We start from the raw sequence: 144,179 nt of genomic DNA, 5'->3' as shown, positions 1-144,179 counted from the left end.
AAAAGTTTCAAGTCCCAGTTTATGCATGTTTGCATATGAAAATGAGCTGCATCAATATCCTCAAAGGCAAAGTTTAAAATGTCAAAAAAAGGCGTCACCTGATGCCCCGGAGACCACAACATCCCTCAGTCCCCACGAGCCCCACCGTCTGTCAGCATTTACATACAAGACTTCTAAGGTTCACAAAGGTTCACTTCTGACTTATTTTGCCATATGCTCACAGTGCTACTACAGTGTTTCCTCATGAAGAGGAGCTGCAGTGCATTGTGGGAGCGGGTTACTGCATTCCCCTGGCATGGAGGCGAAACAGAAGTGGGCAGGTGTGATACTCTGGGAGGCAGCTCCCAGTAGAACAAGGCATGATTAGATGGAAAACTCATGAGCAGCTTGAGGAGATGGAGGCAGAGGCAGCGAGTTTCTGAGCTCGATCTGCCATCTAGTGGAAATCATATTTATGTGCCCATATATGTTACATATGATTTTCTGTTCTTTGTTAGTTTTTTTTTCATCACTGTACAGACACGGGGGGCACAGGACTTATTTTGGCTCCCAGTGGACTAAAATCTTCATGAACAATCAAATTTTGATGACAAATGATTCTGATTACAATTGGAATAACCAAGGTATTCTTATATCTATGGTAGATTACCTGTGCTGCACACAGGATGTGCTGACACTGGCCCTTGTTCACCTGGAAATAGAAAACATTCAAAAGTAAAACGGGTCATTTATTCAGAATAGGAAATGTTTTGTGGACAGGGTGAAGTTAATGTGTCAGACTCCCCTGACTGCACTGCATTTACATTACTGCACTTTAACCAGCAGGTGGCAGTAGATGACTACTTTAAATACATACTTCCCTAAGTGTCAAAGCCTGCAAGGAGGCCCACTACTCAGGCAATTCTTTAGTACAGTTCTCTGGCCAATCAAGTGGAACGCTGTGATCACAAATGCATAATCCACATTAATATGCTTCTTGCCCAAACGCAATCTGGACTAATATCTATGAATGCAAAGGTCAAACCATACAGCCATATGATATAATTACATCATAATGTGATTCATGAGCAAAGTAAAAAATAAATGTTAGGAAACACAATATAACCTTGTGAGATCCTGCAGAAACACTGCCTGAATGTCAGACAAAGCAACAAATAGCTGAAGAAATTCAATTGGGAGAACAGTCACTTAGGAAAGACCTTGGCAAGGACAACCGTTAATGTTCGACTGCAGGGCTCTCACATGTGATGTGTGCTGACATTTCGCCGAAGGGGAGACAGCATTATTTACCAAAGTAAATAATACGGATCTGTAGATAAAAGCTGCTGGGTCTTCACACTCAGCCACAGTTTGTCAGTTGTGCAAACACAGTTTTGTGGACTTCCTCTTTTTCTCTCTCTTCACAAATGGTTATTGTACCATACTGTTTCCCCTCTGCCTCTTCGTCCCCCTCTCTGTTTTTCCAGTTAAACAATGGATCATAACTCAGACAGGAACCAGCTGCTTCAGCAATTACATTAATATCTGTCCCAGAGTTTATTGGTTCGCCGACCACTCTAATCAAGACAGAGGAAACAAGGCTATCCTTCTTCATAACAGATAGCTCATCCTCAGTCGTAGCGTACAATGTTCTTTCTACCATTACATCCAGGCAAGGCACGCACAAGTTATGGTGTCAGACATAGAGGCACCTCCGGGCAGCTCAGACTCTGCCAACGTGCCTCTGAGCAAGCCAGGCGAGACGAACAGCCTCGCTGACCGCAGAGATACATCAGTCCCTGTCACACTGCTTACTCTGGTGACTGCATTGTGCATAAAGAAGGCACCATTATGTGGGAAAGAGAGACCGAGTGTAGTCCAGTTTTGTTTTAAAGAGCTGGCGAGGGGAAGCAGAATCGTGACAGTGCAGTTATGGCAGCAGTCCAAACACAGCCACAATATTCAATGGCAAGAACAAGTCGTTATTGTGTCACACTCTGAGAAAGACTGTGGGCTGCAGTGTGACATTGTCCGTAACAACAGGTCATTCAGCGCTGCTTCCTTCCTGCAACCTCTGCCAGCTCCACATTCTCGCTTTTTCAGCTTCCGCACTGATCAGATGCATGATGAGTACTTGAAAACCACAAAATTTACTTTGGTCACATGGTAGTATAAATGTCTGTGTTAAAGGAATAGTTCCACATTAAATGTGTTCAAATGCTTTTATGAGTTAGATGACAAGATCAGTATTGATTGTGTGTGTGCGGTTTGTACAGAGCCAATGCTGTGAGGCCATGGCCCAGCATCACATACACCAGTAACATTTTAAAATCAAACAGCCAGTGGCTCTAAAGTTCACTAAGTAACACATTATGTTTTATTTTAACCATATAGACACATAAATGTACACAGTGAATGTGGTCTCTGTGGTCGCTGAGGCTGTTTCACACATTACAAATATTTGCTTGAGTCAGTTTCTCACTTTATTTACCACGAACTAAATATTTGCATGAAATAAAACATTTGAATTCACATATTTTAGTTGTCACTGTTTTCTGACATTTTATAGATAGTCAGGAAATGGATTAATTTATGATAAAGTAAGTGTTAAGTGCAGCCTTTTTCCAATAGTGATTAACAATCTAAAGGGCTATAGAGCTGTAAATTAAAGTTAAATGATTTTCAAATAAATATAGATGAATTATTTCAGCTCTAAATGAAGATACTGTTTAGATGCATGTAGTCTGCATGTTCAATGAATGAAATACTTTTTCAGCAGTGCTTAACATTCTTGAAAACTTAGTTTGAACTCTTTATTATTATCTACAGATTTACCTTATCTACCAAATTATCCATGGCAGTAGCACAATTTCTGGGACATTCCTCTGTGCCTTTGAAAAAAGGCCAGTCTTTCAGTCTTTAGACAAACACTTTGAGCATGTCTGTGTTTAGTGAAGCGCCTCTGAGCGCTGCTTGCATATTCTTCAGTCCTTTAACTGCACCATGGGGCTCGTGGCTTGGTTGTGATCATGGCAAGGCTCAGTCTGCAGCCCAGGCACTAAGTGCTGCTGAAGAGCAACCACTTAGTTTCCACAAAGGAGAAATACGGCGCTCTGGGACAGGCAGTTTAGCGACCAGCAGTGCATTAAATATTTACTAAGAAAAGATATGAAGGGTAGAAAAGGTAACTCTGCTGGAGTGTGTGTGCTGTTGATGCACAGCAGGCCTGCACGCCTCAAGGCGAGGAGATTCTTGAGCAGATGGCACAGAGCAAGTACAGATGAAGTTAAAGTATACAGTGATTCTCACGTAACTTGGCAGCCCATTTGGAACAGTGTTGTCCTTCTATTGCTAATGACAGTGTATGTAAAGTATACAGTTTAAAGCATTAAACCCCCTTGAGGTTCATAAGATCATTTCATAAAGTGTTAAACTGATTTTAATCCATAGAGAAGCACATTTAGCACAGCTCGAACAACAGACAAGTATTTGATGCCCTGGTTGTTGTGTAGTTTGTTAGTGTTATAACATAAGCCAGTGGTTTTAGGGTAATGTGCTGTGGGCTTGTGTGTGAACTACCTTGGATCTGGTTAGTTAAAAGCAAGTTCAACATGGTGAAGACAAGCGGCAGGAGCTTGGAAAAAAACTGTTAAGCACAAAAAGGCTGCAGGCACCTGATGGTAGAATGTTTGTGTAGAGAAAGCCAGTGGAAGAATTCCACCCAGACCGGACTAGGCTCTAAGACATGGAGGTAGAAATACTAAAGTCGGGAGGTTGTTCTCACAGCACTCTGAAGTTTACAGAGGGAATTGCAAATCTCAGAATGACCCTGCCCCTACAGCACGTACATTAGCCTAATGTCGTCACTAATGTAGAGTTTCAAACTGAAATGTGTTACTGCTGAACAGCTGCTGGTTTTGACTCTGCTGGTAACATTAAAGGAATTTGAAGATCCCACCTTTGGCTTTAAGAATAAAACAGAAAAAAACTCCATCACTGCCTGCACAGTGAGAAAATATGTAGCCTGTGTTGCCGTTTTCTATTAATTGACCTTTCACCCCACTGACCCACCTCACGGGTCACCGACAGCACTGTTCACCTACACGGGGATTCGCTGCAGGGCCTAAATGTCATTTCACTCCTGACTGATGAGACTGATGTTTCTGAGATGAGAATGGTGTTTTCAGTGGATCAATAATATGAGATGATGAGTGAGAAGAAACAGGGTGTAGAGAAAGAGGAGTGTGGTTCAAAGAAATCCCCCAGCCTCTAGATCCGTTCTACAGGAAAACTTGTAAAGGGGGTCTGGAGACTGTCAGGGTGCGGCAGAGAACACGAGCAGCACGAGCAGCAGCAGACACACTGTTCATCCAGTGGTGGAGTTAGCACAGGATATACAAAGACATCCACTTAGATGACCTAAACAGAAAGCATCTTCGCTGCTGCTTGGTCTTTTGTTTTACACCTTGTCCAAACATTTCATGCACAGCTCTGGTGTCACTGCTTCACTGTAAACACACACGACCGTGCTCCGGACCAGACACATCCATCCTTCCATCCATTCACCTTCACCATGCTGCTGCTGGTTGCCGTGCTGTCTGCGATGCTTCTCGTTCCAGATGATGTGCATTTATTGTTTGTTCCTCTTAATAATATCTCTCATGGTTACATTTTAGGTGATAGATGTTGAACAACCTACTTCTGCGAAACTAAACCTTAAAAACCTAAACCCTAAACCACTTTTACCGTCTCTCCGATAATAAGTGTTTAGATAAATCAAGTTTTGTGCTGCAAGTAACGACGTGTTGACTGGATGGGCCAGAGAAAAAAATCTGTTTGTTTTAGAAACTGCCTCATTGAAGAAAGATCTGCAGCACTGGCATTACAGAGTGATGTGTAATCAGTGAGTGCAATCTCATGGCTTGAAAAGGGTTGTTGACGTGTTAATGCTCGTCTTTAAAGTCTGCATTGGACAGCCATTCTGCTCAGTTTACATATTCCTCTCACACGTCCAGCTGATTGCACAGCAGCAGAGGCAGCAGAGCAGAGGAACAGTCTTATGTTTGTTTGTAATGCTTACCAGTCGCGATAGGACAGCTAGGCTTTTACTTGCGATAAGAGGAGAGATCATTAACGTTAAGTACCTCATTTGTGGATTCTACACTGGCTGACAGCTGATTTCAAAAAAGCGATTTGAAGGTCTTAGTTGCTTTGTCTATACACTTTTCTAATGTAGAACATCGTAACTTTCAATCCTCTTGATTGTTCTTAGGTCTGGATTTAAGTCAAACAGTGATCAAGTATTTGCAGTTAGGGGCAATAAACACAATTTACAGTGTGCACATAAGTGTACACTTTGACTTGTTATACAAATAAAGTTCATGTGCACTTTCTGGTAACTGCACAACTGATATGTTTGTAAAACAGTGCTTGGTTTAGCCTGTTCCGCCTGTGTGTGCCTGTGTCTGTGTGTGCTTGTGTGTCTGTGTGTGTGCATGTGTGTCTATGTGTGCATGTGTGTCTGTGTATGCGTGTGTGTGTGCACATGATAGAGGTAGATCTATCTGAAATGAGCTTAAGCTTTATTTCCCAAGGCTCCTTCTGCTCCACAAAACACACAGATAGATGTTGATGCATGTTCTTCACCAGTTTTGAAAGAACAGCAGGCAGAGTCAGGGCGTCTCTCTCACATGTTTTGTATTTTTATATTTTGTGGTTGTTTGACAGTGGAGCAGTACTTAGCACTGTTGCCTCAACAAGCAGGTTCTGGGTTTAAACCTAGCACCTGACCGGGGTGTTTCTGTGTGGAGTTTGTGTTTTCTCTGTGCCTGAATTAGTTTCTTCCTGGTGCTCTGGCTTCCTCCCACAGTCTGAAGATGTGGTGTAGGTTAATTGATGGTTGTCTGTCTCTTTGTGTAGACCCTGTGATAAGACTGGCTCAGTGTCAGCTGGGATCGTCTCCAGACTCTCACAGCCCTCTATAGGATGAGCAGAATAGCTGATGGATGGATATTTTGCATCTTGGGCATCTGGATGTAATAAGAGCAGCAGGAGACTAGGCTTTAGTCGTGCAATTATAACGGTCAGTCTGACAGGGTGCAGAGGTGAAGAGTCGAGGCCGGGTTGCTGCAGAGAGCTTCTCAGTGGGCAGTAAGAGAGCACATGGTGGGAGAATGAGCTGTGGGGTGCAGAAGAAAGCTGCTGGTGTGACTTATTCAGATGGTTGAGTTACAGAGCAAGAGCACACAGCACACGATCTATCCAACAGTGTTTATTTGGAGGGTTTCTTTTTTTATGGGACGACAGATGTAGATGAGTCTGGACAACGTTTTTTTTTTTTTTTTTTATTCCATCCTTTCAGCAACAATTAGAAATATGTTGACTGGCACAACACTGGAAATTCAGAGACCGTCTTGTCTTGTTGTAGGTCATGTGATCTGCAGTAGGTCTGGACAATATTTAGGACTAAATAGCACAACATTGTGAGCACAGAGGGAAAGAAAAGAGCTGCAAACAAACATTTAATAATGCTTATGTTTCATTCATCTGACTGCATGTGTGGAAAAGTCCGACTGGAATTCAGATAATGGCTTTCTTGCTGGTGATCAGTATTTTGATGAGATTAATGTTAAGCATTTTCCCTAAATGAGGTTAGTCTATAGCTTGTGTTCAGGGTATAAACAGTTTGCTTAAAAATGAATGAAGTGCAATAACAACTGGTGTTTTAATCCAATACTGATCCAACCATTAACATATTTAACGCAGGTGAAAGCTTCGGTCAGTGACTGTTGACTTCACTGTGTAGCTGGAATGGCGACTGTGACTGGCAGATTAACTTGGCTGTGGTTAAAGTACATTAATTCTGTGAGTTGGCACAAAGCAAAACAGACACTCCTGCTTTGTCTGCTTAATATGTTTTCTGCTGTCTCTGTTTACAGTTCAGCGGCAGGAGGACATCACACCACTCTAACTTGGATGTTGAGGTACTGTTTTTCTACACACATGACAGTGATAGTTGTGGCTGACAGATGAATTCTCAGTGGCTATCTAAAGCTGGTTATGAAGCTGTTACCACATCATCCTTCTCAGCCATCACAACAGCCCTAGTTTAAATTCTTACAAAGTTTTGTGTCTCATTTGCTTTGCTGTGCTGCCAGGAGCCACTGCAGCTGCCACTCCTGCAGTTGTTGGATGTTGTGTGTTTTGCATTGACCAGTGACTAACAGCAAGGTGAAACAAAGCCCATTAATACTGGACAGAACAATATCTTTATACGATTAATATCCTAAACTGCATGAGTTAAGTAAAACCACAGTCTTGTTTTTGGCTCTTGACCTCCCATTCAGAGTCTGTATTCAGATATAATGTAGAGAGTTGGTTTCATGTGACATTTATTCAATTATTCTGCACTGGAAAAAACAAGGGAACAAGTTTTTAAAGCAGCCAGAGCTAAATTCGTATTGGGCCATTTTAAATTATAGTGTAATTGGCTGAGCACAGCCTGGGAAAAAAACAGAACCATCAGTCCAACACTGTCTAAAATCTAACTGAAATGAGACCTTGGTGAAATACACTGTGCAGGTAGGCCAGTCAGAGCAGAAATTTGATCTTGGGGTCTAAATGCCCTGAAATGGGAGGAGCATGCTCCAAAAAACAAACAGCGAACATATTCCCAAGTGCTAAAACATGAAAATGTGACTTACTAACTGGTTTTCATTGTGTGTTCCCAAATCCCAGGTGTGGTTCCTTCTCATGCAGTTGCTGGTTGTGATTTGTGAGACTTTGTGGTTTTTTTCACCTAACATGTTATGAAAACATTCTGTGATTTGTCCTTCTGTCTCCACACAGATCAGTGACTCAGTGACTGCCCACCTGTCAGGTATCTACAGATAAATAAAACCTTTAGTTCTTCCACACACAAGTTCATATAACTTTTATAAAATTAATCTTATATTTCCAAGTATACAATAATAAAATGACGCAATCTGCAGAAAAAATGTAACAGGAAACTCCATATATACACATAGTATATATTATACTATTTTGGCAGACAAGAACATGGACAAGTTCAGTATTGTAAACAGCTCTTTGCTTTCATTAGTAATGTTTTTGTCCACTTTCTTCATCTTATCCTTCAGGTTCCACTTGCTTCCCATGTCCTGTTACATTCAAGGCTCCAAAAATTGTGCTTTAAGAAATCTCTTAACAATCCAAGCGCTTTTATTTGTCTCCCCAGGTAACGCCTTGGTCCGCTGAGTAGAAGTGCACTGCCTCTCTGAACAGTAAGTCAATGTCTTTATTGGTAATGTAGCTGGTATTTCACTGGGCTCTCCCAGCTCGCCCAGGAAATGAAACAGGCTCAGACAGTAGAGTGAAGGGAGGGCAGTAAACCTCTGCAATGTGAGTGTGAATGCACAGATTTCAGTTTAATGAAGCAGGGGGAGATTTATGTCTGGTACAAATAATGACAGTAGTTTTCCAAACTTCTAGAGTTGAAAAACCCTGCACTGAGACGTCTCTGGGCTGAACTTTGGCAGGATTTGGTATTTTAATGATTACAAGGCAGAAGCCTGATGGAGCTGTAATTGGGATACAGGAATGTACTCTGAAATGTGGAAAGACTTGTATTTGCAGTGTTGTGATGGTTAAGACAGAATGGTAAAGGATTTCGAGAGGGGGAAGTAGAGGGCTTTGGATTTTGAGCTCAGGAGGCAGGAACAGAGCAGAGGTCTGAATGTGGTTGCCAGCAGAGCAGCAGACTGTGTGTCTTCAGTTGTCCTTGTCAGGGAGCTCCTCTACAATGGCCTTCTCAGGAATGACCTCGAGGCTGCGTCTGCCTGCAGCTCCACCTTTAGTCAGGTTACAGGTCAGTGCAGCATAGTGGATCTGCTTGAGGTTCTCCTGGACTTCACTTCTGGCATGCTTCAGTAGGTCCGCCTGGCCCTGAGGGGGAGAAGACGAGATCAAAGTGTCAGATCAGTGGAGGGCAGAGCAAGGACAGCAGACATGGAGGTAAGCCAAGGTTTCTGCTTCATTCACCAAAATAAATGTAACATTATTTACAGTCCAATTTAATCTTCCTATGGTCATAGAAATGCTGACAGAAAACCAGTTGGAACAACGAAGCTCACAAATTTGTCATTTCTTTAGATCCCATTTCTCCTAGCACTTCCCAGCTGTCTAACCTACTACTACTTTCAGCTGCTCCCTTCAGGAGTCGCCACAGCAAATCATCTGCTTCCATCTGTCCCTGTCCCTGCATCTTCTTCTCTCACACCAGCTACCTGCATGTCGGCTTTCACCACATCCAACACTCTCTTCTTTGTCTTCCTCCTTGCCTCCTGCCTGGCAGCTCCATCTTTAGCATCCTACCAATATATTCACATTCCTTCCTCTGCACAATCTGGACTCTCACACTTTATTCCCAAAACACCCAACCTGACCTGTCCCTCTGATGTGCTTGTTCCTAATCCTGTTGATCACTGTCACTCCCAAAAGAGAAACTTAACATCTTTAACTCTGCCACCTCCAGTACTGTCTTTCTGTCAGTGCAACAGTCCATAAACCACAGCTGGTGTCACTACCATCTTGTACACCTTTTCTTTAATTCTTGCTTACTCTTTTGTCACACATCACACGTGACACTTTTCTCCCCATTGCTGACCCTAAATACTTAAAATCCTGCACCTTCTTCACCTCCACTCCTTGCAACCTCAGTTTCACCTGCCTCCCTGTCATTCACACTCATGTATTCTGTTTTGCTATGGCTGCTTTTCATTCCTCTTCCTTCTAGCACATACCTCTACCTCTCCAGGTTTTCCTCCACCCACACCCTGCTCTCACCACAAATCACAAGGTCAACCACAAACATCATAATCCATGGAGAAACGGCATGTCCATCACCATGGCCGATCCTTGACGCAGACCTACCTCCACCTTGAATTCCTGTCACACCTACAGTACCACCATCACTGTCATACTGCTCTCATACATATCCTGCACCACTCTAACATAGTTCTGTGTCACTCCAGACTTCCTCATACAAAACCACAGCTCTTCCCTCGGCACCCTGTCATACACTTTCTCTAAATCCACAGACACAATGCAGCTTCTTCTGGCCTTCTCAGTACTTCTCCATCAGCATTCTCAGACCAAATATTGCATCTGTACTGCTGCTGCCTAACGCTCACTACTTTTCTTAGCCTAGCTTCCACTACTTTTTCCCATATCTTTTTTGTGTGGCTCATCAGTTTTATGCCTCTGTAGTTGCTGTAACTCTGCACATCACCTTTGTTCTTCCATTCCTCAAGCATCACTGCCATCTCTCCTAGACACCTCCAGCTTTTCCACCCTTCACTTGTTAGTACATTTCCAGCTCTATCCTTAATCACCCGAACCTGCTGCACATCCTTCCCATCTCACTCCCTCTGTCTCACTAATCTGTACAAGTCCTTCTCTTCTTTGCTGTTCAACCTTGTATACAGCTCATTATGTCTTTTGTTTGGCCTGTGCCACCACCCTCTTTACCTTACATTGCATCTCCATGTATTCCTGTCTACTTTCTTCTGTTCTCTCACTGTTCTACTTGTTATTAGCTAACCTGTCTGTCTGTATACTTTCCTGTACTTCCTCATTTCACCACCAAGTCTCCTTATCGTCCTTCCTCCTTCCAGAAGACACACTAAAACCTTCCTACTTGTCTCCTTGAATACCTTTACTGTAGTTTCCTAGTCATCTGGCAGCTGTTCCTGACCATCCAGAGCCTGTCTCAACTCCTCACTGAACTCTTCACAACACTCTTCCTTCTTTAACTTCCACCACTTTCTTACCACCAGAGTCATCCTACACACTAATCTCTTTCAGGTTACAATGTCCACATAAAATGTAGTCCTACCGCCACTCTTATATGTCACCCTATGCTCCTCCTCTGTTGGAAAAAGGTATTCATCACAGCCACTTCCAGCATTTTTGTAAAATCCACCACTATCGGTCCTTCCAGGTTCCTTTCCTGGACACCAAACCTGCCCATCACTTCCTCATCGCGTCTGTTTCTTCCACCCACATGCCCATTGAAGTCCGCTCCAATCACCACTCTCTCACCTCTGGGAATACTCAGCATCGCTTCATTAAATTCTCTCCAGAATTTCTCATTCTCTAACTCACAACCTACTGAAGGTGCATAGCTACTGCCAACATTCACCATCACCCCTTCAATGTCCAACTTCAAACTCATCACCCTGTCCAACACTCTTTGCATGTTAAATTTGGCAAAACCTTTACATCAGATGAGCTTCCTAACAGCTTCCTAACAGACTAGTAGCTGGTTTCTAGCTGTCTTATTCTTAATTATTGCAAGATGTCACAAACTGTTGAAAAAATTCTAGGGAAAAGACTGGCTTCCCAGTTAAAACAGGTTTTTGTGTACTGTAGCCACCCTGCTCTTAATTCCAAACATAATCTGAGGCTTCAGTAGCCTGGGAAAGGCCCTCTTTGCAGCATTAAATTCCCCTTTGTGTCACTATTCCCTAATGCAATCCAAACAGGAAACACTGAGGAAAACACATTTTGCACTATACATACATAACATTTGTCTTAGACTGCTGAAGCCTCTTTAAGTTTAGATAAACAGAACAGATCTTTTAATGATCAGCATGAACTAGTTCAGGGGTGGTAAACTCTGGCCCCCTGTCCTGTTTGTTTTCCAACAATCAGACAAACAGACCTGATTCAGTGATGTGAAAGACAGGTTTGCCCCCCCCTGAACTACAGGGGTGATTCTAGAGCACAAAACCCGTTTCAATGTTCATATGGATGCCTAACTATGTTTTATCTCCCTAGACCCTTCCTCCAGCTCTCCTGGGAGGGATACTATCCGGCCACCCTGCGGAGGAAGATCATTTTGGCAACTTGCTTTTGGTCATGACCCAAAGCTCAGGACCATAGGTGAGAGTAGGAACATAGACTGACCGGTAAATCGAGAGCTTTGCCTTTTAACTCAACTCCTTCTTTACCACAAGAGACCATACACATTGACCACATTGCTGCTGTGGCCGATGGCAATCTCACGTTCCATCCTTCCCTCACTCGTGAACAAGACCTCAAGATACTTAAATTTCTCCACTTGAGGCAGGATCTCTCCCCCAACCTGGTTAAAGGGGTAAGGCAGGTTCTACTATCGGTCGGATCCTGTCCAGTACCCTGACATAGACTTTCCCAGGGAGGTTGAGGAGTAGTTGGAGCACACCCTCCAGTCCCCTTCCCTGACTGCCACACAGTGTTGCAGGGGTGTCAACCATGACAGCCCAACAACATCCAAAATGTCTGACATCTAAGTAGAAAGTCTGCCAACAATATTTAAAAAGAGAGCCAGATTAAACATGGACAATAAATTATTTTCACTTGTTAAATGTATTCACTGTTATATAGCCACTTTTCTATCAGAGACTCTATAACAATACAGTGGTGTGAAAAAGTGTTGGCCCCCTTCCTGATTTTTTTTTTTTTTTTTTTTTTTTTTTTGCATGTTTGTGCTGTAACAGACTCATTGCAAATTATCGCAAGCGCTTGATTGCAGTTGTTGCTGCTATTAGGTTTAGGGGGCAAACACTTTTTCACCCAGGGCCATGTAGTTTTGGATTTTGTTTTCCCTTAATAATAAAAACCTTCATTTAAAAACTGCATGATGTGTTTACTTTAAATTTGTTTGATGATCTGAAACAAAGTGTGACAAACATGCAAAAAAAGAAATCAGGAAGGGGGCCAACACTTTTTCACACCACTGTATGTGCATCATGTGACCAACATAGAAGTCACTTTACTGAAGTTTGGCTGCAATGCCAGAATTGCTTTGTAGTCCAGATCTGATCCTGGGGGCTCACTAGACTGCACAGTAACACTAACACAACCAGAAAGTGTGGGAGCATTTCACTAATAAAAGACTCATCTCAGCTAGCCAATGTTAAAAGATGAGCTGTAACTAGTGAGTATTTTGAGTCAGATAATCTATTGATTATTGGAACAAATAACTTCAAATTATGAATAGTACAATTGTTCAGTGGCTCTTATCAAGACGGCCTTTAAATGCAGCAGCTTCACTGAAACGTAAACATAATTGTTGTGAAAGGTTATTTGTTCAACACCATTAACAATTCATTGATCAAGAGAAAATGTATTTCAAAATAAGTTACAGCCAAATTTTAGCATTAGCCAGCTAGCTTACTAACCTACTAGGATGACTCCCTTATTAATAAAATGCTGTTTTTGGTGATTAAAGTGTTTCCATCGTGCTGTTGTTTACTCCAGTAAACAGTTATGCCTCAAGACTCAGGGATCAGTGCTGGATGGGAAGGCAATTTTGGGATTGTTGCCAGCTGGACCAAATCAGCTGTTTCACTTCAGTTTAAACAGGCAGGAGGGGAAAAAAACAAACAAATTTTCATTGTAGCTATAAAAGAGTGAAACAGATTTTTCTGAGCTTTACCAATCCTGCAAATTGGCTCTTTCTATTAATCAGAATTTAATTTATTCGCGCTAATACAACTTGGAAGAGCTGTAGGATTGTTTTATGCCATTTGTGACACCAAGTTTGAGCCGGAGGACGACAGTAGAAAGATCCATGCAGTGATGTCATCAAGTAACTGATTAAATTAAATTTGATGGCAACTAATTTGGTCATTGATTTTAGTCGACTACATTTGTTATTATGCATGACTGTCTTTTGCATGGCTCTAACATGAAATGTCCACATAAACAGAACACTGTGCATATTAATGACAAAATCTGCCCCTGAACTCTGACCTGTGAGCTTCTGTGTGTGTTGCAGAGAAAGATTAAGTAACAATACACTAGAGTACTGTGAATATAGATCTCACCTTCAGTATGGTGATGTTCCATGTGAAGGTCTCCACCGCCTTGTGCACCTTCCTGCCCTTCAACCCTTCCTTCATGGCCAGGTCATGGAGGTTCTCGTGAAATTCCATTGCTGAGAGAAAGACAAGAAAAAGTGTTGATTCAGTCTTTACGGTTGGAGTTCATGGTGGTTTGTGAAATAGAAGAGCTGGGAGGTGACTAGAGCTAGGGAGAAACACATTAGCGCAAAGACCTTGGCATGTACTGTCAACATTTCACATTCTCCTGCTGCAGCACAATGGTTAAGTGTGTGAAGTATAGATTCTCACACTGGAGAAACTGTACACCTCTTGTGTGAAAAAGGATCAGAGTAGCTGTTGTTGCACGTATATTAGCTGACAGGCTAGAAATTGAACATTGAGATTTGTGAACAAATTAATGGCATGAAGAAATAAAACAAAATCTGAAGCAGATTTGATGAAAAAAATCTGTTCATGATAAAGTCAAAGTCTCTCTGAAAGGGAAATGAATCCTGTTTCTGTTGGGTCTCCTATGACACTATGAACCAACAGTAAAAATAATCTGCAACTGTTCTGATAATTGATCAAAACTTCCGAACATTCACTGATTAAAGTTTCTCAAATTTGAAGATGGGCTGCTTTTTTTGTCATACCTGAATGTAAAGGAAATATTTTTTACATTTTGGTTTGTTGAATTAAACAAGCTATTTCAATACATAATGTTGGACTCAATTAATTTAATGTAATTTGCAGATGACTCAGTAATTAAAGTAACTCAATGGCAGTCCCAGAAGTTTTCACAATGCAAGCTTCCCGCTGAGGACTATCTGACGGGCACATGTGCTTTCCTGCAGTAAAATGTTAGAAAGAAGAACAAAGTTTAGCAGCACATCTCAGCAGTGTTGATGGAATATCAAAGGACAGGAGTAAAAAAAATTAACTGTTGGGGGGGAGTGAAGGAGCAGAAAAAATCAAAGATAAGTCAAAGAGAACAAAAACCAAAGACAGAACTGAAGGAAACATTGAGGCAGGATGAGAGAGAAAAAGCCCTGGAAGCAGAGAAAGGCAGTAGAAAGACGTCGTATAGGCAGACACATATGACGTTCCTTCACTGTGGATTAGCATCAAGGCATCGAACAGACGATGGATTTGTCTCCTAAGGAGCTTTCCACCTCCTCTCTTCCTCCCCTTACTGTTTTTATTTACCTTGCATGACACTGTCTGAATAAGGACATTTTTAATCTTGAGTTAGCTTTAGAGAGGAGCACTCACACCAGCAGCAACAGGCAACCCCAACGTAGGAGGTGGGGAAAAAACAAAACCAAAGAGAGACAAAGCCAAATTTCCTACTGTGCACAAACACCATAACTGCATACCAACTTCTGCAGTGAGGGCTACCAAGAACAAACACATTTCCGCTTGAAGCTCTGATATCAGCTAGAATTGATTCTGGCCCGTTGGTGCTGTTGCCATGGAAACCTGGTGTTCACATGAGAGACCCCTTTGTGTGAAATTGCCATAATAGGTGTGGGATTGGGTTGTTTTCAAGGCTCTCAGCTGAGTATACAAGTCTGACACCACACCACACAGCTTCGAACAACCTACATCATTTACTGACTGATCTGACACATTTATCATCTCTGAACTAGGCGTCACATCACTGCTCCGAAATCACACGTGCACTTTCATTGTTTTTTCCCCATTTCCTGCGTTCTTAATGCAGGTCAAATGATTCTCTCTCACTCCAATTTCAGGTCGCTGCAACTTGCAACTACAGAGCACATGAAGCATGACTGCTGAGGGAGGTGCTCAGCTTCCTCTATCACTCTAACACACTAACACACACACACGCACACACACACACACACACACACACAGTGGAGGTTGCCTAGCAACATTTTATGGAGTCTGGCAGGCAAGAACAGGGGAAATCTCATTCTTAGCAAGGAGTTTCAGACTGACACTGCAAGACGACAGGTGTACAGTAAAGGCTGATGCTCATGCTTCTCACAACATCAACCAACTACAGTACAGAGCATCAGAGAAACATGACCTGAGTTATTCAGTAGATTCATAACATTGCTTCAACAAAAGGTGGCCATAGCTACCTGAAGCAATAAAGCACAATCAGACATAAAATACAAAACGAAATATTAAAACATAAAAACTCTGATATATAACATAAAACAAAAATACAGTGATTTACTGCCCTGAATGATCAATGAACAAAGTCAAAGAACAGATTTCCTTAGATTATTTGATCTCTTTAACATGTAGCACAAACACTGGCTCTTTACTTTATATTCTGCATAAAACCACTGCAGCTCTGCACAGCAGAACACTGTAATTTTGCACTTTAACGACATCATCTATGGTGATCTTGTTAGACTCCAGCAGGTTCAGCCATTCAGCCTTGAATGTTAATTGGAGCCTAAGCATCAGTGTAAGGTGAGCAAAGTGACATCCATGTTTGAACTGCAAACACCTGACTTGTGTTCACTGACACTGCCTTTGTGTGGAGTGTTTTCTGAGGGGAAACTAGGTCTGTCTGAGCTGATGTGATGGATTATTCACAACTTTAATAGCTGTTGCTGCGGGAATATCCTGCCTGCTGTAAAGGGGGAATTGGGTTTGTACTGACCCAGTTTCTACTCAACAGACAAGTGCACAAAACCACATTAAAACAGAAACGCACATGAGCACGCGCGCACACACACACACACACACACACTGCTGGGACAAAATGATGTCAGTTCAGGAGGGAAAATAAATCAATGTTCAAGTTTATCACTCTGCCACCTCTTGTGTCCTACTTTTAATTGTTGGCTGTTGAATTTACTCTGGCTGATTTTAGATAATCATATATATAATGGTGCTTTGAGATCAAAATCTTCACAAGGATTTTCTGGAAGCTTTTGAATAACAGGTCTGAATGATTCACTCTGACCAGGAAGTTATTAGTAACTCACTATGCCGCAGAAAGAAAAGTTACATCAGATCCCATTGTTTCTACATGAACAACTTGTGAAATATGCTGTGAGAACAGAACGTTACTCATAAAAAAATGTCATTTCATTAGGATGAAAATGTCATGAAGTACAAAAAGATCTAACATCTGGCAGACAGCTCCTTCAGGCTAAAACGAGGAGTGGTTTATAGGTCCTATGAAAGACAAGCAAAAAGTAGGTGCCAACAGATACTTGCATGTGCTCTAAATTGAAATCAACCAATATGTAATTGAAATGTGTTGAACTCATCATACCATAAATCTGCAAATTGCTAACCAAACAGCCAGTGGTCTTGAAATTACAATAACATAGCTGTGGCTTTCAGCTCTTCCTGACATCACTAAGGTCAAGCACATCTTCATCACACTAACTTGTAATTGCTGGTAAAGTGAAAACACCAAAGGGAAATAACAGCACCAAGCCTCTGACTCACTGTCCTCCTCCTCTTTGATGTGCCAAGACAATAAGACATTAATATTTTATAAGTCGTCCATCTGGAAACCAATAAAACTGAGCTGCGGTAATGATGGTCCATCTTTGCTCCCTTGCACTCTCACTTACTGCTTCCAGGAGGTTTACTCAGTGATAAATTAAGCTTTCTGTACTACTTAAATGGAATTCATTTCCAGAATGTATGGCACAGGAAGCACATTAATGTCAAAATTGAATTTCTTCTCATTAACAGGTTATATCCATATGCCAGGTAGGCCGCAACAAATTGGTTCAGAATAAAAACCGAAAATAGAACTGCATCAACCATTTCCCTCCTGAGCCTGCTAATCGAACTCTGATTCCCAGAAAAGCTGAACAGATTAACTTTACCCCTGTCAACATTTTACTATGCTTTCTATATTAACATTAAAAATGTACATACAGGTCTAAGTAGTGTGGAGTGTCTAGTGCAGAAGGACTAAAGATGGACTGCCATTTGTTAACTTTGAGGTCTTGCACCACTTCCCTCATCTCTCTGAACCTTTCAGACAAGCCTCGTAATTAGAATACAGCACAGACTATTACTGATGTGAATTTTAACACCTCTGTCTGAACAGTCTTCAAAGCTGGATCACATATACTTGAACATAAATCAAATGGTAATTTCACTTATTCAGATGAACTAAGTATATTCAGATCTGATGAATTTCATATCGAGTCTTCTGTGTTTTGTGGCTTCAGAGACTTGGTGGTGCAGCAGACAAACATTCATTGTAATCCCTTACCTGTTTTTTGGGTTTGTAGAATTTTCTCATAGACCCCCTCAGAGTTCTCCAGCAAAGTCCTGCTTGTCTGGATCACCTGAGAAGAGAAAAACATATTACTCATATTTACATTTATTTTCTACATCAGCAAAACTGGCATCCCACAATAAAGCAGGCAGCAGTCTCCATCTGGTGTTTCTATTCAGGGAGGGCTTGAAAAACAAGCTGTTATTACAGGCATGTTAGTGGGCGAGGTTGCTGAATTGCATTTTTGAAAACCAAAATTAGAGGGAAGGAGACACAAACCAATTAGGGTGTTTATTAAAAGTAAGGTTTTTTTCTTAAAAGAGGAGCCGTCTTCAGGAGAAAAATATCAATTCTGATGCTTAGTTTTGAAAGTATCTTTCCGAGAGAGAAGGCAGATAATCCAGGTGATTTGATTATAGTGAGAGTAAAATGTAAACATGTGAGTCATTTTGAAGCAAACCACTAACGTATCATCTGTGAAACTGCAGATGTGAAAGATACTAAGTTTGGCTCCTCTGGCATTATATGCTCCGATTTAATTGAGCGCACAAACTCTGCTGACCTGCAGACTGTTAAAACTCTCATGGTGGCTGTTAAGGCAGATTCAAAGGCGTTGGGAATCTATTTACATATTAAACGCCAACACCTCAGCCTCCCCACACCACCCTAAAAACAGCTTTAGTTTCCTAACAGGACAACAGCACAGTGGTGTCTCAGGAGGTTAATGATGCATATGTAGCCTGTCACAGATAGAGGTAAATAAGCAGTGGGTGAACAGGGTGCCTGGTGGACCATCTGGATCTGTCTCTCTGATTAGCTTTGCTTAATTGTCTCATCTGCAGGAGATGATGAGGTACATATACCCAAACGTGAGCAACCCAAAAGTTGCTCAGCTTTTGAATTTAATGAATGTCTGGTGGATACTAGGGTCTTTGTGTATGTAGCACTGTTCTAACTGAACTGTACATTCTCTCTGACATACATGTTAACAAACATTTACATTTGTTAAACACCCTGATAACTCCTCCTTCCAGGCAGGGATCAAAGGTGCACTGAATTTGTTCACAGTACAGAAACATAACAACAACAACAACAAATCACCCTCTAAGAACACTGTCATAGTAGAACAGGCTGTTATTTTCTCAATATATACAGACTTTTTCACTTGCTTTTCACAATTTACTGCATCATCTCCTACAAATGACATAAGCTAAGCTAGTCAGAGAGAAAGATCCAGTTTATCTATAACTCATTTAGTCACGACACGTAAAAGGTTTTCTAAAACACAACTTAACAGCTCCCCCCCCTTTTAAAAAAAAAAGTATAATTACATAGAGTTCACCCCCCGACACTGTGTACATTATGGGGAACAGATTCAGTCTCACAAAGCCATGTAGTGAATCCCCATGTTAAGCTACAAGCAGTCATGAGTAAGTGATTGTGGCTGTTTGTGTCACTGCAGCTGCAGTTATGGTACTTATAGCTGTCGCACACGCTGTGATTACTTCCCTGATGGGTGAAGAAATTACTGTCCTGGTGGCAGATACAGCATCTCAAATGTATTTAAAGGAACATTTCAAGGTAAGTGGGTGGACTGTGCCCTATTTACCCGCTAAAGACTACCCCCTGTAAGTGGTATGTTTAGTTCTATCATTATTATTATTATCATTATCATTATTATTGCATGCATTTAACAAAACACAAATGCTTATTTTTAAAGTGATATTACTTTAGTGATCTCATCTTGGATGTAACTAGTTAAAAAAAAAAAAAACTAAAGGAGAATACATCTTTAAATGCCAGTCTTCAGCTGTAAATGAAATCACAGGTAAGATTTTTAATGTGCCCTTGGTGTAGCATTTCAGAGATTTTGCCTTTTCTCTATCTACTAGTTGTTCCCTTAATTCATCTGCTGTGAACAAAAAAAATAAAAAATCTCTTTCCATAAGCTAGATATCTGGCCTTCTACTCCTGAATATAAATTGGGCAGAGGATTCACCTTTATTGGTCAAGCCTTCATCCCCTTTGTTTGGCATCCCCTTTTCTTTCAAGACTTGAGAATAGTATAAATAAGAATAGTGCAGTCCAATGTGTTAAGCTGAATATGTATATAAATGTATTTACCCGTAAAGTTTCTATCAACTCTATTCAACTGTCACTCTGTGCCTCTCAATTAAGTATAAAACAAGTGTATCAAACGAAATATTTCATATGATGATACCAACTCCATGTGTGTCCTCACTGAGCACTCATCTTTTAGTGTGTTCCCTCTATATGTGTCCTCTAAATGTGTGACACCAAAACAGCTGGGCTCAGAAACAGATTCTGAACAGTGAATATCTATCTGTGTAAATATAAATATAAATATTCTGGAGACACAATGCTACAACCAAAAGGATGGAAAATAAGTCTTATATAACAGACTAATTAGTGGATGTAAAATTATTCAAAAGTGTTGCTCTACTTCTGCCAATTTTTTTGCAGAGGAGTTCTGCCTTCTGACTTAAGCAATGGTGGAAAATCCACTTGTTCATTATATGCAGAGAATCAATTTAAGAGAATAGGATGTATTAAGGGTAATGGTGTCTGGGAATAGCCTCAATGGCATGTTGCATAACTTGTGATCATTGATTTTATTACTTAACAGAGCTCCAGTCCCATTAGCCAACATCTCTGTATGCCCCTATTAAATCTGATAAAGCCAAGGTATTGATTTGATTGGAGTCTAACATTTGCTAGAGTTTTTTTCCCTTCAATGGGCGGAAGCTTTATGGACTAGGAAATAGCAACACTGTCAAATTCCCTATAAACTACAATTATACGTTTTTTTCTCTGCACTTTCACCTCATGAGCCATGAGCATGGGTGGGAAAGAACAAACACATTTACATCAAAACATCAGATTACATTATGCCTGCAGAGTTTCTCCCCTTTTACATTTCACCCACATCACAGGAGTGATATGTGGCCACTTCTGTTTTTGAAGTAATTTAACTGATTTATAAACTTTTGTTTCCAGGTGTTGCTACCATGCAAACAAAGTGAACAAGGCTTTTCAACTACAACTCACCATGTCATAGTTGGCGACGACTTTCTTGAGGACCTCTGGTAGCAGGCCTTGCGGCTCCAAGTTGGGGTACTGGTCAGTGAGGTTGAATACCAGAAGGGGGCTGCTGTCAGGGCCAGTCATCCGAGGGGCGAGAGCCAAGATGCATTGCTTTAGGTTGGCAACTGCTGAAAGGCCACACAGCTCTTTAAAGGACACTATGGCATTCTGCAAAGACAAGAGAGTGCAGTTGCATGTAGTTATACTACTTTATACTGACATGCCAAGCAAAAACAAACATCTAATAGCATAACCATCAGTGTAATATTGACAAGAAAAGAACATAATATTCCATCATCCTGAGGTCTGGCATAGATCTGCATAAAATACATAACCACAACCCAAAAAAAGTAAGACCTGTCAAAGGAAGTGTCTGGAAGCTCAGTCATTACCTGAGGGAACTTTCATTTTGGCGTTTTTTAGCTTTCATAAATACTCAATCCCTTTAGACTGATAACAGTATTACATGGAAATAGAACAAACACAAATCCTAACCTTCCTGTGAAAGGCCAAATATAAACCCTACAAAAACAACCGGAGGAACAAACTGGCAGGACAGCAAAGATGTGTTACAGTCTCAAGGCCACTGGCTTATTATCACACAATGAATGCAATATAAACAGAGTTACCAAAATAAATTCTAGTACAATGCCTGAAGAAACACAACATGAGATCAACCAGTGTGTGGTGACACTTGAGGACAGCATTTCCTATATTTCTTCCCAGAGACTTTAAATAAGGATAGAAGACCACAAATATGATCCAACAAGTGTGGACCTGAAATAGACAAAATTGCAGTTTTCATGAGGCCTGTAATACACATGCTTGCTCAACTTCAGAAAACCAAAAAAAATAATAATAAAAAGGTTTGGGATAAAATTGGATTCATCATCTGCTGTAGCATAAAAAATGTCAGTGATTCCTAAGTTGTTATCCATTACTTCTTTCATTCCACCATAGCCTTTTTCAATTCACACATTAGAAGTTCTGAATGTTTATTACACGAATCTACTTTTTCCTCTCTCCTGTCTTTTCACTATTGCATAAAACATAAGGATTATATCAGTCTGATTGAGTCAAGCCTATTTTGTGTTTCTCTTTCTAGAGGGGCAGCCTTTTTAGATGCTCAAGATTCTTCATAGACAGTCTGGTTATAATCTACGCTTCACTTGACTTGACATTTTCTTCAGTCTACTCCTACAGAGAAAAACATTCCCATGCTGGAAGGCAGAAGCAAATATCATGCAGTTAACACATATATATATAGCCAATCAAATAAACATTTAATGGATTTAATGCCTTACCTGCATGTTTTCTCTGAGGTCTGCTGCCTCCCGCAGTGGTAGCATAGCTGTTTTGAAGACATCATCCACAGCCTTGATCAATAGGACTCTCATGCTGGCATACTCTCTGCTCCTCTTGCCCTTTCGTACAGACAGTCCCCTTTTGTGTGGTTTACCACCTCCTCTTCGATTAGTTATGGCCACGTGAACAAACAACAAGGTATGTGGCAGAACCTCTCCTGTCAGAGACTGTAGTGGTATATGGCGGAAACCTGGCTGGAGACACTCGAAGGGGATAGTATACTGCCCAATAAATTCATCCCCGATGTAGTCATCATCTAGCACCACAAAGCGCACCATTGCAAGCTCTGGGAGGTTAATCTGGAACTCGAAGCTCTCATCGAACAGAGGATTGTCCCCATTCTGGTTGACCGTTTTAGTCCTTTGTTCGGCACAGTCAGCAGGAATGCCATGGATCTCCACATACACATAGGGGTCTACTACATCTCCTTTGGCACCTGAACCCTTGGGTTTGGGGAAGTTTTGCCCACTGATGATCTTGATGTGTAAGAGCTGTGGAGAAACACCAGGTACTGAATCCTTAGTGTTGGCACTAAAATATGAAACCTGCTCCCTCATGATCGCTGGACGCAGCACATAGCCACAGTTCCCATTCTGACGGAACCAGCCAATGTTCAAATCCATCATCAGACCTGGAGTCTGGTAGTTCATTGCTACTATCTGGCAACCACACTTCCAGAAATCCTGTGGATTCATGTTGCTTGAGTCAATCCGCATAGGGCTGGGGTAAACCCTTGCTAGGAACTTCTTGTTATAGTTAACAAAGTCACCTGGGAAGTCACTGGCGCAACGACTGGCAAAGACCTCGTTAAAAGAGCAGAGCTCCCACTGTTTCTGGCTCTGGAAAGATGTTGGGAAGTCTTTGAACTCCACAGACTTGCACAAAGTTACCAGATCAGACAAGTCTTTTGAAAGCTGGAATTTCTTGGATACAATAATCTGTTGTTCCGTAGACTCAATGCTCATTTTTTGAGACATCTCTGCCCCCTCGTCCTCATCTGTGACCTCACCTTCAGAGGCAGAGCAGTTTACGCTCAGTTTCTTACCCTTCAAAAGGATCTTTCCCTTCAGTTCAGAGGGCGAGGGGAGGTAGCAGTCTTCGGGTTTAGGAGGATCTAAGTGGATCTTGTCTCCAAGAATCTTCTTTAAGTGCTGAAACATGACTCTTTGCTGTTTTAAGGAGCAATGGTTTTCTAAACACAGTATCAGTGGAAACTCAGATGCCACAAAAGCATACTTGTTAATGACATCAATGACACTGCGAAATCCAATCTGTGAGGTCATTGTGTGACCTGTATAAATAACAGGTTCGTTATCAGGTCCATCCCACACATCCAGCTCTACACTGCGGCAGCCCATCTTGAGGGCTCGGATATACCCAGTCACATCTGAGGGACCTCTGAACTGATCTTCTATTAGGTATGTATTGTGGGATGAATTAATGTAATAGTGGGACAAGGGCTGGTTCATGTCTTGGCAAACAGTTTTTTGTTCAGGGTCAAATATATGGCACTCTGGAGACATAAGATAATTGGTGAACCCATGGAGTGAAAGCCAGCCCTTGAGTTGGCCCTCTTTAGATGGCTCATATTTCTTAATGACGTCTAGGCTGATTTCTTCGCTGACTTGTGCCATACCCTGCTCTGCCTCGAGAAATATCATTAAGTCCTTGGCATCCAGAAATTCTTTGTTGCTGGAGAACTGAACAAAGAGAAAATAAATTTCTGGCCTTGTGCAAAGATCATGAAAGACCTCAATGAACTCCTCTATCGTCACATCAGAGCCTGCTTTGTCCTTAGCTTTGTGAAGCTCCTTGAACTTCAGTTCTATTTTCACATTTTTAAGACCTGGGTTTAGATTTTTGACAAGTTGCACAGCAGTGCATATTGTTATTTGCTTGATGTTATTACTAGCCTCATCAAAAATTTCACCTAACCACGATGAACTCACATTGTTCTGACTGCTCTCAATCATATTTAATGTATGTTTCCCATAAGAGATCAGGTACCTCAACCCTGTAACCCATATGTTGGCTACATCTGCAGTGTTTGCAACCAAGTCCAGAGACTCATAGTTCTCCCCAAAAATAATTGAGAACGCACAGTCCTCTGATATCTGATCATAGGTTCCATTAGTTCTAAATGTGTCTGTATTTTTTCCTGTCCGAACCTCTTTGATGGATTTTACATCAATTTTGGCCTTTTCTGATTCCTTCTTTGACGGCTCCCATCTCAAAGACTGCATATCAGCATCAAGGAGAAAGTAGCGGTGGTAAATGCGTGAATTGGATCGCACTTTTTTTAGTTCGGAGCCATCCACCATTGCACTGATGCAGTCACTTGCACTGCTGATTTTCTTCTCCGTGGGCATGCTGCTGAATGACACAGTCTTCTTTCTTTCTTTACGCTGTCTTGAGCCATCCTACAGAAAAAAAAGGACATTTTTCATTAATAAAAAAATTACCAACTTCAGGTAAATATAGAACAGTACAACTCTGTGTCTGTGCTGATGTACTGTTTGCATGTTTTGCGTTTCCCTCTCAGTCCACTTTTGTTCCCTCTCAGCATTTACTGAGCAGAATAACAGCAGCGACTTTCTTGGATGACTTAAGGTACTTGTCACTGTATATTACAGAGATACACCAGGGAATCTCCCTCAGGAGACGATCGCCCACACGTATCCAGACAACTACAGGAGCCTCACTTCTGATATTTTCAATAAACCCTGCTCTTTCCACAGCAGCAGGTTCCATCCTCCCAAGGACACCATTTTATATTTTGGATTGTTTAGACTCATTTAAGAAATTTAGCACCAAAAAACAAAGGTGTGTTAAACCATGACAGCTTAATGGTACCACTATATATTAGAAAATGCATCATTTTGTCAGTTAAATGATGTTGCCAATTTAAGAATTCCTCATACTGCACTCTTGATACTCTTGATTTTAATTCTTCTTAGGTGTTTAATGCTCAAACGTTCCTTATGTAATCACACTCAGATGCACAGACACAAACAGCAGTATTTATAGACATCACTGTGTCAAGGACAGATGAGCAAAGTCACAAAATAATGGGTATAAATACAGTTTCCATGGGTCTATAGCAATATGTTCATAAATGTATACAGAAGCATTCACATTGTAACTTCAAACTTAACATATTTTAAAACATATTCAGTGACAAAAATCTGCCTTCTCTGCTGACAGTATTTATTATAATAAATCTGACTTTACCAGTCAAAAAAGATAACAGTGCAGCTGTCACTTTTAACAAGAATCAGCTCTTTTTGGTAATTTTTGAAGTTGTTTCATAGTAACTACTCACTTTTGTATCTCCCCACTGGTCTAACATGCTACAATGGCTCAGCAGTTGCTGTTAGATATGAACAAGAACTGGATGTGCAGTGCTACATCTGTTTCCAAATGGACAAGATGCAAATGAGTACAGTGCAGCCTGTTGCTGACAAGGCTCAGTCATAGTGTGTCTTTGTACATTTTGCACAATGGATACATACAGAGGAGGACAGACACCACGGGGATTTAAAACCCCCAACGTAGCAAAGACCTCAAATAAAATAACAAACATCTTATGCAACATATCAAGGGAAGGCTGTCAGTGTGCGATTATTACAATATGCAGCCTAACAAAATTCTGAAATTATTTTTCTAAAGGAATTAATTATTATTTCTATGTGTATGTTGCTAATGCAACATACATCAATTCAGTCACTCTTGACTGAAGGAATCTTGATCTTAATTTTCAAGTAAAATTGAGCATAATAACATTATTTTCACAGCGTGCTGCTTAAGGGGAGTTCAGTATATAAAAGCAGAGGCTAAAACTTATATGCATGACTGAAGTTAATCCTAATGAACTGAGCAAGACAAGCTGTTTTCACATTCACCTTGAATTATGGTCATAGCTCACTGGGTGTCTTGCTCTTGATGTACTGCCAAGGCTGCAATGCCAGGCATTCTATTCAGACTTTTCCCTGCTTCCTTTAGCAAAACTAGAAAACAATACAACACACACCCATCTCTGTCTTGGCTTATGTTATTATTTTCTGAGGGGATATTGGTGCAGCACTCCCTTTTCTGCCTCTGGTGGAAGTCTGATGGCCCAGGCTGTTTTTTCACTTACATTCATTTGTCCTTAACTGGTACATTAAAAAATAATATCACCATTATCAGGTTGCCCACTTATATCGATAACAGATATTACTTTTATAGGGCACATACTCCGAAATAACACTTATCATAGTTGCTGTCTCATGAAGTTCAACAATAAATTTAATCATGATCAAGATTTTTTTTTTTTAGCCAGTACACACACACACACACACACACACAGTTAAGATCCTTGCCTGGACATGACTTGCTGTGTTTTAGCAAACAGTCTGATTACTATTAAAAATGACTGAACCATTACAGGTGATCCAGGGGCTGCACTTGCACAGTTTGACTAGGTGTAGGGCTGCACCGAATACTCGAGGAAATCGATGAATTCGATTACAAAAAAAACATTTGCGTTATTGGACCTGCTCCGCCTAGGGATCATTGTTCCACATGGACCGTAATCACTGTCGCACAACACATTTCAGTATCAAAAGTTGGCACTATGGCAGAGAACGAAACTGTTCGTAAAAGGCAGAAAATGTCCAGTTTGGGACCACTTCAAATTTAAATAAGATGTCAACATGGGACAATGTGCGTATTGTAAAGTAGAACTGGTGAACCGCAACAGCACTTCATCAATGCTTCAACTTCTGAACAGAAAGCATCCAGATGTGAACCAGACCGGCTCACCCAGCGGAGCCATCACAAGGTAACATCATTTTAAGGTAACCTGTCGTTTACGCAACAGAATTATTGTTTAAAAATGCAAAAGTCAATTTTATCAGATGTCTCAAGTAATCGCTGAAATATTCAGTAGAATACTCGACTCCAAAAATGATTGATAGGTGCATCCCTAACTAAAAGTGTGTCTACAGCATCCATAAGGCAATTTTCTTGCTACAAATTATGGGCTGGAAAGTATACTTCATAACACCAGTAATTATAGCAGCATACTGAGGCATGGCTATCGATGAAGAATTTTAAACAATCACAACTGATGTTTAGCCATCATCTTGTATTAATAAATACTGTGACTCAAGCAAATTGTGGTTTCATGGGAAAACAGCCAAAACACAGTGCTGTAAAATACTGTTACACCTCACTTGATTCACTTAAAATCTGTGAAACTGTATTTTTCAGACACTGTCAAGGGAATCGAGGTTAAAGTCTGTCTCGTTGTTCAGACATAATTGTTGCTTTCCAGTGTTCCTTATCAATTACCAAGTTTATTTTTCTTTTTAGTTATGTTCAGAACAGTAAAGCTCAGGTACATTCTGAAAAGAGGTCAGTAGAACATAAAAACAATGTTCAATGCTTTTATTGTGTTTCATAACAAAGAGATAATAACTAGGCTAACCCTGACAGGGGAAATTACTTTTATGGCTTTACATATTGTTTTCAATATGTATGGTGTGTTGAGTGAATAAACAAGACAGAAAGTGAGTCACAAAGAAGCAAACACAAGAACAGACAATGAGAAAGCAAGATGGAGAGGGTGCCTAAAAGTATATCCAACTGCTCCCAGATCCCACAGGAATATAAATCCCCTAATGGGCTGAATACTGCATTTTGTCCCAGCTCAGTGAGCAGTTATGAACTGTCTGTACAACTAAGGACATCACAGGGGACCCATTGCTTTCTGCTCGACTGTTCTACCTACATCCCCAACAATTAAGCCATGTCAATCATCTAAATCATGTGGCAAAATAACTCAGCTTTTAGCTCTGGGAAAAGCTTCAGACCCCAGTAATGTTAATGATATGAATTTCATCTAAATACAAATATAATAGTGCAGCCAGAGTGGTACAGATGTGTCATTTTCACCATTGCAGTGATATGTTATAAAACTACAAGATTAATTTTGTTATGCTGCAAATCTTCTGGAAATAATCAAATATATAATATCATGTGGTATTAAAATCAACAGTTGTCCTCAGATCAAGAGTCAGATGCTGAATCAGTTTCTAACAGTAGAACAAAAAGCAATCTACATTAAAGTTTCATTGACACTGTGATGACCTTTCCAGAACTGTACAACCCTAGCTGCTACAAAATCATACAGTGCCGTGCAGTTGCTTGGCATTTTACTGGTCTTAAAGTCAGAATTTCTGGTTAGTATTTTCTACTTGTGTTTATACTGGCACCATGACAACGGGGTGCCAGTGGCATGACTAACCACAACATTGTGGAGACCTGGTATGGTTCACACACATGCAAACTTTTTTCAGTACATCTCTGACTGTAACTTACACAAGCGCTTACATGCCCAGTTATTATGTCCATTTATAAAGTGGTGTTGCATGATCCAACATATGGCAGTAGACGGTCAGTACTTAATAAGCAGGCTACAATGCAAGGGTGGACTTTATAATCTTCATTCATACTGGTATATAAAAAAAATGTAGAAGTACTCGCATTTTCTAAATTTAACTTAAGGTACTGTAGTATGTGATCCTGGTCTCATGTTAACTAATAAAAATAATTCCAATGAGTTCCATGCAGTGAAGTAATTTAGATTTTAAATTCTGGTAAAAAGGTAGTAAAATGCTTGTATTAGATCATGATCCAGACTGAGGTATTGGAATAGAAACCCGAATGCATGCCAAATTCATTCAAGCTCAGGAAATAGGCTAAAGGAAAATGTAAATATATAAAAATCAAAAATGTAAAACTTTCATTTTTATAGGTATCCAGATGTATTGTGGTGGCACTTAAAACTGTGGTCAGTTGCACCTTGTTTGCTTTAAAAGTTCTTCTGTGTGTGAGGTTGTACTGTATATCCACTCTCATTCACTCATGATAGCAATTATTTCCCTGCACTCTTCCAAAACATCATCATTAAATAAGAATGCTAACACCACCTGGTAAGTTCAGCAGGCAAAGGAGGCTGAGATGAAAACAAATCTAATGTGTGAAATAGAACTGTAACATAGTGAAGACGCTTTAGAGGAACAATGGAGACTAGAACCTAATGAGTCACAAGGAAACCTCACTTGTGACAGTAAGGAAGTGTAAATAAACATATCAAAAGGCAGTACATTGTGCTGGTACATTCTGTTATGTAAACTTAAAAAAAATAACAGGGAGTGGCAATCTTGCACAACTGCAATCATGACAATATCATTCATTTATACACCCATAAAATATACCTTGAAATGCAATCCAAGAAAACCATCAGGACCAAGAAAAACACCATCATATCCCTTTAACAATTGGAATGCGGAGGAGAAAAAAATTTTTTAGACCCTACATTTGTTGGGTAGATTTTTTTTTTTTTTTTAAACTACCGCTAAAGGTGAAGTCTATTTTTAAAAATAAATATTTTCATCAAATAAGATCATCTTCCCATAAAGAACTTGCTTGATTATATTTAACATATGGAGACTATTTGTTCTCCAGCTGCACTGCAGTCAAATCCCCTGGGATTTTAAATTTGTTAAAGGCCCAGCTGCTGCTTTTTCAGTACCATATGATATCAGTCGTTGGTCAGATGAAGTGTGAAGAAAGTGACTACCATGGGAGTAAACCTTTAAAGCTTTTGTGAACAAAGATAAGAGAGTTGCATGTCTATTTCAAGAAAGTTGTTTCCAAGAGTAGTCAAGAGTTAGACATGGGCATGCACCAAAAAAGAGAGCTCAATTTAGGATGCATACACTTCTGTTTCTGTCATTACATTTTGGTTCGTTAACTGGTTTGCTATTCATTTACATTTTACACAGAAGTTGCATTTGTTTATCATTCATTGTCAAATATATCTTGCAAGTATTTAGGTCACGAATTTGTAAATCTTTAAGGTTGTTTGGGTGATCTAATGAGTTGTTGGGTCATACAGCTGAATCAAAATAATAGCAGCCATCACTCACTGGGCTAACTGATCTGTTAGGATTGCTTACTCTATTACATAACACCAGGGTTGGACAATATGACTGACATTATCATTTGTGTGTGGCAGTCAACATGCGTACAGTAACATACTTCAACTTCTTTCAGTGAGTAAAACTTGTTTAGAAGAAGACTCCACAGTATACCACAGTAAGCTTCAATGTGGTACTGTTAGGTGCTAGTACCAGCACTCAAATAACTACAGCAGTTTGTACTAATGATGGAACAAGCAACCCAGAACAACAGTTTCTCAGTATGAATAACTCAAAACTAGAAACCAAAAGACACTAAAATGTTTCCTCAACATTTACACTTAAACAACATTTCTATGACTCGTTTTTTTTTTTTTTTTTTGTCTCTAGGATTTGGCTCATCTTCTCAAATATTGATTAAGCCATTAACCAAATTTACGATAAGTTAATTTTTCTGTGGTAATAATTACCTTTACACAGTGCTTGTGCTTCAAGTTGCACCCTATGCCTAAAGGAGCATAGCAAATACATTCTTTAGCATGAAACCTTTTCATGTCATTCATTCATTTCATTAAGAATTTTACAAAAAAGTTCATTTATTTTGTTTCTTTTAAACACCTGATAGAGAAGAGAATGAAGACAACATGCTGTAATTAGTATATGGCCTCCAGAAAAGGATGACTGGTGGTTTCCAATAAGCTGCTGATGAAATATGAGCCTGTGAACATCATCATTGATCTCTGGCCTATCAGCTGTAAAGAAAGCAAAGTAATGGATTTCTGCTTTTACCACTGTGTTCCACTTGTCTATTTTGTCCTAAAAACCAGGATGACCATGTAACCTTATACATCTGGATCCTTAACATTTTTATGGTTAGTCTGAATTAAATATTTAGCAGGACACTGTGAGCAACCAAGAAAACCAAGCACAACACTGATTCAAATCCAGGACTATTTCTCATTTTCCAGTGAGCATATCGTTTTCCAGTCCTCTTCTGATGAAAATAGACAAGAGACAAGATAAAGGAAAAATGCTCAACTGTATCATGACAAAATTTGCATGTCTACCGTTCACTGTTCTATGGTTTCACTGAATAAGCGCTTAAGGAATTCAAATACTTTTTGATTACCGACAGAGAATTCCTCCAAAATTCATCTGCTGCTACACTGAATGGAAGAAGTACCAACATAATAGAAAGTTAGCAAGCATGTGATTGCAATTCCATTTTGCAGCCAGCCTAGATATCATGTCTTCTCCTTTCCTCCCTCTGGGTTAAACCACGACCAATAAACCTTAACCTTTGACAAATACTGCTATAGTGAACTGTAGTGGTACACCCTCTCTTAGACTGTAGAGTAAGCATAGACAAATTTAATAAGGATTTACTGATGCAACATAACCACGGTAAAACACAGTGTACACCACTAAATATTTGAAAAAGATCAGTTTTGAAAGCATTTATACACTATTTATGTCAGTCAACAATGCAATTGCTGGTAACTACCTCGTTAATATTCAAAGCAGACCTGAAACAGGGTATGATCAAGCAAAACTGTCATGTCATAGTTCAGTTTAGCAAAGAGAGAGAGAGAGAGAGGGAGAGTGAGGGGGGAGGGAATGGCATCAAAACTGCTCAGCATCTAATAAGGCATCCATGATTAGAGAGTTTCAGAACACTGTCAGGCCTCAAACGATCTGACTGCACTGTAAGTAAAATTAACACAGGCTATTAGCTGCCAATTTCATAAGATTTTCCACAGCCATTATTGTTATCACTGCAACAACAGCACTGCTGATTCAACCATGGAGCCTCTCAAGGTTGAATAACAAATTAAGAAAGTGGTGTGGCAGTGGGAATAACAAATTCCTGGTCAATTTAATTTCGGTTCAACTCAATTACAAGAGAATGACTCCTCCAAGATTTAAATGCTTTTAATATAAAAGTTTATTAATCTAAGATATTAATAGCAAAAAAAGTTGATTACTAACTGTATGGCCCCTGCATGACAAAAGTTAGCACAAACTTACTGTTACATGTCAACATATTACCTGCAAACAGAACTAGACTGTAACAGCACTTCAAACTGAGCTTTTTAGTTTATAAAGTCAAATTACAGTAAACATTTAATTTAATCACTTGCATTTTCATGGCTGAGCATTACATAGATGGTTTTATTAGGTATTCAAATATTTAGTGTGTGCAGAAACTTACAACTGTTACCTAAGGTATTCAAATTTAAGCACTAATAAGACCACAGAGAGTAAAGAGCTTGTCTGCAGTACAAAGTCCATCATTTTGTTTTCAATTAACTGAAATATTTTGTTCTATAAAACACTGGAAAAACAGACTCGGGGAAACACGTCTTATTTTGTCAAACTCTCAGTCTAAAACCTAAAGATATTCCCTCTACCTGTCAGAGTTAAGCCAAGGAAGAACATTTTCATTTGTGTTTGAAATGTGCCTCAAACAATAACACACACATCCAAATAGATGACAAGTAGTTGCAGCTCTAAACCTATAGAAACTGTACTCACGGTAATTATTATAGTTTGCAATAACTAATTTATAAACTGTACTTCACAAGCAAATATTAGATTTATCTATTCTCATAAAGTATTTAATTTCCTGTGAGAGCTGTATGTTTAATAACGGTATGTAAAACCCTAAACAAACACTGCAGTCATGAGAGTCAGCTTTGCGTTTCCTTTCCACAGAGGGGCTTATTAAATTTTAATACCTTTATTGATATCTGAGTCACAGCCTCAATTCTGTGGATTCTAACAAATATTAGTACTAGACAAATAATTAATTATAATTAAACTCCATGGTAACATTTTAAATATGCACTGATGACTATGGTAAAATAACTCATCACACAGGTATAGATCTTCCTCACCCTTTAATGTGGCAGAACCATTACCATTGCAACTGCAATCTGAGCTATCCTGGAATAGCTGTTTGCGACAAGCAGTGTGTGACACCTGAGCTGATTAATAAAAAAAGCAATGATTCAGGTAAGTGGCTGACGGCTGCTGTGAGTCACCTTGAACACATACAGCCACAATGAGTGAATGTAAGACAGCAGTGAGACCCTGAATCGAGGATGGCTGTCAAACAACTTCAAGTAAATTACCTCATCACATACCAGTGACATTGGTTTTGAATTTACATTGAAGAATGTACGATACATGGCTCAAAAATATATTCAGCAAGTGCCTCTTCAGAAGTAAATTCTCAAGCTGACTTTGTGTTAAACAACAAAATGTTCTTGGCAGAATAGTCGTAACACTTAAGTGGCAGGTTCTTGAGTGGTATTATGAATAATTAATTTGACAATCCTAAGAAATAAACAACATTTGCATCATCACATTCCTAAGGAATACATTATGCCACCCACTTCAGTAAGGTCTATGTGTAGTCGGAACCCCCTCCCCCCTTTCTATTTGGTGTTCAGTGCGAGGATTATAAAGGCAGCTTTCTTGCCTAAGGCCACATCAGGAGAGATTCTTTTTCACTCGACATTCCCCCGACTCATTTTCCTTTCTTTTTTCTTTTTGATCCTACACAACTGGACAAGCAAGCACTGCATATTTACATACTTCAGTGGAACTACTCAAATGGACAAGTGTACTGTAGCATATACAACAGCTATTTCCCTCTTCTCCACTGTCAAAAATTTATTGGGCCCTCCCAATACTCCTCTCTTCCCCTCACTCTCCACCACCTTGTGCAATAACTTCCTGGATTTCTTCTCATCAAAAATCGAAAATATACACCAGCAATTTCCCCCCATCTGTGACACTGCGAACTGCCTCCACTGTACCTTACCCTGTCTATCAGTATCCTCCCTGCTTTCGAGTTTTATCATTCCACCCACCACGGTTATCTCTTCCCTGATCCTCAAATCCAAACCCTCAACCTGCAAACTTGACCCCCTACCAACCAACCTCGTCAAGCTCTGTCTCCCCTCTCTCCTTCCTCATGTTACCCACATTATTCACACTTCCCTCAGTTCTGGTATCGTACCCCCATCACTCAAGACAGCCATCATCACACCAATCCTAAAAAAAGGTCCATACCCACCTTGCCGCCAATAGCCTATACGAACACTTTCAATCTGGTTTCCGCCAACTTCACAGCACTGAAACTGCCCTAGTCAAAATCACCAACGACCTCCTAGTAGCCGCAGACTCTGGCCTTGTCTCCATCCTCATCCTCCTTGACCTAACTGCAGCTTTTGACACCATCTCACACAATATTCTCCTCCATCGCCTTGCTTCCATCGGCATAGCACCATGGTTCACCTCCTACCTCTCTGACCGCACCCAGTCCGTCCATCTCCAGAACTTCCACTCTCAGCCCTCTACTGTCAGTTGTGGCGTGCCCCAGGGCTCTGTCCTGGGGCCCCTCCTCTTCATTATTTATCTCCTTCCTCTCGGACATATCTTTAGGCAACATAACATCAATTTCCACTGTTATGCAGACGACACCCAGCTCTACCTCTCTGCTGCTCCATCTTCTGCCCTCCCCCCTCCCTCCCTCCTTACCTGCTTACATAATATCAAATCCTGGTTCACCCATAACTTTTTGAAACTCAACCCCGACAAAACTGAAATTCTCCTCGTGGGCACCAAATCCACCCTTTCTAAAACCAGCACCTTCTCCATTCTAATTGACAACAATACTGTCCTCCCCTCCCCCCAAGTTAAAAGCCTGGGTGTCATCCTAGACAGTACTCTCTCCTTCACTCAGCATATCAATACCACTACCCGGTCGGCCTACTCCCATCTCCGTAACATAAACCGCATCCGTTCTTCACTCACCATCGATAGCACGGCCATACTCGTTAATGCCTTTGTCACCTCTCGTTTGGACTACTGTAACTCACTCCTCACTGGTCTACCTCTCAAATCACTTCATAAACTACAACTTGTCCAGAACTCTGCTGCCCGAATCATCGCCAGAACTCCATTCTCACATCATATTACCCCTGTCCTTAAACAACTTCACTGGCTTCCTGTGTCCTTCCGTATAAACTATAAAATCCTCCTCCTCACCTACAAAGCCCTCCACTCTATTGCCCCACCATACATCACTGATCTACTTCATATCTATTCTCCGCCTCGTACTCTCCGCTCCTCCAGTTCCACTCTCCTCTGCACCCCTACAGTGCGCCTGGCCACCATGGGCGCTAGATCCTTCAGCCACACTGCGCCCCGCCTTTGGAACATTCTCCCTCATCGCATCCGGTCGTCTCCGGACTTATCAACTTTTAAATCATCACTCAAAACGTATCTGTTCCGTATAGCGTTTTCCACCTAACTCTCTTAACTTCCCAAAGCAGCCCGTGATGTTCTACCACCCTCTGCCTATTTCATATTGTCTCATATTGTTTCATATTTGTTGTTCTGTCATCTGGGTTTTTGTGTTTCAATTTGCTTTTGCTGTACATCGCCCACTTCCTGGATGCTCTGCACTTTTGCCTTTACATTCTGGCCCTCTGTTTATGCATTGTTGTTATTGTTGTTTTAATGCACTCTATGTATTTCATGCTGTATGCTTCCTTTTTCTCTCTGTAAGGTGACCTTGAGAGTTTGAAAGGCGCCATGAAATAAAATTTATTATTATTATTATTTGCCACAACTAATCAGACTGCAGAATGGAAATACTGCTTTGAAAGCTACTTAATACATGGTGTAAACTGATGACTACATTAGCATTAATAGTGCGCAACACAAAGTACTTGATACACAGTACAGTGGACATACTGAAAGCATCCTTTAACTTAAAGCGACAACATAATATTTACTAAACACTACTACTAAAACACTTTAGCTTAAGGAAAACACTGATAAAACAATAACATTCAAATATTTCTATTAAGCATCCAAAGTGAAATCTATAAGCTACACTGACTTTCAACTCTGCCAAGTCTCAAAGCTTCAGGAAGCCTAATCTTAAATCATTATTGTCAAATTCAGATGTGGGCATGCAAAGATGTACAGTGGAAACATTCTGACAGAAGGAAAGCACACAAGGGGAAGGTGATGATACTTCAGAAGGTTTCATGACAACCAACCAACCAACCAACCAACACTAATGAACACCTGGGAATAGAAATGCAATAAGTTGTTTTTTCTTCAGGTTTGATGTTTAACCCATCTTCTCTTCATTAGTAAGGGTTCATTTCTAAAACATGTTTAGAACATGGTTTCAAGGGAATATAACTGAGAAGTACTGTGTAGTCCTGGCTGAAGATATGCTACAATATAACAATGCCCATGGAGAGACTTGCATAGACTCACACCACTGTGGTCCACCATAACTAATAGCATCTTGTTTCCCTCTTAACAGGGTTACATCACAAGCTGAGTGTATTTTCGCCACCTAGCAAAACTGTAAAATAATAGATATTTACAAAGCAATAAAAATATCCTCCTTATTCAAGATGATGTGAGATGAGATGTGAGGTAGGAAGAAAAGTATTATAAAAAAGTATTATTTCTCCTGCCTCTGGCCACCCACATACAAGATGGTTAGAATTTAATGAAGATTGAGTTTAAAATAAACTAGTTAACACCTAAGGCATTACTCAAGCTATGGGTGTGTCTTAGCTACACATAATAGCTAAGTAACTTAAATACGTATTGCCCCATTCATGCAGTAGTTATTCTTTAATAACATAATTCTTTGTGAGAACTGTCTTCTCACAAAGAATTATGATTCAAACTACAAATCCATGTAGCTGTCTCTGGCAAGTCTGGTATAAAAGTCAATTTTTTTTATATTATAACAGAAGCGATATACTAATATAAAAGCATGATTTTTCATTTCATTAAAATAAGTGAAATTTATGAGAAAATGCTGTTACCACAAAATCCACATCAAACACTAATCATTTATGTCTTGGTCTATTACCTAAGTTGTTTAAAATATTCTGCAAACTAACAAACCTTCTTGGTGAAGTAACTACTATTTCTGGCAAAAAGCATCCTTAAAGTGGTACTCCACCCAAAATCGCTCTGTGTATCCAGCCCAATATTGGAAGCTGTCAGATATTGGTAGCTTCATTTTTTGTGGAGAGGATGTGGTAATGTGTTGTGGTCAACTAGAAATTATGTCAGTTAAAATGGTTTCCAAAGAATTAAAACATCTATAAATAGTATTTTACATATTGCTGAAACATAAAATGCTCTTTTCCATTGTACAGAAATTCATTGGCACAGCATGACAAAAAGTTTTTACCAAAAAAAAAAACTTTGTGTGTTTAAGAAGGGCAAAATCTGAGCAATGTATAATATTTTTAAAACACTTTGGTAACTAAAATAAGTTAGCAAAGTGATGCACAGTGAGAGGGTTTAGAGAAGCTTGTATGGATTTACTGGTTCTTGAAAACTTCCTGGAAGAATGACTGTAAGGATGAATAACAACTCAGGGTGGTGTATCACGTTAACTGCAGTATTTAACAACCATCAAATTAAAAGCTCTGCTAAGGGGTTATTTCCTCAACCAACAATTGTACATTTCACTTTTTGCAGACTGCACACACAGTTTAGGAGGAAAGGTCTGAAGGTACCAGTTCAGATATGCCACTGTGCCCTTTCACCACACAAATGCACAGACACCTACACCACAAAACACATTCAACAGAAATCTTTCTAGAAGTCAGATTGTTGTTTAGCAGGGAGTATTACAGCTGCTACTATGAGAGTGCGGTTGGTTTCTCGACCACATCCTGCCATCACTTCAGAGAAGTAGTGTAACAAGAACTGAGGGATGTGACTGACACCATTAAAATATACTGCTTGGTTAAGACTGATCCAACCCTTCACAACTACTCTCTTGATGCGATGTTAAATCAGTCATAGCTGTCAGAAGCAAAAACACCTGACTGCAAGAAAATACTGGCATGCAGACAAGGGTGTGACTTGCTAAATATTTGATTTGCTGGCTTTTAGGTAAGAAATTCAGATCCTTGCTTTCACACAAGTAAAAAGAGAAGGATCAGACATAATAGTTTTAATTTCTCCATCTAAAGACACATTAACTTACCAGGCTACTTCCATTTTTCACAGAACTTCAACGTTAAAAACTAATACACACTAATTGTACCCACTTTATTAAAAAAAGTGTTTATATAATACAACAGCGTAACAGCCCGTGTATTAGCTGCATCAGTTTACAACTGGATAAAAATACGTTCTCAGACAAAAAAGATTTGGACTATGACTGGATTTTTTTCCATCCATTTCCCATACCTGAATCTGAAACTTGGTAAGAGACTTTGCTACCTTAATTGTAGCTTAACTTTCACTTTAGTTCAAACTTATCAGAAAAGATTATTTCTGCTGTGATTCACAGGATCTTCACTGATCTGTTGGGCTGCTAAGAAAATGCCACAAAAATAATTTCAAACTAGTCTTCTGTGCTTTTAACTTATTTTATATGTGTTGTCATTAAGTCTTTTTTGTGTAGCCTGATATGGTACTTATTGAATTGAGGTCACTGAGCATTTCAGAATGAAAAAGAATCCACAGGAGTGGATTTCCCACTGAAATACAACTAACTCACATGGCCTGGGAACTACGAGAGGTCCTTGTTTAGTGAGAGATTACTTCGAACTTCACAAAGCAGACATGTCAATATTACCCCTATCAATCTCCAGGCAGACGGTACATCAAAGTCCAGCACTTACAATGTGCTAGGAATGTGGTGCCATAACACCTACCTGGTGAAACAGAAAGCAGCTGAACCCCATCCACAGCCACTGTATCCAAAGCAGAGATATTTTACTGGGGCATCAAATCACAAACCACAACCACATGGTATTGATTTTGCCCATGGTGATAAACAATTAAGCTACCAGACTCTCTCAAGCATACCAGACATTACCATTTGAAAAGTGCCTCTTAACAAATTCCTTATACAACTTGATGCATTTGGCTGGCTGGTCCTGCAGGGAATGAAATCCCTGACTGTATTTGTTTAGTGGCTTCTAAAAGCCAAATGTAAACATCAAAACAAGAGGAATACATTCATGACATCTATCTGTTTTAAGGTTATGTTCTGTAGGTGCAGAATACATTTAATATGAAGAACAGCGATAATATAATGAATCATAACTCCCTTGCTCAGTATACACACTTAACTCCCCTTCACTATCTTCAAACCTGTGTTGTTTGACACTTTTTTTCTACAGTGTGACATTATGACAGCTAGCTGCAGACATAGCACTTACATTACAGAGTTGCTGACATGAGCTAAAGAAAATCTTTTGGAGACTTTCAACATACAGTAGATTGATGCAATATGAGTGTCATCATCTTAAGTATCCCTTGAGCAATACTCCCAGCGTCCACACCCAGGGAGAATAATAAAATAGTATGAAATGTTTGACTGCAAATCTGTATCACAATGAGTCTGAGACCAAATAATATGGAAACATTAGATTATATATTATATATAATTTCTCCGACCACCAGGACATCTGTTTCTTTTCCAGAGTTTTAAATTGTGGTGCTCACTTTTACATTCCTACTCTAACAAAGTATGGTAATGTTAAAGCAGATTATATAATTAATCTGTGCATGTATAAGGTTAACACAAAAAACATTTAGTAAACCTATCGCACGTAATATTTGCTTACCAAGTCTGTCATTCCACGGTATCTGCTGCTGTACGAAGGGGTCTCTATGAGTGTGTGTGTGTGTGTGTGTGTTTATACTGTATTTATATTTGTTGTTCTACAAAAACATGGCAATCCACTTGTCAACCATCATTTAATTTTTAAATCCCTGATATACCACAGATTTGTTCTAGCTTCTAAATTCATATAAGGGGCATAGAACTTGAACCAAATGCTTCTTATGTACCTTATGTACATAAGTATTTTCTGATTATATTTTCTGACACTTCTGCCATTTCCCTGCTTTTACCCCTTCTCTGGTTTCATAACACACACTTTCATCTTCTAGACTTTCAGCCTGTGATATTCAAAAAAATGCACAAGTTTAAATGACTGTTTAAATAAATGTTTAAAACCATTTATGACTCGGGGTTTAAAATAAAGTACAGGATGTACTTCTGGTGATGGTATTACTGACCTGAATTGTGAAAACCACCTATGAAACTGTTAAGTGTAACCAGTCAAGGTGAGTGAAAAGTAAGCGCATGCTGCCTACAAAAGGGGCTAAATAAATTAGAGCAGTGGTTTAGCAATGCAACTTCAAACACTCCATGTTCAGTGTAGATGTGCAGGCTAGCTCTCCCAAATGAATGGCTGTACACATTAACTTCAATCTTTACCTTGATAATGCTGCTCCTGCGTGGTATTTCAGATGAGGCATCTAATCCGACAGAGGTGTTGGCAGTTTCCACCGCGGTTTGACAGCCGGGTGCGACAAGAGATCCCGAACCGACCATATTTTCTGATATCCCACAGTCTCCATTCAAGACCGACACTTCGCAATGCGTCTTGCCAGCTGCCTCGTCGCTGGGAACGGATGTATCCCCAAGCGTCAATGGAGGCAGGCTGCCGTCCTCCCCAAACTCCGCCATAGGCACTTCGAGCATACACACCGACACACAAGGTGGCAAGCTGCTGGGTAGAAACGCCTCGTTTCTGATTTACTCCAATTTCCTGCCTGGTCTATTGGCTCGATTTAACATTTGCACACATTTCTGCCATATCATCTCTCGGTGCATATATTTGCCAGGTCCCTGCACAGCGAGGAGCTTGCTCTGCGCATTGTGCTCTGCGAAGATAAACCACAACGATTAGCATAATTAGACAACATCAGATTAGTGACAGCATGGATGTTGTTGGTAGCAGATATTTAGCAATATGCAGCCTTAAGATCACATTTGTTGTGCACTGAAAGCGGATGTTAACGTTAGAATCAGTGAACGCTGCATAACTGGCAAACGGCGATAACAAATAATAATAATACTAGGTGCTTTGTTTTGTGCAGTTTTGTTTATTTTTCGCAAATATTAGCACGTTTCCACTCCACAGAACGCTTCACATATGTGGTAATAACCCACCGTGTTCGGTCGGTGACGGTAAGTTTAATGAATTACGTTAAGTCAGTGATTATCATGCTGAAAGATACAGCAGTTTTATATTCTTACCGATCAAACAGTCGCTGTAGCTGAGAGCAGCCGGACCGCCGTTACCGTGTGGTGCCTGTGCTGCTGCTGAGTTGAGCTAGTTAGTTAGCTAGCCAACCTCCCTCGCTAGCTAGGTGGGTGAAGTTAGTTTTCACAGCCAACTCAAAGTCCAGTCAGTACAACCACTGTCGCCAGACTGTTTAGCAAACAAAGGAGGAAACTACCTCCCTTGCCAGTCAATGTCGGCAGCCACTGGTTCTTCCGTTCGGGTTAAATAAAGAGGAGTCTCACTCCGTACGGGGCTAACGTTACAACCGCTGCCGTCGCACGAGAACTCGTTTCCAAGGAACAGAGTTGTGTACGTCTCGTGAACGCGCGACAGACAAAACAGGCTGGGCTGTCAATCAAACCTAATTATTTCTTCACAGGCCCGCCCCCTTTCGACACATGCACGTCCAAATAAACCCAGATACCATGAAAACATCTTTCATAGGTCCACGTCATCTTGGTTACCGTTTATTTTGTACTCTGTCATTTATTTCATAAGTACAGACCTCAACATACAGGCAAATTTAAAAGCAATAATATATTTGAACTAAAAATAGAGAAAATTCATACAAAACACAAACAAAAACTCAAAACTTAAGAGACAACATACAAAACAACAAAGGCTGACAAGAAAAAACATAGAAAGCATCAAATCTCAACAATATATGCAAAACAACACAAAAGTCAGGAAGAATATACACACAAAACAGCAATAATACTCAACAAGACACATAAATCAGTATAAATATCAACAAGAAAAGACTAAAGTCAACATGAAATCACATAAAATGAAAACAGATTTTATTTCCTCTTTCCCTCATTTGAAATATCTCTCAATATGCATCACAAAAGTTCAAAATGATGTTATTAATATTAAGACGTCTCAGAAAAAAAGCCCACCTTCAGACACTCAAAGAAAATATAAATATAAAATTCAAAGCCTTTATGTAGCAGCGGATGCTGATGTAAAAAACTGACATCACTGGGTCTTAAACTAATTTTCTACTAATATAAAATATAAAACCTCTCTCAGAACACCTTCCTGTGTAGTATCAATAGGCCTATTGTTGTTTTTGATGTCAGTTTTACTCAGAACATATGACATCTCTCAAAGACAGTGGTTATTGCCTATAATGGCTCACATGACATTTGTTTTTCTGTTCACAGTCACGCTGTGTGTCAGATCTTCCTCTTTATGTGGATGGTGCATGGAGACGATGTGGTGAAATAATAGTCCTCACTCAGCAACAACCTCACAGTAACTGTGACAAACAGAAAAACAAACAAACGTCGCTAATAATCAATGCTTGGAGCAAAATCTTTGCAATATTACTCACACACAGTACAACACATTCTCTACATGAAGTTCATCCATCCTAAAGTTAAAGCTTCTTGTATGAGAGATGCAGATAGTGAGTGATGAAGCATACAATTCTTCTACATGATTTAGTGCATTTTATTCATAGGTCACTGATTCATATGAAGACAAATACAATGAATATTTTGGGATACAAAGGCAAGAGATGTGGATCAGTTGTATAACAGAGCCATCTGCTGGTCTACAAGGGTTACTGCTATTTTTGGTTATTGTGTTGTGATTTTTAATTATCCTCCATCTTCTTCTGACAAAGCACTGTCACTGCCACTTTTTAAAGTGTTTTTGACATCTGGCCCCTTGAAAACAAACCACCATCAACACATGAGACCTTGTTGCCCTTTGTAAATATGTAGTATTCAAATTTCAATTTATGTTATAGCACCAAATCACAACAAAATCATCTCAAGACACTTTTTAGAAACTCAAGAAATCGCTTATGAGCAGCACTTGGTGACTGTGGGGAGGATAAACTCCCTTTAATGGAAGAAGCCTTCAGCAGAACTGGGCTCAGTTTGTGCAGCCATCTGCCTCAATAGAGAAAAGAGAAAGATAAAAGAACAAGGAAAAAAAACAAATAAACATTGTGCAGGTTTTGAAAACATCAACCAAAAGAGTAATTATTTCTATATTTGCTTGTAGAGACCTGAAGAGGGTAAATTACATGAAAGTTCAAAAAGACAAACATTTGAACCCATTTAAAATATGTATATATATATATATATATATATATATATATATATTTATTTATATATATACAGAAAAACTGAGAATATATATATATATATATATACATATATATATATATATATATATACATATTCTCAGTTTTTCTGTAGTTTCTATACTGTTAACCATCTTTGCGACCTATTTAACTTCTCAAGCCTAAGAACCATTGAGCTAGTGATAGTCTGTTAGGTGACAGTAGTGAACAATGGCAGCAAATTGAAAAAGCTGACAGTTAAATAAAATGTGTTACATTGCTGTAGGAGCAGTTGCTAAAGTTGAAGCTGCCGAAGACATCTGTGTCATCATTGATGCTTGCTTTTATGCATTTATTTTAAAATGTATTTTAATATCACTAAGTTCAGCAGTAGCTTTATATTTGTGGATTTATTGTAACTAATGTCAGGATATTGCCTGAAATATTAAGAGTTTTTGCTGGTGGAAAATTGTACCTCCACCCAGCAGGGAGACGTTAAAGAGCTGACGTTAAAGCAAAGTTTATGACTTCCAGAAGTCTCATTGATCAAATTTCTAATCTTTTGGTATTATGGATAATAATTTTAAAGCTGGGACATGGTGGTGTGTGTGTACTCAGAGCTCCAGAAATACTTGGCTCAGCTCTGGTTCTTACAGAGGAATTGGCACTAGCCTTCTGCTGGCAAGTGTTACACAAGTCACTGTGCTAAAACAGTTTCCCTCTAAATCTGGATGCTGCAGGAGGACTTAACAATGAAAATGGCACATTTGCCTGGAAATGCTCTCTGTGCTCTACTATTTAGAAAAAGTTTGATCTGCACCTGTTCTGGTTGACAGTGTCTATGGTGTCATTCCATACTGTACTGTACTGCCATGTTTGCTATAGTTTAAATGTGCAAAATGTTATAGTTCAGAGTTTTAGCACAGCATTTCAGATGATTGTTCAGAAGTTTACTGTTAATCCTCATATCAGCTGACTAAGTACCTAATAGAGGTTTATGGCAATTTAAACACTAACCAGGAGGCACTAGACTTAAACAATAAAACCAAATTATCAGTAAAAAAAATAGAAAATCAAAACAAGCTGAAGCGTGAAAATGTGGAGCTGACTATAGCATGATAATGCTCTGTGGTTTAACCCTCTTTCATGCACAAGTATTATTAATCAATTGTTAATAAAAATACTATTCATAGTTAATAAAAATATATTAATACATATATTTTATCTGTAGTCATTTGATCTACTTATTTTTCATATGGGACTGTGGAAAACAATCCTAGTGGCCAACCTCAAGCCGATTGCACAAGTCTCCATCAAGTGTGGCATCTACCAGGGAGATGCTCTGTCCCCACTGCTGTTCTGCATAGGCCTGAACCCCCTCAGCCAGATCATCACTAAGACTGGCTTCGGATACCAACTACGAAATGGGGCAACCATCAGCCACCTGCTGTACATGGATGACATCAAGCTGTACGCCAGGAGTGAGCGAGACATCCCTCACTGATCCACACCACCAGGATATACAGCAACAACACTGGAATGTCATTCACACTGGACTAGTGTGGTTGAATGATAACGAAGAAAAGGAAGGTTGTCAGGATTCAAGGAGTGAACTTCCAAAAGGCAGCATAGCGGCTGTTGAGGGGAGCTACAAGTACCTTGGAATCCCACAGGCAAATGGGAACCAAGAAGAAGCCACAAGGAAAGCCGCCACAGCCAAATACCTACAGAGAGTAAGACAAGTCCTAAGAAGTCAGCTAAATGGGAAGAACAAGGTCCAAGCCATCAACACCTACGCCCTGCCGGTCATCAGATACCCCGCTGGCATAATAAGCTGGCCAAGAGGGGACATAGAAGCCACTGATGTCAAGACAAGGAAGCTCCTCACAATGCATGGAGGGTTTCACTCCGAATCCAGCATCCTGACTAAGAGGAGTACATCAGGAAGATGGCCCTGAGTGATGGAATACTACGTGAATATCTCAGGCAACAGAAGCCCGATGCAGAGGAAGAGGAGAAAGAACCATCATGGCAGGACAAACCCCTGCACAGCATGTACCACCAACAGATAGAAGAAGTGACTGATATTGAGAAGTCCTCCCAGTGGCTGGAAAAAGCTGGACTAACACTCAGACCAACAAACAGGTGATGGCTAACCAACCGGACATAGTAGTGGTGGACAAACAGCAGAAGAAAGCCGTAGTGGTAGATGTAGCAATCCCAAGTGACAGCAACATCAGAAAGAAGGAACATGAGAAGCTTGAAAAATATCAGGGGCTGAAAGAAGAGCTAGAAAAGATGTGGAAGGTAAAAGCAACAGTGGTCCCCGTGGTAATTGGCACCCTCGGGGCTGTGACCCCCAAACTGGGAGAGTGGCATCAACAGATCCCAGGAACAACATCACAGATCTCAGTCCAGAAGAGCGCAGTGCTAGGAACAGCTAAGATACTGCAAAGAACCCTCAAACTCCCAGGCCTCTGGTAGAGGACCCGAGATTGAGGAAGACACACACACACCACCCGTAGGGGTGAGAAGGGAAATTTATATTCAATTATAATGAAAACTTTGCTTATAAAAAGTGTGTATCTGTAAGTTGCACTCACATTTTATATGAAATTATATTAATTGGACATAGGTTATTTTCAGTCTTTTAGATCATTTTTAGATTTTTATTCTTTGGCATGTCTAAAAAATTGTTCATATTTATGAATTTAAAAACAAGAATAACCAATGAAACAAAGAACAACACACTGTTTTTTAATGCAGTCTTTATGGTATGATTTGTAGAATTTCTTTGACATTACTATGATGTGTGCAACACCAGCATAATTTCATTCTTGATGAAATTTCCCAAGGGATTTTGATTAGACATGAACTGTTTCAAACAATTCGGAAACATCCGCCTAAAAGAAGACAATTAATTAAGTGTAGATAGTGTGAGGAGTCTAAGAGCAAGTACAATCAATTTGCACACTGAGTTCACCTGGGTACAGCTTTAGCTTTAACCTATTGGAATAATTTCAGTGGTGCAGCGGCAGGAAGCAGGACACCGCTCATGCACAAAGTCGTCTTCGCATCCATTGAGAATTTTCAAGGTTGAACAGTTGCTGTACGTGTTTATGAAAGGACAGGGGTTGTCTGAAAAACAAAACAAAACAATGACGATATCAACTCATTGTATTTAATTAATATAATTTCTGTTGCTGTTCAACTATGTGACACAGAGAAGCCATTCAATGTGTTATCATAATGTCTCATACTTACTGCAGAGTTTGTCTTCACATGCATTGGGACAGGAAGCACACGGGGTTCCAGCCTTGTAAGGAGGCCATCCAACGAAGTTTCCACTGTTACATTAACAATTATGTCATTTTTTTATCTGAAATAAGCTTTGATTATATCCAGAAACTTTAATATCATTATTATTATTATTATTATTACCAACATTGTTAAACACTTCAAGATGCACAGATCTCTCACATGTAAAAGATGTCATGGGCTTTAGACACGGAGGGTGAATGAGGGTAGGTCACTTACGCGCGATAGTAATGACAACCATAGAAATAGACGTTAGAGCACAGTGCCACTCCACAGCCAACTTTGTAGGAGGTGTTCCACACCACCTGGCCATAATATAAAATACATAAAAATACTGATTATAGCTATAGCTTTAATTTAAAAAAGTGTTATTGCTGCTACTGCAACACACCTTCTCTCATTTATCTTTTATCTACACATTACTGTATTTCTGGCAATAACAGGTCAGTGTTACCTGTGTGTAGTGACCAATAGGTTTCCCATCTTTGGACCCATTGGGATACTGGTAGTGTGTCACCTCGCTGTGCCAGGTCCTGATGACGTCTGACCATGGGTAAATGGATTGTGAATGGAACAGATTCTCACCTAATTCATATCCTGTTCAATGTTGAGAAACATGACAGCACTGATTAATGAGTGTTGGCAAACACACATTTTTAAATAAATGTCCCAGTAGATTACATTATTCAGTCAAAAAAGGGTTCATTAAAAGGCCTATTGATGATAATCTCCTTAATGATAACATATGCTGCTCTGTGTAATTTGTTATCAAGAGAAGGTATTAGGACTGCGGTTAAGATAATGTTCCTTGTGACTCCAGCCATCAATCACAAGTTCAGTCTGTTCGCAGGGAACTTTTGCATCTCCAGTGTAATATTTAAGGTGGTAGGAAGGGAAATTTACCATTGAACATGCGGGATGCAGGTGGTCCATGAGACATTTTACAATTTTCAACCCAAGCCTGAGCACTGGCTGCAATCTCTTCACTATAGTACTGTAAAAATAAAGAAGAATCAAAAAATAATATAACCATCAAATAGTTAATAGTAATAGATTTCCAGCTGGTGTGCTTTTCACAGAAACATTTCAGTATAAACATTTGTTTTTATTTTTCTGCATAAATCTCACACCTTAAGATGTGCAACTATTTTGAAAAAAATATTGCCTACATTTAATAGGTATTAAGGAAATTAATAACTACTCATCTGTCAAAACAAAAAACTTTGTGACTATTTTTATTGTATTTGTTTTGTATCGTACGACATGGCACAGTCAAAATGTATTTTCATGTTTCAAGTAGCATGTAGAACACAGTGTGGTTTAGACCTGCTTTAAGTATTAAGTAGAGTTTACTCTATTAAAACAATTAAGGACACATCAGCTTTTATTGACTTCATGATTTTTGTACGTCATGTAAATACCACGTGTTCTACTTTAACATTTTAGTCCTTCCCACAAGTGAAGGAAAACAAATGCTGAGAATTATCTGCAAATATTATTCAAGTCGGTTTTGTGTGAGGTCTCACCATTATCAACATGTCAGAAGCAGTCGGCTGAACCTCTCTTCTGAAAGCATTGTGTATGTCAGCGATCTCAGCCTGAATGTTTTTGTTATTTGGGCAAATGCCTGCACGCACACAAATACACAGACATGCACACACACTTAATCGATATGTAAATACTGGATTAAAAACATAAGAAAGAATGATATTTACTCTGGTGGCTTAATATCCGTGATATGACTCACAAACATATCCTGGTTTAATTAATTTGGAATTACTTAACATAACAAAAGATCATACAAAGAAGATTGTGCCAAATCCCTTAATGTTATTGGTAGACATGAGCTGATGCTAGTAAATAAAATGCCTCTGCAAAGTTAAACACGGCTGACGCATTTAAGTTTGTGCTTACCTTCCTGTCAACACACCAACACATGTGGCATCATACATTTAAAAATGAGAAGAAATTTAAGTTAAGTACTTATCAGAAATGCACTAATCAAAGAAAGCGTGTGTATCATAGCATTGAATTAGGGGCTCAGTACAAGGACATAAACTTTAGCAGTTAAAAAAGTATAAATAGTCATTGCATAGACAGCCTGGGGTCTTTCATAGTTCAATTTACTGCTACTTAAAGTAGAATTGTGCAATCTATGATATCATATGGTCATTAAAAATCACAATGCTCCAGTACAGTATTTCAAAACTATAGTCACATATACCTTAGGGACTAGAACACATTTTCCACCTATGGAAACACTTGCAATACATAACGTTTTGTATTACAACGACCTAAAAAAATATAAAATTTAAAACTAGTTTCCACCTATTTAATTTATTTTTAATATAATATCATATAAGAAATAAGTGGGTATATATTATATATATTATATATAATATAATATAATTTTACATAATTTATAGAAATTTTTTCTACTCACCAAAATGCAAGCTGAGTGCACATGATGCAGTGTCAAGATGCAAATCACAAATGCAAACATTTTTACATCAAAAAGCATCATGTCTGTAGTATGATAAAAACAAGACAAAATTAAAGAGACTCATCACAGTATTTTCATATGACACAGAATTCTATAATAAAGTTCATATATATATAAATATCACTGCTATTTGTATGTGAACTGAAAAAAGAAATGGACAGAAAAACAAAGCATACAAAACAACATGCTGCTATTCAAGGGGCTGTTTTTTCTCTTAACCACTAGATAAAACAAAGAAACCTTTGAACTGAGAGACATACCTGCACCAGGGTTGTCAGGAGGTGGAGGTGAGGTGGCACTTTCCTCTCTTTCCTTTTATAAACCCAGTTCACTAAAAGCAAACATACATCACAACCCCTCCATTGGTTAATGATGCAGCATTATCAAAAGCTTTGCACAAAAACAAGTCACATGGCACTGAAGAGGCTTTTTGTTCATAGGAGTAAACTGACAGGGAGTAAATAAGGAATTCTAAAGACTAGGGTGTGGCTCAACTTTAGCGCAAAATTGAAAGGAGTCTAAGGCCAAAGCAATTCAAAAGAAAACAAGCACTGGGAGATGACAAGGTGGACCAGTATAGAACTGTATATTCTATACATTAATGGATTAAGATCATACAGTTTGCTCAGGCTGCAGAAACACCCACTGCTCACATGGGCATGAAAAGGTGATTCTGAATAATAATAATAATGATATCTAGGGCTGCATATCACTGTGAACAAATATTGTAGTAGGCCTGGGAGGCATACTACATTATAGGCCTGGGTGTGGCTGTGGCTTCAATTAAAAAAGTTTAAAAAGGCCAAAAAAAAAAAAAAAAAACAATAAAAAAAACGAGCAAACAAAAAACACACAGAAAGAAGCAGAAAATCTTTAAAACCAAGTCAGAGGTGAAATGTCTTTTAGGGAATTAGCTCTCTAAAGCTGCATTAACCAATGTTTTGACATTATTAATGGATCAAATGACTATGCATAAAGCAAAAGGTAATATGTGTAGTAACAAACCCAAACCCAGAGCAAAATTTCATGAGCTTGTTGCTCCTGTAATGTTTGCAATGTTTGTCTTCTCATCTTTCAGCTCATAGATGAGGTTAATGGTTTTAATTTTACTGTCCTGCTCACTCTCACTGGTTTCAGCTTTAGCAGGCACCTGTTTTCATTGTGCATTATTTTGCCAGCACCAATGAGAAAACAAAAAGAAACAAACTGATTAAAAACGGTCACCTGTGTTCTGTGCTGCTTCTCTCAAGGGGGGAGGTTAGGGATAAAGACAATGCTGATCAAATTGTTATCCATCATGGACGACACCTCCCACTCCAGACACCTGAGCAGCAGCTTCAGTGACAGGCTGCTACACCCATCGTGTGGGAAGGAGCTACAGAAAGTCCTTTGTCTTGGCTGCGATCAGACGCCACGACTGTCATTATTTTGCATTGCTTGCCTTGTGTTCATGTTTATACAGACAGTGACATCTGAATGACTCACCTTACTATTTTATTCTCACTAAACTGTACACATCATCATTATTATTGTTATTATTAGTAGTATTATTATTTATTAAATCAACCAACTGTTGTAACCATGATGGTCATCGTATAATAAATGTGGATTTTTGGCTAGGTTTAAGGAATGATCATGGTTAAAATGATTACTTCATAAATTAATAGCATTTGTTAGAAGTGGGAAGGGCCCTTTTGATCGTCCTGTGTTGTGTCATGCGAGCCAAACAGCCTGTTTGAGTTTAAATGAAGTTTTTAATAAATTGCCTACTCGGTTTTTTGTCTCTTGCTCCTGTTTGTTCTTTTTTGAAGCACCACTTGCAACCTGGTTACGATCCACCGGCACAAAATGCAAATACTTGTAATAATTCCCCTGGTCTTAAGATTTTGTTCAGGAGTATATCTGGCAAAGGTACAATTTGTTTGAAACTGCTGTATTGAGGTTCAAGAATGTTTACAATGACAATGATGACATTTTTGATGTTTAGCAGGTACTGTATAATACATAACATGTTCTCTATCTTGGTTTAGATCATTAGTATGGTAATATTTGTATGGCCCATTTAACTTTCAGCACTGACCCTGTCAGTGTAATGTAACAACTACAAGACGCAAACTAAAGAGTTTGCTCACTTCTGGCAATACTAATAAACATTTTATGCAATGATGGATGAGTGTAATGTCTTATGTACTTATGGCGGATATACATTCGGATTAGAATGAGAACTTGTCTCACTGGGTAATAACAAAAGCACACAATTTAAAATAATAGTGGTCATTACAGAACACATTGTGAGACTGCCTTGAGGACAGCTTCAAGTAGACAGAAATCTGGCAGCCTAATGCATGGGGCTCTGTAGAAGGAATGTAAGAAAGTTTTTTTGTTGGAAATCATATCTTGTTCACTTCAGTTGCTGAATTCAGCTACGCAACTACTGCAAAAAAGAAAACTGCTGCTGAACGCACACACAACAGGTTATATTAAAAAGCAGGTCAACAGGTTATATTAAAAAGCAAATGAACAAAAGAAATGGTGCATTTTAATCATATATAAAAAGCTAAAAAAATTATAGGGGAACACTTAATCATCACAGTATAACACCGAGTCAGTTAAACGTATCACATTCTCTAAAAGAGCAAAAGTGTCTGGAGATGCCACGGTGAACATGATGCTACCTCTAACATCATTCATTACCTCTAACATCCTTCAGTTTGGTGGACAGTTGGTGATGGACTGGTGAGCCATACAATACTGTATCCTTAGAGAGCTGCAACGACCTCCATGTCATAGCTAACAGTACCTTGACTGCTGTGAGGTACCAGGATGAAATCCTCAGAGCGACTGACAGATCTTGTGCTTGTGCAGTGGGCCCTGGGTTCCTCCTGCTGCAGGACAAAGTCGGGCCTCATGTGGCCAGAGTGTTTGGGCAGTTCCTGGATGATGAAGACAATGATGCCATTGACTGGCCCTCACATTCCCCTGACCTATGGGGACATTATGTCTCTATGCATCTGCCAGCACTAAGTACCACCACAGTCTGTCCAGGACCTTTCTGATGCCCTGATCCATGTCTGGGAGGAGATCTCTCAGGACACCATCTGCCTACTAATCAGGAGCATGCCCAGATGTTGCTGGGTGTGCAGACAGGCACAAAGAGGTCATGCACACTTCTGAGTCACATTATGAGTAGCTGTGGCACAACTGACGCAACTCTGATGAACCTGTGATTTCAATTTTTCACTTTGATTGTCAGTGTGATGTTGAATACAGCCCTCCATGGGCCGATGATTTTGGTTTCCACTGACTGTTATGTCATTTTGTTCTGAACAAATTATACAATTTACTTTTGTAAAAATGTTCAACTTGAATAGTTTTTTAATCAAGGTCAGTGTTCCCTTAATTTTTGGAATGGCATATGTAGACAGTGTGTATTAAAAACCGGCACTTGAAAACATGGACACACTGCAGCTCCAATCCTTTAGAGTTTTATTAAAATTAGTACTAATACTAAGTAGTAGTAGTAGTAGACCTAGTCAATTCAGATTTCACTACCTACAATATCTTGGTGTTTATTATCTGATGGGATTCACCACTTTAACTAAATAAATAAATTAAAAAAGAGATTATTTTATATTTGCATTCGGACAGAGGATCCCCAAGAACATTTAGCTGTACACAGTGGCCCTAAAAATATATATAAAATTACAGATAATAAAATAATATAGAAACATGGAGCAATAATAAAAATACAATGTACCGTTCTAGAGCAAAGTAAATTATGCAGTAATCAAATTATGCAAAACAGAAGCATACAGAGAGCAAGAAGCACAATAAATAAATAAATAAATCACCATGACCCTATTTTCACTTTTTTTTTCTTTACCATTTTACTTGTCATTAAAGGACAAAATACACTTCCCTCATTTGACACTGGAGGGCACTGTCACTTCTTCGAAGCTGTGGAAACAGCTCCGGTCCAAGGACAGAACACAGCTGTGCTCTTTCAAACCCTGAAGATAAGAGACCCAGTGATTGAACAATGTTATTAATTAAATACAAAATTCAGAGACTCATTTACTGTTGGCTACCTCAGTGAGGTGTTTCGTTATGGTCACTCTTTGTCCAATCAGCTGTCTGTCTGAGTCCTCAACCGCTCATGTCAGACTGATTTGCCCACAAACACCAGCTTGCACAAACACTATGCTTGGCTGCCTGTCTCACATTATGTGTCTCATTTCAGTGACCCCATTATTCTCCAGACATTCAGCAACATGCTCTTTATGGCAGTAAGGTAGGTTTCACCATGTTTTGGGACACGAACCACAACTAATTTGCACCTAAACAATTAACCTGCTCAAGTGTAAGAACTGCATGACATTGTGAATGCCATCTTTTTTAAAATTTTTATTGTTGTATATGTTTTTTTGTTTTTTTACTTCTTAGCATGTATTTAGCTATTACCCAAAGCTAAAGCATGTTTGCAGTTACACTGTGGGTGATCATTAGTGTCAATCAATCCTCAGCGCCAGTCAGGATGGCTTCAGCATTTTGGCATCTGTTTGATTTCATTCAGTTTTAAGAGCAGGGAAAACCAGCCAAGCACCCAGCCAACAGTTTCACTTTCCTTTGTTCTTTAATTCTAACCTCAGGTCTCTCCATGGGTGTTTCAAAGATATGATTTGCCAGAATGGCCTATTTCCCTTCCAGCATTCAACCTTTTTTCATGTAAAGGCGGTCTAATGCTGAAAAACGTCCTTCCAAAATCAGACACACATTGCCCAGATCTAGATACATGTTGGCAGGTTCTACTTGTGCTTTCAGGAAGGATAATTAAAGTCTAATGGGGGTTCAGAGATTCCTGATGTGACAGCAAACAGAGGCAGAAAAACTCCATCTTTAAAAGAGACATTAATTTGCAGCCTTGAGTTAGATTCTTCCAGCAATGTCTGAGCGACACAATGAGAGCTCTCCTTGAGAAGGTGGTTACAAGCCTAGCAAATGAGCATGTGAATCCCCTATTAGGCTAAAAATGACTTTGAGAAGAGGCCAATGTCGTGATCATTTGCACTAGAAAGTCTAGGACTAGTAAGTCTAATCACAGGATGGGGAACATGTCAGCGGTTTTTTAAGAAAACTCAACAAAAAGCAAATGTTCCTTTGTCTCTCTTTTTATTCATCTGGGCTTTTCTCAGCTTGTCAGTGAATATATTTTCGACGTGTTATTTTATTTGCACTTTAACGCAGGCATTTACCTTCCCTTCTGCAACATGCAGAATGGGACAAAGGAAAGATTTTTGTCACAGGGGCTTTGTTAAACATTTTAGTACAGATAGATGTATTGCATCATCATCTGTGTGTTAGTCTAGTCTCCGGTTATAATTGCAGCCGTAATGTTAGACATGTTAGACACAATGGTGCTGTGTGCTAAATGCCAGCTTGATAATGCTAATATGCTCACAGCAGCAATGATAACATGCTAATGTCTAACAGGCTTAACATGTTATCCATCTTAGCTTAGCCTGAAGACTGAGATGCTTTTTTGTGCATAAACCTAAAAGAAAGATTCAACAATCAAAACATCAGATCCTATACGACACAGTCAGCAGAAAACTTTTTCTGTCCACCTCCACAAATTCATTTACAGTAACCGTCAAGAGATTTTAAGCATTGCAGATATTTAATGGTGCAGACAGACAGTGATGGAAACTTTCTCCCTGATGTCAGCAGTGTTGCAGATTTGTGTTCACCTCCTGCAAGGACACGCCGCACCTACATGGATCTCTGCTGTACTTTTTGTTGTTCAAGTAGTAGTGGTAGTTGTTGCGGTGCAAACTATATTTTATGAATCAGAGGTCTGTTGTTTCCCCAGAGTGGTGATCCCTCAAACAAACATTTTGTAAAAGATCCCAACCTGGATTTATTACAAAATGCATGATCATTACAGTAGAGGGGATGCTGAGGCAGACACACACACACACACATACACACACACCTCATATACATTCAAAACAACTACAGTGGCTTTTACCCTTTGTCATTTAAACTTATCACCAGCTCACAAAACACCTTTACATTGACTATATGGCACATACTTCTGTCTATGAAAGAACCTATGCATTACTGATTCTGTGCACCCATCTTTCCTGAATACTTCACTCCCTAAACAACACCTACCATCCTTGCTCATTCTCCACCTCCCTCTCTCTAACTCTGGTATTTCCCAGTGAGCCCCCTCCCCATCTCCCCCATGACACCCCCTTCCTCCTTGTCTTTTCCTCTCCCACCCCTCCCCTCTTTCCTCCCTCTCCCCTCAGATGGATTCTTCAGTCAGTCGAGTGGAACTGGTACGGCTGCCGGAGACACAGACAGTGAGGCAGAGAGGCTGTGCTGAACAGACGCTGGGTCAGAGCGCTCAGTTGCTTCAGACAATCACTGGGGAGCGAGCGAAAGACACAGGAAAAGAGACAGAGAACACCACATAGAAAGATAGACTAAAAAGAGAGAAGAGGGAGGGAGAGATAGGGGAGGGAGGTAAATATGTAACAGGATGTGGTTTCCCTGAGCTTGCAGAACATTGGTATACAGGCATACTTTGAGCATGACCTAAACACACCGAGCGTACAAGTGTGTTTGAGCTCCGTTTGGTGGTGAGGGGGAAGGCGAAGCAAACCGCTGGAACTGCTACCGCTGCTGCTGAGCCTGTAGAGCTGACAGACACTTCGGTCTCTCTGCTGCCTGCCAGAGGATTGAGAGTCCTTTAAGCCAGTCAGCTCATCTGATCATCTGATTCCGTCCTCCATCCTCTCTTTGGGCTGGTCTTCTTGCAAGTAGAATGCGATTCTCTGCTGGAAGCTTTGGTCCAGCTGCTGCATTTGCATCCAAGCAGTAAACTTTTTCAGTAGATCGTGAAACAGGTAAGATTGCTCTCTGTTTGTGTAAGACCGAAGACTACATATCTTTATAGATTTGAACTTCTTAACAGATGTATGACTGTACTCATGGTTGATACCCTGGACTGTAAACTTGGACTGCATTGTGGCAACTGTTTACCACAGAAAGTTTATTCAGTAGACAATGCTGCAAGCCACAAGTTTGGCTTCTAAGCAATGGGTTCAAAATCAAGCTCTAAATTTACTGCTACTAGGTGCACATTTGCATATTAACATGCTCACACACACACACACACACACTCTAGTCCTTCATCAGACACATGAACAGGTCTGGCTGTTTTGAAGTCACGTGTGGTCAGTGGTACAGAGTGGGGTTGAAATGCCAAAAATGTCTACCTGGATCCAATCACAATCCAATCAGTGTTTCAAGATGTGCTTGGTATACAATATTACACCACTCCCACTTGTGAGTCAAGAGACCAGGGAGTGTGTGATTTGTGAGCTACAGTACAGTATGTGAGAAGTGTGGGTTCAACTCTGTGTACTTCTGTGCAGCAGATTTATCTGTGTCTGTCTGAACAAGTGAATGTTTACATGCTTAGAGTATGTGCTCTCGTTCATGAGTTCTTCCAAGCCTGCATGAGAGTATGAGAGGAGGAGGTTTAAAGGGAAAAACAAGTTGAGGGATGGCAGGAGGTGTAGGAAGGGCGAGTGGATGTCAGGGAGGAGGAAGACGAGGGCATGAGAGAGAGGAAGAGCCGAGGGGAAGAGAAGAAAAGAGTGTGTGTGTGTGTGAGACAGAGAGAAAGAAAGTGAGTGAGGGAGCTCAATCCAACTGAACTGCTGTTAATTAGTTCCAGCTGGAGAGTTGTGGACCGTCAGCCTGTGTTAAATCTACATTGTTGGTGGGTCAGGAGTTCTCTGTCTCAGTCTGCGTCTTCCATCTCTCTCTCTCTCACACACACACACACACACATACAGATGCTTATTTCTTGTGGGAATATTAAATTGACTTGTAATAATTTCCTTGAGACCTAGACTAGAAACTTTAGCTAACCCTAACTCTAAACCGCATCATCATTCTAAAATTCAATGATTAACATTTCCATAAAGAAAACTGAGTCCTCACAATGTGTGTGTGTAAACAAGTTTCAGTCCCCACAAATGCACCTACAACACACATGTACACATGAGCGCGCGCGCACACACACGCACACACACACACACACACACACACACGCACGCACGCACGCACACACACACGTACACAGAAAACATTCAGATAAACAATGCTACAAATAAAATACAGCAAACACTAAACTTAATATACTTACTTAATATAAAAACTTAATATACAGATATGTGAGTATACATACAGGACCTGCTGCACATACAGATGATGTGAGCACAAACATAGGTGCACACATATGGATGTACTCTAAAACACACACAGGAAACAATTCTGTGGAGAAACTCTATGTGGCTGTTGGAAATGTGGAAGTGATTGTGGTTTAGCTACACTATGATGTAGGAGTCATTACTCAGGGCAAAAGGTGAGGAAACTAAAATTCATTTGTGGTGCCCACAGCATTAAAAATTAGGCACCACTTTCTAATAAGGCACACATTGTAGGAGGGTAACAAATGGCTTTGCAGAATGCTGGAGTTCCTCATTCCTTCTATTGTAGTCATGCTAGGAAGGAACCAGTTCATGGCCAGTACAGGCAGGAGGAAAGATCACAGAGTCCACTACCTTTTCAATGTATGAACATAACCACAGGATTTATATTAAGATATCCTTGAAAAATGCTGAAACTGCATGTCAGGATTGTCTTAAAAGTGTTTACTAATGATTTATTAATACATTGCAAATGTCTTAGTAACCTTTAGTGAAGGCTTATTAGAATTGAAAAATTCACACTCTTTATTAATGACTTTATTAACATTTATGCTACAGAATTTATGTGTTTTTACAATGTTTGAGCCATTAACCTTTATGGATGACACACTAACATTTACACCTGCAGAGGTGTGAGCTTTTTTAATGACTTATTAGCATTTACCTGGGGATACCTTAAACTTCAGCCCTTAAAACAGAATAATCGGCATGGTTAACTAACACTAAGGAACCCTTTAAAACTGGCCATGACCATTGTCTTGTCTGTGGAGCAGAGAAACATAGTCCTGTCTGTTACAATATACAGTAGCAGCCATTATGATTGTTAGTTTCACATTTACTTACTAAATCCTCAACCACCAGTTTGTTGACTGTTTGAGTCGGGGTTGATTTTCTTTCACTGCAGTCTTTTAGCAAACATGTATTTTAATCAACTTATGTTTGCTATCTGATCTGGGCATGTTCAATCCCCCTGTGCGGTGTAAAATTTGATTAAGGTAATTGGCAAGCATTGGCCATAATGTGTAATCCTTTCCACTCAGTATATACAGAAAACATCCGCAGACAGACTTGACTCAATATCAGGATATTTCATATTCTGCAAAATTTAGGGTACATGTAATTGAAAGGTAGTTATTTTTAAACCATCTTAATTTCATTCTACCTTCATTTCATTCCATTTCTGGATGCCAGAGAAAAACTGCACAAGCTACATAGCATAATGATGAAACATACGCACACACACACACCCACACACACACACATTGAAAATGAGATAATGGCAAGTTACAGTGTAAGTTTTGTGTTAACAGAGCAATCCAAATTTTTAGAAATGAATTTCTGCAATTTTGTTATAGTTTGGTGCATTCTGTATATAAAATCTGTTGTTGTTTGGTGAACAGAGATCATATACTGGCAGTAATATTATAGACTGGACAGCACATGTGGTTGAATGACATGCTGGTAGATAAACTGTGAGTTTTGCAGTTCCCATGACAGAGCATCATCTTGATCTTGCAGACTCTACTGCAAGTTTCACATCTTTTCCCTCAGAAAATGTTTGGCTATGAGATCTCAGGCAAAGATAATTTTTTCTCACTTCTCTGTGAGGTGACAATGATCATGCTTTTTAAGATACAAGGTTATTTAAGCGTGCGACACTGCCTGAGACCTGAGACAGCATATTAGGACAAATACTCAAGGTAATATGGAAAACACAACAGCCAATATTTAGCCAGTTGTGCAGTAGTTAAGCCTCGGACCGAATAAAAAGGAAAAAAAACCCACCCCCCTATGATATTTCTATAAGGCAAATTGAGTCCTGTTGTAATGGGCGGTCAAGAAAATTGCAGCAGTATTGATTGGGTAATGTTCAACATGGACATGTCGATAGGGTGTCTGAAAACCTAAGAACTTGGCTTCGGCTGGCTTTAATAAAAAATGACCTGCCTGGAGCAAGTTCACAGAATGCAATGAGTCACTCACGGGAAATCTCTTCAAAACCCTCTGTGTCTTAGAGAAAAATAGCAAAGGGGGGCTGGGGCAACTAAAGAATTTTCTATTTTTTGGTCTCCTTCTTTCTTAAAATGACATCATGTTACTTTGGCTTCATCTTGAAAACAATCTGTGTTAGTGAAAGTTGGGTTGAGATGTTTTACTTTTCACTTGTAAGAACACCGCGACGACTGTACAAATCCCAGCCTGGATGGGTTACGAATAACAAATCAAACTTATGACTGTTAAAGACGTGCAGAGGGAAAAGGACGGGAAGAGGAAGACATGAGTTTTTGCTCCTGGACATGGACGAGAGGAAAGATGGAGCCAGTGCTTGTGACAGAGGGATGATGAAGAAAGATGGGAACTTACACTGGCCATGAAGAGAAGAAAGAGAACCTGACAATGAAAGAGGGAGAGGCTGAGGAAGATTGGTGCCTATTATTCTCCTGAGAAGGGAATAGTCATAGAGGCTTCGTTCCCATGGCAATAGCTCAGTCGATAAATGTGTGTGTGTTTTTGTGTGTGTGTGTGTGTGTGTGTGATTATGGACTATAACTGGGCCTTGAGACTATATGGAGACAAGGTTGGCAGGGGGCGTAGCGAGCTGCAGAGCCACCCAGAGCCTTGATATGGTGGTGGATTCCAGACACTATTGTTACTTGCCTGTTCTCTCCGCTTTGCCCCTCCTCTTCCATTTTTTCCCTGCATGCTTGCCATGAGGTATTATTCTTTAGGCATTTAAAGCAAATATAACAAATTTAGCAAGATGAAAAAGCTGTTCCACCTTCGGGAACATAAGAGCTTAGAAGTGGAGACATCTCCAAAATATGTCAAATTTCAAGCTTTTCTTCAATGTAGAAATATTTCAGGGACCACTTATATTAATTGCAAAACATGCAATTTTTCATTCAGCATTTCTTTTATTGGTCTTTATGAAAAATATAAAGTATGTTTCTAGGTTTTATTTCCATATTTTAGGAGAAAGGAGCATCAACTACAGCAGTTGCTAAAAGTTAAAACCTTTGTTCATTTATTATTTACTCCCTGGAAACTCCCATAAAAATTTACCGTCATAGCAGCAGGGGAACCTGAATCCTTGTAACTTGTTTACCTCCATAGCTATAAAATTCACCAACAGTCTCTTCTAAAGTCATTTATTTTCAACTTTATAGCCGTAATCTGTGCTCTGTGCAAGCTACACTGTTCAGTACTCTCTGTCCTGGTGTTATTACAGACATGTAGCATCCTCTATCAAGTGCTGATGTTTTTACCTTTGATGGTTTAGGGTTTATGTGAACATAATCCAAAATTTCTAATATTATTTAGACTCTCCGATCCTTGTGGCTGTAACAAAACTTTCCTCTGAACTTATGATCCTAAAACAGTTATCTAGTCTGATTCAAAGCATGCTGGACATACCAGTAGCATGAAATTGTTATTAAAGAGAGATTCAAAGGAACACGCCACCAAAAACCTGCATTTCAGTCAGACATAGGAACTGAGTATTTACAGTAAATGGCTAGATAGTTAGATTTAGCTGAAAAGGCTCTGCTGTTTGAGGGATTGCCAATGAATCCAGGCAGTGACAAGTGACACTTTAGGGCCCTTCCTGAACTAAAGCTGCTGCTGCATTTTCAACATCAAATTTTACTGTCACTGCATGTCAGATAGTGACTCATGAAAGTTTCTAGTTTACTCTGTTGGCAGATGACAGATACGGTGAGATGAGATTCACAACAGAATTTCAACAGCAGACCAGTTCCATTATGCATAGAAGTGTCTATAGAAGCTTTCCGAGCCACTTTGTGCAGCAAAACTAACTTCTTCTCTATCGGTTTGTGTGCTTGTTATGTCCATTTTGACCAAAATACACCAAAATGTTGCTATAGATTGTTGGTGGAGACGCTCATGTTCAAATCAATTTGAACCAGATGTCAAGTACAGTGCAGCTTTACACTGTAGGTCTCTCTCTCTTGAGAGGACTCTTTAGTCACTACAGGTTACAGAATTAACTTCATCTTAATGTTGTTCTTCTTCTTGTTCCAATAAAACTGAATGTACAGATATGAAATCCCCCTAAAATGTAAAAGTCAGAATGTCTTTTTCTATTTAACTTATAAACTTTATAGACCCACTGAACCACCTCCCCCTTTATTGCAGCAGAATGTTCCAACCATGTTTCTGCACTTATGCATATACTATTTCAAAGACTGGCCAATTCTGGCATTTTTCACAAAAGAACACGACCACAGGAGGTTACTAGTCAGAAAAACGCAAGTATGGATAATTTATAGTATTTCAGCCAAAACCAGCTGCTGCTGTTTTTCTTCTGTGAGATCAATCTTGTCTTGTCTTTTATGTGATGGTCTCTCTCCATCTCGAAGAGTCCTTGACTCTACTCCTCACAAATAACTGTAGATGATACTGGACCTGCAGTACCCACCACCAAATGCAGCCTACTGCTCTACTTTATTTGTTAGATTAAAAAGATCAAAAGTCAGAAAAACACAAAGAGGGTATGGATAAAGCACAAGAGACACTGTGAGAGGGAGACTACACATAGAAGAACACAAGAATACAGTGTCCTAATTAATGTCTTCCTCCATTAATCCACACTGAAGCTTCCCGTGCTGCTGGGTTTGATCTCATTGATGTTGCTATCAAAGCCTTGTAACATGGTCTTGTAAAATGGTGAAAACCTCAGTCAGACAGCATCAAGGAAAGTCACACAGCAATACACTTCCTGATCGAAAGATATAAGTGCAAGGAGAGTTTTGTACAAGCATCGATAATGTTAATTAACTATATGTGCCTGTAAAAAGGCATGAGAAGAAAAAGCACAATTTTAAGTGCAATAATTACGACATAATGTGGTGCCTGTTGTTTGTTTTCACAAACACTCACAAGTTAGCAATGCTTCAAGGCCTTTTAGGCTCTTTTAGGGCATTGTTTTGGTTTTACAGCCTGAAACTCTTGCCCTAATTCAAAAAACTTTTAATAAACTGTACACCACCTGCTGAACTCCAAACTCCTGACAGACAAAGTTAGCAGCTAGTTCAGCTGTTTAGGATTCAGACATTTTTCTTCATTAAGCCTAAACATTCTAACATTGTCTTAGGATTGTTTTTCAGCAACAAAAGCTTTTGGGCATTGAAGATGACCAAAACTATGCTAGAAGGAGAACAATTATTGGTTACTTGGTCGAGTAGTTACATGGTCAAAAAAATTCTTGCTAAATAATTGCTGCTCCGTGTCTTTTGGAAGTGTAAATAAGCACCAGTGGGCCTAGACAATATCCATAATAAATTCTTCCTCACACAGTGGTCACAAAATGTATTTCTGCTTTAATATATTACCAAATGCTTGGAGAAGCAACAGGGAATGACACCAGTGATCAATTTGGGCAAAATAAAGCAAACCTTGGACTGATCAACCGCTGTTGACTGACAGAGAGAAAAGATAGCAGTAAAAGACAAGCACCGCGATGTTGTCTTTCGCATTCAGCATATTATAAAGTGCTGTGGGATGTTTTGGGTATAAGGGCCAAAGCTAAGTGCATCCCAGCTTCAACAAAATAACTGAACATCAATCCCAGCTTATGAGGAGGGAATCTTAGCAAATAAAACCTCTTTATCGAATAAAACCTCAAAATGCCATTAGCAAAAGACAAAAGATAGAATAAATGGCAAGAGGATCGTTGCTAATTCAGCAAAAGGGAAATCAATGGTCTGCTTCCTGTTTTTTCCATAGCTACCCAGTATATGTCTGCCCTGTCAAGCTTCCCTGACTCCCCGCCTGTCAATCTCCAAAATAAAATAACAGGGTTTAGAGGAGTTCAGGCAGGGCATATAGGGGCTGCAACTGCCCATAACTCCAGCCTCCGAGGAGAGGCTGGAGGCAAGAAACAGTGACTCAAAAAAATCATAAACATCACACATTTCCCGTCAGTTCAGCTCTAAAAATATTTCTGTTTGCCTTCGCCTTACATTGCCTCCTCATTGGTCTCAAGGAGCTATGCAAATACAAGCCCCTAGATTTTTTTTCCTCACCCACTTTGTTTTCCTTCCACGCCCCTCCCTCAAACCCTTCCAACCTATTGTTCTGAATAACTCTTCTTCATCTCTTGTAGACTACATGACAGAGCCGCGCATTCCCTCTTGTTGTTCATTCTCTCTCCAGGGTAGAAGGAGAAATGATAAAAGCTATTTACAAGTAACTGTAGGCAACAGCGGAAATCTAAGACTTGGAAAAATTCAAGTTTTTTTTACCCTGTTTTCTTTGATGGCAAATCCATTTGTGATGCTGTGTGATAAACTGCAGCACAGTGCTTCGTAGTCCTGAGTGACAATTTAAGGGGGACTCAAACATTTATAGGGACTTAGCTTATGCCAGCTTCTGCAGATTGTGTTTGGTTTCATGTTCTTAAAAATGGAAGAAACCATCAGTCCTGCTTGGCACATCAGGAGAGGCAAAGGAACACCTCTTCAGTACATCGCCAGCACGTACAGACCACTTCCGAAGCTTGAACCACAGTGTGCAGAACCCAAAATGTTTTGGTATTAATCACAAGTATATCAGCCTTTGGTCCGTTTCTGGGAACCGTTATGAAGCTTGTAGAGATATGATTGTGATGGACACTGGGATTCATAAAGCCCAACAAAGACATTCATGTAAGTGCTACTGGAAACACTGGCTTTCATGACAACCATAATGAATCTCCTGCTTCATCTCTCACTTTCTCCCTCCCTTTCCCTCATTGTATGTTGATCACCCCTTTTCTATTCAGTGGACTCTAATTACATGCACTTTCTCTCTCCAGACTCTACTTGCCATGCACTGCCCAATGCCCCCCACCCCTGTTTTGAAAAATAATCTTCAACCCAGCCACCCCCATTTCCTCTTTCTCTCTTGATTGATTCTCACCCTTTCCATTCTTGCAGTTCACCTCATTAATGGAGTTGCCGTCTGCTCATTTCCTATTTTGCCTCCCACTCTTTCCTACATTCCAACCCCCCCACCCCACCCCTTCCTGACTTCCTGTCCTACTGTCTCTTAAGCGACGGCCAGCTCCTTGTCTCTGGCCGAGGCCCTGCAATGTTCTGTAATTAGAAGGGAGCATAATGAAGAGGGCACCACCACCATCCGTCTATCCATCCATTCTTCCATGCATGCAGCCTTGATTTTAATCAGTGCCACACAATAGGATGTCACCTGCTTCCAGACACAGCCATTGGAGAGACGGCAATACTTTCACAAACAGTGAGGCAGTGTCTTTAACGCCTCCTCTTCCTGACCTTGTTAATATGGTCACTCCAGGAATGAGGGAGAGGGAACCCCTGAAGATTCAACCTCATTTACTTGTGTTCATTTATTATTTTACAGATGCTTGTCCAGCACATTCTTCATTCATTCATTCATCCTTTATCTATACCCGCTTATTCCTCTTTAGGGTCACAGGGATCTGCTGGAGCCTATCCCAGCTCTCTTTGGGTACACCCTGGACAGGTCACCAGTCCAGGGCACTAGTGTTTCTTCTGTTGTTTCTTGTAGATCATCTAATACCATGCGAATCATGTATATTTTTATCTCACAGCTAATACCTTTGCAAATTATATACAGTGTACTTTCTCTACTATTCCAGGCATGCAGACAGACAGACAGACAGACACATGCACAGATAGAAATTAAAGTAACAAAACATGATAATAAACCAATCAATAACTCCTAGCCTCCTATTTTTAACACCACACATCCACAATAACCAGTGTGCACTTACTCAATCACTGGCCACACAGATCCACTTAAGTGTCAATGAAACACTGTCTCAGACTGTTTTGTCTGGTTGACAGGGTCTGTGCACTGTCGAAGTGTGGAGCCATGGGCTGCGGGCTGCGTAAAATGAAACCAACGCCAGAGGACAACAGTCCAGGCAAGATTTACTCCACCCTGAAAAGACCACAGGTGGAAACCAAGGTGGGCGTGGCCTATAACTATCGCTACCTGGACTTCCTGATTGGAAAAGATGGTAAGTCATGGATTTCTACCCATTTACTTAAAAGTGACTTCAACAAACGTGTGATTTATATTATTTTTTATTTCCAACCTGTAAGTAATGCAACTAATCTATTTGTCTACATGTAGCACGTCCTCCAGTCCTTTAAATTAAAAAATAAAAAAAGAGTACAAGCTACTATGTTATGCAGTAAAAGACAGAATTTCCAACTTAGCAACTGATCATTAATTACCACCACTTCTTTTTGTAGATGTGGCCATTTTATGACGTGGGGTCATAAAAGTCTAACTTGTTGCATCTTACCAGTGCAACATGCACTGTTGAAATCACAGGAATACCTCAAAGCTTTTGGTGTTTTCTGGCATCATACACCTGCGTGATAAGGTGTGATGAGGTGGCAAATCACTGGCCTTCCAAACAGCTGATCTGCATTGCATTTGACAACTGTGTGCTGTGTGTACTGTTCTTTTCTAAATAATTATACCTCTTGTATGATGAATCTGCCTATGTGCCTTCAAAAAATGCCATTAGACCTCTATATCCCAAGCAAAAAACATTAAGCATTCAGATGCAAAAAGAAATATATCATTCATGTATATGGAATAACTGGCTGTGATTTTCATCAGGATTTTCTTGTGATGATGGAGTGTTAATTAGCGCTTGTTCCCTGTATAGCAGCAGCCACTGTAATTTCTTTTCTGACAATTAGTCAGTCATGCTTTCTCGTTGTACTAATGATATAGAATTTTCCATTCCAATCCACGGCGAACATCCTGCTGGCGCTCATCAATTATGTATGGCACTGAGTCCAGCCCACTGGAAGGGAATGCAAACAAAGTAAAGTGTGGTCTTCTGGGTAAAGTGTTCAAGGTCACAGGTCCTCACAAAACTCTGTTTCACTTAGTTTCAGGATATTTCAGTAGGTGAGATACTGACTTCAAACAGTATCTGACCGAAGCTGAGACTCCCTGTGCTGTGGTGTACATACACATTCACACACACAGAAAAGCCTGGTTGACCCGCCTCCTTTACTTCCTGTCTGTCTAAGTCTGAGGTGTTTATGAGATGGGAGGTGGGTGTCGCTTCCTGAGAGAGACCTAAACCAATGGTTCAAACTCCTCTGTGTGTGTTTGCATCTATGTTTTCAGACCGTATACCAGTAGTAGATTAGGTTTGGTTAAACTAGTTTGAATGAGGTTAGATTGGGAAAGGGTCACATTAAATTAGGATAGGGTGGAGTTAGGTCAGGTTTGTTTAGGGTCAATTCATTCATAAACATTGGCAAAAACAAAATTTTAAATCTAATTCCACATAACATATTTAAAGCAACTTTATATGCTGCTGCACAATTATTGAAATAGCAGTGTGTCAAGTGACAATGTGAAGACAATGTGATAATGAAAGAGGTCCTTCGAAGTGATGAGCGTAAAGAGAATTATCACATGAATCTGCAGCTCCCTTTACAGAACATCAGAGCAAGTTTCAGCTCATTGTCTTGTCCTGTCTGTAATTTTACTGTTTTAGGTTTAGTTCACTTGTATAGTGTAATTTTCAGCCATAGCAGGCAGCTGAGAACAGCAGATGGACCTAGACATTGTTGAGCAGAGCCAGATACTTTATAAGATGGTGGAGACCAAAGTCAGAGCTAAAATGGTAAAAAAAAAAAGCTGAGACTGACAACCCAAATGCAGCCACAGGCAGGCAGCTAGGCTTCACAACTACAAAAAAAAACAAAACAAATAAAAGTCTTACTTTAAATCCAATAGTGTCAGGACCGAACAGGGAGAATGAGAGGCTGAGTCAAAATCCAGTCAGCGGCCAAAACCTCACAGGCAGTTGAAGCAGTACAATAGTCCAATGAAACAGGCAAGAATAAGAGTCCAGAGAAAGAAAAGGTCCAGAACACAGGTAAGGCCAAAACAACAGGCAACTAGCAAAAACAGGAATATGCAAATGTTAATTGGATGAATGAAAATAATTGGGGTGGCGACCAAAGTAGGACTGGGATCAATGATACTTCATGATGCCAAATGAATAATATTGGGTTGTTTCATGACTGCTAAGCAAACAGATGCATTATTATTTGTTATAAATATCATTGTACATTTAAATAAGTAAATTGTAAAAAGTCCTTTATATATATTTTATATATTAACTCCCTATCACTGTGGACAAATTGTCATGGCTCCACTCTTACATAAATGTCAGGCTTGTCTGATGAGACAAAGATTTGTTTCCATCCACACAAATTACCTTGAGTATCTAAATTACATGTGTAATACTAATGAATTCATGTAGTGAAGGAGGACATGAGGATAGGTGGTGTGGGTGTGGAGGATACAGAGGATAGGGTTAAATGGAGGCAGATGATTGGCTGTGGAGACCCCTGAAGGGAGCAGCCCAAAGGAAAAGAAGAAGAATACTAATGAATTTACAGAGCACCTTAACAGAACCACTATTCCCAGGGCTGTTAGTTACAACAGGAAAGTCATTTTGCTAATTCTTCCAAAAAACAGAGCCCATTCCTCTCCCTCAAATTTATGCACATCACTCATTTTTAAAATACACTGCTTTGCTTCCAGTTTACTCCCATGACATTTTGCAGCTTACACACAGATTAAAAACAGAATGAAACTAGACTAAAACCAGAATCATTTAAACAAGTAATCCACTGCCATTATTAGACTATTAGTAAGATAACGGGGTTATGGTGTTTAAATGACAATACTGTGCTTACACTGGGGTTAACCTTACTATTAGATTGTCTATAAACAGAGTGAGCACTGTCCTTCTGCCAGAAACAAGAAGCTGACAAATATATATTGATTTACAAAATGAAGTCTAATGTCAGCTGCCAAGTTTTACATTTTTGAGCAGCCAATAGCTGTTTAGAGGCCACTCTGTTAACTAGGGTTAAACTCAAGGTTAGTTTAAAATCTGGTATCAAATTAGGATTAGATTAATCTTTTTGTGTATATGTGTGTGCACTAGACCAGGGAGGAGTCAGAGTGCTATACATAGTAATTCTGTTTTTCTGCTCATGACAGTTATAGTTGGAAAAAGAGGGAGGGGAGTTTGGCGACAATGGTGGTGGCGGGGGCGTGTTACGGGAATCTGGGAGATGTAGTGTGCAGTATGTTTGCACTGACATTTGATTAGTCTCCATTAGTTTATCAGGCTGACTAGACTGGATGGATGAAGGCGCTGGGGAATGTGGGCATCTGGGAGCCAGGCGAGCTTTTCCATCATCCCTCATATGTGTCCTGATACGAGGGTGCGGCTGAGGGGGAGACAGGAGGCGGGAGGTGGCCTCCCTTTTATGGAACTGAAAGTGTATGCATCTTTGGCTTGTGGCCACATTATTATCTTCAAGGATGTTCTTTAATGGTGGGGGTTGATACTTAATCAATTTTCTCCTGCACTGTCTGTCACTGTCAGTCATTGTTTCTATGTGTGCGCCTGCCTGTTTCCCATAGGAGCACATTAAGTTTGAGAAATCAGACTTTGGAAGTGTGGCCCCAGTGGCTGAATCATTTCACTGCCTCAGCAGGTTTTTGGGTTGAAGGGTTAGCATGTTATTCATGGATGTAATTACCTTGTACCGGGCATGTAAGTGTAGGTAATGATTCATGTATCTGGCCTTTTTCTGCAGGAAGCCTGTAAAATATTTAAGACAGATTATGAATATGAAAATAGTCTGTGGTAGAGCTGTAGGGCATGCACATAAATACAGATACAGTGTGACTTGTAACAAAGATCAGTGATCATTTTTTTACTTGACAATTTGCTCAGAACTGAAATCAGAGTACTATAGTTCTAGCAGTGTTTGGGACATTATACATATTTTCTCAAAAACAGTTAAAAAAAAAAAGAACTAGAAAACTTTCCTTTTTTCTTTAATGTACCCTGTAGAGTAACAACCAAAACTAGTGTTTACTTTTCCTCACCAAAACACACTGTGCATATGTTTGAGGGGTATTTAACATACATTTTCTTCCTCACAACACATTTATAATGCTGATTTAAGTACATGCACATCAGCCAAATCATGACTATGTGTCAGCAGAGCTACAAGTCTTTCCGTGTCTTTGGAGACGGAAGGTGAGGTCAAATGACCCGTTAACATTACGTAAAGACTCTATAAATACAACAGCTACACATGTCCATCTCTTAACACCAGCACATATGTTTGCACACAGTGTATATGCAGTGCCACAGCAGTGTAAATGTAGTCTCACCTGTAGCTTATGGTGGCTGTTACCTAATATTAACACACAGACTGTAGGAGTGTTCTTCACTGTTCTTCACTATTGCACCATGTTTTAGCTTGTCACAAAAGGGCAAACAAAAAGTCAAGATGGTTTACCAGGCAAGATTTGCTGGTTCCTGTTTGTGGCCTCATTTCACTCTCGCTCAGAAACAGAAAATTAACAATTTAGTGTGTCATTGTCCTGTAAGTGACAATGTAATTGACACAGTGGCCAAAATTCATCATAGTATAACATTTTTATGTTTCTGTTCTTCTGGACTTCTGATTGTGGAATCTGGAACAATAACATACATTTTAACTGAGATATTTACTGACTTGAACACAATATAGATGTAATATGGTATTTGCATTGTGTTATAACTGGGTACAGTACAATTATCCATGTTTTATTAATCCTGTAAATTAGTAAGCAGCATCAGATAGATTTGTCACAGTGACAGCAGGAGTAACACTGAAATGACTTAAAAAAAACATTTCTAATTAAGAACCATTTTCTTCTGTCCTTAAAAACAACATGTCTTTAAAAATAATGTACTAAAAGCAGGAGAAACATGTCCCGCATTTTTCAGCATCATGATTTTTAACTGGGGACATAATGAAAACTGACTTTTTGCTTTTTCTTCATCTCTCTTCTTGGGAAATAGTGTGTCCTCATGTTGTTAAGTTCACTCTGACTACTGCACTGTGAATAATGCTTGTAATAATTTCATGCAGGGTGTTAGATCACAGTTCCCTGCAACTTCCACACAATGGCCTTGAAGGCTACCAGCTACCCAATGTACAAAAATAACACCTTTCACTGCAGAGACAATAATTAAAGGAAGAGTAAATTGGTGCTAGGCTGTAGGTAATAAACCTCCTCTGTACTAAACATCAGCACCAGTGAGCTTTTGTCTTATGTTGCTGTATTGTTTTGGAGGATGCATTGTGTTTCATGGTCACTGTGCTGCTATTCATTCACCCCTGAAAGAGCTGTAGAAAAACAAAACGGAGTGCCTGTTTGATATTGAGATCATGACCCCACAGGGAACTGAGAAACCACGTCACTGTTGCTGTGTTAGATGGTGTGGAAATAAGCCATTTTACTGCAAAGCCCAACACACTCAGGGATGTGTGGCACAGATCTTATTTGAAATGTTAGAAATGTCAGGACAAATGAAAATTTGAAAACATGTTCAATAAGTTGCGTCTTCTCGGCAGAGTCCTGGAAATATAAAGATGTTGCTGTTGACATCAAAAAACGGTGAGCAGACATGAGGCCTGCACACACACACACACACACACACACACACACACACACAAAGCCCCTGACACACACCGTTTGATATCATCTTGGGAACTAGACACATTATTTATATGCAAAACCCCCAGAGCCCTGGGTCCCCTTGTTAATATGAGCTGTAGCAGTGGCGGTAGGTGAGTGACATGCAGGAGCAGCCTTGGCCCCCATCACTCCACTCAGAAATAAGACCGAGCTGCAGGAGAGGTCAGCAGAAACGCTGCGCGATGGAGTGGCTTTCCGAGGGGAGATTAGTCCTTGGATGGTGGGGGAGCCAGGATTTATCCCCTGGCTCCTCAGCTTGAAAAGTGGAATTGAATCGTAGTTATTGAAGGGGAGAATGACATTGAAGGCTGAATTCACGGTCATCTGGTTTTTACATTATATTTCCATTATATTCACGCTGGCCAGGGTGTGGCTGCACAGTTCAAATCAAAACATGATTGTAAATTAGATGCAGGGCAAAGTGGGTCTAATGGGAAATGTGTTTCTGATGGTCTGAGAAATCAAAACGGGCAAGTGGTGATTATGTATTGGAAAATACTGAATTAATAATCCAGACTTCCTTTGGAGAAGGCCTGTCACTGCACACTGAGTGCTCCTGATGAAGGTATTCAATGTGATTACTGGTAAATTGTGGAATCTTTTAGAAATGTGCATGAAATATGCATCAGCTGCCATCCCAGCCGACAGTACAAATTCAGACTTGTGTTGCTGCTTCTTGTATCTGCCACCATCCACAGTTAGAAGCATACAAAGTGGGTGCAACTTGTATTGTTGCGAACCACTCAGGCAGCAAAATGCCAAGCCATCGTTTGCTGAGACAAAGATGTCAGAGCAGCATTTTAGGCACGTGACAGAGCCAGAGCTCAGCAGGTTCGATTCATTAAGCTTCAAACAGCGGCAACTGCTGACAAAGTTTTCACCAACAGGAAACACAGATTTCAGCTCAGTTCCTTCCTCTTTCCCCCTGCTCCCTGCCTCTCGCTCTGCAGTGCTCTATGTCTAAGATTAGCTTTTCTCTTAATGCTTCATACCCAGTGCAGACTATTTCATCTGTCTGAAGGTGTTAATAACTCAGTTTCCTGTACGTGGTGGCTGTGTATGGTGTTGAGGCAAATGCAATTTCGCTCACTCAAAGAAATATTCTCCTCATGATTTGACTCTGGTTGTTCAGGCCTGCACAATGAGAGTGCTACAGGTTTCTCAGCAGGATGCCGGTTCTTAGTGTATGAGATTGGAGGTTAGGAATATAAGGTGTAGGGTCAGAAGGCCAGGGAATAACAGAAAAACTGAAATAAGAAGCAGGCGTACAGTGCCGGGCGTGCAGCCGACAGTATATTTAGAGTGATGTTTGGTAAATCCTCAGGGGCATTTAAATTTTAATTAAAATCCCTCAAGGTTTCTGAGATTACAGTAATTTCTAAACAACTTTGTTATCAACGGTCTTAGTGCTTCAGGAAAATAACACATTCTGAGGTTCTCTGGTTTTATTTTTGAGACGGATACATGTGGGTGGGGAAACTGTGTGCGTCATTAGATGAGTATAAGTAAGTATGAATGTCTACAAGAGAGAGGAAATGACGGGAGAAAGATGGAGAAAGAGATAGAGACTGTGTGGTTGGGTATGTACACATATAGTTGGGTGACATGTTTTTAAGCCTCAGAACCTCTGTGTCTGGGCCTGTGTTGGTTTGTTTTGTGTTTAGGTGTGTGGTACATTGCTGGGTTTCATCCAGCTTGTGTGCTTATTGCCTCTTCTAATGTGCTCTCTGCTGTTTTCCAGCCTGCCTGACAGACAACGCGCCCGAGCGCCTCCTCAAAGCTTTATTGGCTCTTACTGCCCTCTCGCTCGGATCCAATATGCCAGTATTGATTGTGTTGAAATGCAATCAGGGTCTCCACAGCAGAGGAGCAAACAATCTAAATTTAACAAAACACCTCCGCCGGCCTTCAGCCCAGCTCTGATAGCCCCTCCCAAAGAGGGAACAAATGTATTTACTGTATGAGTGTGGAGAGAAATAGAGGATCTTACACGTAGTCATTGCTATTGTTAGACACTTGGCTAAGAAGCCTGTGAAGCTACACAAATGGAATATGCAGGAAGTGCTCAGCCTTGACCTCACTTCCTGCACAGTGGGCGTTTACAGCACGTTGTCAAAGCAAAAGTTGTTTTTAGATTCAGCATCAGATCTCAGATGTCTGTTAGTGGGCAAACACTTAGAAAGATGCACATAATTCAAGTGTGCAAACTCAGATACTGCCACTGTTTGGTGACCTGAAATATAAACAGGTTTGTTTTAGCTTTAGGGAAATGCACGCTTGACATTCATTCATTTATGCTCAAGGGGTCAGACGATTTTCTCAACTCATAAAAGAACCATGTGATCACTCAGCCGAAGTGTAACAAACAAACAATCATCAAAATATGAGTTATGAGTTTTCTCCCAACTGTGGGAATTCACACAATAATATTACAAAGCACACACAGTGTTTTCAGACTTCTTCTTGTGAAAATACTGCAATAATTTTCATTTGTCAGCTTTATAATGAAATTCTTAGTTGCCTCCTCCGCTGTTATAAACTGCTCCTTCTGCAAAACTGTGTGGAGTGTGTTAGATATTTGGTTAAAAATGTCATAAATTCATTCTGGGAAACATATATCTATGTGAAATTCAGTAGGTTATAAAAAACTAAAGCTTTTCTGTCCTTAAAAACACAGCATCTTTGTAAGCAAACATAAAGCATGATATTAATAGTAACCACTTTGTGATTTTCAAAATAATCACTGACAAGAAAAAATAAAGGTTTAGTATGTGCAAAGAAAATTAACCATGCAGACTGGAGGCAACACAAGACAGCTTTGCATGATGTGACAAATTTAAAAAAGCAGTGGAGGAAAACTAAGAATCTTTGTTATAGTCCAACATAGGCAGCAATAACTAAATATGCCATATTCTTGCATTTATTGCAGATTACAGAATGCCTTTCCTCTTTCACTAAACCATATTATATTTCCTTTAAAATCTTTGCTTAGTTTCGCTCTCATGCATAGACCAGAAGCCATAAAACAGGGACTTAGAAATATCCAAAATGTCCTTTTTTGTTTTTTTGTTTGTCTTTCACCTTGTGCCAAATCTAATCCCACTCCTGTTAACTGGTTTTAGCTGAGACTTCTAAACCTTCTGAAGCTGTATGAACCCCTCTGAGTAGAAGTGTGAGGAGTTAGATGCTGGACATTTTTCAAAAGCATATTTGAAGTTTACTCTTGTTAGAATGAATTGGCACAGGCAGTGTGTCTTTTCTGCTGAACCGCCCCTATGCTAGAGCCTCTTTACTTAGAAATCCTCTCTCTAGTGAGGCCTACAGCATTGCAGCATCAATAAGTGAAAAATAAACAGCTTCTTTATTTAAGTGTATTTGACAAATTGGGTGAGAAGGGCATTGAAAATATTTGTTGAGCAAAGCCAAATTGGAGGGAGCAGCATCTTTACAAAGCACTGTGAGTCATGCTTCATCTAGCTGTACATACAGTGGCCTTGCAGACCTTTAATGTGATTTCATTCTTGCAGGCATGGACTTCCAATTTGCCTGAAGCCATTGCCAAACAGAAATGGAGGTGCTTTAAACCTACTTGTGTTTTCAACATATCACATCAAGGAATGGCATTCAAAAATAGGATGCTGATTGGGGTCGATTTGTGTGCATGCTACAGTTTGATTGCACTTACATCCACATCGGATGCAGAGAGTGATTTGTCCAAATTTGCAGTCATGGATGAGAGATGAAGAAGAAGCAATCAGAGTTCACTGTCCCTAACTGCAGCATGGACGTCTAATTTGCTATTCTTCTGTGATGATAGCGCCATGATTAGGTAGAGTTTATACTGTGTGATGATCTGTGTAAACACAGCAGTCCCCTGCTGTGCACTGGTCACCTATATTGCAGTTATACCAAAAGTATGTGTCAGGTAGATTCTCATCACAAAATAACTCAAAAATAACACATTTTTTAAAATTTTATAAATTTTATCTGGGCTTTATACACACATGCACTAAAAAGTCATGTATCTTACCGCAGAAAATGCTGCTACACAAATCTGATAAAGCACAGTTGAGATAACTATCTCTGAGGTAGTTAAAGTGAGATTCTAGTTATGCCCCCTTAATTTCCGGGAATTAAAAAAAAAAAAGTTCTCAGTAACATTTGCAGTTGTTTTTTTGCTTTGCTTCACATGTAAATGATGACTTGAACGTTTTGAACTATGATATTGTAAGGCACTCATTTGTGTGCGATCTCACTGCTGCTTCCTTTAGTTGGTTTATTGTTATAATCATAAACAAAAGACAGAGACAGGTGTCACAGTAGCACAGTAGGTGGTTAATTATGAAATAGATATCTCATGTGTATGCTCACTCTGTCATAATTTCACATGTGTCTCATATTTCACGCGGATGTCTGGCTCTTTTGGTCCACCATTGTTTCCAAAGACTCAAATGACAGGGGTGGGATGCAGGTTTGTATAAAGAGAGGCCACCTGTTGCTCAGCAGGGTTTCCATCTGGAGGGAGATTAAGGTGTGGGTGTGGGGGCCGTCTATAATTTGACTTAATTACTTCTGAAGAGACTGGTTGATGGATTAGCACTGTGTTTCTATTAGCAAATGCTTGGTCTCTGGTTCCCCGTGGCCCTCCAGTGCAGCCCAGTGAAACTCTCAATTTTCCAGAACCATCCATCCATATTCCTCCAGCTCAAAGTCTAAATTAACATTATATGATAAATTATTTTGTTAGTGTGTAAAGCTAAAATTAACTTCTTGTAGCCATGCTGGAGAACTGGATATAAGCAGAAGATACAGACTATTGATGTAATCCACATCCATAGTGATGGAGGTTATTGAGGGACCACTGCCAGTAAAACTGTCTACACATGCCAAGAAATTTCAGTGTCATATTTATGTATTAAATGTCTACAAAAAATGTTAGTATGTTTAGTCTTAAATGTGCTAAATCAGTTTGGGAAAATACGAAATATTCTGATCTTCTGCTGACAAATGAAAAGTTGAATTCTTAAGCTATGAAAGCCATTACATCTCAGTCCAGTTGAACTTTACTAAAGTCTTAGTTGGTGCAGTCAAGTTTTGGTGCCAACATTAACAAGACTTTATGTAGTCTGAGGTGATGCCTGACTACAGTCTCTGTCCGATGTAAATTATTTGGTTTCAAATAGAAAGACCACAAACAGCAGCATCTTCATTTGCAGTTTCAGTGCACCATGTCACATTGCATTTGTTTTCGCAACACAATTCCTGACAGACAATGTATCAGTTGATGAGGTATTGTAATTGCTTTAGGTCATTATTTTAAAAAAACTACATTTCCATTAGAACTACATGTTTTAACAGTAAATACTGTACAGCAATTAGAACCAGGTTACTTTTTGATATATAAAACAATGTACAGTACATCTCTGCAACGGATCTCTCCCTCACACACTCCTCCTCCTCTAATGCCGCACACAACATGAACATTTGACTTGTGCTTTGTGAAACACAAATTAAATACAACGATGGATTAGGTGTGAAGGTACAACCTGAATAATGGTGGCACATGCTGTATTTCACAGTCAAACTCCATTTAGAAAGCTGGCACATAAAAGAAGGGAATCCTGAGTTTAGTCTTTGGATGGCTCCAGGCAGAACAGGCTCAGATACCAACTTTAAACTGCTGTGCTCTACAACACACTGGTCACCAGAGCCCTTGTGCAGTTTCACAGCCAGAGCAATTTGCAAACCTGAAACCATTACACAAGTTATTTTCATCCTGTAAGTCTGCAACAGACGGTTGGTTGGCGTCTTCAATAGAAACATGTTTAGTGTTGCACTGAGGATTATGGGTACCTTTGATGTAGTTTTCAAAGGCATTTTTGTCCTTTTCAGGTAGGCAGTTTTACTGACCTGTGTCCCCTGTGTAATAAACACACTGCACTCTCTCTTCTAGCACTTCATTATCTTTGATTGCTGAGCCTTTTACAATATTGGTGTTATGCTTTTAGTTGAAGCTATGGTTTGTTCAGGATTGACATTATCTTGTAATGCTATTAACATAGAATTAACTTTGTGCAGCTCATTCCTGCTAACATATCTGACAACTAGATTGAAATAAGTAACACTTACTTATTTCTAATTTCATTAAGCAAGTGTTTACCATACCAACATCTCACATCCTCAAGAATAAAACACCAGGAATAGTCTTAAGTAAAACTACTATCCAGTATTGTACAAGTCTGTCTCAATATGAGAGGAAAGAAGGCAATTTGACTCGCAAGCTCCCGTTGTACAAGCACAACCTTCCACATGTTTGCTTGAATCTAAATCACAACCCTTCCAGGAGTAAACTGTGATCTCACAAAGCTACTGTACCTGTGACACTCCAGATTATGCCCACGCTCACCTCCACTCTACACTGACACTGAACCTCTCCCAGCCAGGTAGCTTGGACAAGCTTTCTCCTAGAAAAGTATCTGAAGTGACATGTCAGGTTCTCCTGTCAGCACTCTGGTAGTAATTGAAGAGGCAAGCACAACTCTCATTGAAGACATTTCAACTGGTGAACTAGAGGAATGTTGAGGTCTATGAGCTGGGTGAAAGTGCTTTTAGCTTAAATTCATGTGTTAGTGTGTGTGTGTGTGTGTGTGTGTGTGTGTGTGTGTGTGTGTGTGTGTGTGTGTGTGCATTACAACGCCTTATCACATCAATGCCCACCAACACAGTGGAGAAACTGTCCATTTATTCTTTACCTCTACTCCGCTACATTTACCTTTCAGCTGTACTTTCTACTGAATTCAAAGTTAGTATTATAGTTACAACTATAATACAACATGATGCAGTATGATAAAGTACAATAAACTACCCAACATGATGCATGGATCCTACTGCTACTAATAATAATAATGATAAACAGACAAAGGGGCCATTCTGCAAAATGGTTAAATGGTGGAATATTAAATGGACATTTTATAGAGCAGCTATATTCAAAGGGCTTTACAATTTGTCTCTCATGTGCACACAGGCACTCAAACATGCACACCCACATACACACGCACAGATAGTGAGTAATGAACTGCCAACCATGCGATTAGTGAACAACCTACTCAATCTGCGAGTCAACATTAGATTAGCTTCATGTTGCTAATGATATATCTGCATGTATAAGGATCTTTCAGACAGTGAAAGGCTGCTGCAGCTTGCTATAGTTAGCTTTGCAATGATAAAGTTCAGTATCAACCTGTAGCATATGGTACAGGTTGTCAGTAGGAAAAGCTAATAGCTGCATAGTTGCAACACGCTGCTGCTTCAAAATATATTATGCAGATATACCTAAGTGGCAGACGCAGCACTTAGTGCTCACTGTCTAAAAGCACTTTTAGTTTTAATAGAAGCTTGTTACATTGTGGTGTTGCTGTGGAAGTAAAGATCCTGACTGCTTCCTCCAGCTTGGCAACATGCACACCTGTCATAACAGCCACCACTCAATAATCATCTATAGTGTCCTGCTGTAAAAAAGCTTCCAAATGTTTATAAATTTATAAAACCACTGGCCTAGAACACTAAAAGCAGCAATAACACTGGTCGTTTGCACTGGTGGCAGTCTTCAGAGTATAGAACAAATTATGCATCACAATCAAGAGCACAAAGCATCTAATGGTCTAATGGCAGACCCACGGTGCCACCAAAACATCCCAAACCTGTCACAGAGCTTAATCATTGTAGAACCCCATGTTTTAAAATTCAAATTTGCTCTCTTTTGCAATGCTAATCAAAGAAAAACCCCCAATCAAACCAGCATGTCTTGGCAGAAAATGCTTTAAATGTGATTTTTGACAGGAGGCTAATGTCAGGGTGTACCGTATGGAAAGAAGTAACTTGTACTTAGCAGAGAACAGGAAGTGAAAGTGGTGTGCTGCACCTGAGCAGTGCACTGTTGAAAATGCAGCTGTGGAGCCGTCGTGGACTTTGATCAACAACCTGCTCATTTACCACAGCTTGTCTCTCAAGCGGTGTCTCCAAGCAACTGAGGGCTGTCAGCGGAGGAGGTGGCGTCGAGCGGACAAAGCGCACTCTGGAGGCCTCCTGTCAGCCTGAAGACTGGGGATGAAGACACTTTTATTCCTCAGAGAAAGGAGAGAGAGAATGTCATAAGGAAAAGATATAGACCTTTCTTCAGTATATAAACCTTTTTACTGGCTCAACAAATTATATGTAGTTTTGTCCCATCACCACATTTGGCATTTTCATTTAGTTATGTACCATCAAACTGTTCAAAGAGTACACCATTTCCATCATTTAGGGAAAGGAACAGGAGATGAATTTGACTTGATTTTCTCTGCATCCCCAGTAAAAGCTTTTGCCAGAGCTCTGGACACAGATTGAGAGACGCATATGTATTTAGAAATTTACCCAGGCAGCCTTAAATGTTCTGTCTAGACAAAGAGAAAATAATTGCATTATTATTTATCTGGCCATCCAGGGGATTTGTTTTTTTATCTATACCATGAAAAGCTCAGCTTTTCTTATTCTGCAACACCCTTCACACTCACTCAGTTACAGACATTAAGACTTGGGAGCTGCCCAGTACATCCACAGCTTGGTGCCAGTCAGCAGCTCCATCCGAGCAGTCGGCCGTTAAGCACCTTGCTCAAGGGCATCTTAACAGGAATTGTTGAAGAAGCAAAAAGCGTGTCTCATTCACTTCCCGCGTCCAGATTCTCCTCACTCCTCTGGGGCCAAGTTTGTTGTTTTTGCCTCAGGGCAGATGCTCTACCAATTTTCCACTTGCCATTTTCCTCCTGTTTGACCAGTCTGCCCATTACTCTAATGACAAGATTTCCTAAACTAGCAATGTGAATGCTTGAGCTGTCAAAAACACAATCTGCAGCAGCAAGGATTTGTAGCAACCTTAGAATTTATGGGAGAAATTAGTGACCTTTACAAAATACACATATAATAGACAGTTCACTTCTGTCATTCTCATTGTGTGTTCATTAAAAGGTCATAAAGAAATTGGTTAGATATCTTACTTTTCATTATAACAAGGATTTCGTTAAAGCAGGTGTCCAGTTCTCGAATAACATTTGATATGAGTGACACGAAAAAATCAACATTACTCTAAAAATGTGATTAATTTTTGTTTGAGTTCAGTCGAGCCGGTTTAATAAAGTACTTCATGGCCGTGGGATTCGACCTCTGGCAGCTGTTCAGTCTAACATTAATAGCACAGCAAGTGTCATCATGCCTGCTCGCAGCATCTGGGAAGTGAACAGCAGTGGACTGTTCTGCTCTACATGCAGGTGTGATTCCATCAGCTCTAGTGTTACTGTGAGAATATGAGGCGAGAGAGAGCAGGAGGTGTGAAAGCACAGGGAGAGCGTGTGCCTCGAGTTGGTGTCCTAAAAAACTGTGCACTATAAGGGATTATACTGTAATTCCATTTAGAAAACTGCACTCAGACGTACATGACTGGGGCTTGATACGGGACATTTAAATGCTTTTCTACACATGTGAGCCGAAACTAGTGACGGAGTGACTGGTTTATCATGCAAGCACGACACTAAGATAAGAAAGACTGGGTAAATATATTAAAACTGGAAAGAGCCTTATGTTAAACAAATAAGCAACAAGGATGTTTATTTAAGGACCAGGAGAAGGTGAAGCACATTACAGAAGAAAATCCTGTACAGCAGTCTCACATTAAGAACAGGTATTTCACTATGCTGGAAGGTTTATCACTAAGCAGTAGAAATAATGTTAATACACTTTATAATGTAATACATACATGACACTGACACTGCATAAAAACTAACACTAGTTTCAACTTACTTTGCCAACTAACCTCACTGAGATGAGTGAGCTGCTTCTCTTCACATGGCCTGAGTGCAACCATGTGTGCTCTATGCTGAAAACACATCTTTATCTGTCAGCTTGGGTTCGCTGGCCACACAAGAAGAGTGCTTCACCCACAAATGGAGATTTTTTTTAAAGAGTCTGGAGAGTGGACAAATCTGGCCTTGTGTTTTAGTGTGTACAGGGAAAACAGTCAGAGATTATTTGGCAAAAACATCAAAAAATCTTTTTCATTCCCTTTAACGATTGTTCATCGTGAATGTGAGTATAGTGTATGTGCAACATACTGGTGGTGTTAATAACTTCTATTTATATCAATTTTGATGACTTCATGATCATAAAATAGTCATTTCCTTGACAAATCAGTAGCAGCAGCGCACCGAGTGTTTGCCTGGTGAACAAGAACAAGTTTAGTTCTTCTTCTTCTACTGTCTGACAGCAGTAACAGGAACATAAGTAAATAAGAAAATTAGCCATATTAAAACAAAGTATAATGTAGGTAAACACAAAGCGAGTAAGAGGGGACAGAACAGAGGTTCATCCAGCTGAGACTTGGCGCTCTGTCCAGCTCCTTACCAGATGTTGGCTCTGTGCACATGTTGTTTGGTATTTACTAAATGAAACAGGAAGAAAGAGAAACGATTTGGCCATTTTGCTGCAGTAAATGTTCAGGATAGAGGACAACCTGAAAACACTACCGTGGATATTGTTTTGACACCTAAACAGCATTGTCAGATTTAGCTGGCTCAGTGTGGCTGTCTGGCTGAGCAGCTGAGTGAGTGAATAGATATGTGTGTAAATGAGGGAGAGAGAGCAGTCATTAGGTGGGTGTGCAAGTGTTTGTGTGCCAGTGATTGAATGAGTGTTTAAGTATATAAGTCAAAGAGGAATTAAGTGAAAACAGTACATGTGTGTGAGAGCGAGGGGGGGGGGGGGGCAGGAAGGCACTAACAGGCCCAGTGACTTTCCCTGTGACTCATTAGGTGGGTAATTAAGGCACAAAGATTTGGCCCTGGGGCTCCACTGAGCTGCACTCTGAGCCCTAACTGCTAATGATGCCGTCCTGGACCTCAGAGAGATGGAGAGAGAAACCAAGATAGAGGGAGACATAGATTAGTCCACACAGTAGGTGTTGTGACTGCTCCTCACACAGCGAGGTGAAAAGATAGAGGGGTCGATACTGTTCACACACTGCAGGGATATAATGGACAGTAAACTCACTAAAAACCTGGACCTAAATCTACAGAATAATGTAGAGTTCAATCACCTTTACAACCTAAACAATGAATCATTATGACCTGGAATCATACAGGTCATACACGGTGTGAGCGTATGATATAGGACGGTTCAGCCTTTTAATTCTCATTATAAGGTACTGTCATCACCAAAACAGAATTTTGAAACAACTTCATCCTGCAGGACACATTTCAGGACGTATTGAATATTGCGAGAAACATAATTACAGCAATGTAGTTGTACTACCAGTAGAGCTGGACACTAAATTATATGATAACAGATGTAATATTTAGGTATTTGGAGGCTTTTCCAGGTCTTAAAGGCTGTAAAATGACACCAGTTTCTGAGCTTATTTGCATGTTAGTGAAATAAACAGTGAGTCATTCTGCTGGATTTGGTCGTCATATTCATATCACGCATTAAGTGACACCAACCATGTCCCCACATTATATCACTGAACAGTACAAATCATACAATCACGCAATATTTGCAATATTTTCTCAATATATTATATTATTATAGATATTTGTCTGAAGCTTTGATTTATGACCAAACAAGTTTCCCAGCAGCCTCAGCTGTACTGTGTTTAGTGCCAAGTAGAAAATGTTAACATGTCCTAACATACTAAGCTAAGGTGGTAAATATGACAAATAATCCTGCTAACCCTCAGCGTAATTGCCCTGACACTGTGAGCATGTGAGCATGCTGATGTTGGCATTTTCCTGAGCTCATCAGTGTGCTTCAGTACAGACTCAGGGCTGATAACGGGGTTGTGGCCTCACGTTTGGCTTCAGATGCATTTCGCATGATTGCTCTATAACACGGGACACACTGCTATTGCATAATAACTACAACGAAAGTTAAACTGAGTCAAAATGTGAAACTTTACCTAACTTGAGGTTTTAGCTCACTATGTGTTTTTCATACACCGTCACACCACCTTGTCCTGGCTTCCTCCACTGTCTTGACACTGAGAAGAAGAGATGACAGGAAAATGCAGAAAATGGACTCTCACATGTAGAGGCAGAAAAAGAGGTTAAGAGCAGAAGAGACCCTTCAAAGATTTTGCTCTTCTCAACACAGTGATGGGAATGGGTGGAGGGGTATTGGGTGGGAGGTAGCAGCAGAAAGCATTAGTGTTAAAAGCAAGACAGAAAGAAAGAAGCAGAGTTGAAGAGAGTAGGGCAGACTCCCTGCAGGGACTAGAGGCAGAAAAATAGGCTAAATGCACAGAAGAACCAAACAGGGAAGCTTCCCCTCCTGTGGCTTAGAAGTGAGAGGAATCGGAGCTGAGAGACAGAGGAGGAAAAATCAAGGAGGTGGCAGTGGGGAGGACTGAGTAGTTACTGGCATTTCCATTTTAAGCTTGTATGAAGGCTAATGACTCAAGGCGGGCTGCTGAGACAGAGCAAGGGTTCTGCAGGTGGTCCTCACAAGAGTGGAGAGCTCCTAAGGAGACTTAGGCCATTTTAATTGGACACTGAGTAACGATATGACTGCTTCACAGGGAGAATAGTGAGCTGGTGCCTTCAGTTCCCAAAGGCCAATTACAGCATATTCATGTTGTCTTGCTTTTATCAAGACCTTCTGAAGGTGCACAGGTTTGTGTTACTGGAGGTTGGATTGTATTACTTGTAATTGTGCTGATTTAATAGACATTGTGGCATCACAGAGTAATTGCATTTGAAACAGAAACAATTAAAGACAAATTAAGATTATAAATGTCTGTGACCAGTTGGGAGTTCTTGATTACTACAATGCATTTGGAGAAACATTCTCCTCAGGATGTTTTAGCTCATGCTCTTCCAGCACATGCACATGCACACCCGTAACAAGATACACATTGCTGCTAACAAGAGAGGGAGTAATTCAGTTGTTTAGCACAAGTCATACATCATTTGTTGAACTAAACAGACCAGCTCTCAATATTGAATGGAAGTATCAGTCATATTACACAATTGTCGAATATAAAGGTCGCCTGGGACAAACCTACTCATTGGCTCTGTGGTTCCTCCAGCTCTAGATCTTAATATTTATATATTTGTATAATAATTTATATTTATATAATAAACTCTTTGGTTAAAAGGCACAGACTTTACTGTTTTGGATCACTTCCACACCACCAGCTGAAGAACCAGATACAGTATGTCCCACAGGAGTTAGTTGGCACCAAACCATAGCTAAAAGGAGAGTTACTATTCAACTTACAAGCTTTAAGTAGCATAACTGATATTTCAGTCATATGGGGGCAATGGAAGGTCGCTGTGAAAATACTAATATTTAAGATGATATTGAAAATATGTTTGCATATATTCAAATCCAGAGCTGTCTGGTCACCTTGTGCATGTAAGTTAATATTTCTTTTTCTGGTTGCTGTGTTTTGGTCTCTATCAAATTCTGAGGGAAAATCTGACATAAGTATTACTAGCTTTGAATGCACTTTGGTTTGGAACATGTAGAGTACAGTAATTTGAGAACGTTTCCTCTGAAAATAGCAGCCTGAAAACTGTAAATGACAAAACAATGAGCTGAAAGATGCTAGAAATTGTACTTCAGTAAATGTACTTGTTTCATTCATGTCTTCATCTCAGAAATAGATTTTCTCTTATCACCCGTGGCAGACCAGAATTTTTCTAAAATCCTTGTCATCTAAAAGAAAATAAAAAATACTCTGTCCTTTAAGAGTACAAGTATGAGAACGTCAGCTGCTAATTGAGCCATTACTATTAGCAGAAGCAAACAAGTCTCTAATCATGATGAGCTGGGGCAATATCACTGAATGAGAGATGTGACAGATAGGAGCAGTGGGATCAAAAATCAGTTGCAGTGGGTGGATAATATATGCTAGCTTATTTTCTACCCCCTATGCAAATGTGGTCGCACCATTTCTCCCAGAGGCGGTGCATGGCCTGTGTGTGTGCAGAGCAGTGGTGCTCCAATCTTTCAGGTTATTAATTTCATATTTACTCATTTATTTTTAAATGTGTTGAGTGATGGAAACGTGGCAGGCTGCAGCTCGGAGGTGCTTAAATGGTAGATGGGTTTAAAAGCAGAAGTGCAGGATTTCAATTCAGAGTTCAGGGATCTTGTTTCTTATATGAATGGAAAATGAGAATTATCCTTGGAAAGACCGAGCATACAGGTTGTTTTTACTGTGCTGCCTTTTCAATACAGAGCAACAAAAGCTTGTTGGGTTTGTGGCTTAAATGCAATGTTTAACTGCACACTGACAGGGTTTATTCACTCTTTCTCAAGCTTAACAATGTCAGGTCATTGTGTGCAAAGGTAACTATGTCCATAGTCTTGCCACTGTGATTATGTCAGGTGATATCAAAGAAACTGTACTAAAAACCGATTTGTCTATACACTGAATTTTATTTTGTCAGTGAGAGCAGCTCCAACACCCCATCCTGGTGAGGCAGATGGCTGAGCCCAGTTCTGCAGGAGGTTTCTTCCATTAAAGGGAGCTTTTCCTTCCCACAGTTGCCATGTGCTTGCTCATAAGGGATTTGTTGGGTTTTTATGTAAAGTGCCTTGAGATGATTTTACTGTGATTTGGTGCTATACGAATAAAATGAACTGAATTGAGCTACAGTATTTCAGATCTTGTGATTAAATGGTAAGGTGCTGCTGTATGTAGTTTTCATCTCATCCCTTATTAGGACAGTGACTGAATACCACTGGGTGAGACCACAGGGTGGCCATATGGCCAAAACTTTTATCTTGATAATGCTCCATGTGAGTCATCCATGTGTTTGTGTAGGTTGTTGGTTATTTGCTAAATTATGTGACCACAAGTCATTCGGAAATGTTAGGGCCTCTTCTTCTCCAGCTTTTTCTATCACTACTTAGTTTCCTTCTCCTCTATCATTACACATCGTTTTTTACCTTTCTTCTTGTTCTCCCTCTTTTTCTTTTTCACTTCCTTCCCTTCTATCTTATCTTTTATTTATCTTCCTTTTTCCTGTGCCAATCTTGCATCTTCTTTCTACTCTGTACTTTTGTGTGATTAGAAGAAAGCTTTCCTTGCATTTCCACCACCTGGACTGGACTGTTTCAAGGGCTATTCACATTTGTAGTGTTGGAAAACCCAGACAGATGGAATCAGATTCGTTACTGTAAATATAGGTCTATTAAATCATTTTTGGGTTTTATCCAGATATGAAACAGATGAACTGAGGTACACTGCTAATTTCAAGTGATGAATCAGTTAAACACGTGTAGCCATGTGGGGAAGGTCGGCATCAGAGAAACAAAAAGGGAACGGGTGTTTATTGTTTATTCATCTGCTCCTTAGATGAACTCTCCTATGCATGTATGCTTATTCAAGCTGCATGTTTACATCTCTATTCTCAACTGAACGTAGAGTCTATACTCTCTCTCCTCCTCTTCTTCGTCTTTGAACACACACATGCAAATACAACCTGTTCACACTGCTGTTCCTCTACAGTGTTTCAAGGCTATATTGTATTTTTATGTAAGTAACCGTAACCTTGTTGTTCCTTTACTCAGCATATTGGTTTAGTGTATTTGTATTTGGACAGTAGTGGAACTGTAGTTTTATCTAAGCACTATCTGCTGATTAAGAGCATTATATATAATAAAACAGTAAAACAATTTAAAAAATCATATTTCAAATGTTAACAAAAAGATGGTATCAATAGAGAATCCACAGCACAAAAAGAGGCCACTGTATTTGAGATGCAGTGAGAAGTGCAAGCAGTATTTTTCTACATTTGTGAATGTTATTTATTTAAAACTGCACTGTTGTTGGCTGTCACATGTCTGTACTGCTCATGCTTGAAATATGCGGGACTTTGATATAAACTGACCCCTGACCGGTCATTGTCCACTAACGATGAGGAACTTTCCATTAAGATGGAGACACAGCTGTCACTCCCTTTTCATGCATTCATACATACATTGCTCACACTTGTTTTCTGCTCTGTGTTTAATGGCAATGTCTGTTTGATGGCTCTGCACTAACACAATTTTCCAGAAAACCAATTTGTTGGTTGTCAGCCAGAAGTCCCTTTTTTCTCCAGTATTTGTCACGAAGCGATTTGTTCCTGTGATTTTAGGGTTCTTCTGTGTGGATTTGTGCAAGAATTTTCTTCCAGGGTAAACAAAAAGACGGAGTGAAGTAATTGGCTGTCCGTTTGCTATGTAAGATTTACCAGATTGCCTGTCTGATCGACCACAGACTCCTTCAAAGTCCTGAATATTTGCACTATAAAACATCAACATTGACACTAGCATACAGCAGTTATACGCCGTCTAAGTTGCTCTCATCTACACAAACAAAGCGATTCTCCTCAGATAACATGATTTTAGGGCAGAGTAAACATCCGTACAACAGCAAGAGATTCAGAGAAACTTAGCGCTGGGCAACATTTTGCTCTGGGGACAATGTGATAAATAAAGTTCGGTTTGATAAATAAACGTACAGCCTGTGCATTTAAAGGCCTCTGGATGGGAATATTAGCAGCTCACATTGCGATTAAAGCCAACTTAAGAAGTTGCCAGTGGCTGTGTTCCCACTGCCTAATTGAAACCATTCCTTATTTACTCATCTCAACTAAAGGGATCAAAGAGCAAGCAACGACGGTTTCATTTTCCTCTTAACATCTACTGCCTCCTGAACCATGCACACACATAATAACATCCCTCTGGGAAAGGAAAGGGTGTTCATGTTGCACCAAAATGAAGAGGGAAGAAAATAAAAAAAAACAAAATTACAGATCAGAGAAGGATTAATTCAATTTCTAAAGGCAGTGGTGGAGGAAGGGGGAAAGAAGGGAGGAGGAATAGCAGAGGGGGAAAGATGAATATGTTTCACCAGTTTGTGATGGCGGCCTATTTCTTTGTGTTAATTCTTCCACGCCTTTTAACTTCTAAAGCTCTTGAATTGTGGCGCAGTAGGACAGTATGTGATTGAGAAATTTGGAGGAATATTTTTAGCCAAAGCACTCAATTGGCCTGAGGGGACAGCATATGATTTTTCCCCCTTCTTTAGTGGTTTCACAATGAACCTCTGGATTTGTGCCTGGAAGGAAGAGTTGGTATCCGAAATGAGTCAGCTTTCTATCGACATCACACAAGCTGCCTTCTGATTTGCGGTAGCAGACTTGTCCCAGAAATCCCCATTTCCTCTGTTGCAGTTCCCGATGACATAGTTTGGCGCACTACAATCATGCCACATCACTGTGTTATGCCGCTCGAAAATGAACAATGTCATGCCTATGAGCCTTAATAAAATTTGTGCACCAGAAGTGCATAGTGGGTGGAACTTGGTTTCATTTTCTACCACACCTCAACTCCTATTCTCATCTTAGTATATTCCTTATTTGTGCGTCTTAAAGCCTGAGTTAAAATTTTACCGCTCACCTTGAAGCAATTTTAACTCACACAGCTCCATGAGGGCCAATTTGCATATGTTTGTAGTCATTTGCATGGTTGCATTGACTCTATATGCAATCATGCCACTTCAAAAACACTCCATCAAAACACACCGAGAAACCATTCGGCCCAAAAATACATCTGGCATGCATCAAAACATTAGATATTTAAGCACATTGAAATCAACAGTAGTTATTAAGTATGCAGTAATTTCTGTGCCTTGCATCTATAAGTAATGTAGATATAAATATCCTCCCTAAATAATCAAGAGAGTAATTTAAATTTCATAATTATTTGTCATTCCCACAATCCACCTATACATATAATACATAACACAATCACTGCTTTGATAAAAAGGTAAATAATGTATGAAACATAAAAACAACATAACTGAGTAAATGCCACTGTGAATGTAAAGACACTTAGAACAATCATCACCAGAACAGTAGAACAGTAAGCTGTGTATAATGGCAGCCTTATGCAGTAAATAAATGCTTCACTGATGTAGTAAGAACAAAATCTCAGCATGATATTATAATAGGAATTTGTTTGTCATAAATTACACAACTGCTATGCAGAAAGGATTTGCAAGCATGGACATACAGTAATAAAAAGACTTGAAAATCAAACATCCAGCAAGAGTCTGTACTGTATGTGTGAGAGCATGCATGGTACACTACTACACATGTAGTCCTAGGGTTTTAAATTATTTAATTAAAGCTGAGAAGAAATCATGGACTATACTTGCCATAAAGCTCTGCCCATACTTGGCCTCCAGTTGAACTTCTATACTGTGACTTTTCCCATGGATCTGAACTTTTCGTTCTGTATAGTCTCATTGACTCTAATTAGCCATAGTGCCATTTCCCACGTCTTGTGACAGATCGTACAGACAACCAGACCTCCTCTCCCTCCCTCCGCTCCTCTCCCCAGTCTCTCATTCTGCATCCAGCTCTTTGTCTTGGCACTCTCCCACTGGCCCCAGCTGTTTGGGCTGTGGTAAATGTCACTCTTACAGCCTGCTGCTGAGATCCTAGCTCTCATGCATATGAGGCCAAGCACTATCTCGATCATAGCTTCACCAACACTCCCTCTATTCCTCTCAGTTTTGACCAATCTGTTGTCCATCCTCCTCTCCTCTCCTTCCCGCTATCGAGCTCTTAATTTTCTTATTTCCATTCCTGAACATAAATGACTTATTACCATATATGCTGTTCGGCTGATGTTGCCTGACAGTAGTGGTGTTTGGCTTGTTGTAACACAGCTGGATGCTCCCTGAGCAAGGCTGTCATCTGTGGCTTTATGCTGCAGGTTTCCATCCCCTGGAGAGATAGGAAGGGGGTCTGGAAGAAAACAATTCTAAGAAAGAGCTCTGCTCAGCAGCTCTGTCCCTAAATTTCCTTTTTATATTAAAAATAGCTGGCCACTCACTGATTGCAGCTCATTAATGTCAGGCCCCTGTCTGCTTTACTCGGACAGTTAAAGTTGAGTGAGTTGAGTGAAGCAACGTAAGTGTCAGAATATAGAGAGCTGCTGTGATACAGCGGCTAAGCAATCAGCTCTGATTGGATTTTGATCCCCTCTTATTAACTCCCAGATTGAGGGGATGGAGGAAAAAGCATGATGCTAATTGCCAAAACAAAACAAGGAATGTCTCTAAATTCTGTGTATCTGAATTGCAAATCATCCTAAAATGTTTTTTTAACAGTAATTTCCTTGCTTTTCTACTGGTGTGGTGTGTGTTCATTTGTTTGTTCTGTTGTGTTTTTGGGTCATTAAAAATTGTGTGAAGTTAGGCAGGTCTAGCTGTACAGAAACCTTTCTACATGATGATTCCTTCCACATGAATTAAACAGAAGAAATCAAAAAGAGGCTAACTGCTGTGCAATATACATCATTTGCAGAATGTGACAGAAATAGTGCAGCTACTAAGGACTGCAGTGGAAAATATTTCTGATGTGGTTTCCTTTTGTCAGTTTACTTTAGAATCACCAGAACGTGTAAGCAGTAAATATTTCCTGATGCTTCACTCACTAACCTGCATGAAGAATAGGACAACAAAAGTCACCAACAGGGTTGACATAAAAAAGACTGTAGAAGATGCTCAAAATAAATTGCTGGATATGAAAAGAAGAGACTGGCCAGGAAATATGTACCAAATCAGGGAACAAGAGTCCATGTGGGACAACAAGGTCATGAGGGTTAGGTGTGCATGGAGGAGCAAGATTGGGTGACCAGCAAAGGGTAGGAATTTCATCTGGTGGACAATTGGTGAATGACAATGTCTCAAAAGATCCATGAAAATGCTGTGTTCAAGACAAATATTGACGCTGAATAAATTACAATTTCAACTTTGTTCTATTAAACATCAATGTGGGGTATTTTATAACTGTTATAAGATTGCTTTTGAGAGTCAGCAGTGCTCTGTTTGAGAATAAATGCACAACATACAAGTTTCATAAAGAGATTTCATAAAGTTTGACGAGAAAGAGTTTCCTGTAAACTCATACAAAATTTGGTCCATCGCCCAAATCTATCTGCCCAAATAAAACCCACAAAATAAAAAATAGAAATATGAGACACTGCCCTCTACGCATATAACTTGTTTTGTCTCACACATCATGTTCCCTTTCTGTTGGTGTCTCCCAGGTGGGACGTCCACACTGCGCCTTTCCTCGGTGAGGGAGCTGCCAGATCAGCTGCAGGAGCTTTACCAGCAGGGTTTTGTTCTGGCAGCCATTCACCCATTCATCCACCCCTGTGGTCCAGAGTCCAACAGCCCACAGCACCAGCTCTACCGGGCCATACTGGTCCGACTCAGCGACTGGTAAGAGCAAGACGAGCAATTTTTGTTTTTCAGATATGAAGTTTTCTTGTTTAGGGGTACATGTATAAAGAAAACAATGGTCAAACTAAGAGTTTCAACCCAGAAGAACACAATGGAAACTCAAGCATTAACAAAAGTGCTTTTAAAAGGAACAGATAAGACCCTTTTCACATTCATTTTTATGCACTATGAACCCAATGTGCAACATGTGTTTAGGTCATTGCTGTCTATTTTTCAAAGTAAATTTACATACGTTTTAAAAAAGGAAAGTAAAAAATAATAGATGAATTAACCTTTAACTTTGTAACAGTAAATGGGAGAGCGAAATGTATTTCACCAAACAAAGGTGGGAGCAGAACCCTGAGGCAATCATTCTTCAGGGGCCTTAGACATCTTAGCTACACCCCTGGGAATAAGACCTTTGTTATCACAAAATGATGTAGCCATTATAGCCACTTAAGAAAACACGTTGAGATTACAAATGTACTTTAATTGGTGTCATTATGCAGAAAAACATGGTGGGAATGAGATTTTCTTTTATCTCCATGTGTTAAATGGTACAAAATTGGTGTGCTGGCTGGTGGGTTTATATAATGGCTGCACCTTTAAAGTATTATGTTTCAGAAATAATATTTTTTGTGGGTTACATGGTTGCAGAAAAACCATGAGAACCACCAAAAAAAAAAATCAACGCAGGGTCATCTTAAAGTTCATATCAGTACTGCAACCTTTCAGTGTAGCTTCAGCAGCTGCACTAGGGCATCGCAGCATCTGTTTGCGGATCAGCAAGCTCCTCATGTGGGCAGCTGCATTTGGACATGAGTCAGCAATAATCTCAGTCCTCTATCTCCAGCCAGAACCAGCTCCATGGCCCAAAGTCACCGCTGTCCCCTACATCTGCCCTCCAGCCCTGTGCCCAAGCCCCGGGAGGTGTGGTGGTGGGCGCATGTGAGTGTTAGAGCAGGTGGCTGAAGAGCATGAGGGGGCAGTGATGAATAGTGGAGGGAGGAGGCTGCTTTTGTCTGGTCAGAATAAATCTAAACAATTCCTTTCTTCTGACTTCAGGAAGAAAATTCATCCTCAGTTTTGAATGTGTTTGACAGCCCCAGGGGTCATGAAACCAGATCAGCTTATTCAGGATCATGTAGTGTAAAGTCAGTTCAAGTAAAAACATGACAATCAAAAAGACTAAAGCTGAGGAAAACTTTTTTTTTCCTAGTAGCTGAAGCCCCAGTGGCTGCTCTGTCTGGCTCTGAAGCCCAGTGAACATCCAGGCATGTTTACCAAACACTGCTCCCTGGCTGCAGGGCATGGATGTGTGTGTGCCCCCTGCATGTGTGTGTGTGTGTGTGTGTGTGTGTGTGTGTGTGTGTGTGTTGCTCCTTTCAGAGGAGGCTAGAGATCCAGCGTCTGAAACTTTCTCCTCCTCTTTGTAGTGTGTTTTAAACATTACATACTAACTCTTGTTGCATTTCCATCCGTCCTTACATGTGATTTCTCCGGTGGGCATAATGTCATCACCAGTGCAAACAATCTACATTGATGGTTCAGTCATTTAGCTAGCACACCCACATCGACATTACAATAACTGCAAAAAAACCAAAAACAACAACAGCAAAAAACCAGTACCCAATATTACAAGCAACTAAGAGTAAGAAGTGTAATAATCAGAGGCACAGTGCCCTAACACTTCAGCTGCAACCACAGGGTGATCATGTAAGAAAAACAACACAAAGGACATTAACTAGAGTCTTACTGTGGTAAATTGTAGAAGGGTTTTGTTGTTGATCTTTTTAGACAAAACAGGATCTGCAATGTGATTCAAGAGGAAGAGGACGAGAGAATTTAGAAAAAATTTAAGATAAAATAAGATGAAACTGACTCTCGGAGTGACGTCATGTAAGATTCGAAGCAGTAGAAGAAAACTATACAGTAATAATAATAATAATAAATAAAATTAGATAAGTAAATAAAAACATAAATGATTAGAACAGAAGAAATAAATAAATTGGTTTGTGCAAGAGCATGTGGCACTACACCAATGCAAAGTATCCTCACAGGTTGTTTACAGTGTTTTTGGTGAGGGCAGACTTCCATCAAAATGACGGGCAAGTTTAATGCAAATCACTACATGATTTCATCAGCTGCCTTTATGCAAATATATTTAGCAAGGTAGGCAGAGGATATGACAACATTACATAATTAATCAAGCACCAGTAACCTTCATGCATCCTAGGATTTCTTTGCCAAAGATGGCACACATTTTTTTTTTTCAGTGAATGAATTTGATTATGACACACATGGATAGAGAATAGCTACTCTCTGGACATTCTCTAGTTCTATATTTTCTTTGTCTTTTTGGGAAGTGGAGATATTTAACTATGTGTGATAGTATGACAACATTGTCTACAATAGAAAAACTCAAGTAGATACCACAACATCAAGGTATATTAAAAGAAATTGCCAATTTCCACAATATTGCTTTAATTAAAATCATTAGTGCATAAGTAGCCCAGTCCATCCAAACCTGAACCATATTGTAGACATATATGTTTATGAGACAACAAAGTATAATATGACACACACACAATACAGTTTTAAGCTTGGTGGGAGTTGTAACTGACTTCTCTCTTTGCAGGCTTGTACTAAAATAACTTCTGAAATTGCAGCGCTATTGTGAATATACCATAAAAAATGCTGACTGGAATTTGTGTGGGATGAAAATAAGGCCATGACCTCTAAGGTCACATGGTGAAAAAGCATTCTGCCATATTCTCTGGCCCTCCCTGCAGATTGTGTCCATTGGTAATCTTTGTGTAGAACACCTCATATTCACTTTTGATATGCAGGGATTTGTAAAAACAGTTCAAATACGCCTTAGCTCTTCTCTGCTGCAAACTGGACAACAGAAATATCAATTCTATATGAAAAGGATAAAGCTAACTGGACTGCATCTCTTTTTTTTTATAAAAAAGCACAGGCTTGACTTGCTTTAGAGAAAAAGACACCATGACAGGAAAGAGAAGGAAGTAAAGAAAATCATAGCTGGATAGGGAGGAAGACAGAAGGTGGCTGAAATGGATTTAAAAAAAGAGAGAGCGATTGAAAGTATAAAGAGTGGAATCTGGCTTTATCTCCAGAGTCTGTCACCGTGGAGACAGCTGCTCACATCAGGGCCAGCCCAGGGGAATCCAAATCTCCACCAAGGGAAAACGAGAGAAGAGAAATAGGAAAAACCAAAAAGCAAAGCATCTCCTCTCCTGTTCCCTTTCACTGTCAGACCCAGGAATCAAAAGAAGACGATGGGGAGGGGGTTCTGAGCAGGGAAAGAAAAGCATGTCAGCTAGCAACCATTCATTCATCACGCCAAAGTGAAGAGCTCTTTGCAGATCCACACAAAAAAGCAAAAGTTAATGTAGAGAAGCTGACTGGTATCCAACAGCTGTACAGACATCTTTATTCAACATGCACAATATGTCTGTGGACACAACCCTGGTCAAGTCTCTACAGCATTAGCCTCAGGGTGACAGACTCAGCTAACTAGACACTTTATATGGAGCAGGTGATGCTGCAGGAGTCTGCACAGTCAGGAGCTACACAGAGGTTGTGTACATACAGTACTGTCTCATCTTGAAATGTTAAGACACTGTCAACTGACTGACATATCTGGTTACATGTATTATAACTTTAGAGACCTCAGATGGCAATATGTCACAGGTGGTGACCACCCCCTAGCACAACCTGCTGGGAAAGAGCGAAGAAAAACTGCATTGCAGACAGAGTGGACTGGACCGTTTGTAAATTTAAAATGTCAACTGTCAGTTTTCCCAATGATAAATTTGGTTGGGATGGAATAGGGTTATAGGGCAGTTGACAATGTCTGATGGGATGTATTCATCATTATTGGGTAATTGCAAGGAGCTTCCATGTGCTCAGGCAGAGAAAGACAAGGACTGAAAAAGGGGAAAGGGGTTAACAGGGAGTAGAACTGTGGAGAGTGTGAGCAAGAGATGGAGAAAGAGGAAAATAAAGACATTTGGACTCAAAGCCATTAGAGGGGATTCGCTCTGGTGAAATTATTCACAAGTGTGTGAAAATGTGACATTAGAAGAGGTGTGCTGTATTATTAAAGCAGCACAGTGACAGAGTGCTAAACACAGGTTCAGATGCTCCCTGACTGTGTCGTCATAGCAATAGATGAGCAGGAAGAGATGGAGGTGGATGAGAAGTCTTTGTTTCTCATGAAAAAGGTGGCAAGGCAAGTTTATTTATATAGCTCAATCCAAAATTTAACAAAATCTTTCAAAAGGAGTGAAGCATTTTTATTTTAATTTAGAACTGGACTTTTAAAGTCTTACCAACCTGAATCATATAATCATGAAAGACTTTTCATTTCGTCCTTTAAAACAGCCTCTTAACTTGCAGCACACAGGGGAACCTGCAGCTCTGCCAGCATAGTTTTACCAATCCATGTTGTACAAGTTTGAAAGTAATAATAACTCAAAGCAAATGGTTTGCACTTTACTAAAAAATATACTGCATACCATCTGTCTATAACAGCTCGCTCTTCTTTGTCCCTTTTGCTCCCTGAATACGTGCCTGGAGCACAACAAGGCTGCTTGGTTGGTAGTATGGGTAAGAAGGAACATCCAATATAGGAACTCTTTTCCCAAAAACAGCAAACAATTGAGGACTTACTGTCAACGACAAAATAAAGATCTAAAATTTTACAACGAATCAAACTGAGTTGGGACAAGCAAAAACATCTGGACAGGTTTCTTCTGAGAAGACAGTAAAATTAAACAAATACAGACTAAACTGTTTCTAGACTTTACAGTTTGGTTTCATCTAAAAAAAATAATGGCTACACAATTGCTTTTAATACCTCAGTGAACACAGCGTAATTGGAAACTGCACATTTACAAATGACGTAGCTACTGCACTGCTAAAACAAGTCCCACAGCAAGCCACTAACGGATAATACACAATTAGTTACCATGTGAACGTTCAGCTCCAGGGGGACAGATTAGTCTAACGCAAGATGCTCTGTAGTGAAACAAAGCATGTGACCCATCTGTGGGCAGTCAAGAGGGGAGAGGGTTTAGCAGGTGTACTGACCCAGGAGGGAGCTCCAGGTAGGTGGGCGGCATGTAGGCAGGCATTTGACACCTGTCTAACCACATGAGGCCTTGCAGTTTGACAGCCGTTGTTGCATGCTGCATGAAAAGTCACTGTTTCACACAGAGAAGATGGACTGCAGGTGATACAGCTGCTATTTTTAACCCAAGGCCTCCCTCCAGGAAAGATTGCACTGTTTGAATTGTTGTTCTCAATCTCCTGGCTCTCTCTCTGGTGCTCTGCCTACAGAAGCCTCCTTCAGTTGAGTTTTATCCAAAAAAAGAAGCATTTTACACAGAAGCAACACCGTCTGTGTAAAATGCTTTGTATTACAAAAAATATCAAATTATAGTGCTCAAGCACCAATTTAACAAAATCTTTCAAAAGGAGTGAAGCATTTTTATTTTAGTTTCTGAACTGGACTTATTCAATCTTACCAACCTGAATCATATAATTATGAAAGAATTTTAATTTCGTCCTTTAAAACAGCCTCTTAACTTGCAGCACACAGGGGAACCTGTAGCTCTGCCAGCATAGTTTTACCAATCCATGTTGTACAAGTTTGAAAGTAATAATAACTCAGAATACAAGAAAGAGAGCAAAGCAAATGATTTGCACTTTACTAAAAAATATACTGCATACCATCTGTCTATAACAGCTCGCTCTTCTTTGTCCCTTTTGTTCCTGAAATATGTGCCCAGAGCACAACAAGGCTGCTTGGTTGTGATTTATGCTGCAACTAACGGGTGATACATGCACCTTTTTTTGACAGTGCCATCAGGCTTCTGCTGTCGTGCTTCTTAATGTTATGACGCAGCAAAAAACGAGCACCAATCTCAGCTCGTTGTAATGAATGTTTCACAAAGCGTGTGAAGTTTGTACTTAATGAGTCAGTCGGCCCAGTTTCTGCTCTGCTGTGCTGCAACAGCCATGTACAGGTGTCAGTGACAGTAGTGTCTGTTTTCTTTAATGAGGGGACTTCCCTGAGTCAGTGCCAATACTTGTAAAGTCAAATATATAGTCCTGTGTCCGTTTAGTCCGTTTAATAAAATGGTAGTTTGCTAGGTGGGAGGGTCTAACGTAACAACTAAATTGTTATGTTATGGGCTTATTATATGGCTCATGGCCTGAGAGGGACCTGGCTGCAGACAAGGAGGGTGGTCTGTCAATCTCAGCTGGTCAACTTTTTCCAGAAGCCTGCCAAGATGAATTATTTCTTTTTAATAAGGGCTAATTCCTGTTGAGGTCAGCTGTCCATAATCTCATTTGCAGGCAGATTTCCTCAAGGTGTTTAACTTGAGGAAATTACAATCATGTACAGATATCACTTGGCATTTTCCACAATAACAACAATACCTCCTGGAAATGTAGTTATTTTGTCAAAATAAATAGCTTGACATTTTAGGAAATTCATTAATTTGCTAAATATGAACCGCACTGTAGGTTAGCTAAGCTTTGTATAAAGACTGGAAGGAGGGAGGTGGAAGCTAGGGCATTAGTCTCCGTAGGGCTAGCTCTGGGATTTCCTCCCGAGGATGGGCTAGGAAAATACAACACCATATAAATAGATACTCTTCTGCTCAAGATACTTAACATGGCCTCAGCTGGGAGGGCTAAGAGGGGAGCGAGACAAGATTTGCATTGAATTTCCTGCTTTTTCTGCTCCCCCTGTGTTTGCTTTCATCAGTGTGGCTCTTGGTGTTTTATTGTATTTTTTGCTGGCCTCCCACAGGGCAACAATAGCATTAACAAAGCTTCTTGATGCGGTGTAATTTGTTGATAGGTGCTATTTCTGAATCATAATTTTATGTCTGGGTCTGTGAATAGCACCCTGTTTGTGGATGTTTTATGACTATTTTTATAATATTTGTGTTTGTTTCCATGTGTGTGTGAATGCATGGGGTCCCTCATGTATAGTGAGTGTTTGTCCAGCAGACTGGCAGACTGAAACACTGAAACTCATTGTCCTCTCTCTCTCCACTGTGGTTCCTGCAGGGCGGAAAGGAGCCAACCGGTTTGCCCACCATACAAACTACAGCTGGAAGAGTGTCTGTCTGCTGAACAGGTGCCCACCCCTGAGCTCATCCAGGGGTATGTCAAAAAGGTAGGGCTGCTTTACACATGCCAAGCTGGGGGTTTTGTTAATTTGTTCCCAGCTGGAAGGAAGGATGTAGAGAGGAAGGAAGGAAACAAGAGATAGGGAAGAAGAAATGCAAAGAAATTTCAGTTGCTTTTATTTAATGACTGGGAACCTATTCTAACTGATGTTAACTGTGGTTTTGAAACCACATTCAAAACAGACAGCAGAATATGTGAGAGTAGTTTTTCATAACTCCATTTCCTCACTCCGGAATAAAAACTCTGCTACAGAAAACTGAAAAGTATGTCAGACTTTCTGAAGGTTCACTGAGCATAATGTTTGTATGTTTACAATTGTATTTTAGTGAATCAAGTGCACTGCTAAACCTACTAGCAGGCACACCGCTGGCAGGCTGAAGGCTTTTAATTGCAGCTTGTCAGAGAGTGGTAGGAGCTTAGTTGCCAACCAAGTACGCCATGACGAGGGAGTGACAGGAGGATTTTTTTAAAGCTAATTGCCACTTTAAAATATAATAAAGAAAACATAGGAGTGGTGACAAGGTCTGTGTACAGTATTTCAGCAGATGTCAGGAATAAATTAGTGTTGGTAACTTCACAACCTGGATTTTTCTGGTATTTCTATAATGTGAGCCATGTTGACTCTGAAAAGTTTGCATCTGATATTTGATATTTTAAGATTTAAAACGCTAAAAATGTTGGAAAGTCATTCTGTCACGGCAAAGATTCTGCATTTCAATCCCAAATTGGTCAGATTAGTATCTAAGTGGCCGCAGGTTATCACCAATTACCTGGAGTCAGGCCTGGCAGCAACAAGGAGCTCAAGGATCAGTAGTGGAAGAAGTGTTCAGATTAAATGTTTGAAGAAGACATGCAAAACCTAAAAGAATCCATCACGCATACAGTAAAACATTTTAGAAAACAGAGATGATAAGATCCAACCTGATTAATAATACAAACTCAAAATGTGACCAAATGAAAGAACACCAACACTGACAGCTGTGTGATCACCACCAATTCACATGTGATTTTTACCAACACTTCAGAGTTCACACACCAGAACCCTGCTCAGATCCATTCAAATACTATACATTATACAGCAGGCTCCTTCCCTACCTGATTATACTGAGCGTACTGAATGTGCTGAATGGAGCTCGCTTTACTCGCTTTGGGTCAGGTCTTAGATACAGGGAAGTAAATTTGGACCTGCAAAAACCTCATAAATCAGATCTGAGATTAAAGTAGCAGTATGCCGTGTAAACATACTCCGTTACAAGAAAAACATTAGCATCAAAAGGTAACAAACACTTACATTTTCGTTCCTTTTCAGTTTATTATCAAACCCATACAGTAGAGTCCAGCTCCACCTCCACTATCATTGCTCAGTAGGCCACAATCACCAGGGGTAAAAATGGAGTGTAAGAGGTTTAGAACCTATAACAATTTAAATAGGGACAAAAACAACTTGGTTTGGTTTAGTATAGGTCAAAAGTAGCCTAGGGGTAGGCGCAGTGTATTTAATATTAATTATAAGTGTGATAACAACTGATAATGGAAGTTGTTAACCTCGTCAGGTTAGGGGTTAGGGTTAAGAGTAGGTCTAAGGGTGGGGTTAAGGTTAGCAATTACACTAACGCTGAACTGTTAACATCTTTTTCTGCAGCCAAATCCCTCTCATTTAATAAGGTGATAACATTCAAAATCATTGATCATCTACATTATAATTTAATTACTTATATTGCATATGGAATGCAGTGCCTGACATGCAGCATATATTACCATGTGATTTTCATGTAAATAGTAGTTGCATAAACTACAAGTACAACATTACCGTCTGAAATGCTGTGGAGAACAAGCCTAAAGCTGCACAAACCGAATGTCATTTATAAGCACTTGAAAATTGAACTTACATTCACAATTTGAGCAAATGCTTGCATCTCTATCCTTTGTATCATTGTGAAGAGCTAACAAATTTGCCCACAATCCCCAAATCTCCATCATAACAATAACAGTTTAAATCTACTTTGCAAACATGGATTAATTGCTTCTATCATTTTGTATTTTAAAATAGGGCATGCTGTGCAGTGCATCCAAGTAGACTACTTGAATGTATGTATGCAATATTCTAAAAGCTATATTTCCTTCATGGTTCAAGGCTAATGATAATTAGCAAACCAAATAGCTTAACAGTGCTTTATGTTCCATAGGTGAAAGCAGCTAGAGATGTGAAATCACATTCACTGAACTGATAATGAGTCGGCGCTGCAGCATATGTCACTGCTATGAATGCACTGCTGCAGAAAGCTTGTTTGAAATGGTACTTCAGATGATCTATGTATGAACACACCCTCTTCTTTTGGCTGCTTATGCTGCGTCATCATGATTGAACCCTCCTGTCTAATCTGTGTACTACACACTGTTATGCCAGCCTTTGAAGCCTCACTCCTGAACCTTTCTGTACATTTTGCCCTTCGATTAGTCATGCAACTGCAGTCCTGTAGGACCTCATTACTGTTAGCTATCATTTTAATCTACTGAGCTGCTACAGGTCTGCAAGAGGAGGAGGAGGCCATGCTAAAAATCTATTAAAAGGGATGTGGACATGGATGAGTGGTAGGGGTGGAAGCGCAGAAGTTCTTCCCCTTCAGACTCTCTCTTGGTTTCTATCTGTTTTTTCTTTATTCATCTCTGTTTTATCTCTCATTTTCTTTCTCAGTCTCACTGTCTTAGTCTCAGTCATTATCCCTCAGCCTCTTGTTCTGTCATCTCTTCCTTCATTCCGTCTGCCTTACTCAATCTCTCTCCAGGGTTTTCATCTTGACCTTCAGACACCTCCTCCTGGTGCCACTTTAATAACTTACGGAGGAAATTGGAAATGTGGTCTTAAGTTAAAATTGAAATGGGTTTTTCACTGCAGGCTGTTGATATTCCGCTGGCAGAATAAGGGAAGCTGCTTTCAGAATAGTTTTCATCAAGTTTGTGCTTGGCATCATTTAAGTTAATGAAGAGAAATTATATGATGCAAGGTTTCCTTTTTGACCCCGAAACCTCATTTTGTTGACCTGAGGTGGTTGCTTCTGAGTGTCTGTGACCTGACTCTTCACTTTGATTTAGACGTTCATAAAAAATGTAATTTTAATTTATTTCCCATTTCTTTTACTATTCCTGGGTTGTGTATGTGGGACATGACAGTTGAATGGCTGCATCTAAGAGTTATTTCATTTCATCAACCCTCATGCATCCAGTTTTTCCCTTTTGATTCTCTTTAGCTTTAACATTATTCCACAGTTGTTTTTTTTTTGTGGCTGTTTTCTATCAAAAAATCATTTCTGACATCTTTGCCACAACAGTCATTTGGCTCCTGAGATAGCAACTGAATATTAACACAAATAATAATAATACTAATAATAACACAAATAATAATAATTTGTCTAATACTTTTAGGACCAAATTCTTGCCATTAGCCACGAGCCTCAGCTGTACATTAAATGGATAACACAGTGAACATAAACTGCCAACCATCTGCATGTCAGCACCATCATTGTGAGAATGGTAGTGCTGTGCATAAAGACAAAGTTATGCTACAAGAGACATTTATACAACTTGGCACAAGTAAAAAGCTGGCTGTCAGAGAGTGGAGGGTGGTGATAATTAAATTCAAATATGAGGATAACAACGCACATTTTTAGACAGTCTGCCCTGGAAGGCATTCAAGGTGCTGCATTAGGTTGTTCACAGGCAAAAGGTTATGTAATGAATGAAAAGAGAGTTTGAGAGAGAGGTTTTCCACATAGCTGGACAATCATTGCATGAACTGGCTTTAAATGTTGGACTGTTGGTTTCTGAACGTTTCAGAAATGCTGGACAGAGCTAAATTCACAGAGGTGGTTTCCAAAGCTGTTCCAATTCATGCTGTATTGTGCTATATGCTGCCTTTTGTCCTGGGTTACACACATTTTCTCAATGTTCAGCCTCACATATCTGGATATTCAATTTACAATGAATTTACAATGACACAGTGAGAAAGGCACCAAATGTATTTAGATGATAAAGCCAGCAAATGTTTGGATTTTGTGCTAAAAAACTATTAATTTATATTACTTATTCATTAATAAATTTATTATTAATATTCTGTCAATCAGCTAATCAATTGCTCTTTTATTAACTTAGAATTTAATTTCAGAAGTAGTTTGTATTCATCAGATAACTGTTTTGTACTATGAATTCTTCTGAGTATCAAACAAATTTGGGGTTAAATTGGACATTATATACATATATTAGGGGGTTAAATTGGACATTATATACATATATTAGTGTTTTATTTGAAGTTCTCAATTATATTAATAGTCTGCATGCGTGTTTACTAGTCTGCATTAATATCTGCAGTCCTCATGTTTGTTATGAAACAAGTCTGTTGGCAATATGTCACCGGCAAAATGAACTGAATCCAAAAGAGTCCGTTTTGTCAAACAAGGGATTTAATAAAATGATACTACTACTACTACTAATAATAATGGTACTAAAAATACATTTAATCATTGCAGCCCACTGAATGAATCCTCTGTGCTATGAACTGCACCAACATTAGCCAGTCAAAGCCATTCATCTCTCACTCTCTGACTGCATGCATTACCATTAAATGAGATACAACAGTTGCTCTCTTTTATCTTAGCAATTCCATTTCACCATATTGGTATGAGGAATATGACAATGTGGAAGCACCCAGAGAGCGTTCACTGATATTAAACAATATGGCTGGAAACAATGTGACTGTTTTCCAATTTAATTTCATAGTGAATAACTTGCGACTTGATTTGATTTTTATTCTCTTGCCTCACTGTGGCTTGAGACAGAAGCGGGCGCCGCCTTGGCTTGTGGGGGGCGAAACGGGGCAGAAATGGAGAATGGCATCATTAACATTCTCTGACAGTTAACATTTCAATCTCACTCTATGGCAGAATCCAAATATTGACATAAAATGCCAGATGACAATAAGACCGAGAGAAAAAGTAAAGTGGTAGATTTGGGATGCAGCCCGGGCCTGACTATGTCTGCGGCCACTCCAATCTAATCAACAACTGTTTAAGTGAAAAAGCTGCTGGGAAGGAATGAAGAGAAACGGGGGGAAGAAAAAACAAACATCCAGCAGTTGCACAGCACTCATTGTGCGGAAAAAAACAAATCCAATTCAAGATAACTGATCTCATACAAATTCTGAAAGTTTGGTTTCAGTTTGAGATCTCCTGGGAAATAACTTGTTATATATGTTCTGCTTCATAGGTTATTACTTTGCATCCATATTTTTGGCATTTTACTCAAAACAACAACAAAAAAAAACACTAACAAACGCAACAGCAGCTCTAGACCCACCAACAGTGTAGTGTATACAACCAAACTAGAGCTGCAACAATCATTTTTAGTTTTGATTATTCTTCTAAACACTTCTTTGATTGAATAATTAGCTATATATATATATATATATATATATATATATATATATATTCTGATGTTCTTGTGTTTCAAATACATGGGCCAGACGTGTGTGTGTAGAATTCAGTGGCATGAAAGTGAAACCTTGCCTCCTACAATTTCAGAGCATAAGGTGACATCTTGGACTTGCTTGTTTGGTCGGAGCAACAAAACAATTCCTCATAATTAAGAACCGGGAAGCAGAGAATAGTTGGCATATGTGCTTGAAAAATAACTAAAACAAGTGATCTAAATAGTTCAATTTTCTGTCCATCAACTAATTGTTTTGGCTCCAATCAAGTCAAATCAATCAATACAAGGCAGCACTTCTTTTTATTCTGTCCTTTAATTTACTTTCTGTTACCAACAGCAGATCCAGGATGCCGCTGACCAGGGTGTGATGTTCGTGGGATTTGTGCAGGAACCATACGGGGCCCCGTGCACCAGGATCAGAGAACCAGACACCCCCTCTCTTTCCTTGCATTCCAGCCCCAGCTCTGTAGTCGGTTCCCTGGACACCTGCAGCCCCTCGAATCTCTCAAGCCCAGGACACCAGGCAGAACCTGGAGTTCAAGCCAACACAGAGGCTAAAGAGGGGAATGGGGAAACCTCATGTGAGGCTGCAGAAGGAGCAGCGAGTAGTGAGAAGAAACAATGTGGGAACACTGGAAACTATTCTGGGAGCGGGGTGAAGAGCAGCCAGGACAAGGCCTCACTCTGTGCATCTCCAATATCAGAGGGAGATCTGGATCACAGTGAGGAGCTGACAGAGGAGGACTCGCCGCGTCACAATAACAACAAAGACAATGACACAGAGATAAAAGAGACGCAGAGATATCGAGTCCGGAGAGGCAATGGTGAGTGGTCTCCATAGTTACAGTCATAAACTCAAGCTAAGATTAAAATGACATGTTAAAGAAACATGGGAAATGAGAAAGCTTTGCTGCTATAAATGGATAAATTTGGGTATTTGTATAGATTTTACTGTGAAAGTCCAGATGTCACTGGTCCACTGCTTTTACAAAACTAAGGAAGGATAACATGCAACTATTTAAAAAGCCAGGTCACGGCATTACATGAAAATACATTCATTTACCACCAGATATACCTGACCATGCTGGGTTTAACATAGTGTTGTCAATAATTTTCATATGGAGTACCTCTTCTGTGGTCCCAATGCCAAACTCATCACAGTGAAGGCTGAGACTATCTGACTACTTCACCTTGGTTGTAATGGTTTTCACACAAATTTCAGCAGCAAAATTCTCAAGACCTTGTTTGTTGTAAACTGTCCTATAAAAAATGCACTAATTGGCTCAAAGGGTGGGCTATAACTAAAGGTCAAAACATCACGGCTTGAAAACTCTCAAGTCTCAATGACACGAGACCTGCTACTGCTACACACATCCTGTTATCCCTACAAATTACAAGGTAAAGCCTAATGAGGAATGATAATTAAGAAAATGAAAAGGTCAAAAATTAATACTGTAAAAGACTGGTGCAATATTCAAAGCTCAAATTTGATGAAACTGGCTGCATCATTTATAGACAGGGGATGATACAGGAATGCTGAATTAGCACTTGCCAGTTTCAAACACACAAGTTGATAATGTATGCTTCTCGTTCTGCACAATCACCTGCTGGTGTCTATGCAGCTAAAGCAGCTGGGGGTGAAATCCTACACTAAACTAAACTGAAGCTTCTTGTGCAACAAATTAGCAGGGATTCAATCTGACAGCTTCTAATCTTTAGCCAATATCTGTCTACATGTCTGTATAACTTCTTTTATTTGAAGCCATACCTTTTGGTCACATGGCACCAAAGATCTCTATTGAAACACTTGGCAACTGCAGAGGTGTCGTTTCCTGCTATTGCCTCAATGTTACACAACAATGTGCTGCCTTGGGATATAATCCTCTCTATCCCTTACACAAAGGGAATCATCTTATAGCTGTGGTGCATACAAATTCACACGCACATTTAGCTGATAAAGCGGGAAGTCTGTGAAATTCACCACAACAGTTTTGTCAGGTTTTTCAGAAGCTGCACATTTCATGGCAGCTTTCTTCCCAGAAAGCGAGCCATACATAGCTGCATCTTCATTATTCATGATAGCCCCCTTTTCTGTGGGAATGGTGTTGAAATTAGCACAGACATTTATAGTTTTGGCTTTATTTGAGCATTCTGGACAGATAGAGACACCCACCTCTCACAGAATCTATTTGTGTCTGCAATGAGCAAACTGTGCATTGGGCACACATTCCAGTTAGACTGTTAATGTCTGTGTGCATATAATGTATATTTGTTTGCAGAATGTGCAATTTGATTAGGTTCAAAGCACCTGATAGCAAGTGTTGCATAATTAATGCACTCTTTGGTGTGCCTACTATGTGCTTTTGGTTATATGTTTCTTAATGTATAATGCACATTTGGCATCACAGTAGACCACAGCCTACTGCTCCATCTGGACCTCCCTACAGTGCATTTTGCAGTGAGATAATCCCCCACTGCTTCGTCCTCTACCTCCCTTAGCTTCACAGCTCTCTCCCTCTCAGCCCCCACCTTCATCCCCCTGTATCTCTGCGACAATGCCAGCAGAGCCGGTGTAGTAGCCAGCTGGGGTGGTGAGGGTGTGTGCCAAGCTCCCATGTTCCTCTCCACTAATGCCCAGTCTGCCGAAGAGGCCCAAGAGGCTTGGCTACTGCTGGCTTGTCCATGCTAATCCTCAGATCTCGAGGTGAGCGTGTGCAAGTGTTGGCAGTGAAGCTGGCGAAAGTCTGCAGCTTACAGTTGACAGAGGAACACCATCCCTGAGACTGGAGCTCTGAGTGGAAACTGAGCCCATAAGTTTAAAGACTCAGATGCTTGGATGGTTTGAAGGAACAGGGATTCTGGTGTAATAGCGGATAAAAAGTGAAACATGGCTGTGACAGCTGCAAAAGCAACTGTGTTTCATACAAGTTCATTTCAACCTATGGGCAGGAGCAACTATAGTTTAGAAAATTAAACACTGCCAGGATTATATGTCATCAACATGCTGGGGAAACATTTATCCTTAACATACAACATTACAGTATATTACTTTAACAAAACACTGCTGGTAACTAAAAATAGGCAGCTCAATGCACTTAGTTAAGGTTAGGAGGCAGTCCTGGTGTTTAAATGCTGAAAAACTCAGAACTGTCTTGAAGCACAAGACAAGACATGTTGCCCTTTGCAATATTTAAGTCCATCCAGTATCTTTTTATAACCATGACCTACTGTTTTAGTATCTTTTTCCCAGGTTGGTCCTGGGTTCTAACCACCCAGCTCTCCAGCCTTACATCCTTTCAACAGCTAAATTCAACTACAAGAATATCACCTTTTAAAAAAATAAATATTAAGGTTATTTTAAAAACAAATGGAAAAAAGAAGATACTGAAACAAACAAGTGTTTACTGGCCTGAGGAATCTGTTCTCTTGGAATCTGCTCTGATGCAAGTGTACAAATACCAACCTTTAAACTAACAACACAAAGTGAATCAGAAATATAATCCTGATGCATATCAGTATGTAATCTTGAACAACTTAGTCAATATACAGAGGGAGGTTTCATCCTTGAGATCAGTGGGATCCCCTGATGGGATAAGTGTCCAGCTTCTCAGATTACAGAAACAGACAAATGATGACATGTCACTCTGCTACGATCACACCAGGGCTACTGCTGCCGACCTCGTCAGCCATCAGATAAGCCTTTGAAGCATCATGCTGGTCCTGTCAGTAGCAAGAGCCATGTCAACTGTGCAGACTTTATTCTGCTCTCATCTGCTGATGTAATAAATTGATGCGATTAGGTTCTTTGATATCCTTTTCACGTGTCTGTGTATGAGTTTGTCAAAATCAAGGACACTTAAGTACAGCAATAAATATTAACTTATTCGGAAATTAAATAAAGACTTCACTGCTCTGTGGCACAAAAATGACTATAATAATTCTCTGAAACATTAATAAAGTTATTACTTTGCCATAAGGTGACATTTCTAGCTTTCCAATCTTGTTCTTGTCATAAAACCAAAAGTTAATAGCACTGCAGAAATATTACCACTCTGTATTAGTAAAATCTCGTCTCTCCAGCAAAAGCTCTGTAAGGATACATCAGATTTTGCTTGCGTCTAGGGATGGGCACTGATAAGATTTTATTGATAGAAGTATCGATTCTTCTTATTGGTTTGATTCTTTATTGATTCCTGATCAGATGTGTTAAATAAAAACACTAGATCTACACAGGTTTTTAGCATCAATGCAGCTGTTCTGATTCTGAATGCAATATTACACAAAATACCACTAAAAAAAGAGAAATACAAGTAAACACAGTTAAATCACAATCTATAATTTGTTATAGCAATCCAACTGAACTTACAGTTCTTTATTTTTTAATAGTTTGTTTTAATGGTTTTACCTTCAATTTTATGATGCAATTCTGCATAAAACAGAAAAATGTTATTTTCTGAGCCTGGTGCAGGACACTAAACGCTGCACAAGCAATGATTTGGTATAGACAGTATCAGAGCTGTGTGTACTAACAGTCTGTCAGCTTGTAAAATGGATGAAATTGGAAAATATTTGTAGTATTTGATTTTTAGTCAAATAAAGATCTGCTGAGCCTGATGTGTGACACTACTGTTGTTAACACAGGACATTTACCCTCTGTAGCAGACAGGAACACCAAACAAGCTCTGCAGTCTGGGAGATACTCTGACCCAGTCATCCAGACATTACAGTTTAGCCCTTGTCAAGTCACTAAGATCCTTACACTGACCCGCTTTTCCTGCTTCCAATAATCAGCTTCAGAGGTTGAATGTTCACTTGCTGCCTAATAGACCTCACACACTCCCAGGTGCCATTATAACAAGATAATCAATGTCCTTCACTCTTCCTGTCAATGGACATAATGTTATGGCTGATTGGTTTATGTTGTTTACTAATGCAGTTTGTGAAAGATCAACGATCACTTAACTCTATGTTCTTCCTCAATAAATGATGTGTTCTACACCACTTTTCTCATGGGAAATAGAAGATGTTTCTGTAGCCAGTTCTCAAGTTCATCAGAGCAAACATGAAACCGGTGGGTCATTGATTTCAGTCCAGACTCACATGAGGAAGAAGTGACATGCATTCAATTTATCACCTGTCACTGTAAACGTATGGCTCACTGTGTCAGTCTGGCTGTGAGAATTATAACAAAAGCAAATATCAAACCTACATGCAAGCTCCTTTCAGCTACTGCCTTTCCCTGATATGTACTGCAGAATAAGTCAGAGTGCCAACCGTCACTGACAGCCACTTAAAAAAAATTCAATGTGCAGCTTGGCCTTGCAACTCAAATGTGAAATCCCTTTGACATTTGAACTATGACTAGCAGTTAGGGAACCTAATGCATTGCAATGAGCTAATCACAGGTCACGCTGAAACATTTTTTAATTCAATGGAGTTTCAGGGTTTTTAATGCTTCAACTTGCACTTTGCAGCGTGTTTCACCTTCAAAATACAAGAGACATATTTCTATTCTGCAAAGCTGCCATACACAGAAAATCTTATAAAGCATATATTGGATGAAATGTTTGCATCAGTCAAAACATTGTAAACAAAGTGAATCCAAGGAATCAACACTACAAAACTGTTTTTGAAACAACTGAGAATGCCAAATGGAATCACAGCACTAGTTAATCTATTATTTTGAAGTCCAGAGTGATGGGCATCAGCAGGACATTTTTGTATGATCCTATACATATGAATATGGAAAAACAGTCCTTTTATCTTTAGGTAATTCTCTTCCTCTTTTGCCCTTAGGCAAGGCACTTAAACCTGTGGCCTCTGTACTGTATATCTCATGTGAACAGAGCCCTGCTGCAAAGATGTTTACAGACCCTGAAAGTCGTCCTTAGCTGAAAAAAAAAAGAAATGAGCTACCCACCCCTCCAGCAGAAGTACAGTTGCCTTAGTGCCATAATCATAGCACAATTAGACTATAATGAAAGATAATGCATGGGGAACTCTCAGCTATTATACAGAAAACAGTGTATACTGTAAGACAGCTAGAAGCCAGGCAGCATGTTTCTTGCTAGTGGCTGTTATTTTATGTCAAGTCGTTATGAATGGCGCATCTAAACCACTGTCTATAACAGTCCCAAAGTAAAAATAGAGAACTCTGTGTTGAATATGCTTTAATGCGGTTACTTATCTAATTACACTGTGTATACAGAAATGTGTAGCTGCAATCCACAGCTTTAGTGCATTTTTAAATCAGTTAGTATTCAGGATAAATTTTTTTCAAACACTCTTCTTCATGACCTGCCTGAAGCTTAGTGATATACAGAAAAGATTCATGGGACAAACTCTTGTGATACATCATCCCAGGCTGCCGCACATAAACTGTAAACCAGTTAACATGATACAGATCACTATGAAATGAGGAAATGTGTTGTTATGGCAAGTCGGAAGCACGTTGAATGGGAAGCCTTTTCCTTGTCATGTATTGTCCAACATTTGTTTGCCATATTGTCCTCATTGTAACATGGGTAACAGAGGGAGGACGAGAAGAGATTGTGTGAATATTTTGATGTGATTTAACTTTTCTCAAGAGTGATAAATGACAAGATTTAGGGAATTTGGTGGCCTGCTGTCACATCAGTCAGATGAGCCAGACAAGAAATAGTTATAAATGATTCATTTCTGTGGGGTGTCTGCTGGATGGATGGACAGAAGAACCAGTGCAACTGAGCCATGACTCCCCTCCAACAGCACGATAAAAAAATGTGTGTGTGTGTATGTGTGTGTGGGTGGAGGGTGGGTGGCAGTGCTGCACATTCTGCTCATCCATCTGGTTCATTTGGGGAATGACAGTTCAACATTTGCATTCAAAAGAAACTGCAAAACGTTACAAGGCTCAATTGGAATTGCTTTCTGCTCGATTCGAACGTTTGATGTTTTGTGTTTTTTCTAAGCTAAGCAGAGCAAAAAAATTTCACTCAATCACACAACAAATAAAACTCTTTCTACTTTGATTTAGTATGATATGAGTGAGCCATATGTACTGTGGGCAAATTTCCAAGCCTGATACCTCCTGAGGCTCACTGCATTATGTAGATTTTTGCTTGATGTAAACAACAGCTAGGAATGAAGTGAGGAAGGCGTTGAAGAGGATGAAGAGTGGAAAGGCAGTTGGTCCTGATGACATACCTGTGGAGGTATGGAAGTGTTTAGGAGAGGTGGAAGTAGAGTTTTTGACTGGGCTACTTAACAAGATCTTGGAGAGTGAGAGGATGCCTGAGGAATGGAGGAGAAGTGTACTGGTGCCCATCTTTAAGAACAAGGGAGACGTGCAGAGTGGTGGAAACTACAGAGGAATAAAGCTGATGAGTCACACAATGAAGTTATGGGAAAGAGTAGTGGAGGCTAGGCTGAGGTCAGAAGTGAGCATTTGTGAGCAGCAGTATGGTTTCATGCCAAGAAAGAGAACCACAGATGCAATATTTGCTTTGAGAATGCTGGTGGACAAGTACAGAGAAGGCCAGAAAGATTTGGAATTTGGATTTGGAAAAAGCGTATGACAGGGTGCCAAGAGAGGAGCTGTGGTTTTGTATGAGGAAGTCTGGAGTGACAGAGAAGTATGTTCGAGTGGTGCAGGACATGTATGAGAGCTGTAAGACAGTGGTGAGGTGTGACAGAGGAGTTCAAGGTGGAGGTGGGACTGCACCAAGGATCAGCTTTGAGCCCCTTCTTGTTTGCTGTGGTGATGGACAGGCTGACAGATGAGGTTAGACAGGAATCTCTGTGGACCATGTTTGCAGATGGCATTGTCATCTGTAGTGAGAGCAGGGAGTGGGTGGAGGAAAATCTAGAGAGGTGGAGGTTTGCTCTGGAAAGGGGAGGAATGAAGGTTAGCCGCAGTAAAACAGAGTACATGTGTGTAAATGAGAGGGACTCAAGTAGAACGGTGAGGTTACAGGGAGTAGAGGTGAAGAAGGTGGAGGATTTTAAGTACCTAGGGTCAACAGTCCAGAGCAACGGAGAGTGTGGAAAAGAAGTGAAGAGACGTGTGCAAGCAGGTCGGAACGGGTGGAGGAAAGTGTCAGGTGTGATGTGTGACAAAAGAGTGTCAGCAAGAATGAAAGGAAAGGTGGACAAGACAGTGGTGAGACCAGCAATGTTGCCTGGTTTAGAGACAGCGGCGCTGAGACAAAGACAGGAGGCAGAGCTGGACGTAGCAGAGCTGAAGATGTTGAGGTTCTCTCTGGGGGTGACGAGGATGGATAGGATCAGGAATGAGGACATCAGAGGGACAGCTCATGTTAGATGTTTTGGAGAAAAAGCCAGGGAAGCCAGATTGAGATGGTTTGGACATGTTCAGAGGAGGGACAGTGAATACATTGGTAAAAGGATGCTGAGGTTAGAGGAAGGAGGCCTAGAGGAAGACCAAAGAGGAGGTTCTTGGATGTAGTGAAGGAGGACCTCATGTCCTCCTTCACTACATCACTACATTTTCTTTAATTCACTACATAGTTGGTATGGGTGAGGAGGATACAGAGGATAGGGTTAAATGGAGGCAGATGATTCGCTGTGGCGACCCCTGAAGGGAGCAGCTGAAAGGAAAAGAAGAAGTAAACAATAGGGGGGGAGCTTTTAATGCATTACTCAGGGTTATACTATGAGTTATCTTGGTTACAATAAAATGCCCCCTTTTAAGTTCTGCACCAGCTACAGTAGTTACATCACTACTGGAAAACATTACAATAAATATGAGGATGACTTGCACTGCAGCATGAATATTATCAATTTTTTTTTGATTCACTTCACGTCTGTTGTTTTAAAAGAACCAATAGAAAGAAGAAGCAGCATCCTTGGAAAAGATTTGCAGTGCATTTATAAATCCAGCTCGGGGCAACACAAATCTCACCTTGTATTATGTCTTTACTCATGGTATGATAATGTTGATCAAGTTTGTATTTGAGACTTGCATACAAATTTGCCATACCTACAGGGACTTCAAAACACAAAAAATGCAGCAAATACAATAACTAAATAATACAAGAGTCCCAGAAATAAATTAAATGTTCAGTTTTAGTATGTTAATTTTTATATAAATGCTGCTCATAAAGCCTTTCCAGAGCAAATTAATCTCCTACAATAGAACCTTCCACAGGACAAAACAATCAGGTCAGAAAACAAGAAAGCAAATAAATGATCATTTCCTGTTGAACATTATGACTTTTCTTAGCCAACAACTTGTTGAGTTTGCTTTCTAACAGGAAATAAATGTACTTCCAAAGGATTGTGTGGTTAGTGTTGAAAAGCCACAGGAAAAAAGCATTTGTGCATTTATCCTGCAACATGTAAATCTTTGCATTGCAACGAAAGTAAAATATTTCAAACACAAACTCTTCCAACCGTTTACCAGGCCACTTCTCATAACTTCTGGCAGCTCATGAGAGGAACAGTGCTCCTGCAGTTTGAGCCAAGTTATACTTTGGATTGTGGCCATGTGCAGCAGCAATTCATTACTCAAGCTGTAAATGTGTGAGTCGCAGAGTCTTCATCTGTGTAGTTAGAGCTCTTCCTGATCTAAATCAGTGATGTTTCTTTTTTTCTTCAGGTGTGGAGCTGCTCGCTTTCTACAACCACCCACCAGTCCGAGAGGGCCAGGTGAAGTACTACACTGTCAAGGTGCCACTTCGGGTTCAAAACTGTGATGAAGGGGTCAACGGTGTGGAGGCCAACTGGCTGGATCACATGACCCAGCACTTCAACAATGGAGCCTCACTGGTCGATGGATACTTCCACCTGGGCAACGTGAATGGTGAGCCAGTGTTATAGTACTGCTCGACAGAGGTTTCCCAGGAAGAACAAATTTGGGACAAAATGTACAGGATATTGTAAGGGATAAAGCTCACAACAATTTAAATCTCCCTACATACTGTTTGAGGTTAAATCTGTACAAACTAAGCACAGTAAGGTTTTATTCCTTGAAATGTTGCAACAGCCTTCCCCTTTATTCTTGGGTTCTCAAAAGTTGGTCTTCTGCAGGTACTCTCACATCTCAGACTATTACAGTTATTAAAAGTTAAAAATGTTCCCAAACTGACTTTTATCCTTTCAAACTATAACCTGTAAAACTGTCAACTGGCAGAAGCAAAATCTCATCAGCCTCTATAAAATAAAAAGCCTGTGGCAGGTAAGGCTGTGTCTTGCCCTGTGTGGCATTAATTATGTAATAGTGGGCTTTTATTCTCCAGAAAACAATCATACCTGAATAAAAACTTCCATATGACTGACTATACCTTCTCTGTCAGTGCAGTCGTGCAGAATTTTGCAGTAAAACATACAGTGGATCACTGCAGAAGATGCCAAGGTAACATATGTTTGAAGCTACATTAAGTGACATTTCTGAAATTAAATCTGAATCCAATTATACATATGTCAGAACGGTCCTTATGGAAAGTTGTCTTTGCCTATATTTGATGCATCTTTTAGTATTTTTAGTCATAGTAGCAGCATGGCTGTCCCCACTGCTTTAGTCCAGAATGAACACAGTATCACTGCAGCTGTAGTTGGTGGAGCCTGAAAGACTAAACATAGTTCACTAACATCACTCACCGCTGATCCAGGGTCGGCAGGTGTGGCAGGTCGGTGGCTTGTGGGTGAACTTGCTTGGTTATCGTAACTGAAAACAACAAAGTCACATAATTAAGTTACAGACACAGTGTATGTGAAACATTCTGCAAGGATTTCCAAGCACAAATTACAACCAATAATAAACTCACGATTTACCTGCAGAAAAATCCTCTTCGCCCTCAAGTCACGCTGATGTTGATTTCATCGGTTTCTTCTCTGGCTCTTCTTTTTGTGCGCTGTCTTGGCTGACATTGGGAGTTTGGGCCTGAGAGGCACCCATAAACATTTTCTTCTTCTTGACTCTTCTTAACATAAGGAGCACTATCGCCCCCAACTGCTGATTCACACAGGCCTCCATTTTTCTGGAAATCAGTCCTGTTTATTTATTCATTTATTTTTGGCGATAGAAAAAACAACTTAAAGACAATATTCCACTGTTATGTGAAAAGAGACCTTTATTGTCCACATGTTTGCTTCATCTTTAGCAACTGTCTTACATTAATATATTGAGGGATTTCAAAAAGAACATTTTCCACCAAACATCAACTCCCACTTGGATGTTACCAGTGAGGTATAAAGAAGTTTAACAGTGTGTCCTAGTCTGACTCTGCCAAAATGTTTCCACCCCTCTTTCTCTTCTTAAAGACGATTATATCCCCACTTTCCTTTGGATTTGACAGAAACATCTCCCTTTTCTTATCACCATCCCATAACCTTTGCCACTGAGGCCATAGACATCTGAAGTGTGGTAACCAGCGTTGCCAGATCTCACAAGAGAAACAAGCATCCAGGTCCACATAAACAAAACTTTAACCACAAATATCCAGACAGCCAACACCAATATTCCTCTTGACCTCTCTGAACATTCATGGAGTAGTTGCATGGTTGATTAACACTGTGGTCCAGTGCATATGGATTTCTTTGTCAGATGTAGATCCAGTTAATTCACTTAGATGCTCAACAGAACTAATAGATGTGGGACAGGTTATGTTTCCTTTATGTTTATCACTGCCAGCATGTGGAACAAGATCATATGTGACGTGCACCTATTTCAGACTGCAGTGCCAATGAATCATCCCCTACTTGTGGTCAAATCCAGTTTTTTAATCCAATCTCCTTTTCCCACTCTCCCACGTACATTTTTCTTTCCCACTTTGCCCCTGGCATCATCAGTGATGGACCATCAGTCACACAGTGTTGATTTGTTTTGATTTGTATGGAGAAAAAGGAAGGGTGGAGGGAACAGGGTTGTAGATGGATCCTGCAACAGGGCAAACCAGGCAGTTCAGCTTTATGAGACAGGTTTATTGGAGAGAAACAGGAGAGCCCATATACACAACTATACCCTTTAGAAACAAACCCCAAAAACCTGCAATTACCAAGATTTGTAAATGATTTTACAGTAAAACAAGCCCACATTCACATTCATGCACTGAGTGACAGCTGTGTGCTGCCACCCCTACCTATGGCCTTTTCTGATTGAGACAAGATGTGTGAGAAAACTGCTAATGAGCTAATAGTAGGATGATAACACACTAAGCTAAGATGGTGAATACGGTAAACATTTTAACATCCATGTCAGGACACCACTCACTCACTGTGATGTGTGGCTGACATGACAAGTCTTCATTTGTTGAGGATGTTTCTGGAGTTCATGGAGCTGTTTGGTACCATCTTTTAAACTATTTCCTGTCTGGATTTGCCTCTTCCATCAGACCCCAGAGGCTCTGTGCTTTACTCTGACACTGGAGAGTAAATAAGAGTCATAATTCATTAATCTGTGAAAGTGAATGCCTCAGCAACTCTGAAACACAGATAATTAACCTGATAACAAATTAGTGCCTCCTTGCATATTTTATGTCCTGCGAATGGAGTAATGAAGTGTATTATTATGATTCAATTTTTTTCTGCCTATTAGGGTCCTCTAACATGTTTTGCATTTTTCATGTGCTGCTAAGTTATGCGTCCCTTGAACAGTGAAATTACTGGCTAGGATAGGAAGCAGATCAGCTGCATTATGAAACTGTCTCAGTGTTCATGGCCTACAGGACTTAAATCCAGCTAAAACTCAGTCACTTTAGAAAACAGACAGCTTTACAGAGGTGAATGCTGTACTTTGTGGATTTTGGTGTCTTGAGAGCAGCTGGCACTATGACATCAAAGCAGCATCACATTTGTTGTTAGCAGCTGATTGCATCAAACAGCCGGGCTGCTTGGGGTTTTAGAATCACTATCCATTCCTGCCGTCTCCATATTTAGCTCTTTCTTTGAGACGAGTTTCTAAATTCATGATGAGACACTCAGCACGATGCGAGAGACCATCTGAATCACGTAAACATCAAAGACATGTTAACAGCAAAACAGCACTTTAAAGGACATGTGCTGACGGACATGTAGCTGGAGATGGTAGTGACAGTGACAGGATTGTTTTGAGATACAGAGCAAGCAGCATCGTCCTGTGGCTTAATGAGCATTAGTGTGTGCAGTTTCCATGGATTGCCCTCTTGGGCCTTATTACTCTTATACTATGTTCTTATATTTGTTTATTAAACTATTTATCAGTCAAAGGAAGTGTTGGTGCCTGCCAATAACCTGCCTGCTCTTTCTTATAGATTTCAGTGTTAGTCTATATGTTGGTCAGCTGACTAGCACAATAGCTACTGGATAGATTGCAAATAAAATTGGTGCAGATACAAATGATGCCAAGACATTGATTCCTAATGACTTTTGTAATGCTCTGTGTTTCTCTCTAGTCACAGTGATGTTGACCTTTATGAGTGGATTGGATGGATAGATATGAAATCAGTAGTGCAGTGCTTTGTATTCAAGGAACTAGCCTGAAGAAAGGGAGAGCATGCTGGTCCTGGTTTGAACCAGACTCCAACTCAAAATGCTGCAAACCTGTCTAACTGGGAAGTTTTGAACAGTTGTAATGATGCGAAATCTCAGATTATGAATTCCATTTTGACTTTTGACAATGCAAAAGATTTTTCATCATTTAGCCCACATTATGATGAAGACCTATTTTGGTGTTGTGTTGTGTGCCAGCAATTCACATTAATATTAAACCAAACATATCATAATTATGCTGTTGTTATGTGGAGACTATAATTCACTGGGGTTTGAAATGAATTATACTTGTAGATCTGAGCTTTTAGAGTCCGTATTACAAATAATACAATAATAATTTGTAATAAATGTGAAAGATGCATCAGTATATAACATATATAATGAATGTCATAGTCCTGAATTGTTTACCACATCTATATGATTAATTTGTCTGTTTGTTTTCATCTTGCTTACATATATATATATATATATATATATATATATATATATATATATATATATATATATATATATATATATTGAACCTCTTTTATTTTAATAAGATTATTTTGTATGATTTGTGGCACTGATATACTTTCTCAACCGTTTGTAAAACTTTGAAAGAAATACGTTTTTAGAATTGACTTTCCAATTGCATTTGTTGCAAGAAGCAGTGATATACATTGTTGTTCATCTTGTTCTGCTACTGTGGCCTTTTCCTAAATGGTGGTACCTTACTATTGTCCCTGACAGTCAGATGTTTGGTCTGGTCCAGGGAGATACACACACACACACACACACACTTACACACACTTACACGTAAATACACACCAAAACACACTGTGTCTCCATACCCCCTGTAAAGAGGGATTTCTATGGCAGAGCTGGATGAGACAGCTTTAGGGGACATTGTTTGCAGACATATCGAGTATGTGTGTAGTTATGTGTGTGTTTGTGTTTGCAGTGGCCTCTTCTGAGCCACAGGGTAGGATATTATAGTGATATTGAATCCACAGATCCTAAACTGCCCTCAGGCCCTCCTGTCATAAGACATGCATTAAAGAATAATAACACTGCCTGCAAAGATGCACACTCATATATGTCTACTTACACAGTATCCAAATATACCTAGAAAGACACACAAATGCCCATTTACACACATATACACAGAGACAACTTACACTTTCATGCACCTCCCAGTTGGGAGCAGAGTGGGGGGTTGAGTTTGTTTACTAAAGAACTGACAGTAATGATGTTGACGGGGAGTTTGCCTTTGTTACTTGTATAGCTTAAGCTATCTCCAGAGCCACAATGAGGATTTGTAGCATGGTTGTGAGACACTGAGCTATTCATATGCATGACAGTCAGCCCTCACTGGTTTCTAAATTTGGGTAAAGCCAATGGAGGGAGAAAAAAGAAAGAAAGAAGGAGAGAGATACAGGGAATATGAAATTCCAATAAGGTGTTTTTTTTTCTGTGAAAAGACATTCAGGGGAGGGAAATGATGTGCAAGCGTTTCTGAGACAAAAGTTGACGAGAGGCAGAATTAGAACTCAGAGCTCTGAGATGTCTGTGTAAGCGTGTGCAGGCTATATCTACAGGCTGCATGTGTTTCTACGTGGTATCAGTTCTGTGTATAGGTTCTGACAGCACAGCATGTGTCCTTTCCAACTTTCAGTTGCAGTTACAAGACAGGTTGACAGTTCTCTACCACTGTGCTCACTTAATACAATAAGTTAACTGTTTCTACTTTGTTTAGTGCTTTTAAACATATGAGCACACAACAAATCTACTCAGGTGGTCAAACAAGAACCTCGTCAAGTTTGCATCAGTTTGTACAAGTGTGGGGTTTGAGCGAATGGAAATACCCTGTTGGGGCTATGGCTCAGGAGGTACAGTGGGTCGTCCACTAATAGCAGGCTCCTGTTGTTTAGACGTCAAAGTGTGCTTTAGCTCTGACTCTGAACTCCAAATGGTTCACAGTAATTGGATACGGAGACAGCTACTCCCCTACCCAGAGTCAAGCCTGAACCTTGGCATGGTACCCTGTGGTCGTCCATGTGTGTGAGTGGGTGAATAAGAGGCTGCTATATGCCGTCCATTGTATGCTTTACGTTGAAATAATTCCTCCCACAGAAGCTTTAGTCAGAAAAATATATGTAAAAAAATGTGCATACTGTAATTCCCAGGTTGGATGGTCAACAAATTCCTTCCACATGTGTAAAAAAGCAAATTACTCACCTAAACTATTTTCCCACAGTGCATTGGTTGCATCAGTAAACATCCCCCATGGTTCACTCTGGCCTGTGCAAACAGCTGGGCTACTGCAATAAAGAAAACTATGCTGCACTATTAGAGAAAATAGACATGAATAAATATTGATAAAAATAAAACAGTGACATTGTGGAAATGCATATTCATAAGGTAGGTGTACTGTGTCTACTTGACAACTGTATATTCTGAACTCAAAACTAAAGAAAATGTACTGTACATTTTCAAAGACCTTGTGCGAAAGTTGTCCAGCCCCTGTTCCTTCACTCCCAGCTGAAGTCTGCCCGGTAACACACAGGTACCAGCCTACCAACTGCCAAACACTGGACTCCACAGGGAAGAGACACATCCAGTCCACACAGATTAGACACCCTTGTCTCTTTCTCTGTGCCCTCTCTCTGGAAATCTTATCCTGTTTGAAATATAGATAAGCTGTCAGCAGCCTGTCTCCAGGTCTTCGGGGCAGGACCTGGCATGCATGTTTAAATCATGTCAGCAGACACAACCTGGGGCAGGGTCACTCTGCTGGTTGGCCAGAGTGGTCAGCTGAACATAAATACACATACAGTGATCTGTGTCAGCACAGAGCACAAAAATCCTCAATTTGTCAAACTGTTAAGTGATGCAATGCATAGTACTTCTATCTACTGCTATTTGTTCCTTTAGAGAGGAATCCCAACATTCAGCTGGGATTCACTAGTGAACCACTCACAGAAAAAAAAAAAAGACTCTTGCAACAAATCAACTTCAACATGTTACTTTCCCAATAAATCATGAAATACACTACAAAAGATAGATTTTCTGTCAAGTCAAGGTCATAAAGGTCAAAAAAACATCACAGTTTGCCAAAATAAAAGACTAACACCCCAGAGGTTAAACCGTGTGAGGACACCACTGCTTCTTGCCACAGCATGGTAATTCAGTTATTTGAAAGTACTAACCTCCCTAGGAATAATTGGACTTTGATAAGAATTAATAAACAGTCATTGTCACATATTGTACAACTCAGGTCTCAACCTCCATTCATACAAAAATCACAGGTATGGTTTTTTAATCAGTTGTATTTTTCAGTGAAGTTAAGACGGAGACGTCAGAAGTGCCTGTCTAATTTTCTTCTGCGAGTCAGTGATTAGAGGTCATGCAAACCTGTAAATTTCCAGGTGCTTCAGGGGAACAATCTCACTGTCCTTTCTTTGCTGCTTGCTCATTCAAAACACTGTGTGCAAGAAATGGAGACTGTGAACAAACAGCTTCCAAACTGACTTGACATGTACAGCTTAAACTCTTACACTAACACTCAAACACAACACTTTGAGTGTTCATGTGGGTGTGTCCGCGTCTACACCTATCAGCTTCTTTTTTAGGCTGATATCATCTGCCTTGTGTCAGTTTCTGTCACCCTGCCACTCCAGCTATCTGACTCTCTCCCTCCATTGACTTCTGCGTCTTTCTGCCCCAGTGCTGTCACTCCCAGTTTTTAGTGTCACTGTATTTGCATGCTTCGCCCTACGACCTTGAGTGTGTGAGTCACAGGGGATGGAGAACAATTTTACTGAGACACATGGTGGTTTTTGCAAGTGTAAACAACTAATTCCCTCAGCCTGCTGGCGGCTCCGCTCAGCTCTCAGTCAATCGGTGCAAGATAATGTTTATTCGTGCACGCAACCGGTGCGTTCCCCTGACAGACTCAACGCCCCCAGCAACCAACTCCTTGTCTTCCACATCCCTTATTCTCCTGCTATCTCTCTTTCTGCTGAGTGTCTGTCTGCATTATCACAGAGACAGGCTGCTCCCTACTGAGCAATGAGACAGAAGCCCTGCATCGATCTAACCTGAGTGATCCCTGTCACCCTGGCAGGGAGTCTATGGTGGGCCTTGGCACTAACATTTTCCAAAAAGGCTTATTTCTAATTATACAGCAAGTGGGGTGGTCTGACAAATGAGGATGAGGAACACTGGACTAGGGGGAGAAAGGGGTGACGGACGGAGCAGAGGAAGACAAAAGGAAAAAGAGCAGAATGGGAGTGAACGGCGACAATGTCTGTATTTGAGAGAGCCAGTAGATGTCTGAGAGATGTCTTCAATTGAGCGTGCATGGCTCCTAAATGGGTTTACAGGGAGGGAGAAATAAAAGAGCCTGTCATTCCTCCATGTTATCTCTCTCTGTGTCTTGCTCACTCCCTCCATTGCTTTCTGTCTTCCTCTACCTCTCTCTGTGCTCGGGCTCTCCAGCCACCTCTCATCCCCCTATTATTAGGGCCCAGTAATGAAATGTGGAGTGTCTTGTATTGGTGCCTGGGCCCCAGCAAACTGTATTAGTGTGTAAATGGTGTAGGAGTAATGAGAAAGCACTCAGGCCAGCCGGGAAGACTGGACCATTGGGTGTGTGTTGTGTGTTGTGTGTGTGTGTGTGTGTGTGTGTGTGTGTGTGTGTGCCTGCATGTAATGTGCTTGTGCATCAAATGAATAACAAGAGACACTGGGTGGAAAGAGGTCCCAGCTCATGGGGGCCAGAGTGGTGTTTCTGCCTTGGATGCCAATCCTGTGATTGTTAGCCTCCAATAGAAGAGAAGGTTAGAAAATCTATTTGGTCAGCTGCACACAATCTCAGTACTGGCCTAAAGCATCAGTGTCAACGTCTTTATGTGACTCACTTAATTCAAGTCTTTTTAAGGTGAGTTATGCAGGCTTAGCAAAAAGATTTATGCTTTAATGCCTTATGGATTGACTTCATTATATAAGGAGCTACATTTTGCCATCACTAAAATCTTTGTTGAAGCACTACTCCTCAGTCCTGCTCCTCAGGACACAGAGTATTGCTGGCTTTAAATTAGCTGTTGCATTCACCTTGCTCCCCAGTTGTAATTAGCTTCTATTTAGCTATCGAGCATGAAAACCAGCAGGACTCTGGTTCCTGAAAAGCACTGATGTAGCACATAATGTCTTCTTTTTTTTAAATACCAGGAGGGGAATACCTGTCCTGTTCTTTTACACTGTGTCCCTGCATAATGTATAAGTGCACATTGCTCATACAAATGGACAACACCACTGGCTATGTAATAAAGGGTTGAGTGTGAATGGGGCTGACTGATATCGTTCCATTTCCTCTGGCCTGGGGGGGCTAAAGGAGCAGGAGAGACAAGACAGGCACGCTCCATCCAGTAAATACTCCTTTCACAGATGGATTTTTTTTTTCTTCTGCTCTACAGATTTGCCGCCTAAGTCGGTGGAAAGTGTCTTCATCTTCCAGGAGGCAATCGAGGGTGAGCCCAATGTGGCTACCCCGACATACGATGCCATTGTAGTGGAGCAGTGGACCATCATTGATGTAAGTGGAAAGATTTTTCTGTTTGTGACAGTATCACTGGTTTTGTGCTCTCTGCCACTTTTAGAAAATTTACGAAAAATTGTCCTTGAAATGGTTGCATCACTTTTTTCATGTAAAGAATTTGGGAAGGCAGATATACTTAACAGAGTGACTGGAAAATATGCAGAGGCACTGATATAATCATAGTTTAAATTCAGATGTTTAAATGAATGATTCCAATGTGTGTTTTACATAAAACAACCTATTATCCCAGAAATTAGGCACATGTTGGAAGATTTTATGCCTCACAACTGATGGTTTTGCAGAATGGTCTAATATCAATGTGCTTGCCTGGCAATAGAGTTGGACTGGACTTGTTATTCAGTCATCACAATCACCAGATCTTAGCCCAACTACAGTATAGTTTTTGGAACAGTATGTCTTTAACACAGACATTTTCCTTTCATTTGTCACAGTGATATTGTATATATATATATATATACATATATATATGTATATATGGTGAATGTGGTTTTCAACAGTACTAATCTAAAACAATTTAATCTACATCACTCAACTCTATTTAGAACACAAATCCACTTTGAGAGCATGGTGTTCTTGTATGGACGATCTGATCTGTTGTCACTCAGCTGTTGTGCTCTTCCAACCCTTTCCTCACACCCTTTCCCAACAGCCGCAAAGACAAATCTGGCAAATCACAATTTATGGGACATGTGTTGTGGCCGCTTGTCTTATCAGGAGCAAACAAGCCGTTATCTACCCTCAGATTAGTGTCTCCCCTCGGCACAAGTTCCAAGTTTAAAATTGATTTCTGTCATGAGTTGAAGGGTTTGCCTCCTTTTCATCTGTATGTATCTTGTGTGTGCATGTCTCCATGTATACAAGTTTGTGCATGCAGCTATATATGCATGTGTTCGTGCCCATTACGTGTGTGTGGATGAATTCAGTTTTGTGTGCCTTTATGTGTTTGCTGATCCTATCTCAGTAATTGAATTTAGAGTTTTTGCTGCCTGCGGCTGTCCAAGTGTAAAAGAAGACTTTTATGCCCCAAATGTTACTCTTTGATTGTCCAGTCCAGCTCTGATGGCCACATGTGCCAATAAAAAGACTGCTACAGTCTTGCAGCAATAGTGGGGCCTTCCCTCCCCTGACATGAATGGTAATACCGTTACAGCTTAATGGATTTCAAGGCTTCCTCAGAAACATCAACAGAGTATAGCACCGAACCAACACCCAGTGTTCCAGGAGATCCAATCAACTCCTACTGTATCCAAAACTGTCTCGCTTGAGCAATCTGTAGCATGCCAAATCAGATTGACAACACACTCTTTCACAAATGGCGATCAGGGCCTCACATCATCCCCATTCATTGTGGTAACTGCCTAAAATTGATATGCAAAGTATCCTCATGACTCATTATTGTTTCAGTGCCAGGATAATTACAATGAAAAATAAGGGTGAATATTGATTGCGGCTGTTTTTGTCTTCTTTATATACATCATCTTTTTTTCCCCCTAATGCTTTACAGTATTATTTATCCAGAAGTCTGACAGGTGGTTGGATGTATGAAGCACCGATAAGAAGAGTAGGGAAACAAGCTGTTTCACTGAGGGCATGCAATCATTTGCATTGTTGTCAAGTGGGAGTGTATCATCCCAGGGATGGTGTCTGTTCATCACTGAAGGAAAAAAGGAAGAGTTTAATTGTTTCATTTATAAATGAGTTACAAATAATCAAAAGATTTGCATGTGAAAGGTGCCAAGTTTCTAATGGCATCATATCTACAGGTGTTCACAAAGCAGCAGAGTGATGAGCTACAGTGAGGCAGCAGTTATATATTATTACATGATATTAGTGTTAATGTGATTAATATAAATAATATTCTAACGTTTTGATCATTATGTAAAGATTTACTATGGTGTGGACCAGCTCACAGCTTTCTTTTTCTTTATAGTGTTTCAAGGTTTTATTTCTGGATTAAAAGAAGAGCATATGGTGTTTCTTTTGTTCTCTATCAACCCTGCATGAAAATGAGGCGACAGGTCACAGGTGTTATATGGAACATCCAGAACACATGATCAACACTAAATGCATTTCAATCCACCTACTCCTACAGTTTGTGCATTTTCAATTCTCAAAAATAAATAACTAATCAAATGAATAAACTCAATGCCAAAATATTCTAAGCTAAATATAGTCTACATATCTCTACAGTGTTTTTAGGTTCAAACAGCAACATTAAATCTGCGAAGAGACTATAATGCTCCAGAAATGAATACGTGAAACAAACAAAAATTGAATATTTGTTATATATTTCCCAGCTTTGACTCTGTTAACATCATCTCACTGTTCCCTCTGCAGTGATTTAATGGCACTTTAATGGAAGATGAATTAGTGTCACTAACACCACTAATAATGTAATGCTCTATTACTTACACAGTTTGTGGGTTTGGTTGTTGACGTTCTCAGTGGGAGTTAGATGGAGGGTTGATATCCGTTTGGCTTCAGTGGAGGAATGTCCATGGAGCGTGGCAGCTTAGCGCAGGGCCTGGAGGTGAGAGAAGAGACGAGAAATGGAATTCATTTCACAAGAACTTGGTTTACTAACATGTAGTGTTCTTACCTGGTTTGCTAATGGTCTTCATGGGCAAGCTTACAGTCAGGCATTAGCTGTGCACAGTCAGCTGAACAAACATCAGGATAAGAGGTTAACATTAAGAGGCTAGCATATAAAATGAAAAAATAAATGTATGAATTTGGGTTATTTAGTTTATTACTAAATGATAAACCAAGAAGTTTAATTCATTAGACTGTGATAACAGATTTTGAAAAAAAGCACTGAAGTACAATGATAAAAAGCCAACAAATGTAATAAAAAAAAAAAACTGGTGTTGTGTCTTAGACAAACAAAAACTCACAAAATGTGGATTTCAAAACAAATCACAGAAATAAATTAAAGAAGAAAACAACAAAAATCAATGCCTGACATATTAAGATGCAAGTGCTATGGAAAATTAAATGACAGCAGAACTCAGCCTGGAGGAAAACTGCACAAAAACAGCAAAATGCATAAAATAATAAGCAATGGGAAAAAAATGATGGTGTTCAGCATTTAAAAGCCATCAGTGCTCATACAGACATTTCATGTTCCATTTTCACAGAAAGAACAAAACAATACAGATTTTTAACATATTTCCTAAATGCATCTGAAAATGCAGCAGTTGCCTGATGACCTGACTAGGAACAATATGGATGGTGTTGAAGGGTTTGAAATAAATAACTCATCAAGGGTCTCTTCTACGAAACTCCAATTAGGATCAGCTTCTCATCACTTGCCCTCTGAGAAAATCAATACAAGACCTGCCTTAGAACTAATGTATTGAAAGCTGTTTTTCCTATCACTGACTTTCACAGCAGAAATAACCAAACAAAACATGTTCTTCTTCAGACCTCACCATGAAATACAGCAGGAGTATTTATTCATCAAGAGAAATGAAGTGCATTAGCAGGAAGGTGCTGTGTTTCAGTCTGTGTGTGTCACAAAAACATCCATGTATTGTATGTGTGTTTTTTAAAAGGTTGTCTGTCGTCAGCTGACGTCTATGAGGAGTCTGATTTGTCTAAGAAGCTTTTCAGCTTTGCTTTCATATATCCTTAAAATGTTGTCTGTAGCACCATTATCCACTTCAACTCTCTCAGACCTGCAATGGGTCCATTATGCTGCATCTGCTGCATGTTGTGTAAACCAAATGCTATATTTTACATTTTTGATATCATACAAGGATTTTACAAATATCTTTAACATCAGGTTTAAGAGGAAATGTTTATTCAAGTGTGCACAGATGTAGAATATTTCAATCTAATGTCTGTAGCCTTAAAAGGTTTGAATATTTTGCACAATGTAAGCATCAGATAATTTTGAAAACACTCAAGTGAAGGGGCTGTACATGTGAGGAATGAAAGACATTTGTTTGAATGGCTTGAATTTGGAACTGAAAGGACAAACCAGATTTTCCACATCATGTCTGTTCACATGTCTTGGGTTGTACTAATGCATGTGTGAATTTTTTTTTTTTTTTTTTGGTATGTGTTTTTGTTACTGGAGCAATACAATTAGACAGAGACACATTATGCCTCAATGACTGCAATACAATCAAAGTGGAAAAACCACAACAGCATCTCTAAGACAAAGATTACATCTGTGCAGTGGTTACCAGTGCAAATGGTTGAAGCATAAACAAGACCAAAACCATGGTTACCACAAAAAAGATTTTTTACTGTAAAATTCAAAATTAACTGTTGCTTTAGTTTGCTGTTTGCAAAATGATTAAAAGCAAATTTTCTCTGACTTCAGATACATACTGCAGGACCTTAAGGTAGATTTATTCATTTATTTTTTCAAGATTTAAAGGTTTTTGAACATATACTGTCTGTAGTTTCTGATATTCCTGCTGAACACTGTGGGCATCACAGCATGACTGTCAGTAAGAAAAATGCTCTCTCTTACATGAAACCCTGCTGTTTGATCATGGTGCAGGCATGCTGGCTCCTTGATCTTGACAAAACCATAGAGAAAGTGTCTGCTTCTGCAGACAGACACCCTAAAAGTTAATATCAGCTGAGTTCAAATTTGAGGAATGGCAGTCCAAAGTCAAAGCGAGTGAAAGGAGCTTAACAGCAGTGACACTGTTGTCACTCATTGCCTGAATTTACTAGCATCTCTGGCTTTGAAGTGCAGCATTTCACAGTCTTCAGAAACAAAATTATGCCTAAAATGGGATTTAGGCCCCACATCACAGCATCAGTGTGGCAGAGAGGAATCTTTGAAGAAATTGTTTTAAGACGTAGAAAAGGACACAGAATCACGCCCATGCACACGTGAAGGTATCGTGCGTCGTGTGTATTCAGTTACTGCAATCTTCTAGAAATTAGGTTCACGCAAAAACCACCTGCTACAGAGTGTCTTCCTCTGGGTTCACTAGAATCACTTCAGTTGTTGGTGCAAAGAAAACAGGATGCAGATTTGGACGTATCAAACCTGTAATGCCAAAGCCTCTGTAATACTTACATATTACACAATATAATTTATATTTATATGATGTTCTGTGTCTGTGCGCACATGCTGTGGCCTGCATGTGCGCATATTGGGTGGAGAGCTGATTGCTGACGTCCATCGCCTGTCCATTATATCTCTATCCTCTCTGACTGAGGTGAGAGGAGAGGTGACCTAGATAGAAGGAGAGTAATTTGCACTGTCCCTGCAACTGAGAGATCACGCCCACTCTGTCAGACAATGTGACAATGATGCTGAGAGCTGCAGGATGGATGGTTTTGGTTTACAGGATGTAGTTGGTTGTAAGGGTAGGAAGCTATAAAGGAGAAATAACATGCTCAACAGAGTATAAAGTTTGTATGTAAATGCACATTTACTATTAATAATTTAATATAATAAATATTCTAGTTCTGTGTATTACCTACAGTACATGTCATCAATACTTTTACTACATTTTGGGTGTAACTGTTTTATTCCATTACTTTTTACAGCTACAGTTTCCACCACTACTATTAGATTAAGTTTTTCTTCTTACCTAAGAAGATTAATCTGTAAGGATCTCATGACTCCCAGATTTATCTTGTCATTACCCTCATTTACTGGGTCTGATGTTTTTGTTGGGGACCACCTAGGAGTGAAAATAGCTCCACCTAAACCAGCATCAAGAAAATGCTTCTTACACTGTTGCTTTGAAAATGTAATAAAAAATTTCATTAAACTTTGATACAGTACATGTTTCCGAAACATACATTCAGACTTTGTATATGTGATAATGTGGTATTGGCACTTGTAAGTGATCTGAACCTCTTCCATCATTTCCATATCCTGGAAGCCTTAGGAAATGGCTTTATATAAGTCCAGGCTAAAGGGACATCAGGAAAGAACCAGTGCAATTTCTGTTGTAAGCAATAGTGAATAGTCTGATCACAGAGTTGAGTTTTAATTGAGGTTAACAAGACACAGAAATTGGCTTGTCAGTCACTCTGCTCTCTTCTCCTAAGTAGGTTGTGGTTAAAAGTACCAACTTAGTTAACCTAAAAAAGACTTTTTTAGCCAGCAAGCCTGCAGGATAATTTAACAAAGCAGTACACAGACAGAGAGGAGCATCGGGCCCTCCTGTCAGAATTTTGCTTGTGGTTCTGTCTTTTATTTGAATAAAATAATGGGTGCTGCTGCTTTAAAGTTGATGACTTGTCTGATGATCTGTCTCAGAACACCTGCTTTGAGTTATCAGTTTCAATCATCAAATGCTCACATTTTTATTCTCCCAGCAAAAGTGCCTAATGAAGGCTTTCACTGACACGTGATGAACAGTAACAACTCCATGCCCTGACTGAGCCTTTGTTTTTCTAACTAAATCATGTGTTATCAGGACACATAATTCAGTCTTGACTCAAATGTAGGTTAATAGCTCATAAAAGTCTAAAGTTTAAATGTACTCTGCATGTCTTCCATTAAGCCCTGTTATTGTTGCAGCGATGCAGTTTTAGGCCAGGAAAACACTGCTTGATGGTTTGGAGGAGTCCTTCGGGAGGGCAGAGTATGGGACAGATTAAAATACTGACCTGATGATGACTCTAGATGAAGGTTTATGGGATCAAAGTTATTACTGGATGCCATTGAGGAGAACAAACCCCACACAGCATTTTTAAACCAGAAAAAAACCTGCTTGCTGTGAGTGAACAGTGCTAACCAAAAATAAAAATGGGCAAATAAGATAATCACAAATAAGCAAACAACAGGTAAAAATCATTTTAAAATAATAATTTAGATCCTAACTCTACTCTTTACCCTACACAGCTATTTTCACACCATGTGAAACAATGGAAAGCTCTGGCACAGCTACTAAATGGACAGCTGCTGTTTCCAGAATCAGGTTTACACTTTGTAGGCAAATATAGACAAGAAGTCTAAATCTAACATCTAAATGTGAACATCTACAGTTGATGACAACTGGACAACCTCATCTGCTATGATACGACTGAAAGCTCCAGTTACTGGAGAGACCTTGTGCTAATATTGTTTGTCCACCTCATGACAGGTTTTGGGAGATCCATGCTAATCAATAAGCTGATATCCAAACACAAACTGGAAAAACCACAATGAGGAAAAATGTAGAAGGTACAAGGAGAAGGTATTAATTCTTTTTGTATTTTGGTAGAGTCGCACATAAAAAGCTTTTGTGCAGTACAATTTAAATCAGCGATTTTTCTGTTGCTGTGACAACACACTATCAGAATCAGCACCTGAATGCCCATTTTTAAAGCTATGTGCTCAGTGTGTCTGCAAACCTGCTGACCTCACGAGTCTCCTAAAAATATAGCTAAATTCAGAGCTGGTGAAAAACAGAATTATGGTTTGTTATGTCTACCACGCAGAGTCAGTGGGGGGGGGGGGTTTGAAGAAAAACAACAGGTCTGTGTTTTTGTTGAGTTCAGCCTGACAGTGCACTCTGAACTTTAAGCTGACCTGCTGCACCCTCCCTATGCCACAGGCCTGAACACAAACTTTGTCTTGGCTTTATGTTTCCGAACACTGGATAATATATCTCCATAGCTGTTCCAAAAATGACAGGCAGATAAACAGCAAAATCCTTGTGTGTTATTTCCCAGGCAACTGTTGCTTTAGCTGACATCGTCAGCTGATAAGACTCTGTCAGTAAAGTGAATAATAGTTGCTTCCCTTCCTGCTGAGATGCCCTTTAGTTCGGTGGTTAGCCCAAGGTGTTTAACCATGTACAGAGACCAGGATTGAATTTAAAGCAACATTGACTGAGGTGGTTTAATTGCAGCTCCTCCGTACTGTTACTGCTCGGTGTCTCTTTATAGTCGCTAAGATAGCATCGAACACAAAGATGGCAAAGTGATTGCTTTGTTTTTAGGCACACAGGTTAGTGCTGGAGTGCTGACACAGCGAGGTGGCCCTGCATAATAAGTCAGGGAGAACGGGGAGCCACACTCCAGGGACTGTGATTAACATTCACCTATTCCAAAGAACAGCAAGCCATTACAGAAAAATTATTTCTCAATTTACTTTCTGGGCAGGCTTCGAAAGACTGTTTGTTTCTGGGAGTCGTTCCAACATAAACCCCTGAAAAATGTAGATGTGCTGCTCCTTGTAGTAACTTAGAAAGTAATGCTTGTGTAAATAATGTCTGGAGTGCTGTCTTGTATTTCAATGATTATGTCTTTGCAACCTACAACTTGATATGTGACTGCTTTAGGACTGTTTGTGCATCTTCTGTCGTCCTGCTCAATAAGAATTGGTGGAGGAAAAATGAGGCGTTGTGCGGAGGAGTGGGTTTAAGTGTTTGACTTAAAGTCTCTCTCATAGCAGACAATGGTCACTGCATGCTGATCAGAAATGCTCTCACTGTTTCATACTTTCCATATGGCTACCCACTAATTCCTGCTGCATAATCAGAAGTAGAGTTAATAATGACAGGAAACCTATAGTAGAAACCATACTTGTAGCAGTAGTAGTAATAAGCCTAGTTGGGTACTTGCTGTGCTGTAGTAGCTTTAATAGTAGTAGTTATGGTAATGCATTAACTGTAGTAGTCGTTATGTGCTGAATGGCAATACAACAAATGCTGACCAAATGTTGCAGTAGAAGTTTAGTAGCAGTGTTTTTGATGGTATGAGCTGCAGGAATAACAGTATTACTCCTGTTGTTTTCACAGTTACTGTGAGAATTAGTAGTATTTCCACAGAAAATACATGATTTAATAGTATTATTGTAGTGGAAATAGTTATAATAGGGACAATAATTTAACTCCTTCCTCGATAATGGGCCATTATATCACTGTTAAGCATGTGATTTGTGTAAATATATTCTTTAAAACCATTACCACCATAAAAATATAGGTAATACACAAAAATATCTTCAAGAAAATGGGTATTTTTACGCTGTGGTTATGTCTTTAACGATATAACACGACCAGAAAACTGGTAAAAGAAGGTGGAAATCAAGCCTAAATTAGCACAATAAAATCTTTTATTTACAGTAGCTTTCACTGGTGGAGCTGAAATGAACAACTATGCATGTTGTCAGCTTCAAAACAGCCGAGAGAAAGAGAGAGAGAGAGAGAGAGAGAGAGAGACCAAAATCCCCTCACACAACATGCTCAACTGACTGCTTTGTGATAGCGCCTACTTTAAACAAAAAACCAAAGGGGACGGTCCTGTGCTGGTTTCACTCTTGATTTTTCACCAGAGTTATGAATCTGTGGTGGATCTATAGGTGACAAAGGGGCAGGTGTGCACTGCAGCCTGTCTGCGATAGAAACTAATGAGGGCTGGTGAACATTACATCTAGATGAATCCTAGAGAGGATCTTCACACTTTGCAGTACAGTGAAGGCTAATGTAGCGTGTGTAGGTGTGATGTATTCTCAAGTCTCTGTTCTTGAACAGTTGATCTGCGCACTATGAATAGACTCTGACGTTCTGTGGTGTGTTCACTGCCTTCTTGACTCATATCAATACTCGCACTGCACCTCCGGGGGTAACGATCTGGAATGTATGTAAACACCCATCTGAACACAGAGGCTTTTATTCAACTCTTGTCTTTCAAATTATTTTTGTTTTTGCATAGTCTACAACTTCAGCCAGCGACCCTCTACAGGATAAGCAGTATAGATGACTGATGGATAAACAGCTTTAGTCATCCTTACAATATTACAGAGCCATTTCTTGAAGTCTAGTTGTAATAAGCAATCTGACTGGCACGTGTTGTGGTTTTTCATTTTCGGCAGGTGTCAAACATAACAAGAACTACAAACCACACATACCGGTTTCCTCTCCAAACAGGGTGTGTGTGTGCGTGGGCATTCTGAGAGTGCATTATGTAAATTGTGTGTATTTCAGTTTGAATTACCCTTATTCCCAAAGTCAAAATGAGCACATACATTTTATGCTTCACTTATTCCTGATTTAAATCCATCAGTTGAGACAACGCGACTGTGGCTCATTTGATGGTATTTTAATCGCACAAAGAGCATTAAAATGTTTACTGCAAAGTGAGCAGTTTCACGCGAGCAGTCTATTTGCTGAAGGACTTAGTGAGCTGACAAATGCTTGTCATGAATAGAAAGAGTTGCCATGTTGACTCATGGCAACCAGGGAATTTCTATAGCAGTTGATTTATGTCTCAGTCCTTACTCTTTCCTGCATACGTTGCTGCTGAAAATACTCTCTCAGGCGGCACACATACATCATATAAAAACATCATATGTGAGTGGGGAGGCTTTTTGTTTTTGTTACTGAGATTTGAGTTTCTAAGTGATGTTGGCAAGCTAGATTGCATCTCACACCTTGATGTTTTGCAGCTGTAACCAGTAGCACTCTGCTACATTATGTGCATGCAATCTGTTCATTGCGGTTTGTTTGTGGTGTTTAAGTGGAGAAAAATAGGGACTATGAACTGTTAAGGCTGTTTGGGTTGACTATAGATGGTAATGGAAGTCTTGTTTTCCCCACAGGGTTTGCAGGTGAAGTCTGATTATGTCCCACTGCTACAGTCTCTTGCCACATATGGATGGAGACTCACCTGTGTGCTGCCAACTCCTATAATCAAGACTAACAGGTAATCACCCTCATCAGGTCATTAAAGGAGGATGAAGCAATCTGTGACGTCTAACGACCTCTGTTGGCTACCAGTATGAATTGCAACAATACCAGCGTTTGTCAGTCTTTGTGTTACATTTTACAATTTTACAAGAACATAAAAAGCATTCACAATGCATAATCAAATCTGTTAAACTCATGATGCTGCACCTAAAGCCTATTAGCTGCACCAGGAATGATTTAAGTGTCCTATGTCATAGAGGGTGAATATTTACAGTATGCACACATGAGCCTATGCAAACATGAGTATTATTAGTAATTAGTCATTTAGATCACTGACAGTAAAATGCATCTTACTGTTGAAAAGGGTGGAAAAGGGCACATTAAGTCCCCCTTGCGATTAAAACCATGCACCACCTAATATGGTAATTGTTAAGTGTTCCAAAGTAATAAACATCATTACATCACTCTTTGAGCTGCAGAGCTCTTAAAACATGCAACTTCAGATCTTGATCACATCTTGAGATAAAACAAAATAAAATAAAAATGACCTGCAAGTAAAAGACCTGCTCTCCAAATGCACTGACATTATCAGAAGAAATGCACCTAAGTATTGAAAGAATAATGAAGTACACCTGTGAAAACTGGAACATGGTATGAAAGATCACACAAACACTTTATTCAAGTTATGGTTCAATGAAATAAGAGAACTTTTAAAAGAAACTGGCCTAAATCTGTGCCCTTTTAGTCTGAGCTTCAAACGGAGCAGTAGCGGCTGTGGAAGTTTCACAGCAGCAGCTCTGACTGTTAGTGGAAAATCTCTTCTCAGAAATGTAACGGTTCCTCAGCTAAGCCAGCACTGACTCAGCACTCATAAATGCTATATGAGTGTACATCCGCTTATGGCGAACGAACATGCGTGTACTTAGTCACACCAGGAACATCTCTTCTAAACAGATTGGGTTCTTCAACATGCTGATAATGAATATTCTCTGTTCTCTACATGTTTAGCTATTAACATAGCTACAAATGTTGGTAGGGTTTTGAATTCGCTTTCCTTACTTCTAGAACAAAAACAATATGCTCCAGTTTCATTTTAGCTCTCTATTATTCACTGCACAGGACACCTGATGTGCAATAATGCCTTAAATAATGGTCAGCTGGAACTATAGTGTAAGGCGTTTACAGTCTTAGTACGATCAGTCAAGTGGTGTGACCCTAATTTATGACCCCTGCACCAACCTGTTTTTTTCAGGGAACCATGAGAAGGAATTCACTAGAAGTCTAGAGAACAAAAAACCCTGATTGATTGACTGATTGCACTAATTCATAAAGTCTCATATTAGCTTTAGGACATCTTGTTGCTCAACAGTTAATATTGTCCCCCAACATTTACAATGAATTTGCTTTAGGACGGGATCTCTTTGCAGCCAGTATGCACAGGGGGATGATGATTAAAGTCACCAATAACTCTTTCAATGTGCATGTGGACATGTATATATTGGTTTGCGATAGACTTGAAAAATGTAAACATATCCTTTAACAATAAGCTGCAATGCGTCATTGTGATGAAGTGCATGGAGTATTTCCATCAGTACACTAACCAATTGTTTGCTCTGCCTCCACCTCAGCTGGTCATACTGCTGCTTTTTCATAACACAGACAGATTAATTACCTCTCTTTTTTCATCCTTGGTTTTTTCTTCCCTCCCTCCCTCTCTCCTCTCTTTCAAAATGCCACAACACAACAGCACAACATGACTAATTAATCAGAGTCAGAGTAGATACAGTACAAGACAGAACTCATTTCTCTCCCTGCGTTGAAAACATTTTGAGCACTAAAATAATGGTTAATGATCTATTTCAGATTAACAATACTCATTATGCTTGTTTTTCTGATGTTGACTCCTCCATTTTTAAATAGGAAATTTGCAAACACACACTTACTCTAATCTGAGGGTTTACAGGCTGCTCCTCGTCTGGAGGGGTCGAATAAGTGTCAGTGATCTCAACAGCGTCTGAAATTAATGCTAACTGGTGCTCAGCGGCTTCTCCACAAAACATTAATTCATGTAGTTGTCTCCGAGCATGCATTCATGGTTGGCGCATTCAATTATTGTACGGAGTAATTACATTTTAGAACCATTAACTACAGTAAATGTGAATTTCTCAACATTAACTATGAAACCGGTGAACAATGTTCAGACAAATTAGTTAATTATCTAATAGCATCTAAAGCTTTAGACTAAATAGTAATTAATGCACACACCAGTTTTTGGATAAAAAGATACAGCATTTTTCAGGTGTTTATTCCAAATAGCAGTTTGCAGCGGTGATGATGAAGCCACCAACAGGTATATAGACATACTGTAGGCTGACTGTTATATATGCCTTCAAGTTATAATAGTGCAGCTGGCACTGACAGCCAAGAGCAGGTTCAGTAAAGGCCTGTAATTTTCTAAGCCATCCACTGCTTTCTAGCCTAATGGGCTAGGGCTTTTGCTGGGAACGCCAGTTCGTTTTCAGCTTTAATTCGCAAAGGAAGCTGTCCAGCATTCTTGACAGCCCAGAAAATAGCTCATGGATAAATGGTGGAAGGAAGACAGTAATGGAAAAAAGAAGTTGTGGTGGGCTTCGGATGGTTTAGATACTAAGCCCTCTGCTGGAAGAGTCTGAAGTCCATTTGAAGTTGAGTAAGGGAAGATTTGTAGCAGGCTTTTAGGGTTATGGAGTTATCATAAACCTCCCATTTTTCCTCATGTGCAAGGTTGAGCGGGCAGCTTAAGTTTAGACAGCATGTGCACATTTGTGCATGTGTTATTGAACTTATGTCAGATAACAGCACAGGGCAACATATCTCCTTTTAAGCCATGTGCAATACCAGAAAAGGAGAAATAGACTGAATAAACAAGAATAAGCAGAAACAAACAATAAAACTGTCAGAAATCAGGCCATCACATGACATAAAAGCAAAGAGTTAAAACTGAGCTGGCAGCTATTTAATGAGAGCACACTTGGCCATGAAAAGGGCTGTGCATGACAAAGAGGAGCAGACGAACGAGAGGGACAGGAAGCTCACTCAGAAATGAATCTGCATTTCCTGTGATGATTAATCTGTCAGCACGAGTACTTGTACAGATTATCCTTCTCAGAACACAGGAGTGTGACATGTGCATGGGATGGAGGATTATGTTTGGGGCATTGAAGAAAAGAGTAGAAATACAAGAGAAAATATTCACAAGTTGCTCACAGACATTCAGACAAACTTCAAGATCATCCTCTTAGCAGCATGTGATCTGCTTTTGGTTCAAATGAAACCAGAGAAATGACAGGCAGAAGAAGCAGCCAGCAAATGTTTGACTACAGTATCTTTGCTAAAAGGTCAGAAAAGTATGAATACTCTCTATTGTCCCAGGATTTAAGTCAAGCTCTACAGCAAATTTCCAACCATAAGAAAATAAATTATGAAAAATCTGTCAGTTGTATTAAAAAACCCCTTTGTTATATTTGCTTTTCTCTCTCTCTCTCCTTGTCCTCTAGTGATGGAAGTATGTCCACCAAACAGATCGTTTTCCTGCAGAGACCTGTCTTGGACCGAAAAAGGAGAGAATCCAAGGTACCAGACCTCATATTCCTCTGTATTTCTGGGTTAAAGTGAAGTCTCTCACCAGTCGATCTGTTACCTCACTGTCAAATATTCAAGGCCAACATCATCTTCATCACGTCCACCTACAGATCTGTTTTAAGTAGACACATACGTAGCACTGGACAAATGTTAATTCACTCTTCTGTGTTTGAGATATCAGGAATTTTTCAGCAACAGATAAACGTGTTGTGTGGGCCAGCAGGGGTGGTAATGCTTCTTGGCGACATTGACTAGTGATGATAACCTCTAAAGCTATAACCTTTGTCCACAGTGGAATGAATCCATGTTGACACTTTCCATGACCTGAATTTAAACTGCCAGCACAACAACAAATTTAATAGACCCTAAGACGCAGGGAATTGCTAGCATTAACAAGATTTTCTTACCTGTTCCTTTGCAGTTTATCTCACTTTTCTATAACCCTGCAGTAGTTCTTCAAGTAATTGAGGACATATTGCATTCAATTTTTGCCTGTTTGTTTGGTCAGAGTTAAGGCCTTAAGGCCACCAATAACTCCCTTCAAAATGGCCTCAATCTTGTTCTCTGAGTCAATGCAACTCATTTGAATTAGCCATTACCCCAGCACCACATTAGATCCATGGTGATCCATTCTTAATTAAGTTTGTGTGTAAAGCTTTGGGGACAAAAGCATATTCGAAGAGGTACAATGCATTTGACTAACATGCTAATGTGATGTTTCAGAAATTGATCTTCAAGGCCCGAAGCAAGTCCAACAAGAACTGCATCAAAGACACATCAAAGAACAAGAAGAAGAAAAAAGCAAAAGCAGAGAAAGATGCAGAAGATCCCAAGATTCTTGATGAGAGAGAAAAGGTAGAGAAAGAGGAGGAACAGAGTAGGGATGAAACGGAGAACGTAGCAGACGCAGAGGCAGCGAGAGAAATTGAGACATCAAAAGAAGGAGAAATGAGGTGTGAGAAAGATAGAAAGATTGATGACGGGATTGAAATCAGCATAGAGACTGTCAAAAAGAAAGATGGAGGAGCAGAAAATGGCACAGAAGAAGAAAAGATAACACAGGATGGAAAAGAATCAAAAGAGAATGGAGAGCATTTAGAAAATGGAGAAATCCAGGAAGTGGCAGGAACCATTGCAATTGTCAAAACAGAGAACAAGACCAAAGAGAAGAAGGATGGAAGCCTAGCAGAAGTTGTGATAGAAAACGGGGTCGAGACAGACGAGGAAAAAGACGAAAGCAAAAAGTACATGATCAAACACAAGGAAGAGGAACCAGCAGGTATTGAGGTCACTGCGGTAGATTTACAGGCCACGCCAACTAAGCAAACCCCAGAGTAGGCTCAAGAGTAGCCCCAAGTAGTCCAACTCAAGCTTTTTTCCACCCTACCTCTCAAATTCCCCAACTTAAGAACTGGTTCACACTGTTGTCCCAGATCCAGATTAACGGGGCTTCGATCCCAATCGCTGCAGTATTTTCCAAACCTGCCATTTTTGACAAATCTTTTCCCCACAACCTGCCACCGTTTAGCTACAGAATGAGTTCATGTAATTGCATACATCAGTCCTACTGTACGACCACACATACTGAATGTATATATACCAAACAGGGGATGCTGGTGCAAGATAGTCAATGTGGAGTCACTGGAATAAGATGATGGGATGAGGTGGGGGTGAAGAAATCGAACGATGTCTTGATCATACAGGGCAAATTTTTGTTTTACTTAAACTGAGCAACAATTGAAAGACCTTATCACATATCAACACTTAAAACAGCACAACACTGCAGTGAAATTAAAATTAACATTATTTATGAATGTGTTTGTGAGGCCAAAGTAAAATTCTTTATTGAACAATAGCAAACTTTCTAGACTTTCTGAATCCAAAACGGAGGAAGCTATTATTAACTGTATTGTGTTCAATTTCTATTTAACTTCCTCTGTCCAAGTAAAAACGCTTCACGGTTTGCAGACAGTTATGAGGCAGGTGTTATTGGTAGCAATATCTCTTTGATTAAACTGTTAGTAACCAAGCTAACTGTCAGTGAGCAATTAGCAAGCTTTCAGAGCTTTCTTCATCCCTGCATTTACCCTGGATTGAACAGAATGGTGCATAATCCTGAAAAGAAAATGTTAGAGAGGAGTCAAGTCACAGTGGTTTTTAATGAGCCTTGCCAATGGTTCCTGTGGCACCGAGCCTCTAGAATCACAACGTTGGCAAAGGCACAGGGATAAATGACACTGTGACGTTGAGTGGTGTGACCAAGCCTTTAAGGGAGTGAGGAGCATTACATCATTATTGTTGCAATGGGATTTATGATAACTTACAACCTGTGTAAATAGGGTTACTTAGTTAAAAATGGCCCGGAGCTTTTCCTAAAGGGTACTTTCTACTGACCATGGAGCAGTTTGAGCAGCTCTTTTCTCTCAGTGAAGCTGGGAACAAACAAGTCGGCTCCAAAATTTAAGTGACAGAATCCTGACAAGACGCAGGCTTGTCTCATCCACCGGAATGACAACTAAAAGTGCCCTATGTGATCACAGACTGTATCCCATATCCTGTTCCTCAGTTCTGTGCACCATAGGGAGTTGTGATGTGGAGGGAACTTGGAGAACACTGGTAGAGATGACGGGAAATGCGTATGTTGCGACAGGCAATCCAAAGTAGGGTGAAGAGATAATTGTTTACGCTGAGCTCTAAGCCGATAATCACTCTGACGTGTGGTGTGCTAAGCTCACCTTGCACACAGAATGTTCCATATTCAAAGCCAACTTAAATAAGGATGTGAGATTCATCCAAATGTTTGCAGAACCCATATTTAGATGCACCTAATTAGCTTTTACATATAAGTGAGGATTTATTGCCACACAAAGTTCCTGCTTTAGTTATAATTAGGGAGTGGCCACAAACAAAAGCACTTGTCAGTGTGGAAGAAGGCTGAACTACATGGACAGCACTGAGGTTTGTTGTTTACCGAGACCAAAACTACAGCTTGAGAGGGAGAAATTGAGACGTTCAGAGTGAAAGAGGAAGACCACAGAGCTTGATTTAATTTAACGGCCTTTTGTGTTTCACATTCCCTGTTAATATTTCTGTCATTACTTTACTTCCAGCTCTTTAAGCACCTCTTACCAGATATAATTTCTGACAACAACCAAGTCATGACATGCTGTTTCATGGTATCATGTAGCGTTTTGTTTAGAAAGGGAAACGGGAGGGATGGAGGTGCTGACATTCATGGTGGAGTTCTCATTAGCCCACTAATGGATTTTGTCAGTGGGGTATCTGTCAGCAATCACATTTCTGATGGAGGTCACTTATTGGGGGAAGTATTGATAGAAAAACACCTCAACAAGTCAAGCAAATAGCCTTTAGATTTAACGCTGATGTCACAGGAAACCATTTGCACTGAGGAGGAAGAACTTGTGTTAAAACTGAAATTTTGTAAAGAAATTACACACTTGATATATTGGAAAACCTATTTATTAAAATGTTTAAGCATTGTAAGCTTTTGGTTAATCAAGAACTTAAACTACCTGCTGTTCTGCTTTATACAGATTATAATTTGTCATAATTTGGATGTTTTGTGTTATGAGAGTAGATGATATGATGGTCTGGAGACTGATTGATTTTACTGTAAAGTGCTCTCCTTTTCAAGGACTAAACCATCCGCCGCTGAGATTTTTTGAATGTAAAATGGCAAATGTTTTTGTGTAGAGTAGAATATAAAACTGTGACCAGTTTAGCCTTATGACTATAGTGTAAATGGCCCACAATCAGCTATTAGAAATGTCTTTTAGAGGCACAATGGTGATTTCAGTGTTATATGTTTCTTGTAGTCAACAGGAAAGTTTTGTTGCAGTCAGTGTATTTTGAAGCTGTTTCCTGTGTATTACTGGAATTCACAGTGAGGGGATAAAGAATTAAATTGTGGTAAGAAGGTAATATGTTTTTGTTTCTTTTTAAGGTGTTCTGAACATGTTTTTTGTTGTTTTGTTTATATTGTGGGCTGTGTGTTGCCTCTGCTGTTCTGCTAAAGCTTACTAAAATGTATTTCAGACTTATGCTGCCAGCTACCTCCCTAGGGCTGCTGTTAGGTTTAAATCGACGGTTTGCATCATGTGTGACCCCCTGAAACATATGTTCCTTGTCCTCTCGCCCTCCACTCATGGTGGAGCCCAGACCTGTGAGTTTGAGGTCACTGCTAATGGCAGATAGGGTCAGAGGTCATATTTGAGCCAGAATGGATTTTCCACAGCTGTATACAGGAGTTTGCACAAGCACATGACGAATAACCACTCTGATAATGAATTAAGACATGAAGTGATAACATTTTCTGTTTTTTTTTTAATTCATTCTCTTAACTGCTATTAGCTTTTCACTGAGCTTTAATAAACATTTACTGTATTCAGAAATATTTGATGCTGCCTCTTACATCAGAGCAGCTGAGGAGCAAATAAGACTCAGCTGTCACTTTCACACATTTGTCAGAATGTGACAAACGTGAATTATGAAAGGCAATACCAAAAGATGCCTTTTGATAGCTGACATGATCATTAGAATTATTTGAGAAATTCCCTCACTGCATCCTACTCAAGTTATTTCAGCAGATTGAATCAATTTCCTCATTCTCTCCAGTGTCAAGATAAAGATTTTGATTGTTTTGTGAATATAAAATTTATTTCAGTATTCCTGTGTTTCTCCTGTTTTTTGTTTTATAATCTGAAACTGTAACATGTATTCCCTCTTGGCATCCTGTGAAAACAGATAAATAATATTCCACTTTAACTAAAGAAGCAGAGTTTGGAAAATCGAGGTGATGTGAGGTGATCTCATGTGATATTACTGTGTTTTTTCAACTCTGACTACATTCCAGCTACACATCCACAAACATGTATTATCATATCCTTGACAGAAGTTTCAACCAGCCCTGTATCTGCTCATTCTACCTGAGGCTGTGGCCTTCAGGGCTGCACCTCTTCCTGATAAGGGCTGATTGGTTGCAGTGCAGTCTAACCTCTGACATGAGTACACTCCAGGGACTGTGGGTAATTGTGAGTTTTTTCCCCATCTGGTATTAGAAAAAAGAAAAACCCAGGGAGATAAAAGAGAGGCAAGATCTGACGTTTCATCAGTTAAATGATGCTGGATCACGTTAATTCGTAGCCTTTTTGTGAAAAGGAGACTTTTAACTAATGCTAGACAAACATTTGCAGCCCTCCACCCATTTGTGTAAAAAAAAAAAAAAAAGGTCATATACAGTTTTCAGTCTTATATCAACATAATTGTCTCTGAGCCTCAATAATAGCGCTAGTGCAATTGTTCTTGGTAATGCTGTAAAAAAAAAAAAATAATGGTTCATTTCCTGTGTGCTACTATGATGTGAAATGGGCAAAGTAGAAATGACAGAACATGATACAATAGGGTGTCGTCATTTTTTCCTGTGTTGTCACTTTAGCTTGCTCACAGCCTCTGGAAAACATATTCGAAGGTTTTGTCTCTGATGTTAGTTTTTATCACCTCGGCTGCCATCTTGAATGTTGAGTATCTTTGATCATGTGCTGTTGTCACTTGCATAGCAGTGTTACGCTATTGCAGAAGAAAAATTACTCTTTATCTTTGCTATCCTGAGTATCCACATTCCTATTGTTCATGACATCTGTATAATTTGTATATTATAAAATGATTTATATTTAATGTGTACATGTTTCCTCATGCTTTTTTATGTCGTAGGTCACTGCTATTAGAAGTAAGTTCTAGAAACTAAACTCTAGTTTAAACTCATCAACTGATTAATGAATAAGTTTTGAAGCCCATCCTAGAAATTAAGTCAGGTTCACTGAAACAGCTGTTCCTCTTGTTAATACCCCTCCACTACAAATCAGCCCAGAAACACTGCTGAGGAAACACAATGAGGGAAATCTGTAATAAAAACTGGATCAACTTTGATCATATTTTCTTTGGAATATATATTATTGTAAAGTACTGCAGCTTAGGACTGCAATTTATTATTTCTACTATTAAACTCTTGAATATATTCTCAATCATTTGATTTATTAAACATCAGAAACCAGTAAGACCATCACAACCTCTCAAAACCTAGTAACAATTCAATTAGCTGTTTTGCCATATGCTCATATCCATACCCCTCTTTTTAATTATATGATGTAGGACAAGAAAAATCTTCCCCTCATGGACTAAATGATTGTTCAATTTTCTAAATGCTTTCTAAATAATTTTCTATTGATTAACTCATCCTTGCATCTTTTCCTGGCAAGTATGAAAATGGGGTATGATGACAGCAAACTAGAAATAAAGTAATCAAGATAAATATAAAGTAAATGTTTTCGTATTCACTAAACTTGTGATTTACCTAACACACAAAGCTTTAAAATAAA

The 144,179-nt window shown here is 39.7% G+C and overlaps 3 protein-coding genes across 4 annotated transcripts; 1 reads left to right on the top strand and 2 right to left on the bottom strand.

Moving 5' to 3' along the window:
• Positions 1 to 7,353: 7,353 nt before the first annotated feature.
• plcl2 (phospholipase C like 2) lies at positions 7,354 to 41,995 on the bottom strand. The gene is made up of 7 exons (XM_026316963.1): positions 41,647 to 41,995; positions 40,822 to 41,270; positions 22,488 to 24,968; positions 21,148 to 21,351; positions 18,073 to 18,148; positions 13,851 to 13,960; positions 7,354 to 8,922 (listed from the first exon to the last, which is right to left on the bottom strand). The coding sequence occupies exons 2-7, from the start codon at positions 41,086 to 41,088 to the stop codon at positions 8,749 to 8,751; spliced, it is 3,312 nt and encodes a 1,103-aa protein (XP_026172748.1). The 5' UTR covers positions 41,089 to 41,270; positions 41,647 to 41,995; the 3' UTR covers positions 7,354 to 8,748.
• Positions 41,996 to 46,502: 4,507 nt separating this feature from the next.
• On the bottom strand, positions 46,503 to 49,949 carry LOC113136484 (cysteine-rich venom protein pseudechetoxin). The gene is made up of 9 exons (XM_026317343.1): positions 49,833 to 49,949; positions 49,513 to 49,595; positions 48,984 to 48,987; positions 48,596 to 48,696; positions 47,973 to 48,063; positions 47,524 to 47,666; positions 47,289 to 47,374; positions 47,016 to 47,098; positions 46,503 to 46,889 (listed from the first exon to the last, which is right to left on the bottom strand). The coding sequence occupies exons 2-9, from the start codon at positions 49,591 to 49,593 to the stop codon at positions 46,753 to 46,755; spliced, it is 726 nt and encodes a 241-aa protein (XP_026173128.1). The 5' UTR covers positions 49,594 to 49,595; positions 49,833 to 49,949; the 3' UTR covers positions 46,503 to 46,752.
• A 6,045-nt stretch (positions 49,950 to 55,994) lies between these two features.
• rftn1b (raftlin, lipid raft linker 1b) lies at positions 55,995 to 143,482 on the top strand. Of its 2 annotated transcripts, none has more exons than XM_026316965.1 (10): positions 55,995 to 56,486; positions 65,705 to 65,880; positions 91,602 to 91,779; positions 98,893 to 99,001; positions 104,837 to 105,320; positions 114,095 to 114,298; positions 123,423 to 123,541; positions 134,076 to 134,179; positions 137,700 to 137,775; positions 138,508 to 143,482. In XM_026316965.1, exons 2-10 carry the CDS (start codon positions 65,733 to 65,735, stop codon positions 139,120 to 139,122), a joined length of 2,037 nt encoding a protein of 678 aa, XP_026172750.1. In that variant the 5' UTR covers positions 55,995 to 56,486; positions 65,705 to 65,732; the 3' UTR covers positions 139,123 to 143,482. The 2 variants fall into 2 exon arrangements, with proteins under 2 accessions (XP_026172750.1, XP_026172749.1); XM_026316964.1 differs by having other exon boundaries at positions 55,999 to 56,486; positions 104,834 to 105,320.
• The last annotated feature ends 697 nt before the right edge of the window (positions 143,483 to 144,179 follow it).

This window comes from Mastacembelus armatus, chromosome 16 (genome assembly GCF_900324485.2).
Source record: "Mastacembelus armatus chromosome 16, fMasArm1.2, whole genome shotgun sequence".
NCBI lineage: Eukaryota > Metazoa > Chordata > Actinopteri > Synbranchiformes > Mastacembelidae > Mastacembelus > Mastacembelus armatus.
The sequence above is the reverse complement of the archived record's forward strand: the minus strand, read 5'-3'. Positions and strand labels throughout refer to the sequence as shown.

Coding starts and splice junctions, on each gene's coding strand:
- plcl2 (XM_026316963.1), bottom strand. CDS start 41,088: ATGCTCGAAGTGCCTATGGCGGAGTTTGGGGAGGACGGCAGCCTGCCT. Junction 18,149..21,147: donor TCGTCGCCAACTATGACATG/GTGAGTTGTAGT, acceptor TTCTCTTCTCAG/GTGATCCAGACAAGCAGGAC. Junction 8,923..13,850: donor GGAACATCACCATACTGAAG/GTGAGATCTATA, acceptor TCTCCCCCTCAG/GGCCAGGCGGACCTACTGAA.
- LOC113136484 (XM_026317343.1), bottom strand. CDS start 49,593: ATGATGCTTTTTGATGTAAAAATGTTTGCATTTGTGATTTGCATCTTG. Junction 47,099..47,288: donor GGTTGTCATTACTATCGCGC/GTAAGTGACCTA, acceptor TTAATGTAACAG/TGGAAACTTCGTTGGATGGC. Junction 46,890..47,015: donor ATGTGAAGACAAACTCTGCA/GTAAGTATGAGA, acceptor TTTGTTTTTCAG/ACAACCCCTGTCCTTTCATA.
- rftn1b (XM_026316964.1), top strand. CDS start 65,733: ATGGGCTGCGGGCTGCGTAAAATGAAACCAACGCCAGAGGACAACAGT. Junction 99,002..104,833: donor TCCAGGGGTATGTCAAAAAG/GTAGGGCTGCTT, acceptor TGTTACCAACAG/CAGATCCAGGATGCCGCTGA. Junction 134,180..137,699: donor CCTATAATCAAGACTAACAG/GTAATCACCCTC, acceptor CTTGTCCTCTAG/TGATGGAAGTATGTCCACCA.